Here is a 144,179-nt window from a genome sequence, read left to right on the forward strand (position 1 = left end):
AGTTAGGCTTATGGTAAAGGTGATAACGGTGATATTTTAAACTGGGTGAGGAAGGAAGGGAAGAATTCAAAATATGATGTTGGGTAACTGGCTAACCATCGGGAAAAATATTAAAACTATACTTCTCTCAGAAAAAATAAATTTCAGATGGGTTAAATATATAAATGTATAAAACAAAAGATTTAGAAGAAAGCATGTGGAATAACTGAGACCTTACCTTACCTCCTGAAGCAACTGAAAAAAAAAAGACAAATATAAGAGAGAATGATTTTAAAAGATTGGTCACCAGGCAACAAAGGACAGCAGTCCCTGAGAGATGGAAACAAATGACACAAGTCCCAGGATTGCCCCAGCTCACTGCCTAGAGAGAGTTTCAAGGCTGCACTATAGGGAAAGGGAAGCCAGGTATAGTCCAGTGGTCTCTTTAAGTTGGGGAGATGGATCTGGGAGTCCAGGAAGGCCAAGGCAGCTAGAGTTCACAGTACTAGAGTACTAGAGAGAAAAGAGCTGCACAGAGAGGAAGAGAGCTCTGGAGGTCTTCAGAGGGTCCCTTTACATTATTCAGCTCACTACTGCTCAGCAAATGTGTGTGAATAAACCAGTAGAGGCCCCAGAGGCTGGAGAAAGCAACCATTTGAAAGGCTAGAGAGAACAATGCCTCACAAAGGGCTGAAAACAGTTCCTGTTGCCATCAACCACAGTGAAAAACCTCAAAACTCATAGGGCATTAGGTAAAGTATTCAGAAGAGTTTTGCCTCATTAATGGGGGAAAATTAGCCCTAGACTGAATGCTGCTCTTGTCCTACATAACAAAGCTTAACAACAAGATCTGAATGGATCAGTGTTTTCCAAGTAACTTAACTGTGTTCTAGAACAAAACTCAAGAATATTTACTGGAATACAAAAGAAATAAGCATCCAACAAGGTAAAATTCACAATGTCTGGCACCAGATAAAAAATTACCAGGCATGCAATGAAGCGGGAAAATATGACCCATAATGAGAAGAAAAATCAATCCATACAAACAGACCCAGAAATGACTAAGATAACAGAGTTAGTATACAAGGACATGAAATAAATCAGTTATTATAAATATAATCCACACATCCGAGAAACTAAAGGAAATATTAAGCATTCCAGGTAGAGACCTGAAAATTATAAAAAGACCCAAATCAAATTTCTAGGAGTGAAAACTACAGTGTCTGAAATGGGAATAATAGCAGATTAGAAGTTGCAGAAGAAAGTATTAGTGAATTTAAAAATAATTTTGAAACAAATTTTAATGCATGTACTCTAATATATGAAATAAAACAGAGAGGCCAAAAAGGAAAAAAAGACTGCCACATTTGACATCATGAAAATTAAAAGTGGCTTCAAATAAAAAATTTAAACGAATTTAACAAAATTTAAAATTTTAACAAATTGAAAACAAAAAATTTAAAAAACATATAACAAAAATGTGTTGAAAATATACACAGTGCATTTGAGAGTTAAAGGATTAACCTAAAATTACAAAGATTCTTAAAATCAGTAAGAAAAAAGTGAACAATTTATGGAAAAAAATGTATTAGTTATATACTGCTATACTATATATTATCCCTAAATTTAGCAGTTTATAACAAACAGCAAACATTTACTCTCTCTGAGCTTCTCTGGGTCAGGGATCTAGAGTGGTTTATCTGGGAGGTTCCAGCTCTGGGTTTCTCTTGAAGTTGCAGTCAAGCTGTCAGCAGGGGCCACAGTCTCTCTAGGCCTGCCTGAGAGAAGATTGCTTCAAGCTCACTCATAGGGTTGTTGTCAGGCCTCAGTTTCTTACTGGCTATTGGCTATAGAGACCTCAATTTCTTCCCATGTGGGTCTTTCCCTAGGCTGCCTGGGTGTGCTCATGACCTGGAAGCTGGCTTCCCCCAGTGTGAGTGATGAGAGAGAGAGAGAACTCAAGACAAGAGCCACAACGTGTGTTATAACCTAATCTTGGAAGTGACACACCATTAGTTCTGCCATATTCTTTCTTTTAGTCACACAGACCAACCCTGGTACATTGTGGCAGGACTACACAAGGGTCCGAATACTAGGAGATGAGAATCTTGGAGCCATCTTAGAGGCTGCATACCACAGATATGAACACATAGTTCACAGACCAAGAAATACAATTGGCCAATAAACATATTAAAAGCTGCCTAATCTCACATGCCATTAAAAAAATACAAATTAAAACAACCATAGAGATATCTTTTTTATATATTGGACTGACAAAGGATTCAAAAGTCTGGTATTAACAGTGTTTGGAGGCTGTGAAGAAATAGGCATGCTGATTTACTATTAGATAGGAGTATAAAATAGCTTCTCCTCTTTGGAGGGGTAATTACTGATATTTTTCACCTTGCAATTCAACGTCTAAAATTGTATGCTATGCATATATTTGTACAAGTGAACATATGTATATACTCACATACACACAATAATGTTCATTACAGCATTATTTGTGGAAGCAAATAATGGACATGGCTTCAATGCCCTTCCTTGAGTACTAGAATACTTAAATGAATTATGATAACACATTCAATGAGATACTAGCCAGCTATTAAAAGAGAACTTTAAGATATATTATTAGGTTACAAAATTAAGTTACAAATCAGTATGAATGTTATGCCACCATATATAATATACTTACACATATATAGACATATGTGTATACACACACACACACACACACACACACACAGCTCTGCTTCTTCCTGTCCTACCCAGAGTCAGCTTCTCCACCTTTTCTCCTCATTCCACAGACTCAGTCCCCCTTTGGACTCTAATCCCTAATTACCCATCTACTGAGTCTTCATTTCTTCTTCTCCTCTGGCCATTTGCATCTGCCTACAAATATGCTCATCCAAAAGTACTGCCATCCTTTCGGTTCCCACCCTGTTGTCAGCTCAGCTACGGACTTACTGCTTTCTTTTTCACCACCTCACTTCTTTATGGAATAATAATAGTTACAGCTAATTGAACACTCACTGTGTGCCAGGCACTGGTCTAAGTTCTTAATGTATAAGTCATTTAACTCTGAAAACAACTTGATGAGATAGGTGCTATTATTATCATATTTTACAGGTATGGATACTGAGGAAAAGGAAGGTTAATCCACTTGTCTAGGGTCACAGAGTTAGTAAACAATGCGGCTGGGATGCCTACACAAGTGGTCTGATTCCAGTGTCTGTCTTTCTAACTACTGCATCCCCTAAATAAGTTTTGCTTTGTCTTCCATGTCTTTACCTCCTATTAATTTCTCAGACCTTGTAATGTGGCTTCTGCTCTCTAGCTCCACCAACAAAACAATATAAAAGTTTGTTTTCAAACTCGACCCTGCTAAATCCCCTTGTGGCATTAATTGTGATAACTCCCTCCCTCTTAAAGTAATTTCTTTGGTTTTCATAACACACTCTATTCTGTTTCTCTTCCCATTTCTCTTATCATTCTCATTTTCTTTGTGGGTTCCTCTTTCTTCAATCACCCTTCCCAAATTGCTGTTCTTCAAGATTCCATCAATGACCCTCTTCTGCATCTGCATGCCCCTCCTTACGTGAAGGCCCACTCCATGCTACTCACCTCTAACCCCACTTGCTTTGGGTTAGACCTCTATGTCTGTATTTCTCTTTACTGGATATCCACAGAGGGATGTTTCCTGGTCACCAAGCCGGTAACTCCAAAAATCCCAAGTATCCATCTACCAGCTTTTCCTTTTGTCCTCCTTATCCTTGTATTTACTAACTACTAGGTCACTCAAATAGAAACTGTAGAGTCATTTTTCAATATCATCCTCCTCCTTCCTGTCCACTTGCTTTAGTTCAGGTTTTCTGGCTATACAACTATAATATGACAGTGATTTCATAACTATCTTCCTGCCTTCAGTCTGTCTCACTTCCTAGACATCATTCACACTGGTAGTAGAGCATTCTAAAGCAAAAATCTGTTCATTTTACTTCCATATTTAAAGCCCCTTGATGGCTCTTCATTGCCAACAACTACAATAAAATCCAACCTCGCTACCTTATCATTCAAGGAATTTAATGATCCTCCTCCACATACTTTTCCAGCCTCATCTTCTCTCAGTCCCTTTTACCTGCCTTAAGCTGCAGGTTCTTATAACTATTTCCTTGTCACCAAGCACATGTACCCATGTTTTCATGTCAGGCTTTCACACATGTCATTCTTTCTGCCATGAATTGTTTCCATTCTTTTTATGGTTGGAAAATTCCTGATAATATTTTAGGCATAGGTCAAATAGTACCTTCTTTATGAAGCCTTCTTTAGAGTCATTATTAGTCATTTTCTACTTTCATGTCAACCTGACATTATATATATCTATCTATTTAAGATAACAAATTGTAACATTTGTTACAATTTATTTCTTACAGAAATATCTGATCTTCAACAGTATAAAACCAGTCTTTTGAACCAGTTTCACAGTATTTCAATTTATACTTTAAATTTTTAATAGAAAGTTTAGATTAATTGTCTTAGTCTTAATTCTTCAGACAAAGAACTTGTATTCACGTAACAATAATGAAGATAATAATAACTATCACACATTGAGTGCCTGAGTTTTAACTGAGAGTTAAAAATGTATTGTGCTCTTGCTCTGCTCTTGTCGCATTGTCTAAGTGATCTCATTTAATCTCCACTGCAACTCTATAATGTAAGCATATTTATAACTGTTTTGCAAATGACGTTCACAGAGATTAGGTAATTTGTATATACAGCTAATAATCTAATGACTCTTAACTAGGATTTGAATGCAGATCTTTTTTATTTCAAACACAAAATGTTTCCTTCTATACCACATTATTTTCCCTAAAGAACCCAGAGTATGTCAGACTAAAGAGATTAGATTAGCAAAATATCATCTTCCCTGAACACCTGCCATATACCTAGCACAGTGGTAAAAACTGTACAAAATGCAAAAGTGGTATGAGACAGTTAAGAGTGTTAAAAGGGTGCAAGACACAACACCATGCCTTAAGGAACATGATGATATCTCTTCAAGCTTGAGATGCTGTGATTCAAGCCAGTTGAGAAGATTGTGACCACACAGTAAACAGCTAGAGAACATGCCAAACACCATACGACTAAGATCTAAGCTGTGTGATGCAGAAGCAATAGATTCTACCTCCCTCTTTTTATTACTTTTAATTTTTAATTTCATGAGATTTGTACCCGTGATTGACTTCCACATGTAGCTTGGCAATAAACTATGAATAACCATCACTTCCATGGCTACTTCTAGACACAATTTGTTCTCATAACAAACATTGGGCCTCAGCTATTTCCACTCTCGTGATTAGATCCTATAATGTCAAATAGAGCTGTGGGTTGGGAGTGGGTGGCAAAAATGAAGCCCTTCCCTGCATTAGGGACTAGAACAACGGTTCTTAATCAGAGGCAACCCCCTCTCCTCCCCAGTAGAGGCCAGGAATGCTGCTAAACATCCTACAATGCCCAGGACAATGCCTCCCTCCCTGCCTCGTTACCACCAACAAAGAATTATCTAGCTCAAAATGCCAATAGTGCGGTCTTGAGAAACCCTGGCCTAGAAGAACCTTAAGAGAAACTCAGAGAACAGAATAGAATTTGGGAATGTGCCTGGTGATTACAAAATTAATTAGCCAGAAGCAGAAGTGTGCGCGCGCACACACACACACACACACACGTCACATAGTTGGTTAGAAGAGATGATGGAAGATTTCAATTTATAATAGCAACAAAAAAGAAACAACATTACCAAGAAGTGGGCACAATTTATGAGAATAAAACTTTAAAATGTTGCTGAGAAACATACACACAAACACATACAGACAAATGAAAAAGCATATCCCATCTTTGGGGAGGAGCAAGCAATATCATAGAGATACCAGCTTTCCCTAAATTAATCTATAAATGTAACATGCCCCTGATTTTGTAAAATGCCAAAATGATGTTTTTGAACTAGACAACTTAACTCTAAAATTTAGAAGGAAAAAAAACCAACAAGGAAAATAGGAAAATTCTGAAAGAGAAGAGTAATGAAGGTGAACTATTTCTATTAAATAATAAAACAATTTTTAAAGCCGCAGATAATTAAAATAATGTGATATTGGCATGACCAATAAATGGGAACAGACTAGGAATCTCAAAAAGAGGCACAAATACAATGGTGATTTTTATATATTATAAACATTTCAAATCTATGGATAACAGATTATTAAATAAATGATGTTGGGACAACTGGGTAGCCATTTGGAAAAACGTAAAGTTGGACTTACCTATCATTTCTAAGTACTAGAAGGAACCATGGGATTTTTAAAAAACAATCTCAAAATGAAAAAAACTTGTCCCAGTATGTCGGAAAATCCAAACCCAGGAACCATAAAATAAAAGGTGAATATATACATTTATGTAAATAGAAAAGAATGACTAACAGGAAAATATATTTGCAACTTACATCACAAGAAGTGAATCTCCCTAATATGTTAAGGGCCCCTCTAAATCAATAGAAGACCAACAACTCAATAGAAACGTGAAGAAAGGAAATAGACTGTCAGCTGAAAAGGGAATTCAAATGGCTCTTAAATTTTGGAGGGAGAAAACCAACCTAATCTCATTCATAATAAGAAAAATGTTACACAAAAATGACCTACGTTTTCCCCTCTATCAGATGGTCAAAGATCTAAAAATTTGCATATGTGTGGGTATGAGGAAACAATTATGCTCAGACATTAGTTATGGGTGTAAAAGTTGACAGATCAGTCAGTAGCTATCAGACTGCTGATGCGCATACCTTTTAACCCAGGAATTTTATCCTCACACATGTGCAAAATGTATAAGTTATTCAGTGAGGCACTAACAGTAATAAAAAATTGGTAAGGTCCCTAAGTGTTCCTTGATAGAGACTATGAAAAATTGGATAGAATCGAAATGCTCATTAATTGTGGACTACAAAATTATAGTACATTTATAGTATAGATACTATGTAGCCATAAAAAGTACTGAAGGAGTGATTTATGTGTAAATATGGACCAATCTCCAAATCTCCAAGATACAATGCTAATAGAAAAAGCAAAGAGGAGAGCAATACATATAGAACATCACCATTTGTATAAAAATGGAGGTGAGGCTCTCATGCACACACGCACACACAGATATAAATACATATTTGACTGTATATGCATAAAATATCTCTGGAAAGATACACATAGAAACAAGTTACATTGGCTGCTTCTTCAGAGTTGGGTGACTAGGTGACAGGAAGAGAAGCAATACTTTCTGTTCATTGTATTAACTTTTGTACCTTTTGGTTTCAGAACCAAATGTGACTATCACCTATACCAATCGTCTAATCCATCAATCAATAAGAAAATTTAAGAACAAACCCAGCGCAATGACCATGGTCTCCAGCTCTGCAAGCCAAGTTTCTTGCCCCTTCTCTACCTCCTCTGCCTTTTTCAGGCTGTCACTGCCGAGGAAAACTGGGAATAGAATTTAAAAGCATGGGGTTATCTTTCCTCTATATGCATCAAACCAGAGCTGAAGCTCTGCATGGGTTCGCAACAGCCTGCTTTCAAAGCCACGGGGGTGGAGAATTTAGCTTATTTTTAAATTGGGTGGAATTCAGAAAAGAACTGCCAAAATGATTAAAATGACTGGAGAGACTGGTTCATAAAGAAAGATGAAAAGACCTAAATGTGTGTAACTTGGCTAAATGACAGCAGAGCCAGGCTGTGGTCAGAACGTACAAGTATTTAACAAGTTCAGACACCAGGACAGGAGAGGAACAGTGGAGGACGCAAAGAGGAGAAAGACGAAAACATGAAAAGAAAAACAAAGTGTCCCAGTCTTTCTGTCTGTTTCTACCTCCAGGGCAGCCTCTCCAGGAAAGCAATGGATGTCTTATTCTTCGGATGACATCCTAGAAAATCTTTACCTTTGCAGAGTTGTAAGCCCACCCAGCTCCCAGGCCAGAGGGGTGAGATGTCACCACAGAGGCCTTGTATCTCTATGTAAGCTCCCTTTCCCCACTACCCGGCTCCTCGAATTGGCGCTCTCCTGGATCCAGGAGGCTACTTTGCTTGTTTCTTCTCTCCTTTCCCATGCATACCCAATGAGGTCAGACAGTCTTTTGTGGGGAGATGGGTCTATGCAGTGTATATTAATCATTCATTCATATTTCGAAACCTTGCTGGGTACCTACAATGAGGCTGGAAAACAGGACTGCAGCTCCCTGCTACCATCGAGGCATTCGTAAGAGCTCATGATAGTTCTACTAGCAAGAAGTGAGATGGCCAGGTTGACACAGTTCAGCTTAGCAGCAGCACTAGGCTGTGCATTAGGCCCATCTCCCTAATTAGCCTCACTAAGCCTATCCCTGGAGCATATAGAAAATTTACATTATTGCAATGCCATTAAAAATGAGCACATGGGGGTTATTTTGCTCTTTTGTAATCTACCTGCCCAGTCTTTGTAGCTGCTATATCTGTTCCATTCCTTATATTTCCTATTAACCAAACCTCAACTCATATTTCTTTGAGCTACTGTATCAGTGTGCCAGAATATATGTTTAAGGGTATATATATCAATGTGGGAGTAGATACATATAAAAATCTATGTGTGCATGTATGTGTAAATGCACCAGTCTCTGTGTGCACTTCTAGGTTTATATTTATGTGTTGCTGTGTATCTAAGACGCACATATGGGTAAGATGAACCAAAAATAAGATGAGCCAAAAATAAAATTTAAGAAGCACTCTGGTAGGGATGCCAAAACTAATACCTAAGAGTATATTTTAAAACCATTTGTGGTTTACGTTTATTTAAAATTTTCCCCATTTATCAGACGAAGGAACTGAGTTGTCGCTGAAACTTGAGCCGATGTGCTTACTATCGGCAGCAGCAGGTGAGGCCCACAACTCTGTGGGCAGAGAGTAGGGTCTGAGGGAATAATCATTATAACTTTCAATTATCCTGGAAAAGAGGCAGCTTCTGGGTCACAAGATGAAAAATTGACAGTTGCATCTTAGACTTTGGGTAACAAGAGAATTACTTATTCTCTCTGGATTCTGGTTCTTTTAGGAAGAGGCTCTGAGGAGTCTAGACATGTTAAAGGCTTTCCCACACGATGGAGAGAAGCTAGAGTCTGCCTTATGCACCAGGCCAGGAGCTAAGCATCCCCATAGCAAGGGAGGGAGGCAGGCTCATAGCTGCTGTGCCATGATAGGTTTGCCTACAGGTTACAGAAAACCCAAACTCACATAAAGAAGTCCAGAAGTAACTACAGTAGTCCCCCCTTATCCATGGTTTCAATTTCTGCAGTTTCAGTTACCTGGGGTCAACTGAAAATATTAAATGGAAAATTCCAGAAATAAACAATTCATAAGTATTAAATTACACACCCTTCTGAGTAGGGTGATAAAATCTCATGCCATCCTGCTCTGTCCCACCTGGGTTGTGAATTATCCCTCTGTCCAGTGTATCCACACTGTAGGTACTCACCCGTTAGTCACCTAGTAGCCATCTCGGTTATCAGATCGACTGTCCTGGTATCACGGTGCCTATGTTCAAATAACCCTTATTTTACTTAATAAAAGCCCCAAAGTGCAAGAGTAGCAATGCTGGCAATTTGGATATGCCAAAGAGAAGCCAAAAAGTGCTTCCTTTAAGTGAAAAGGTGAAACTTCTCGACTTAATAAGGAAAGAAAAAAAATCATATGCTGATGTAGCTAAGCTCTACAGTAACGTTTATTACAGTATATTGTTATAATTGTTCTATTTTACTATTAGTCATTGTTGTTAATCTCTTACCATGCCTAATTTATAAATTAAACTTTATCATAGGTATGTATGTATAGGAAAAAACATAGTACAGTCATGTACTGCATAACAACGTTTTGGTCAACAATGGACCACATATATAATGGTGGTCTTGTAAGATTAGCACCATATAGCCTAGGTGTGTAGTAGGCTATACTATCTAGGTTTGTGTAAGTACACTCTATGATGTTCACCTAATGACATTCTCAGAACTTAACCCTGTCATTAAGTGATGCATGAGTTCAGGACTATCCTCGGTTTCAAGCATCCACTGGGGGTCTTGGAATGTATCTCCTGCAGATAAAAGAGGACTACTGTATTCCAAGGATATTGTGGTTACTTTACCAAGTAATCAAGGACTTCATCTCCTTCTCTCTGCTCTACCATCCCCTGCATTTGGCTTCTACTCTTAAGATCACTTCATGTTCTAAGATGGCTTCCATAACCCCTGTCATCACATCCTCATTTCAGGCAGCAGGAAAGGCAAAAAGGAAGCATCTCCCAGTTGTATCAGCTCCTGCAAGGAGCCTTCCCAGAAATCCACTTCTGTTACATTAGCCAGAACTTAGTCTTGTGACTATACCTACCTGCAAGAGAAGCAAAGAGGAAGGATATACTTTTAGCCGCTTCATCACCATCTCAAATAAAATTTTTCTGTAAAAAAAGGAGAGAATGGATATTGAGTGGAAAGTTTTTCTGCAGTAACTGGTCAGAAATGTGGCCTACAGCAGACTGCATAAGGATGTATAGTCACCAGCTGAAAGATGATTTTGTTGCATACTTCCTTTTGGTTATACCTGAGGCTGTACCATAAAAAGTGATATTGTTACAAGCTGTTCTTGGCTGTGCTGTAGGATATTAAAGAAAGAGTCTGTGTCCACTCGTGGGCAGAGGGGAGAGCAGTACCCAGAAGCAGTGTAGCGGTGGCTGCCATGACCTCAGAGAGCACTGGTCTACGCGGAACCACAGAGAACTTTCTGGAGCAGCAAAGCCACTTCACACTAAGAGATAATGTGTCTAAGTTGTCACTACTGATGGGGAAGCACAAGCAAGACACCTCCTAGAGACTCCCTGAGAAACACCAGAGGGTAAGAACACCTCAGAAGTGGGCAGAGGTCCTGCTGTCCCACAGGTGAGGGTCACCAGTCAGTGAAATTTGTGCTTAATCGCGTATGTGTCCTCATTTGTAACCATGAGGCCTGGGGGGTATTTGAGTGACTCGAAATAAAGGGCACAATTTAAAATTAAATGTTTTGTAAAGAAAGAATTGGTTAAGAAAATGTGGATGCGTGCTTTTTAGATTAAGTTCTAGCTTTTAAGTGAGCACTGGTTGGTGCTCACTTTGGTGATTGGTAAGCTTGGTGATTTTTCAAAGCATATTTCATGGAACTCTCTAGTTTCATGGAGTACCTCAGAGACCAGAGGAAGGTCAAATGGGGTAGGCTTTGGTCACCAACTCCCGCAACTTACACCATATTCATATTTTTGCATTCCATATAAATTTTTATCTGAAAAATTATTTCCACCGTTCAAAAAATTAGAAATTACCAGGTTAAGTATTAAACGTATTAATGGTGATCATCTGATAAAGTTAATCTCATTGTCTTAAACACAGACATATTGCAGAAAAGCTGAATAAAAGGACATGGATATTTTATACCTGCTCTTCTATCAAAATCCCAGCCTATACCAACATGAACTGAGATATGCAATACTAGCCACCATGATTTTGGCACTAAATACCAGTCACAATGATTGTGACCAGTATTATATGGAATGATAAATACTGGTCACAATGATTTGGTACTAAAGAAGGTTCCAGACATCATCAACTAAAATATTTTTGAGGAGAGGAAGGGATTCTACATGAAGACAAGCTCTGAAAATTCCTACTTATCTATCTTGAAAGATGAAAGTGGTGGTGAAGGGAATAGATGGATGAGTGGAGCAGATAAAAATCTGATTAAAGTTTTCCAAGTCATGGAGGGTATAGAAATGGTGAACCATAGACTCTTTAACCAAATCCTAGAGTGCTAGAACTTGGTGAAACTCCTTGAGTTTGATAGCAGCAGACACACAACAAATAAGAGGAAGTATTACTCCACAAACTTATTTTCTCAACCTTTTTCACACAGGTTGAAAATATAAATTGGTACAGAAAAGATTTAGGTACATTGTGGACCACATGAGTTCTTCAGGGCTTGACTTCAATGAATGGCTCTTAGAAACCTATTATAGGAAATTGAGATAGCTAGAAGTCCATCCTAACCTTTTGGGCCATTATTTTTTTGGGGTAATCATTACTTTCCAACACAATCCCATAATTCTACTTTCAGACTCAGACACTGGTCTGGGTGGACCATGGACTGATGTATATTCTTATTAGTGTTTATATAATGGGGAGTACTGGTATTTCCTCTATAGTCAAGATTTCCTAAAGCAATGGGATATAACATCAATCAAAAACACAATTTATAATACACACACTGCTGTTACTGGCAATGTAAGAATATATGCCTACTTTGCTTGGTTGGCTTGGTATGCTTTCTTTATCATAACACGGATGACGATTTTGTCAAGCAAGTATTTATGTAACACTAGGTTAATAAGAGTGTTTTTAGTAATTGCTACAGATAGGCCATTACTCCTGATTAAAAGTGAAATGTCACTGAATTCTGGCTTTGTACCGTGAATTAAGATAGTGTAGCTATATACTTATAGCTTTTTATTAAAACTACTGTTATCACTGAAATCCCAGCAGGAAAAAGAATCAATTTTCTCACTGCAAATCTAAGTTGTTATCTTCTAGCACTTCATTTCCTTCTGAAACAATGGGATTTGGGGCAGGCAGTTACTTAAGAATATAATTATTGCACAACAATAGAGCTGTCTACAATTGGGAGCTCTGAGTAGGCAGCATATCATAATCCACAGCAGGAGACATGATTCATTAAGGAGAAATAGCGGGCTGTGTTTCAGGCTGCTCTGGAGAGACATGAGTAATCCCCTTAAGACAGAGTCTGCTCCAATACTGTGAGAAGAGTGGCCCTTCACAGAAAAGAGGGGGATTGCCGCTGGATTGAAAAGCTGCAAGTGACCTTCCAAGGTCATCTAGTTCATCCCCTTCAGGCAGAAACCCTTAGAACCCATAGTAATTCGATGATAAGGCAGCCTGAAACAGAGTGCATGCATTCCAGAATCACTCCAGCATTACGAACTTCACTGACAAGAATTTTTCTTGGATTTAAATATAATTCCTCATGCTATGGCAAATTTGCTTTTGTTTTTGTTTTCTATTTTTTTCTCCTGAGAGACAGGTAAGCTGGTCAAGTAAGGCTAAGGACGAAAGGAGCGCAACCTGCCTACAGTTGGCGAATTCAAAACTAGAGAACTCATTATGTGTCCATTCTTCCCCCAGGTCTGAAGAACAGCAAATGCTTTTCTTGGCAGGCAGAGGGCACTGGGAGGAGGCAGCTGGTCTACCTATTTGTGGAAAACTAAAATTCTTTAAGGCTCAAGGTACAACACACCAGGGAATCATTTTCTAGTGCCAACCAGAAAAAAAAAAAAAGGTAGAAAAAAGGGAAGGAGAGGAGCAATTTAAAAGTTTATAAAAATACTGCACTATGTGGGTCTGAGCCTCATACTTGAGCATGAGGGTGAGCAGGAGGTGTCTTTTTCACCCAGGTAATGACTGTATGAGCTCCATAAGGAGATGGTTAAATCAAACACTGAGATGACTGCTCTTAAGAGGGAAAAAAATATGTCAATCACACTTTGCCTTTGACACAAGGAAATTCCTTGAAACTGAGAATGGAGAGTGGAAGGGAGGGAGAATGTCTCCTGATGTGGGTGGCCAGGAAACCGGGGGCCAGAAAAGCATGAGAGGAGAGAGGGAGAAAGAGACAGAGAGGGGAAAAAAACACAAGATTGAATTCTAATCAAAATGCTATGAGGCGTTCACACCAGGCCTTGAGAGAATATTAACAAGGTTACCAAAGGGGGGCCTTTAGCCCCAGGAATTATTAGTGAATATGGAATTATATTTGCACAAACATTACCAGATGCAAGGAGCTAAATGTCCTGCAGATGTGGAAGGAGCCGGTGTATGTTCCAAACAGGCGGCAGCTTTATTTGTTTTACCTTCTTACAAGAGCCTGGGCAGCACGTTTCTGAGGGGTTACATTTCTGAAATGACCACCACACCACGAGGCCTCTGTTTCCCAACTGCTGGGGCAGCAGCCTCGAAAGTATCTCTGCCCAGGACCATGTGGAGTGGCGCTGGGGCAGGTTTGACAAACTTACCAGCTTCCCTCTACCACCTCCAGGTATCACAATGCTCCAAGAGGATCATGGTGTTCCAAGAAGGGATTTTCTGAAAGTGAAAGGGTTCAGAGTCAGGTAAATCACAGCAATTTCACAGAGGAGTTTTGAACTCAGATATATACTGGGGGAAGAAAACAGCAAAATACAAGAGGAACAAAGAGTTTCCTTCTGATATGCCACCATCAGGTCCTCAAGACTCAGTTTAATTTAGATTCACCGTGGCTGAAGGAGACATGTCTCGTCTCTGTGACTGGACAAGCTAGTGCCTTCAGGGAGTCTCCTGAATTAGTAACCCCAACTCCCCACCGCCATCTTGCCAATATGGTGGGACAGAATTGTTCAGCACATTGATACGACATGTTGAGGCAGCTGACCATGAAGCTAATGACATGAGTCCTTTCCAAGTCCCTGCTAGAGGCTCTATCAATGTGTGGGCATGGTTACATGTTTTCGTAAAGTTTAGAAAATTAAGATATTTAACACCAATTAGTTAATGCTGCCCTGACTTCCCCTCTGTCACATCTCCCTTCGTGTAGGGTGGCTCTGGAGTTGAGTCGAAGATACATTTAGCTTGAGTGGAGTGGGATGTATTATGTGGTTCACATCACTTCTGTGCATAGTTGATTGCTAGGCACCCAGTTGTAGGAATGGATTCCAGAAACATTCCTATCATCATCTGTTCACCCAATGAGCTGGGGGACCTAAGTATATCATGCTGGGATGTGAATGCATCCTACAATGCCCAGCCCCCAAATTAGAAGACTAGTAGGGGAGAAACAAGATTTGAAATGTTCAGAGTCAGAAGCTAGTCCATGGAAGACTTATCTAAATCTTATAACTCTCCCATGAAAAACTATGATAGAAGTTTTCCAAATTTGACAACAATTATAAAATTTTGCATGACATTACAAGCAACAAGTTGTGGTGCTGAAAAATTTTTTCCTAAACTATCAATAGTAAAAAAAAATTTTGATGAATCATACTAGAATAAAGTTGAAGTATGTTTCCATTCTCTCTATAAAATATATTACAAAATTTTTGTCATATGAAGAGGCCATCAGAACACATAGCATATGTATATCTATATGTGTGTATGTATGCACACACACCCATATAAAATAGAGATATTTCATGTAGTTAATAAATTAAAACATCATGTTGTTTTCCTGGATTTTGTGATGTTTGTGGTATTTGTCAGTTTGTTGGTTTTTTTTTTAAGTGAGTTATTGTGATTTCTTTTCTTATTCTAAATAAATATCCACTTTACTATCTAATTTTATAACCAGAATTATGTATTCTTTTTCTTAAAGAAGGCCTTCAATATTGTATAAGCTTTAGACTCAATATAACCCAAATTCGCCTCTGGTGCCATGCACAATGTAAACACTTTCTTTTATTTTACTCATCAACTTAGAAGGTAGGTCTTGTGCGTACCATTTTAAAAAGGAGAAACCTGAGATTTTTAGTCATATAGCTTCTAAATGGATTTGAATCCAATGTCTGTCTTATGCCAAAGGGAGTAAGTTAGTCTTAGCCCTAACTGTATTCCCTACTCCCACCAGAAGTCATGCTGATTCCTGAAGGGATCTTTCTGTGTTTTATCTAGTCTGGTTTACATAGCTTCCCCTGACACCCTTCCCCCTACCACCCTTACCCATCTTCCCCCGAACTACCTCATTGTTAATAGATCTGAAAGATCTCTCTGTCAGAAAACTTTTCTTCATTTCCTCTCCATTACTCTGACATGTGCCCTCATGGACCCCTCGGTCAATTCCTCCTTCTTGTGATATTTGACAATTTTTTGGTGGTGTTTATACTCCATAGAAAGAAACAGCAAAGATATTTCAAAGCATCTGAGCTAAAGGACATATCATCTTTGAAATCTTTTGTGTGTGTGTGTGTGAGAAAGATCAGCCCTGAGCTAACATCCATGCCAATCCTCCTCTTTTTGCTGAGGAAGACTGGCCCTGAGGTAACATCTATTGCCAATCCTCCTCCTTTTTTTTTTTCCTTTTTCTCCCCAAAGCCCCAGTAGATAGTTGTATGTCATAGTTGCACATCCTTCTAGTTGCTATATGTGGGATGCCGCCTCAGCATGGCCTGACAAGCGGTGCGTCGGTGCGTGCCCGGGATCCGAACCTGGGCTACCAGTAGAGGAGCGCACGCACTTAATCGCTAAGCCACGGGGCCGGCTCCTGAAATCTTTTTTTAATTGAAATTCAAAACACACCCCCTCCAGGAAGCCCACCAGATTAATTCCAGGCAGCAAAATCCCCATGCCATCCTCTCGAAGTCCCTTTATAACTTGCTATTGGCTATTCACAACCACAACTAGATGTGTTTGCTTGTATTCTTTTTCTTATTAGAAAACTCAAGATTAGCAATGCCTTACAATCTTTACTACTTAAACTTAAAGGCATATTTGAATTCCAATTTTTTATGGGAACTCAGTAAAATTTTCATACTATATAAAGTAAGGAAATGAAGTCTGTTCTTTTCTTCAGTACACCTCAGTATCAATCATGCTGCTTTCAAAATGAAAAATATGCAAGTCCGTTTTATGTAAAAACAGAAAACCTCACTTCTGTGGTGGAACAAAAGCTCATCAAATTCCTGGCCTGGTTCTCCCAAATTCTAATGTATGGCTTTAGCTCTTTCAGTATGTAATAGTGGCAAACAAAAATGCTTCAGTTTCTCTATCTGTAGAATAAGAATTGTGTTATTTCTTTCCCATTTACTTCACAAAACTCTCTTGGGGAACAAGAGTTAAATGATTAATGACTGAAAGGTCTTGGACAAACACAAAATGCTTAATAAAAATAATCCCTCGTTGCCACAATGATGGGCACCAATGACCTGATGCTAAACCTTGACTGAGGTGGAAGGCAATTCAGATAAACTCTGAGCCCTGTCCATGAATCACTCTTCTTTTCCCCTGGTGAGGACAATCCGGGTTCATGTTCCTTGACTTCCTCCACTGACAGGCCCCTGCTTATGGCCCTCCCAGGCTCAAACCAACCCCCAAGTAATATGAAATCTAGCTTCTTGGTTGTGGAAGAGTAAAGTGTGGGAAACCATTAAACACGCCATTGTGAGGTCAATATAATGTTATCCTCCCTTTTTCAGAGAACATGCCTGCTCAGCCCATACCACAACATTATTAGGAAAACTATTTGAGATCAAAACTCAATTTTTCATCTAGTTTGGGCCCTTCCTAAGAGAAGCCCTTGCATAGCTCTGGAAAGAGTCTCCAAGTGAAATACGTTTCCTGTCTTGACTGAAAGAACTGGGAGTGTGCTTGAAAGACACCTCTATTGGGAAAAACTATAAACGTTATTTTAAAAGGAAACAGAGATTCCAGCATATTTTTAGCTTATTGGTTTATTGAACATAATCTATTCCTAGTCTTCAGGTATAATACAGCCACGTGAAATCATCTGGACTCGAATCCGATCCCTGAGTAAATTCAGAAAACTCAAGATGCATACTTGCTTGACCAACTCTGCCACACGTTGGACTGTCTTGTCCTAAAATGACTTTCTTTTTAGTCTCTTTTTTTTAAGAGAATGAAAGAAACATAAGAGCATTTCTGTTAGAGAAAAGAACCGCTAAGGTTTGTCATATTTCATGAAATAGGATGAAGCAATACGAGGAGCTTGGGCTTTGGAATCAGACAGACCTGGGTTGGAATCTCAATAGTACCAGTTACTAGCCGTGGGGTCTCAAGCAAGTGAGTTAACTCCCCTGAATCCATTTCCCTGTCTATACAGAGGGACTAAAAATCTCTATATCAGACAGCAATGTAAAGACTGAATTAGATATCGTAGAAAGTGCCGGGTAGTGTGCCTAATTTACAGTAGACAGTCAATACTAATAGCTAGTCATAATCATAGTAACGAAAATAACAATATTGTCCCGGACTCCCAATGAATTTATTATAGCAAATCAACAAATGTTTTGAGGATGTACGTGCTAGCCGCTATGGGAAAGGAAAATACAATGACTTACACAAAATGAAACCTACTGTCAAAGATCTGACCATTTAGTTTCACTTTTGAAAATGTTAGTACATATATATTTTAACGTACTCTCTGCTTTTGCTTAAAGTATATACCAACCATAGCATAGGTTCTTAAATTGTACAGGTTATAACCACTATACCACAATATACTCATTCCTCAGAAACATTGCATAAAATTGTCTGTTAAAATAAAAGAGAAATGGAGAAAAACATTCAACTTTGTAACCAGAGTACTAAAAAAACAGTAATTATTACATGGGTGATAACTTAAACAGCCCAGGAAAGCAGATCAGCTGGAGATTGCCTTGGGGGATATTTTAAAATGCATAAAAACAATAGTGTGGGACTTCTGTTTCTGGTCAAGACAGAGTATTGGGGACTAGATTTTCACTACTATGTAAAACAACGTAAAAAAGGAAAAATCCTGGACAAATATATGAATAGCTCTCAAAGATATTGGAATTAAGCAATGGAGGCCAGTGATCTCTGAGTGATGGAAAACAAGCGAGGTGAGCCCTGGGATCACTTAACTTACTGTCTGAAGGGAGTTTCCAGGCCCTGACACAGAGAGAAGTACTCAAGTAGTCTCCCTGAGTTGGGGAGATGGAGCTGGGAGTCCAGGTAAGCCAATGTGGCTAGAGATCTTAGAGCAGAGAGCTAGAGAGGAGAGAATTGTATAGAGAGAGAACTGAAATCTACAGAGCGTCCCCTTCAAGGTTTCAGTCAGTAACTGATCAAGCATGTGAGCGAGGAAACTGAGACTCAAGAATGAACTGCCTTATAGGACAGGAGCAAACTATCCCAGGGTTCGTACAGGGCCAGGATAGCGGCCATTCCTATCATCCAGGGTGGGAAACCTCATAATTCATGAGGCTGAGGTTAGTAATAAGAAGATTCTTACCTCAGTCGTGGAGAAAATTTAACCCTAGGCGAAATATTGTTCTGGTCCTGCCAAACAAAACCTAGAAGCAAGACTCCAAAATGTCAAACTGTTTCCAAATAACTTAACCATATTCCAGAACAAAGTGTAACAATTCTTTTAAGAATACAAAAATATCCAACATCTCACAAGACAAAATTCATAATGTTGAACATCTAATCAAAAATGATCAGCCATGCAAAGAAGCAAAAAAATAAAACCCATAATGAGTAGAAAAAAGTCAATCAATCAAAAAATACTAAAAAATGACTTAGATGATAGCATTAGTAAATAAGGACAGTAAAACAGTGTTAACTGTATGTCATGTGTTCAAAAAACTAGAAGAAATATTGTACGTATTAAATGAAGACATGGAAGATTTTTTTAAATTGAACTTCTACAGATGAAAACTAAAATATCTGAAATAAAAAATACACTCAATGAGATTAACAGCAGATTAGACATCATGGAAGGAAAGATAAGAGAACTTGGAGACACAGCAATAGAAACTGTCCAAAATGAAGCACAGACAATTTAAAAAAACAAGAAAAAAATAAAGCATTGAACCATGGGACACACACATAAGTGTGAAACTGGAGTTGCTAAAGGAAAGAAGGCAAAGGGGGAGATACAAAATATTTGAAAAACTAATGCCGGAAATATTTTCAACTTTGAGGAAAAATGTAAATCCATAGATCCAAGAAACTCAATGGACTTCAAGCACAAGAAACATGAAGAAAACTACACCAAGGCACATCAGAATCAAATTGCTTAAAACTAGTGCTAACGGGAAAATCTTAAAAGATGCCTGAGAAAAATGACACTTTACATACAGAGAAACAGCAGTAAGGATGACATAGATCTCTTGTCAGACACTATGCAAGCAAGAAGACAGTGCAGAATATCTTTAAAGTACTCTAATAAAAATACAGTTAAACTAGAATTCTGTAGTCCACAAAAATATCTTTCAAAATGAAAGTGAAATACTTTTTCAGACATATTAAGAGACAAAAAAGAAAGATTAAAAGATGATTTATCTATGATCATCTCAATAGATAGAGGAAAGTATGTGAAAACATCCAATATCCATTCCTGATAAAAAAAAAAAATCTTGGCAAACAAAGAATAGAAGAAAACTTTATCAACTTAATAAAATAGTATCTACGAAAACCCTGCAACTAACATCATACTTAATGGCGAAATACTAAATGCTTTTCTTCTAAAATCGGGACTACGTCAGAGATGTCTGTTCCACCACTTCTATTCAACATTATACTGGAGGTTCTAGCCAGTTCAATGGGCAAAAAAAAAAAAAAAAGAAGAAATATATGGCATCCAATCGGGAAGAAAGAAGTAAAACTGCCTTTATTCACAGATAACATGATCATCTATGTAGAAAATCCTAGGGAAGCTCCAAAAGCCACTAGAACTAATTCGTGAGTTTAGCAAACTTCCAGAATACAAGATTAATATACAAAAATCAATTGTATTTCTATATACTAGCAACAATTAGAAATTTAAAAATAACATTTACAACAGCATCAAAAAATATAAAATAATTAGGGATAAACCTGACAAAAGATGTTTCATATTTGTATACTGCAAACCACAAAATATTGCTGAGAGAAATTTTAAAAGACTTAAACAAATGGAGCAATATACTGTGTTCATGGATCAGAAGATTCTTGAGATTCTCTCTATTGTCTATTCTCAAGATGTCAGTTCTCTCCAAATTGATCTATAGATTCAATGCTCTCTCAATCAAAATACCCACAGGCTTTTTTGTAGAAATTGACAAGCTGATTCTAAAATTTATGTGAAAATGACAAGGCCCTAGAATACTTAAAACACTTTGAAGAGGCAGAAGAAAGTTGGAGAACTACACACTCTGACTTTAAGACATATTATAAAGCCATAGTAATCAAGACAGTGTGGTATTGGTGTCAAGGAAGATAAACAAATCTATGGAACAGAATAGAGAGGCCAGAAATAGACCCGTACATATATGGTCCACTGTTTTTTGACAAAGGTGCAAAGGCAATTAAGTAGAGAAAGCATAGTCTTTCAATAAATGGCGCTGGCACAGTTTTATATTTATATTCAAAAAATGAACTTCAATCCATAACTCACACCATATACTGAAAATTTAAATCAATATGGATTATACATCAAAATGTAAAACCTAATATTATAAAACTTCAAGAAATTATTTGTTTATTTGCTGAACCATTTGATGAAGTTACAGATATTATGCCATTTCAACCCTAAGTACTTCAGCGTGTATCGGAAAAATTAAGTGATTATTCTATCTTTCCATGTTACTGTTACCACGCCAATGAAGTTAACACTAATACAATAATATTACCTAATATAGAAAGTACCTCAACAAAATAAAGACCATATATGACAAACCCACACCTAATATCATCCTCAATGGTGAAAAACTGAAAGCTATCCCTCTAAGAACAGGAACCAGACAAGGATGCCCACTGTCACCACTCCTATTTAACATAGTACTGGAAGTCCTAGCCAGAGCAATCAGGCAAGAGAAAGAAATAAAAGGGATCCAAATTGGAAAGGAAGAAGTGAAACTGTCATTATTTGCAGATGACATGATTTTATATATAGAAAACCCTAAAGAATCCACCAGAAAACTTTTAGAAGTAATAAACGAATATGGTAAAGTTGCAGGATACAAAATCAACATACAAAAATCAGTTGCATTTCTGTACACTAACAACGAAGTAGCAGAAAGAGAAATTAAGAATACCATCCCATTTACAATTGCAACAAAAAGAATAAAATACCTAGGAATAAACTTAACCAAAGAGGTAAAAGATCTGTACACCGAAAACTATAAAACATTTCTGAAAGAAATTGAAGAAGACACAAAGAAATGGAAAGATATTCCGTGCTCCTGGATTGGAAGAATTAACATAGTTAAGATGTCCATACTTCCTAAAGCCATCTATAGATTCAATGCAATCCCTACCAAAGTTCCAACAACATTTTTCACAGAAATAGAACAAAGAATCTTAAAATTTATATGGAACAACAAAAGACCCCGAATAGCTAAAGGAACCCTGAGAAAAAAGAACAAAGCTGGAGGTATCACACTCCCTGATTTCAAAATATACTACAAAGCTGTAGTAACCAAAACAACATGGTACTGACACAAAAACAGACACACAGATCAATGGAATAGAATCAAAACCCCAGAAATAAACCCACACATCTATGGACAGCTAATCTTTGACAAAGGAGCCAAGAACATACAATGGGGAAAAGAAAGTCTCTTCAACAAATGGTGTTGGGAAAACTGGATAGCCATGTGCAAAAAAATGAAAGTAGACCCTTACCTTACACCATACACAAAAATTAACTCAAAATGGATTAAAGACTTGAATGTAAGACCTGAAACTGTGAAACTTCTAGAAGAAAACATAGGCAGTACGCTCTTCCACATTGGTCTTAGCAACATCTTTTCAAACACCATGTCTGACCCGACAAGAGAAACAATAGAAAAAATAAACACATGGGACTACATCAAACTAAAAAGCTTCTGCACAGCAAAGGAAACCATCAACAAAACGAAAAGACAACCTAACAATTGGGAGAAGATATTTGCAAACCATACATCTGATAAGGGCTTAATCTCCAAAATGCATAAAGAACTCATGCATCTCAACAACAAAAAAACTACCAACCCAATTAAAAAATGGGCAAAAGACATGAACAGACATTTCTCCAAAGAAGATATACAGATGGCCAACAGGCACATGAAAAGACGTTCAAAATCACTAACTATCAGGGAAATGCAAATCAAAACTACAATGAGATATCACCTCACGCCCATCAGAATGGCTATAATTAACAAGACAGGAAACAACATGTGTTGGAGACGATGTGGAGAGAAGGGAACTCTCATACACTGCTGGTGGGAGTGCAAACTGGTGCAGCAACTATGGAAAACAGTATGGAGATTCCTCAAAAAATCAAGGATAGAAGTACCATATGATCCAGCTATTCCACTGCTGGGTATTTATCCAAAGAACTTGAAAACACCAATTTGTAAAGGTACATACACCCCTGTGTTCATTGCAGCGTTATTCACAATAGCCAAGACTTGGAAGCAACCTAAGTGCCCAACAAGGGACGAATGGATAAAGAAGCTGTGGTATATATACACAACGGAATACTACTCAGCCATAAGAAACGATGAAATCCAGCCATTTGTGACAACGTGGATGGACATTGAGGGTATAATGCAAAGTGAAATAAGTCAGAAGGAGAAGGTCAAATACCGTATGATTTCCTTCATTAAGTAGTAGATAATAACAACAATAAACAAACACATGGAGACAGAGATTGATTGGTGGTTACCAGAGGGGAAGAGGGGAGGGAGGAGGGTGAAAGGGATAATTCGGCACATGTGTGTGGTGATGGGTTGTAATTAGTATTGTGGTGGTGAACATGATGTAATCTATGCAGAAATAGAAGTATAATGATGTACACCTGAAATTTTTACAATGTTATAAACCAATGTTACTGCAATAAACAAAAAATTAAAAAATAATAATAATAATAATATTACCTAATACATAGTCCATATTCAAATTTCCTTAATTGACCCAATAATTTCCTTTTCTTGCTCCTTTTTTCAATCCAGGATTGAATCAAGGGTTATGTTTAGTTTTCTCCTATGTCTCCTATATCTCCTATAATCTAAAACAGTCCCCCTCCCCCAAGTCTTTAAACGTTTTTATGACACTGACATTTTTCAAAAGCCCATGCCAGTAGTCTTGAAGGATGTTCAACAATCTGGATTTATCTGATTGGTTCCTCAAGTTTGTATAGAGGGTAAATATTTTTGGCATGCATACTACATAGGTAATGTACACTTCCCATTGTATCACATCAGGTACACCTAATGTCATTTGTTCCATCGGCGATGCTAAGTTTAATTACTTGGTAAAGTGGCATCTGCTGAATTTCTTCATTGTAAAGATATCTTTTTCCTTTGTAATTAATAAGCAATCTGTGATGTAATGTTTTGAGATGTATTGATACTCCACCTTCCAATAACAGTTTACCATTAATGATCTCTTTTTTCAGTCTTTTATTTTTTTATTGAGATATAATTGACATATAACATTATATTAGTTTTAAGTGCACAATATAATGTTTAGATATATGTATATATTATGAAACAATCTCCACAATAAGTCTAGTTAACATCCACCACTGATGATCTTTACTAGAATCACTTATTGCATTGGTGGTTGCAAAATGGTAAATTTGTAATTTTACCATCCCTTCTATATCTATTTGTTGGCATTCTTCTATAAAGAAGAGCTTTCCTGGGACTGGCCCAGTGGCGTAGCGGTTAAGTTCGCGTGCTCCAGTTCAGCGGCCTGGGATTCACCGGTTTGGATCCTGAGTGCGGACCTACGCACTGCTCATCAAGCCATGCTGAGGCAGCATCTCACACAGAGCAACTAGAAGGATATATAACTATGACATACAACTATCTACTGGGGCTTTGGGGAGAAAAAAGGAAAAAAGGAGGATGATTGGCAACAGATGTTAGCTCAGGGCCAATCTTCCTCAAAAAAAAAAAATTTCTTAAAGAAGAGCTTTCCTCCCTCCTTCTGCCTTGCTTTTTTTTTTTTTTAGTATCACTATGGACATGTGGATTTTAAAAAATACATGTGTTATATGTTATTATATTATTATAATATATATTATGTAATGTATTATTAATGTGCTATATATTATTCCTCAGGATGCTCAAGTTGTCTCAAATGTGGCCATTGGGAGCCTCTTCAGGACTGCTCCTATGTCCTTTAGACGTCTTTTTTAGTCTTGAAGCACTCCCTTGATTTCTGGTACAATATATTCTGGGCTCATCTTGTGCTTTCCCTGCTCCAAACTTAGAAATGACCATTTGTCCAGAAGCCTTGTTGTTTTTAGTGAAGAGCAGTATTTAGAAGCCAAGACCTAATTTCTAGGTGTGCTTAATGTTACTGACACCGAGGACATAATGGTGTCCTCCAATTCAGTGTTCTTCCTCATCTTGCCCCATTGTGCATTTATATCTCTTTGCTTAAACAGGGAGAATCCAAGTTCCCAACTATTTCAACATATTTTTTCTTTGTTCTATCCTACAATACAAATAAAATGATTTCAGTACTCCAATACCAATCCTAACAACAAATCTATTAAGTTCCAGAGTTTGTTACAGATCTTTTGATCCTTAGACCATATCCCATTCAGATTACTGTGTTCAAAAGTTACTCTAATTCTTTTTACCCGCATGGTTATATTATCAATTTGATAAATGGTTAGGTTAATTTTTTTGTGATTGTATTCAATTTTAGGGTTTGCTTCTTTCAGTCTTTTCAATTTAATTTATTTTTGAATTTGTAAAACATTTATATAAATCAAAAATTCAAACTACATAAAAAGATATACTAGGGATATGACACTCCCATTCCTATCTTCTCTAGCTCATTACCTACCCCTCACTCTATATCATGTACCATTGTCATTTTTGATTTATCCTTCTTGTGATTATTTTTTGCAAAAATAAGCAAATACACATATTTTTATTTCTCTTTCTTTCTAACCAAAAGGTAACATATATATGTATATAACATGTATGTATATAACACATATGTATATAACATAACATATATGTGTATGGTCTGTTGTACCTTGATTTTTTTTTTAATTAAGAGTATATCCTGGAAATCACTTCATATGAGGTCACAAAGGTCTTCCTCACTGTCTTTTACGGCTCCATTGTACTCCATTCTGTGGATATACTATAATTTACCAGTCTCCTGTGGAAGGAAATCAGTTTGTTTCTTTTTTTTTGCTACCATAAATATTATCACAATGAATAATTTTAACTATATGTTGTTTCATTTTTTGTGGAAGTATAGCTCCAGAGTATGTGTCCAAGAGTGCATTAGTTTGCTAGGGCTACCATAACGAAACGCAACAGACTAGGTAGCTTAAAGAACAGAAATTTATTTTTTCAGTTCTGAAGGCTAGAAATCCAAGATCAAGGTGTCGACAAGTTTGGTTTCTTCTGAGGCCTCTCTCCTTGGCTTGCAGATATGGCCACCTTCTTGCTGTGTGCTCACATGGTCTTTCTTCTTTCTGTGTGTTGTCTCTGTCCTAATCTCTTCTTCTAATAAGGACACCAGTCACATTGGATTAGGGTGCACCTATATAACCTCATTTCACCTTAATTACCTCTCTAAAGGTACTATCTGCAAATACAGTCACATTCTGAAGTCCTGGAGGTAAGGTCTTCAACATGTGAATTTGGGAGGGGACACAATTCAGCCCATAACCAAGAGTAAAGGCTAGGCATTGTCAAATTCCACTTCATTGGGTTTATACAATTTTGCATTACCACCAGCAATCAAACATTTGTTTTTAAATTTCTTAAAATACAGCTGAAAGAAATATTGCTTAGCAGCAGCCACACTAAAAGTTTTTCCTTACATACTGAAGGTGGTAATTTTATTCCTGCTATTCCAGCTCTCCTTGCCTAGGAAAATCATGTTTGAGTTCCACAAATTTCATGTTGTACTGACATTATTTTTCTATTTACCCATTGCATATGAGATACTTCATGTTACAGAAACATCTTTTGTAGCAGACCAGACTGGGCTTTAAATTGCTGTGACTCAGATGTTTTCCCTTGAATCTGGATATCGTTTTACAAGGAATTCTTGCCCTGAAAAACTCTTCTGCCACAGTAATGATTCTGAGAGTGGGACATATGGGTTTTCTAAACGAAAGAAACTGTGTAAACCTGGAGATAAATCCAAGTTTTCCAGTGTATGTGAGGAAAAGAGGAATTGAGCACACTCTATCCTAGAAGAATTTAAAACAAGAAGCACAGATTGTATTGCCCTTACGGTGCAAGAAAGGAGAACTAAGTGCAGTACTTCTCAACCATTGTCTCTTGCATTATAGTTGTATCCTGTAAAAATAAATTCTCACTCCAGGGCTATGACCTTAAGGGGAGATAGTAAAATTGCAAGAGAGTTATTGCTATCTCTGGGCTCCTGCATCTTGATACCACAGGGTTACCCGCCCCAGTTCTCACCAGTGGGCAGCCTGTAAGGAGTATTCCTTTCCCTTCCATCAGCCTGCCCTCATCAAACAGAGACGTGCTTCCAACTGCTCCCTCCCATGGTATTCTTTTGGTGAATGGTCTCATATTCTGGGGTTTACTTTACAAGTGAAATTTTATTCCCCAAACAGTTATAAACAAGTGTTCTGAATCTCTTTAATCTTTTTTAATTACAAAAGAAAACATCATCATCATATCACGTTTACATAGTACAGATGTCTATAAAAGCAAAAAGTAAATCTTTCGCTGAATGAGAGAGGTAACTTATGATAGTGTTTATATGTTGTTATTTATAAAAACAAATTTCCAGTGATGGGAGCAGGTGGGAAACATGCATTGCTGCTAGTTGTATACATTGGTTATTCTTTGCAGATAAATTAGAAGATAATTATCAAGATGTAAATATATATAATCTCAGAATTAGTCATTCCACTTTTAGAAATTTGCCCTGTAGATATTATTTTCTTATGTGTACAAATATATATTTACAAAGATGTTCACTGAAGCATTGTTTGCAATAGTAATGATCTAAAAACAATCCAAATGTCGACCACAAAGAGATTGCATAAACAAATAATGATACTCTCATTCAGTGGAATACTATGAAGCTTGTAATTTTCTTTTAAACTGAGATATACATGTTTACTGATACGTAAAGATGCTTAAGACACAATAAGGGAAAAAAATCAAGTTGTAGAGCTTGTAGGGAAAGAAAGCATGTGGGTATTTGTGACATCTTTGTAATACGCATAGACTTACTGCAGAAGGATGCAAAACAAATGGCTAACAGTGTTTCTTTTGGCAGTGGGACGCAGGAGTTGGGGTAGGATATTGGAGAACAGAACTTTTACTTCGTGTTTTGTATTTTTCTTTAGAGCTTTTTTTTTTTTTTTTTTTTTTACTATGTGCATGTGTTCTTTTTAAAATAGAAAAAAAGTGCCGGCCCCATGGCCTAGCTGTTAAGTGCGCGTGCTCCGCTACTGGCAGCCCGGGGTTCGGATCCAGGGTGCACACTGATGCACCGCTTCTGTATGTATGTATGTGTCCCACATACAGCAACTAGAAGGATGTGCAATTATGATGTACAACTATCTACTGGGGCTTCGGGGAAAAAAAGGAGGAGGATTAGCAATAGATGTTAGCTCAGAGCTGGTCTTCCTCAGCAAAAAGAGGAGGATTAGCATGGATGTTAGCTCAGGGCTGATCTTCCTCACAAAAAATAAGAAAATAAATAAATAATAGGAACAAAAAGTATTTTAAATAAGCAATTTCCATGTTCTTGGGTATGACTCCTACTTATAGTTCCCTGTTAAACAAATCACAATGCATTTGTTTCCCACTGTCCTCTGAAAGTTTTCCTTTTTCTACATCCTTCCTTGTCAACAGCCATTCTACATAATGGAAGAAAATGGTTGAATTTTGTCTAAGTTATAGTAGGACTGGAAGGGAAAAGAAAAGCAAGTCAGGCTCTGTCTTACATAATTCTTAGTCGTGTTATAACAACATATTTAAACCCCTAGGCAACACACTAACATATGCTTAAGCAAAAAGGTGAGGAGCAAGAAATTTGAAATGGAGAGCTTAGGATGGAGATGTGCAGAGCATCTGCCTCCCCGACCATGAGCCTAACATTCCTAAATGTTATATGTTTACTTTCTAGATCCTGGAGACCAGGAAATAGTTTTCTCATACCAAATTACATTACAATTGTAAAATGTGGATGCTGAGTTACTTTGTTATTGGGGAAGATTTGACCAGTATTTATTTGAGAAAGATTAAGAAGTACTAGAACTCACTGGACTAAGGCTTTATGAAATAATATCCGATCATCTTGGATCTACAAATTTTTTTACAGGCACACAGAGAGAGCGGCATGGGCTAAGACTCACAGCTGGCCAAGGGGAAAATCAGATAGCGTTGGACTGCAAGACCATCAGCATCTTATTAAGAGAATTCACAGCTGTATCTCAGAGTTGCAACATATTGTGGTTGGCCATGTCATTCCGCAGTACTGACATCTTCTAAAAGTACTGGATGGCATATGTAAATTAAAATAAAATGAATATTTAAATTCATTTTTAGAATATTTAAAAGTATTTTGCAATTCCCCTAGAGAACTGCAGACTCCTTGGGCCGTTACAGAGCCAGGGCTAGCAATCCTTGCCAGAGAAGACAACTGGCGTCAAATGCTTCTGAGAAGTCAGGGATGGTATGTGTCACTGTCACTTGCTTGATTTGAGTTTTAAAAATTCATCATGCAGTTGACCTCCCCAAGTAGGTACCCGAACAGTGTCATTGTTCAAAGATTTCCTGAAACCCTACTTTGCCGATTGCGTGAAAGCAAAGCCTAAGTACTCCTCCTCCACCATCCCTGACGAATCCCAGCAAGGGCGAACCACCTGCATCCTGGCTAAGCCCAGAACAACTGATGCTCTGTGCAAAAAGTAACTGTTCCTCCCACCATTCCTCTGTCCCACCCAAACACTGACGACCACTTCAGTTTGCAAGTGATTGAGCGCAGGGACAGTTTCTCTTTCAGTTGTGTGAAAACATAAACTAACATCTGCAACCCACTTTAGAATTTTCAAAGCATTTTTCCCTCATATATCCTGTGTTCGTTCTTCATACATAACCAGAAGTTAGAGGGCAATTAAAACATAATTTTTATTATGTACTTAATCTGCACCCCCTTCTCAGCCTGTCAAATCAGGTTGAAAATGTCACTGGTGAATAGTATGAATTTGAGAATTGTGAGAACATTTATATGTTTTCTTAGAAATAATCAATTAAAATTGAAAACTATTTTTCAGCCTTCTAAAATGAGAGTTTGACTTCAGATGTTTCCAAATTTGCCCAAACTAGTACCTACGTTATTTTACACTATTCAATTCAATTCAGCAATTATTGATTGAGCACTCCCTGTATGCAGGATATGTGCCATACAACCTCAGGCAAGACTGGTCGCTGCTTTAGAAGGACCTTAGGAGTCCACAGAGAACACAGACAGCCAGGAGACGGTGACCCTATAAAATATGGAAGCACAGGGTACTGAGGGAGCACCAGGAGGGTGCTAACCCCGTCTTGGGAGAACATGTCTCATGTGGCTTTATAATAGATAGCCACTATGTCTTCACAGTATGTTAAGGAAAGACATATTGTTTGGATTATAGAAGGCAGTGTGAAAGCAACCGGTTTGGGGAAAACAAATGAAAACATCCATTTTTACCCCCTTGGCTTTGTCCATGTTCATCATGTTTTCTTCCAAGTCCCTCCTGTATCTCATCACAGGCTGTGATTCCTCATGAGCGCACAGGATGCTGGCTCTCAATAGATTCCTGGGAAAGGGCCTGAGAGGCCTGTGTTATGGCAGGGCATGAGAGGCAGTGAATGAAGGGCCCAGGCGGGGACACCAGGACAGAGGGAAAAGGCACCCGCCCAACAGCTGGCTCTGGTTAGCAGGACCCCTGAGGCTGGGATAAGCAAGCCCAAAGGGCCCAAACCTTGATAACATCAGACCACTCTCTGGAGATGTTAGTTTGGGGATCCTCTACTCCCGCCCCCATCCCAACTGTCCGGACCTCCACCAAAACGCCGCTTCTCTCCCAGGTGACACCTGCTTTAGGTGGGGCAATCCTCTGTCCACTTGTCACCCCTATTAAGCTGTAAGTGTGTGTGTAGTTTAAGAATAATCTTTTATCTCCAGCATCTACCATAGTGCCTGGCTCAGAGTATCTCTCAGAAAATATTTGTTTCTATTTTTTAAATTAAAAAACACTGGAAATCCTCAAATTAAAGTAAAACAAATATACTTCATCTCACTGCTTTTTAAAAAATTAAAGATGCAAAAGTTCTCCTTTCACATCCTTCCTTTTTCTTTTGCTAAAACAGATATATCAACATGTACAGCAAATGTTGGTTGAGTCAATTAATAAATGAGTGAATAAATAAATCTAATACAGCTGAAGAGGCTGAGGGAAGGCATGTCAGAAGTTAAGCCAACAATCAAAAGGATCATCTCCCCATCTCAAGACCTTAACTTCATCACATCTGAGAAGTCCCTTTTGCCATGTTTCTAGGCATTAGGATGTAGACATTTCTGGAGTCTGTTATTCTGTTTTACCATAGAGCCTGGGGGCAGAGAGAGAGGAGATCTAAGTACTAACTAGTCCAGCTTCTCCTTCTAAGGAGCACTTTGACCTCATTCACTTTCCCTCTTTAGATCTTAGTTTCCTTATCTGTAAACTGGGGAAATTCATTCAACAACTATATTATTAGCCATGCACATTCTAACCCTTAGGGATACGGAATAAAACAGACAAAAGTCCCTGCTCTTATGATGCTTACATTCTAGAGGAGAAAATAAATTAAGTAAAATATGTTAGATGGTGATAAGTGTTGGGGACTGATGAGGAGACCAGTATGTCTGGAGCAGAGCAAGCTAGGGGGAGGCGATGAGGAAGGAGGCCAGAAAGGGAGGCTGGGATGGGGAATGCAGACCATTAGGGCCTTATAGGTCTTAGTACGGACTTGGGTTTTTTCCAAATGACATGGAAAGCCACCAGGGGGTTTGGAGCTTAGGGGTGACCACGATCTGACATACATCTTAATGCGTTGCTCTGGCTGCTGAGAATAGACTGAAGGGGACAAGGGTGGAAGCAGGGAGATGTGTTAATACCTTATTCTTTTTACTTTTGCCTTTTTGTACGCCTTATTCACTTGCATCTCTATGTTTCCTTCATGCAGTTATCCCTCCTAAGGGCACCCTGCTCCTCTTTCCAATTTAAAATTCCACTCTGCCTTCTTCAGGAGCCAGCTCAGGACTCGTCTCAGAGCTGCAGGGGCACACAGGGAACGTGATCCTTTGACTCCATCTTCGGATGAGGAAATGGAAGCCCAGACCCTTAGGAAGCCTGTCCAAGGCTATACAGGTAGTACGTAGTGGAGCTAGGACTGCCCCTGCAGTGTGATTTGAAGGAAATTAAAAGATCTTCTTGATACAAAGATGTTTTCTCTGAAATTCTGTTTGCTCTTTGCAGTCTCCCTCATTAAATTGTTATCTTGAAGAGTGTGGACAGTGTCTCATTCAGCTTTCTGTACTTAGCACCTAGCATGGTGCCTTCCACATGAGAGACATCCAGTAAGTATTTGCTAGGTGAGTAAATAACAGAATGTCAAGCCCTCAAAAACCGGTGTTCATGTGTTATTAGCACCATGTCTCCCCACTCCACCCCATCCCAGCACCTCATGGTGTTAAACATCAGACAACTAGAAAGGTCTATGAATCTATGAGAGTTAAGCTGAGTGTTCCAGGGAAAGAGACCTTATTATTTTAACAAAAGGAACGGCAGCAGGATTGGAGTGGAGTCTTCTTAACACAGATTCCCTTCTTTTCCTTCCCTCCTTGATTCCCAAGCAGTTCTAGGAGAGGAGGGATAAAATAACTTCTAAAGGGATGTTATTCTCTCAGGAGAAACCACAGTCCTATTTCATGTGAACTTCTGTGCCCTGGGCATGTGGGTCTTGTTCTTACTGAGGTGATAACCAGCAGTGACAATATAATTGATAAGCGTAGCCAGGGCTGGTGTGGCAGCTGTGCATGTCAAGCAGGAGACAGGCCCCAAGAAGTGCATCCTCGTTCTGTCAGTGACCTTGTGGACTCATACTGAGTTATCTAGTTGCTAATATTTTAAAAATTGGGGGACTTGAGTTTACACTACCATGTCCATGCTCCAGAATGGCATCCATCCTGCTGTTTTTAACAACTTTACAAGAAACCTTCCCTGCAATACTCAGTTTCTCCATGGTGGGCTCCACATCTTTATCCTCCGTGGATCCCCAGTATCTTAGACAGTCCTGGGTTAACAGTAGGTGGTCAATAAGTATGGGAAGGAAGAAGGAAGGGAGAATGGCAGGATGGGAGGGAGGGGGAGTAGAATACTGGCTTTCCAACTCTTTTTGTCTCTGAGTTTTCAGAGTGGGAACTCAGAAACTAGAGCCAAGAAAAGAGGGTGATAGATGTGATAATATACAAGAAGTATCATATGTGGTACTGGTGGCTACACAAGATTACCTTCTTAGTCCTTTAGTTTTACGGGCATGCAGTAGGCATGCATTAAATGATTTCTGAGTGAGTGAATAGTGTGAATGAATTAAACTATTGGCACCTTTGCCTGACAACCTGTACAGCTAACTGGTTCTCCCATCTCCTCCAGTTCTTGCTCTGCCCCCACGCTCTCTCCCCAGGCACTAGCTCCCAAATTGCCCCACCTCATGAGAAGACTCTTTGTTTCACCTTTGTCTTAAATTCATTACCTAATGATTTTTTCACTAACAACACTCTCTTCAAGTTAGTCACAGTTCACAGTTCGGTTCAATTCCTCCAACACCAGATTACCCACGACAGAGTTCCTAGGTCTGCCACAGATTCACAATGTAATAATTAAAGAATCATTGAGGTCCCAGCAGGACCATCTGTCAAAACGGGAGGATATTTCAGCCTATCGGCCTGTGGGTGTATTTCCAAAGCACCAGGAGATCTTTGGCTTAAAAACGCGACACCTGCATGAGCATAAGCTTATATAGTTAAGGGCTGGAAGGAACCCTGAGAATAAGCTGGCTCAACCACTCCTATTGCTCCAGATAAAAAGCAGGCTGAGAAGTCAAGGACTTTCCAATGTCACTTTGCTAGCTATGGCAGAGTTGGGACTAGGAATAAAGTCCAGTGTGCTTTTCAGTACACCCATCGCCTCTTGGAACACAATCTCTTCTCTCTTGCTTCCCATTGCTTCAACTCTCCTAACAGAAACATATCCTCTTAGTTGAAAAACTGATATGGACAGATCCTTAAAAAGAGATGGTGGCAAATAGAAAATTTGATGATAAACAGGGAGATGACGCAAGCACAAGGGCTGAATCCAGAAATAAATCATATCTTCACATAGTGTTTACAAAAATTGCGTTTTGAATAATTTCCATAGAAATTATTTTACCCACCACAGGAATGTTACTCCCTCTCACAGGGATTTGACCAAACAGAAAGAGAAGGAGAATAGAGGAAAAGCAGTAATTTAGATTTATATCTAATACATTAGCTGAAACCTAAGTAATAACCCTCAACTAATCAGAATATTTTATGCATTCTGCTTTTCAGTGGAAAGAACAAACCACAAGAAAGCAAGCATATATGGGAGATTTAAAAAATGTTTCCCGGGCTTATTTTAGGCTTTAAAATTTTTTTCCCAGTTCTCTGCACTTTCTATCTTTAAAATATCCCGCTGCACACTTCCCTCCTTCCCCTCACATGTATTCATTTGTTCATTTAATCAACCTACCAATAGTTATTGAGCCCTCCTCTGATATACTTTGCCAACTTAGAGATGAAACATGGTCTTGCCTTCAAGTTTAATGCCTGGGTAGAAAGTTACCCTAAAAAGATTTAGGTTTTTTTTTTTTTTTTTTGCCTGAGGAAGATTAGCCCTGAGCTCACCTCTGTGCCCATCTTCCTCTATTTCATATGCGGGTTGCCGCCACAGCATGGCTGACTAGTGGTGTAGGTCCGTGCCCAGGATCCAAACCCATGAACCCAGGCTGCCGAAGAGGAGTGCGCCGAACTTAACCACTATGCCATGGGAATGGCCCCAAAAGATTTAGATTTTTATCATATTTTTTACAGTTATATGTCTAGTTCTGTAAATGGACAGTAGTTCTGTACTGAATATTTCCATTTGGCTTCCAGATCCACTGTCTGCCATTTTGCATGCTCTTTTTGTTTTGGGGTGGGGGGGAGGACTGACCTTTATGGACCAGATAAATCATCTTCCTTTACCCCGAGGTTCAGTGAATGTGAGGAACCAAAAGATCAGAAGATCAGAGGGTGGAAGGAGAGAGAGGCAGGGCTATTCCCCCCGGGGTCCCCTTCCCACACACCTCGTTCCCCACATCTGCCAAGCTGTGAGTGGACAGTGGCTACATTCCTCTCCTCAAGACCATAGCACCTGTTGGGTAACCGTCTCCTAGAACTCTCTCTTGCGTTAGCAGCTATCATATAAATCACAGTGATTGCCAATTACAAAATAACGAGTCTATTTCTGAGAAACAACAAAAAGCAATACAGTTGGGAATTAAGGGAACTGCTACCTAAAGTAGCTAGAGAGAACGAGAACAGGTCAAGATACTCTTCCTACTCCTCTTCCCACTCACCCTTCGAGAAGAGATCTGTGGAAAGCCACTTCATGTTCACGGTTGGGTGAAAAAAGTTTCATAGTCTCTGTTTATCATAAACCTAACCTTGCAATACCAGGGAGACAAGAAGGGCCAGTTTTATTTGGTTGCGAGTAGCTGCCTGGAGATAGAGATGGTCTTGAGAAAAATTTTGAGGCCCATTCTCAATATCTGTGTCTCAGTATCTGCCATGGACATGGGGTTATGGGATATGCTCTGAAATGTGGATCCTGACTGTAATGCCTTTCTCTGTATCTTGAAATGAATCTTATGTGGGACAAAACAGAAACTGGTTCCTAGAACCACAGGAGTTACAATGTATGTCATCTAGGCCTTCTATTTTTTTCTCATTTTGCAGATAAAGAAAAAGAGGCACATGAATGTTCAACAGTTCACTAAGATCACTAATGGTGCTAGCATGCAGATTTTCTCCGAGTGCATGGTCAGTCTACCTATTACTGACAAAAACTGAAGAAAAACATAGCTGATTGCAACTGTCAGTGGGTTTTGGCAAGTCCAATGGAATCTAACTGGTCAAGATGGGATTTGACTGAGATAGTGAGGTTAACATCTTCACTGTTTTCAGAGAGATCAAGGCATGTTTTGATGTTGTTTTCAGAAAGATCAAGATCTAAGCGTTGTGTCTGACTTTGAGCAGCCACAGCTAGGATCCTAGCACCACACCAGATAGACAGGATGTGGGAAGAGATCTAGGGTAGTTTGATTACATAGACAAAATAGAAAAGAGCCTATCTAGAAGACACTCCAGAGAGAAGCTTTTTGGAGACCTTGCTGTAGTTCTTTTTGTAAAGCATAAACTCAGAAGTGGGAAGCCTGTTCACCCCAGTTATGAAGTAGCTGAGAGCCAAGGATTTAAAAATAGAATGAGTGTGCAGATAACATATAGAGCTTGTCTTTAGGGACATACCATCTGGAAAAGATACGGCATGCAGAGAGAGACAACAAAGTAAAATGCTCTTTCAAAACTTTAATTTGCTACTTTCTAGGCTACATTTCCTCACTGGAACATATGTCCTAAGACAAGGTGAACAGTGGGGATGGTGTACATTGAAAATAGTCTCTTACATTTCTCCAAACTTATTCTCTCCATTCTAGACCCATACTTAATTAAGGGAGCAATTCTCTGTCATCTCTAAAGACTTGTACTCTAATGTTGAAACAGCAGCTTGAAGAAGAGTATGGAGAGAAAATATTAAATATGAACAGGAATCCCAGGGCCCGCAACATCCCCATATAATCAGTCCTTCTCCTAGAACTGCACACTAAGGACCCTACAAGTAATAGAGTCAGTTCTCTGAAGATCAATACATGCAAATTACTCACTTACATGTGCTTTGACTCTCCTGAGCCTCCCACCTTCTCTCAACCCCAATCAAAATGCCCTCATTGTTGTGGAGTAGGAAAGGGAGTCCTTAAGTTAAGAAGTTGAATCTGGAAAAAACTAGGGCCTTGGCCCTTAATTTTTAAGGAAAGGGTACTCTGAGAAAAACTCGATTTTGCTATGCACATCACCCAGTCTCTCCCTTAATTTTGCTAGAGGGCATCTTCCAGGAAAAAGTGATAGTAATGCCTCCCTTAAGGCCCCTAAGTAGCTTTCCCAAAGACAAGATGAGCTTCCTGATGATTATCCTCATACAACAAAATGCTATTATTTGTACTTCCCCAAAAACTATGAGGGAAAGAGCATCTTTTAATTAAGCATTAGGGGTGGAGAGATGAGAGCATCAACCCTCTAAAAATCAGCCATTTAGTTGCTCTGATCTTGAAGCGTGACATAAGGATATGCCTTTAGGTGAAACCTTTTCCTACTTGGACCAGCCCTGGCCTTACCTACTTCAGCTGTACAATGGTGTCACTTAAAGTAGAGCACTCATCTGGAGATTAAAGTTCTTTCTATTCCTGCTCTTATTTGAAGTATGATTTCTGTCAAGGTACTTAATATCTTTGGACCGGTTTCATCAGCTATAAAATGAGGGGTAGAACTAGAATTAAGACAAAGGTGAAAAAGAAAAATCTCCAAATCATTATTATGCTTTCCCACATACAGGACTCTTGGAAGTTATCTCACTCAAGGGTAGACTCTCACTTTCATTTAGGTCCTTATAATTAGTCCAGCATAAGACGGCATGGCCATAGAACTGTAGTTGTATCCCAAATTCTGAAGAGAAAGGATCGCCTTCATCGTGGCATCTCTTCCTCTATATTTGAAAAACATATTCAATATAAATGAAAGGTCATAGGTGAATGGATTGTGCTTTAAGTAAGTTTTGAACATAGACGCCATCTAGTCTTTGCATTCTGCAAAATTCTTCTTTAAGTGAATAAATGTGTAGAGTAACTCTCCATTACCTTGATCAGCATCTAATACCAACCTGACACTTAGAATTAAATTAAAGAAACAAAATTGGATACTTTGAGACTTGAGGGCTGATTATACCACCAGAGCTAAGAGTGGATTTAAACTCTTTCCTTATCCCATTTAAATCTAACTAGATATAAACTCTCCATTACTGAGGAATAGAGGTGTGTCTGCAGAGGTGGAGGTTCCCCTTGATGTTCCTGGATAAGGAAACCTAATCCTTTCTTCTGACACACATGGTAGCAATAGAAAGCGTTCCCCAACTGCCAGTCTGGTTTTAATCTATTGTTTCAAGCAAGACGGGATTTGCAGGGAATGTTAAGGCAAGAGCAAAATTACCAGAACTTACTATAAAATAAAAGTGTTGATGAGAAATCAAATTTTAAACAAGTATCCAAAATTGTAAGCATGAACACATGTAGACATACAGTGCATGGTATACGTATACAACTATAAAAATTTTTAATTGTAAGTATATCTAAGGTCTGCTTTCAATACAACATTTATATCTCATTTCACTAAAGTTTTTTGGCTTACCAAATGACAGCAATGGAAAAATATTGCCAATAAATACAGTGGTGCTTCATTTAAACAACACTATTGGACAATGAAATATACCATTAAGTCAACTTTTCATGTAATCAAACTAATCCTGCAATATGCAAACTTTTAAAATGTTAACCATTTTGTATGGAAACATTTCAAAAGTATATTAGACAATTTCCTTTTAGAAGATACACTGAATAACATATCTTTTCCTGAAGATTCACGATTAACATTTAAAATACTTAGTAAAATATGCTGAATATACTGTACTTAGAAGAGCAGAAGATGGTGAGCTCAGATTATGGTGAGCTTTTTGGTGATACTTTCCCCAACACCAAAAGGTTTCAGAATGCCCTTGTAAAACAAGAACAAAAGCAGACAAAACTAGCTTGCTTTTAACAGGTCTATTGTCTTTTCTGTTGTCAGCTGTCCCTTCTGGCTGTTAAAAGCATATCAACCAGTGACAATTAGTTATGTACTTTGTGAAAATAAAATTTAGATTCAAAAGATCTGTCTCCTCTGTGCAAGGGACTATACTAGGTGCTAGAGGAAAAGTAAGAAATACAAAATATAGTCCTCGTCCAAGAAGCAACCTCGTTGGCTGAGTGACACTCAAGAGGCACCAGGTCACCACTGAAGTGGGCCCAAGTTTGAAAATTATTTATTTAAAAAAACACATATATTGAAATGATTACCCTTGTGTTCTGATATACCTTCTTCAGTGGGAGTATGACTTGGAAATATCTCCCATGAAAATATTATCAGTCACGTGAGTCTTGGTAGATAACAAGACTAATATTACTGCTTGAAGAAATAAAGCGGGCAGGCCCCTTGACAGCTTTCTGCTATAACCCTCATCTTATTGCTAGGCTTTAGCTTACAATCTGGATGGCTGAGGATGTCTCAAGTCTAATCTAGCTAATTCCTAGGGTCACTGAATCTAATTAACAACGTATCTGTTAAAAACTGTATTTTAATGCTTTGCTGAATATATATAGAGTACAAAACACTTAGCTATTTTAAAAAAGTGCATGTTTACAAGAGATTCTGTATATCTTTATAAAGATCAATCATCACTTCCACTAGCAAGGTCTCTTTCCTGGGTTTCACTAATACTACATTATTTGGGGTTTTAAATATCCTTTGGCTATTCCTTTTAATTTCCATCATCTGACCACTTTTATTCCACAAACTCTACCTGGTGGTCTCAAAGATTTCCTTGGTTTCAATTACCATCTGTTCTGTAGTTCAGACCTCTCTCCTGAGCCCCAGACCACATTTGGAAGTGAGACAAAATCAAACTGATCAGTTTTGTTGAAGATGAGATTTGATTTCTTCAGTTGCCTTTTTTTTTGCCTTTATCCCTATAATTCCTTCCCTGCTTATTTCTATATTACACCAATTATGCTTAACTCCACCAGTACTCTGTACCATTCTTATGAGATTTTAACATATGGTTTTAATTTATAAATTTCATCTTAACCTGTTAGATTTCAGTTCCTTTAAGAGTATGACCATCTTTATTCCATTTATCTCCTACCTCTCCTTATGGTAATATGGTAATTCTCAGTGTTTGTTCAATGGATAAATACAACAAAACACATAAAGGAATTCTGACGAATCTTTTCCAGTTATATTTTTACTGACAGATTCTAATCTGTCTGGGAGCTTTTTTGTGTGCATTAACAGAAACAGGAGTACTGTGTTAACTCTTCTCATAATCTAACCCAAAACACAAAACAATTTCTTCTATCAGGTATCACCTTCTGCAGCCTACCCTGGACCACGTTGAAGCACTACAATCCTAATCACTCCGCCTCTCCAATCTTAATGTTTGCTTCTTTAACACCTCAAACAGTGCATCATTTATCCGCTACGCCATTAGGCCTGTACAATTCCTGAAGGCAAGATATGTCTTTCTTTGCACCTTTAGTATCTAGCAGATGGTAGGTTTCAACAAACCTTTGCAGACTGAAATAATTAATGAGGCCACATAGGTCTCAAAAGACCACTTACTGCCCTCTAAGAGGATTGGGGAGGCCCCATTGCTAGAGAAACTTCTTAGAAGCTGCCGCAGGATGACTAGGGTCCGAAAGGCAACTTACTTGACTTTCTTCCAGTCTAAAACGCTGCTACTAATATCCCCGAAGGAGATTTTCTCTCCAGGAAGCCTGAGCAAAGACTGGGTCGCCAAAGAACACACTAAAGCTAAGCCCCACCCGATTCCTAACCCCACCTGCTCTGCAAAGAGCAGACTCTTCCGGCAGCAGCACAGCGGCGCCCCGCCCCGAAGGCATGGGCGCATGCGCGGCAACAAAAAGAGCCGCGAATCTGGAACGGTCTCCCTGAGCAGACGTCACTCAAGACAAGACGGCTCCGCCCTTCTCAAGATGGCGCTGCACTCAATGCGGAAGGCGTGTGTGTTCCGGAGCTTCATCCGGGCACTTCATAAAGGACGCGAACCTGCTCCCGCTTCCCAGGTAACCAAAGCTGGCCGTTCTCATGCCGGTTTCCCATCCCGTTAGGTCCTTCTCGTCCCTCCTCCCTCCTTCCATTTGCCTCCCTTGTCCCGTTTCCCTTGCAGAGTATCGAGCCGGTTCTATCCTAAGGTCGCCTCGCCTAAGACTGCCCTCCTACTCGGAGCGTGGCTACGTTGCAAGGATGCGTGCTGACGTAACGCGCCACTGGTGGGAGGAGCGCGCTCTCGCCGGCCCAGTCCGCCTTTCCCTGGCTCCCTGGGATTGACGTCCTGCTGCTGTTGCCGAGCAACGCGGAAGCCAAGCCTTGTGTGAGGTTATCACAGACCAGAGGGCTGGTCTTTCTGGGACTGCCCACCTTCTCGTAGTCCCATTACTGTTTACCTCACAGCAAGCCGAGGGGCCAGCGGAGAAATTAGAGGTCTTGTTAGCAACTGGGCGGTTTAAATCGGTGGAGCTTCTTGACGTCCTCCCTCTGGCAGTGCGGTACTTGAGCAAGTGTCGGTGCACCTTCCACCCTGGTTCCCCCTCATGCCCCAGTGTGGACCGGTATGTAGCAGGTGTGTGAAGGAATTACAGGAAGCGGCCAAAGTGCTTCGTCCTGCCCTGCGCCTGGCAGCACTGCTGTTACTATTAATCTGCCGTGCCAAGAGCATCAACATGGCCTTCAAACTGTCCCGTCAATGTTTGGAATTTTATCCTCATGGCAAAAGAAAAAAATATATATTTATATATAAATATATATTCACTCATTCAGACATTTACTTCACTCATTCAGACATTTACTAAACGTCTTCCAAGTGCAATCTCAGTGCTAGGCACTTTGCCATACATCTCTTGAGAGATCTTCTGGGAACTAGGAAGAAACTTGAGATTCTGTGATTATTAGGTGATTTCCTGGCATCCTTGCATATTCTTTGTCACAATGCGTGTGAGGATTTTGTATGGTAACTGGTGTATTGGAAAGAGCACTAGACTGGAAGTTAGAAAACCAGAGGTCAAGAGATTTGTCTGCCACTTGCTGGCTGTGTGATGTGACAAGTCACTTAATCTCCCTGGGTTTATTTTCTTTAGCAAAATGGGTGGAAGAAGGTTTGGACTGATTGACACGTTAATGTTCCTTCAAGCTTTGGAAAATCTATGACTCCATGATTATGAAGCCAAAGTAAAGCAATGAGATTATGAAAAGCAAGATTTAAGTTCAACGTTTTTTTCTGATCATCCCATAAATTACTTAACATTCTGTCCTTAAGTTTTCTTCATTGATATGGTCCTCACAAGATTCTTGTAAGTACAAAGGATATTATACCAGAAACTTATTTGTCAAAACAGCTATTTAAATGTTATTTTAAATTTCAGTCAGTAATGTTAGGTAAGAATTGGTTCAAAATTAGATAAATCCATCAAATATTCCTCTCTTTGAAGTTTGAGGGTTTGATTCTGCAGAACTAGAATTGGTTGATTACTATATTTATCACAAATAGTGTCATATTAAAACCTATGGTACCAAAGTAACTAAGCCTTAGACACAAACTTCCTCTCATTCCAAACTCAAGAACTGAGGATGTCATGAGAAATAGAGAATCAAAGAGAAAAAAAACAAACTAAGCCCACTAACGATTGCCCATGGAAGTTGAGGGCACTAAATCATTATAAATGCTAAAGAAAAAATTTCTTAAACCTCTGCTATTGTTTCTTTGGCATTTATGAATATGGTTATCTTAAAGTTAATCAAGTATTGATCTAGATTGTTTCAAGATGTAGAATTTCCAGAACAGATTAGTGTTCCCAAACCTTTAATTGGGCTTTAGGTAGACTAAGAATCAAATGTGAGAGCATTTTTTTAAAGTATAAATCTGCATATAATTTTCAGTCATTAAAAATGATGGCTTGAAAGGCTAATGCAGTCTTTTGAAAGACCAATTGAGAGAAGATACAAAATTGCATTCATAGTGTAATTACAATATTATGTTTGTTAATAAATATTTATATAAATATATGCACATGAAAAAAAGACTGGAAGGAAATGACCATTGGTAACTTTTTTTATTTCGCTTTGCTCTTCCTAAATAGTGGATTAAAAGTGATTTAAATTTTCTTCTTTAAGCTTTCTGTATTTTTCACATATTCTAAATTGAAGATATATCACTTTTTAGATCCAGAATAAAGTTTTAAAGCATAAATCTCCATATAAATGAATAGTCATTAATATCATCTGTGATATTTTAGGTCCCTGAGAGAAATATGTGTTCCAGAGTGCTGTTATTAAAATGGCCTTAGAAAAGGACTACTAAAAATTTATGACCACTTTTCCTGTATGTATCTTCTTGTTCTCTTGAAGAGCTTCCTTTGAAGTCAAAGATATTTTGTGAACACGTGCAGACATATGTGAAGGAAGAATTGGATTCTTAAACCAGATGCATTAGACATTTTTATGATATCTCATAACCTTTGTAGAAAACAATAATTATTTTGCAAGAGTTTAGTATAATATAAAGAAATGTATATTTATCATATGGATGATTCTATCAAAAACTAAGAAATAGCTAAGTTGCTTGTTATTAGTTTTGGCTGCTCAGTTACTCCCTGAAGTGAGAAGCAGAAGGGATGAGCCATGGCATTGCTTTGCTGGAAACTGACTGCTAGAGTATTTTGAGTCCTACGTTGTTTTAATGTTTTCTTAAAAAAGCAAAATCTTGGGTACTAAGCTTGGCATTGGGAACCTTTTGTTATCTCAAAGGGAGGCTTTTGCTCCTCAAGGCTAGATGCAGACTCATGTTTAAAATAAAAACAGGAAACAGGAATAACAGTGTATCAAGCCATAATCATTATGAGATGTCCACAAATTATACGAAAGCAGTTTATTTTGCCAGGTGTTGCCTGATAGAAAACTGTTGAAGTCTAGCAAGATGAGAGTAGTCACAAAGTCAGAGGAATGAAGATCTGACATGTTATGTTTAAATGCTGATGGCATTAGGTAAATTTAAGTGTGTAGTCATTGGCCAAACGCAGAATCCATACTTCTTTAAGCACTAACTTATGATTGTAGTGTTTTATGATTGCAATTTATTGTTTATGATTGCAAAGAGTAAAATACTGATGGCTAGTAGACTTTTGCAAGAATATTTGTAATTATTCAGTTGAAGTATAAAATATCCACATTTTATCACAGTTGAACAACACACTTCATTATTAGCTATCCCCACCTGGGTGTGGCCAGTGCTAACATACCATTCCTACTAAGTATAGGCATTAAATGAAGAAATCATGCCTGCAAAACAATAGGCAATGTATTAAATTTTTGATCTTGTATTTAGTTCTCACAACAAGACTTTTTAAAAATTGCTCTCTCTTTTTCAAATTTTTTATTTTAAAGTAATTTTAGGTTTACAACATTGCAAAATTAGTACAGAATATTCCTGTATACCCTTCACTGAGTGTCCTCTTACTTAACACAATGATCAAAGCCAAGAAATTAACTTGGTACAACACTAGCTACAGACCTATTTCAAATTTCACCAGTTTTTCCACTAGTCTCTTCCTGGTCAAGGATCAAATCCAGGATCCCATATTGCATTTAGTTGTCATGTCACGTCCAATCTATGGCACTTCCTCAGTCTTTCATGACATTCGCACTTTTGAAGAGAATCAGTCAATTATTTTGCAGAATGTCTTCCAATTTGTGTTTTTCTGATGTTTTCTCCTGATTAGAGTGAGGTTATGGATTTTTGCAAGAATACCGCAGAAGAGATATTGTTCATAACAAGGCTTTAAGGCAGGTGTTAGCACCTTATTTTAAATCATGAGGAAGTAGACTAAGTAACTTGCCTAATGTCACAAAGGTAATTAATGGTGGAATTAGGATGGTAAAATATGGGATTTCATTTCCATATTTTGCAATTAGTATTTGTTATTTTAGGTTTCTGTGATCTTAATGACATTAAAATGGGGTAGTGTTCTCAGTGACTTTTCCCTTAGCTTTTCTCTGCCATGTATCGTCCATCCAGCGTGCAACCTGAGCTCATCAGCATGGAGAGCTATCAGGAGCTGCTATAGCCATCTAGGAGTTTTTCTGGATGATAACTCTGCCAGTTTGATCAGACTACTTTATCTCTCTGTGCTTTTCTTAAATGGTAAATAAGGGTGTTGTGTGGATCCACCCTACAGCCCCTTTTAATCTCAATCAGTCAATGAGTATGTTTGTTTAAATGCTCATTAGGTTGGTTTTCCTTGTGAACTGATTTAGCTTATTAGAACGAATATTTCAATTTTTAAAAATACCTTTGAGTAGCTACTGAAAACTCCTGATGGTAACTGCTGAAAATATAGAGGAGGAACAATAGATAAATGCTGAGGATTTATGCTAGCAACTATTATGGCAGCCACAGCCAGGAAATGCTAAAGGGAGTAAGGCTGCTGACCCCAGGTCCTTTCTCAGTATATCTGTTGCATGCCTGCAGGTTACAGAACTGTCTGCAGAGGCATACACAAATATATGTATTTAAGCCAATATACATAGACATCCCTGTCTTTCAGAAAAAGAACTAACATTTAGCTAGTGCCTGCTATGTGCTAAGGCCTTGCACTGTGATGTGCTGTATGTACTTTATCTTATTTATTTCTCACAACAATCCTGTAAGTATTATTCTGCCCATTTTATAAAGAGGAAACTAAGGCTCTGAGAGATTAGGTAACTTTCCCAAGACATAGAGCTAGTCAGTGGCGGTACCAGGATTCAAACTCAGCCTTAACTGTGCTTTTCCCACTTGATCAATAGTAGTCTCTTATCAAATAAAGTCTTATATGAATCCCTGTTAGATAAAACAGACAAAAGCAGAGCTTTTCTGAGTTTAGGAGTAGAAGAGGAATTACAGCCCTACTTACTTGGCCCCCTCCCCCTGCCCACCACCCTCCCTCCACACACAACCAGGGACCCCTGAGATGGTGCCATACAGTCTTGAATTTCTTAAGATGAAGTTTGAAAAGTACTTTAGCTTCCTTAAATATCCAAGCGAGTTTGTTGGCTTAGACCAGGTATGATGGATGATTTTTAAGGAGCTGCCCTGTAAATGAGTAGTTTGTGAGTATTTACTTTGATATGTATGTATTTTATCAGTAAAATGCAACATTTGTTCTATTTGTCTTAAGCAACACCAATACTTGAGATACTGCTAGTATCTCAAGTATCAGTTTTTCTTTCCTTCCTTCCTTCCCCCCTTCCTTCCTTCCTTGCTAACACAGCTTATTTCTGCGTAATCTGCTGGTCTTTGTGCACAAAGATGGTGCTATGGATTCACGCTCAGTACTATTATAACTCACCTGGCCTCTCGCCTCTTCACAAAGAACATTTACTCTAGTTCTGCTCTTGATTCTATTCTATCATCACCCAATCAGGGTTCAGGAATTTCTCTTCTAGAGACTGCAACATGAGGCCTAAGGCTTTTTCTTGAATTTCCACAGGAGACATTTACTCATTTAGAGTAGACGGTGCTTTGCCAGGTTGAGACACCAGATGTAGAGAGAGAATTTATAGGCACAGAAGTGATACACTGACTCCAGCTTGACTTAATTTAACTCTGCTCAGGCATTTACAGTTTTCTCTCTATATCATTTCTTAGCAATACCCTATCTTTTATTCGCTGTTGGAGGTTAACACTTTTTCTTAACTTCCCTGTTTACTGAGCAAAGCAAGGTCATATCTATGTCTTTGCACCACCCCTCTTCTGAGTTCTATTGGTCCTCTGATCATTTATCAAAATTCCTCTATGTCTCTCTTTGTTTCTTGTCACACAGTCTTCCTTGTATCTATTGAACTTACTTCTGGTTGGCTAAGGAACTGCCTCTTTGTCACCTAAAAAGCAGAGTTGAGCCACCCCGATTTCTAACCCATGGGGATTCTCACAGCTTCTGCTTCTTCATCCCTTGCCCCCTAGACTGGGACACCAACCAGCATGCAGAGATGTTAGTTTCTCCTTTGCATTCCTGTCCTGATGTTCTGGCTGTGACTCATTATAGTGCCGGGCAACTAACTCCACTGTGGATGCAGCCCTGAATGACCTTGGTTATGTTGCTTCCTATCCCAGGTTCTTAGGATGATAATTGTAGACTTTTCATCAAGGTATTTGAAAGTGTAAAATAAAATAACAAATCTCACCTTGTAAAACATTATCAAATGAAGTCTATTACTTTCATTAATAAGAATATCCTGTTCTAATATAGCACTTAGTAATTTCCAAAATGCTTCATATATTCTCATTTAATCTTGAGTACAACATGCAAAGTTTCACTACTTAGCTGTATAAAATTTTTACTCACTGATTAAATTTTCATTGTCTTCACATTTTTTTCCAGTTTTGTAGTGATGCTAAATCTAAGTAAATATCAGCATTCTTTAAAGTTTTAGTTCAGTGGATATTATTTTCTTATTTGTACTAAAATTGGTTTAATGTGTAATTCCTTTTGGGGTACTGGTCTGATAGGACTGTGGTAATTTCAGTTATTACTAAACATGATGATGACAGGGGAGAGGTGGTACTAGTACACATTTATTGGATACTTAACCATGTACCAAGCATGGGTTTAAGCACTTGACATGCATTAGCTCATGTAATGCTCACAACCCAGTGAGGTCAGTGCTAATATTAGCCCCATTTTATAGATGAGGATACTGAGAGGTTAAATCACTCACCCAAAGTCACATAGCTAGCAAGCGTTGGTACCAAGATGAAAACCCAGGTAGCCTGATTCCAGACTGTGCACTAACTATAATAAAATGACGTTAAATTCTGAAACAAATTACCCATGTTAATATGCTGATAACTGCCTTGCAACTTTTAAATCTGTTCCATAAAAGCCACTTATATATCTTGCCATGGTGAACATGCAGAGTAGAAATTATAAATCATCCTTTGTCGTTGCTGTTCCTACAGTCTTGTTTGGGTCAATGAATTATGAGAAAGGAGCAAAGCTGTCTTGTAAATTTATCTCCATGTCTCTATTTGGCTACTGCCACTAGGATTACCCCGTGTAAAATAAGGGCTTTTAACACATGAGTCCCAAGGTGCATGTAGGAAGTTCTGTTTATACACAGTCTACAGCTAAAAGGTCAGCCTGTGCACAGCCCTGCAGGCAGAGGGGAGGTGGTGAGTGCTGAAGCTGATGGATGACCAGGGGACCACTATCTAGGGTATAGTTGGGATTTATGGCTAGAATACTTTCTTCAAGAAATAGCAGAGGTGCAAAGTGGGAAGATGGGCGAGATGAAAGTAATTGGTATTATGTGCCATTTCTGCAAGGGATAAGTAAGAATTTTATTCTAAAGGATTCTCATTCCAAGGAGTTCTTCAAGGGTTCTATAATTCATTAATTCAATTAAAGTGAATTATTACCCATTAGTACATTAATTAGGATGCTTTTGAGGCTTTAAGATTAGCAATGTCGAACAGAGTTTATTTTATGTACCAAGCAAAGGGCTCCTCATGGACTTTTCCTTATACTCCCCGTGAACAGAGACTTTCATGGACCATTCTACTTTATATTCATTCAGCCCTACTCTTTATTCTCCCTGTTACTTTGGGCCCCTTTTGGGAAGCAGGAGAATATAATGGTGAAGGGAAATGGAGCTGTTTACTCAAATCCCTGATTTGGATTCCTGTCCTCCCATGGGGAGAATGTTCTAAGCAGCCAGTTCATAAATTTGCTGGAAGAGAGAAGAGGTCTCTTGGGCTGGGGGTAAGTGTGCAGGATGAAGGCGGAGTCCCAAGGGAGATGTTAAGGACCAGACTATGTAGAGCCCCTGCCAGTTCTGGGGAGAGAGCCAGGTTAGCCCTCCGTGGATACTAGTTACCTGGCCATCTTGGTTGTGAAGGAAAATCCTCTCTGCAGGCAACTTCGGCTTCTCCAATGGCTGGCAACATTCCAGCCACCCCCATGCCACCAAGCTGTGAAACTCAGTAACCTAGAAAAGCAAGTATCTAGAGGATAAACAGTGACACCAACATTATACTTGTCATCTTAAAGTTGATTGGCTCTTCACTAAGAGGAAGTGTGGTAAAGCAGAAAATGTATGACTATTTGGATCAGTAAGGCCTGGCTCCACCCCATACTAACTATGTGATGCCAGGCAAGTTATTTGACCTCATTTAACCTCAGTTTTCTCATCTGCAAAGTATTAATAATAATACTCACAATGTAGGAATTTTATGTGGATTTGAGATCCTGCCATATATATGAAGTCCCTTGTGCACAGCACCTAGGGATCCTCCATGCTTAATGATGATTATTTCTTCAATAATATATATTTCCAACCAGCAACCTTTCTCTCCTCTACCCTTATCAATCTTAATAATCCTTTGATTTCCCCCCATCTCCACACTATCCTTCCTCTCCCTCTCCCCAAAAAAATCAGTCTGACTAGATTAATCTCCCAAAAGCAGCTCTCTAATTATGTTGTTCTCTTGCTCAGAAACCTTTGGGGGCTTCTCATAAAGTTTAGACTCCTTATAGCCCCACATTCAAGACTTTCCATAGTCCAGATCCAGAAGATTCTCTAGGCCATTGCTGTCTTACATGGATCCTTGCCTGGAGTTCATAGAATTTCCAAGTTTGCTCAGAGCTATTCCCTTTTACTTCTTTGTTAAATCCACTACCTCTTCTTGGAAAGGCCTTTCTTCCCATTCTTGTCTGTATTTCACCATTCTTTAAAAAGGAAACAAAAAACAAACAGCAACAACAATAAAACTCATCTATAGGTTCCAGAAAACTTTGTTCTGAAGCTGGAAGTGATTGCTCCCATTTTGAAATTTTATAGGACTTTGTACCTTTCTAATAGAGATGAACACATCCTTCCTTATATTTTGTCTCTGTTTATAGGCATTTGCTTTAGGACAGATGGAGAGCATGCTCTTTTTTATTTAGATCTTTTGTGAATACTCCAGCAGGAAACAGTTTATAATAAATGCCTTGTTTCACAGATGCAGCTTTAGGCTGCCACTCAGCAGACAAACCTCACCAGGAGTATGTTCCTGGAGGCCACCCCCATTCGGGAAAGACGGGGCAGGAAAGATTCTTTCTGTTGAGCCTTGGCCATGATAACTGTATATGTGAGAAAATGAGTTATTATTTCAATCTTTGGCATAATAATTCCTATAACAGAAAGAGCTCAATAAGTATTTATTGAGTGAATGAATTCAGTGAAAAATAAAACCAATGAGATAAGACATGAGAAAGTGCATACTATTGGCATTTAGCATATCGTTGAATTTAAACAATACATTTATGTATATATTTTTATGTATTTAATTACAGAAGATGTTCACTGTTGGCTGCAGTTAATAAGTGATCTTATCATTGCCCTAAGTATCCAGATGTTTATAAGTGATTGGAAGATAATCCTGATTTTATTTCAGTGATTTTCCAAGTAGGTTGTGAATTTCCAACTTGTTGCTGTTAACTGACTTTTATTGCCACTCTAGTCCAAATTTTATTTTTCACAGGTATAACTAATTATACCTCTGTATATTATACTAAAGCTTGTTATCTCTGTGTAAAGAAAAGTGTAGACATAGTCAGGATTAAGATGAGAAGATTTTATTTTGAGGATAGTTTTGTCTCAAGAGATTGTCTGGTTCAGTAAATGTGTTGTATTATCTATATAACAACTGACATGTTTTTTGCTATTAGAATCAAGAGTTTACATGCTTCAACTCATGAAGGAAATAAAAAGCTCATTTATTGTATCAACATTGCCATTTTTCTTAATTTTTCATTTTAAGTCCCTTTAAAGCAACCTGTGAAACCATGCCTAGCACCTTTGCTGTATAGATCTTGGTATGTTCTGCATAGATATAGAAAGCAGCCTCAAGTCTCGCCACACTGTTACACTATGTAGACAGTAAGGCCATTTGTAAGCTTCCAATCTAATGCTATTGCATTTTTCATTGCACCATGATAAGTGTGGAATAGTGTGATTTAAGCAGAATTTATATCTACGTTACAAAGAACTTATCTTTTCTTCTTTTAAAGTGGCTAGTGGCATTTTAGTAGTGGTATGGAAAGTTTTCTTGTTATAGTTGCTTACCAATTTATCATTTACATATTTAATAAAACCTGAAATCGACTAGCATAATCATAGAAGTATCACAGAATGTCATCTCTGTTAGAAGAGGTTTGATTGCAGCATCTTCCTGATAAGTCTTGGACTATAGTGACCAGACATCTTGTTAAATCAAGGACCAGTTGTACCCATAAATCTTTAAACTGTCTTGGAAATTCCAACATTTCAGCATCCATATGACATCTCCCACATTGTTTTTCAAATTCTAAAATGGAACAGAAATTCTTTAGCAGACCATGTGTCCTTAATTTTCATTGGGAATATATTAACGTATCTATGACTCAAATAGAGACACAGGTTATCTTCTCATCTTATTTTTCTGTCTAAATAGCAGACTTTTTGGTCAGGCTTCCATGATACCTTCTTGAAAGTCAAATGCCCACCTTTACACTAACCATGTGGCAATTGGGTCATCCAGCTTCCATTTGGACCACATGTGGGAAGGGATGGGGGGAGAGAGGAGTTCTTCTAAAAGGAGTAACAAATCCATGACCACTGATGGGATTACTGTCAGCTGAATAGCACTTAAATTTGTGTTTAATATGGAGAGATCATAAAAAATCATGTAAAGTGGGAAAAAATAATTTTTAAAAATCAGGGGTTTTTAACCCTCCGTAGGCTCAAACTCTGGGAGAGGGACCAGAGTTGAAGAATCCAAAAAAAGAGATAGAGATGGGAGAAGATTCATTCCAGTATGGATTTAAGGATTCCCATGGGGTAGATACTTTCAAAGAAGAAATGAAGAGCAAGATAGTGGTATAGCATGATCAAAACTAAAATTATCCATTAGAGTTTATAGTTGGTATATCACTAATGATATTAGCAAAAACAGCTTTAGAAGAGTTATTGCTGTGGAAGAATAATTACAGTGAGATGAAAGGTAAGGAAGTGAGGATTGCTCTTTTGAGGACCTGAGTGAAAAGAAAGTGTCAGAGAGAGTGAAAGAAGCTATAAAGAATTGCCTGACCAAGGAAATTTTTTGAAACTAGAGTCTTTTAGGATGGAAGAGACTTGAGCATGATTGTAGGATCCAGTAAAGATAGAGTGGTTGAAGATACAGGAAAAAGATGGAAAGAAATGGAAGAAATGCAATCCAGTGTGAATGACTGAACACTGGGAGAGAAAGATCAACTCTGAGAGTGGGAGAAAGAGGTATAGATGCCTGTGGGCCTAGGAACGGGATGGGAAATCCAGGAATTCCAAAACTTGATGGCTATAATTCTCTCGGGGCTTAAGTCTTTAGGAGATGGGGTAGATTAGTGGTTTAGTATATGGGCTCTAAAGTCAGACTACAGGGGTTCAAATCCAAGTTCTTCCACTCAATAACTGGATGTCCTTGGGCAAGTTCCTAAACCTCTGCACCTGATTTTCTTCACCTATAAGATGAGTTAAAAGTTAAAAGTTAATGGGCACGGATGTTAGCCTAGGGCCAGTCTTCCTCAGCAAAAAAAAAGAGGAGGATTGGCAGATGTTAGCACAGGGCTGATCTCCTCACCAAAAAAAAAAAAAAAAAAATGTAAATGTAAATGTTAAAAGCTTGAGGGCCGGCCTGTGGCGTAGCGGTTAAGTGCACGTGCTCCCCTGCTGGCAACCCGGGTTCAGATCCCGGGCGCGCACCGATGCACTGCTTGTCAGGCTATGCTGTGGTGGCGCCCCATATAAAAGTGGAGGAAGATGGGCACAGATGTTAGCCCAGGGCTGGTCTTCCTCAGCAAAAAGAGGAGGATTGGCATGGATGTTAGCTCGGGGCTGATCTTCCTCACACACACACAAAAAAAGTTAAAAGCTTGATTTCTGTAGCCAGTCTGCCAGGGTTTAGAGTTAGTAAGCTCTACCACTAACTAGCAGTCTGTCCATGGCAAGTCACTTAAATTTTCTGTGCCTTAATTTCTTCATCTATAAAATAGAGACAATAATAGTGTCTACCTCAGGGGATTACTGTAACCGTTGAATGAATTAATATTTATCAGTGTCTAGAACAGTACCAGGCACATTGTGAGCAGCATATAACTTTTAAAAAAGGGTTCAATAAGCAGTGTTGAGAATTGAGAACCTAACTAAGATTAGAAACTATAACTTAGATTTGTGGGTAGATTCTGCATTGTTTTAAGATTTTTCACCAAAAGTGCTGAGCTACAGTGGTATATAAGTGAAGAATGAGCTCTCTAGCCCGTATCCAGGATTAGAGTTTTTGCATGGCTGTTGGGACGTAATGGCAAGTGGAGGTGGGTTGCTAATGAGAGCATAGTCTGAGTGATTGACCTTGGACCTGGCTGAGTAGGGAAGAAGAGAGGACAGATAGGGACTGCTACGGAAAAAATGGAAAAATCAGAGGCTCTGATTTCTAAATGAGCTTGGAGAGCAGGTATAGTGGGAATAAAAGCATGAAAGAGTTGAAAGGTGGAAGGTTGCAGACTGAGTAGAATATTGCTGTTTATGGTTTCAAAACCAGAGGCATTCTGGGTGATGACAAGGTCCAGGACTATGGGAATAGATGGTTGGGGTTTAAGAGATCATGCAAATGTATTGAATGGTAGAGTATTGGATGGATAATCTACCTGATAATTGAACTCTCTTGGATAACAGAAGTTAGGGTAGAAAGAGAGCCAGCTTTCTAAGCCTTTAATCAATTTAGGAGAGTATTTAAGAGGTGGGAAGAATACAACAAAATGCTGAATAAGAGTAATGTAAACATCTACTCTTCTCTCGTTTATGTAGTCTTGTAAGACATTTTGGACCATTTGTATGCAGTGTCTCCTGAACTATTAAAAATTTCTGTTCATTGGAGTATTATTTGGATATGTCACCTGGTGAACTCTGTCCTCATCTCTAAGTCATGGGAGTAATAAAGTCGTGAATATTTTACATGTATCGATGTATTCAATATTGAGCACTTACTATGTGCTAGGTGTTAGAGATAGACCAATGAAGAACACAAAGTCTTACATTCCAGAGGGAGAGATAAATAATAAACAAGTTATTAAAATATATAGTATGTTAGATGATAATAAATGATATGGTGAGAAAAATAAAGCAGGGACGGGAGATGATGACTGCCATGGGGTATTGCAGTTTTAGGTTGGGTGGTCAGTGAAGGCCTCCAAGAAGGTAACATTTGAGGAAAGACCTGAAGGTCGTGAGAACATGGTCAAGGTGGACAGCTGAAGGAAGAGCACACCAGGCAGAGGAAACGCCATGAGGTGGAGGCTAATGTGCCATCTATGAAGCCCAGCAAAGAGGCCAGTATGGCTGAAGAAGAGTGAGCGTTTTCTTTATTTAACAGATACTATATAGTACTTACTATATAGTAAGTATCTTATCTTAGATGCTTTTCTAAATACTTTGAAAATATTAACTCATTTAATTCTTATTACAACTTTATAAAGCGGTGCTATTATTAGCCCCATTTTACAGGTGAGGATCTGTAAAACAGACGTTAAGTAACTTGTCACATGAGCAACAAAATGCACATAGCTAAAAAGGGGAAGGAGCCAGGGTGCTAACCTTGGGTTGGTTTTGCATTACGCTGCCCATTATAGTAGTAGGGCATGAAGTCAGATGGCTAATAGGGTGGAAGTGGGGAAGTCAATTGTGTAGAACCTTAGAAGCAATTGTAAAGATTTTGTCCTTTACACAGATTGAGTTGGAAAGCAATTGGAAGGCTTTGCTTGGAGGAATGACATGATCTGACATATGTTTTAAAGCCTCACTCTGTCTGTTATGTCAAAAATAGAATAGAGGAGCAAGAATAGAAGCCAGGAGACCAGTTAGGATGCTTGTACAAGATCTGAGCAAGAAATGATAGTGGCTTGGATGAGGATGAGTAGTCAAGATGGTGTCATGAGATATGATCAGATTCTGGATATTTATTTTAAAGGATGTAAAGCCAACAAGATTTTTTTGTTTTTTTTACGGATTAGATGTAGGATGAAAGAAAGAAAAGAGTCAAGATGGAGTCCAAGGTTTTTGGTCAGAGCAACTGCAAGAATGAATTTGCCACTTACTGAGATGGTAAGGATTGCAGAAGGAACAAGACTTTGGGGGGAAGATCAGGAGTTGAGTTTTAGATATGTGGAGTTTAGATGCCTAGTGAACATCTAAGTGGAGGTGTCAGGTAGGCAGTTAGATATATGAGAGTGAAGCCCAAGAGAGAGGTCTAGATAGAGATATAAATTTGTGAGGCTTCAGTATAGACTGTGCTTAAAGCTATGAGATTGGGTGTGATCATCTAAGCAGTGCTTTTAGAAAGAGAAGAGAAGAGGTCCAAGTACTGAGCTCATGAGCATTCCAACATTAAGAGATTAGAATGATGAGAAGAACCAGCCAAGATGATAGTAGCCAGATAGGTAGGAGGAAAAGTGGAAGATGACATCCTGGAAGCCAAGTGAGGAAAATGTTTCATAGATCAATTTGCACACATCTGTGCACATGCACACACAGACAAGTGCATGTACACACGCACACACACCACATATCATATATGAAGATAGAATGATCGGGAGTACCAGTTACTTTTCTTCACTGTTTACCATAATCTCTACTTGCAAGTAAACTTAATTGGGAAGCCAAATTATTAAAATAAGGTAGCTTGATAGGAATGGAATGACAGCAAGGGGAGTTCATTGGATCACCTCATTGGCTATGTAATCAAGCTATGATAACCCAAAGCTCCATCTCCATTATGGGACATAACTGCTCCTTGGGTTCCTGCTCCTCATATTCCTGGCCTCTGTCACAGCACCATTTCCCTTTGACAGCGCTCTAAATAGATGGCCAAGGTTTTCCCAATAGAGCTGCTTTTTCTAAGCTTCCACTCCTCCAGAGGGCATAGTCTTTCTTTAGATATGTTAATGTACCTCATCTTGTTTCTATTAAGTCTTGTCCTCAGCGTTCTTATACTTTTTGGGGGGTGCCACTATTTCCTTCGATTAATATGTGGACCTTTTACCTAGAAAATTATGTACGTAAACTCTCAAAACTTTGTGTACGATTTCACAAGTCCTAAACCCAGGTTGAGAACTACTTTAAGTTGACCTTTCTATTAACAACCATCTGTGTTGACTAATTCACGGAAGGTAAATTTATTCCCTTCTTTCAAATACAGAGCCTTCCTCCTCATTGTTGCCTCCTTTATCACTTACTAATTACAAAGCTGGTGTTATGATCTACACCATAGAACTTCTATGTGAAATTGTTTCAAAATGAGGTATTTCTGGTACTTCAATAAGTAAAACCTCTCATCTGGAGAGTAAGGTAGACCTTCATACCATATTTCTTCCTGTACAAATGGCTTTATAGTGATGTTCTAGTGGATGCTTATACGTTAACTCAAACATGTAAGGCTCATGCTAGCCGATTCTGAAATTCAGCCTCTAATGAGGGTGTAAGAATCTTACTAGAAGATGATGCTGCTTAAACATTTAGGAATATGTATATTTTATTAAAGTTTTGGAGGAAATAGAGGAAGATTGAAAATATTTGCTTGAAGGGTGAAAAAAAAGCTGTCCAGAATACTAAGAGCAACACCCACCTGAACTTCACAGAAAGTGTGATGAGAATGTCAGTGATTAGAAGTGATCAGATAGATATTTGTCTGTTCTTTTCAACCAGAAGATGGATTTGAACCAGATTACCACATCCATGGTTTAGTTTTGAAGAGAGAGGAAAAAAAAGCCAATTATTTGTCTCTTTGTTCAAAGGCCTTTTTTGTATTGTAGATCCCTGAAAAGCTAGTAGAGAAGCCAGCCTTTCACATCCATTAAGGTTAGCCCTGAAACTGTTGAATTTGATCTCTTCCATTTGCCATCTGGATACAGTAGAGAAAAAGCTATTCTGCATTGGGTTGCTGGACACCATCCAGAAAATAATATGTCAGGGGCATCAAAGGCTTGAGGCACTTGGTCCAGTCTGTCTAATGATCACAGGCAGGGTCTGCTCTCCAGTTTTGTAGTATGTTTTATTTTTGCAGTGACAATATATATCCCAGTAAAATAGATCACAAGAATTACTGCCAACTTGTCAAAGTTAGGATTCTTCCATCATAGACTTCAAAAAAAGACCAGATTTTAATTGGGCAAAGCTTGATTTCCAAAATTGAGGAAGCTTCATCTCGTCCCAATCTATCCTCTTTCTTATGGAGAGCACTTAATGCAAGGAGGATTTTAATTTATAGATTGTTTCATCCCACACCCAAATGCCAAATTTAAAGTCTCCTTAAAATTGACCTCATTTAAAGTTGTATTCCTTATCCTCTTTATAAGTGGGCCCAGTATCTGGCCAGCTAATGACCGTGCTGGCGGCTTTCCAGGAATCTGACAACCACATCTCATTATTCACACCAACTGGAGCCAATTGTGGCTGGATTTTTTCTTTTTATTCTGTTATTTTAAAACGTGGATAGGAAGCAACAGCAAGCAATGGCATGTTGTTTGGTCTCCTCTGGGATCGGGGAGGAGTCTTGCATAATAGGACCTGTATTATCAGGGAGCATATGGCTGTGTTTTAAGGTAGCTGGAGGCCATCTAACTCTAAGCTCTGATAAAGCAAGCTTTGGTTTGGGTCTTTGCAGGATGTACTTAGGTATGAATTTATAGCTTCTGTAGTAGTTTGTAGGACAATTGCTATTTTGTCTCATACACAGGGACAGGATGGCAGGAAGAGTTGCCAAACCCTAACCACAGACATTACTTTTCCTTGTGGACAGGAATGGTCCCCAAGCTGCACCCTAAATACCAGCGTAACTCCCAGATCTCCCACACTGAACTAGGAAGCTGGAGAACCCTTGCTGGGTTCTGGCCATCTTACTAAAGGGAGTGTCATGGACAGCAGCACTCGGTTTTGTACCTTATTCAGGTTATCCAGTAGATCCAAAGTTATTCTTTATTCTGCTTCAAACTGGTACTGTCTGCTCTCCCATCTTATCATTCAGGGCCTTTCTTCTCTTACTGTTCTTCTTTTCCCCCTTCAGATCTCCTGGTATTGAGAACAACAACTAGTTCCAGATTAAGAAGAACAAAATCTCCTCCAAACCATAAATCAAGCAATGCTGACGATTCTTAGCAGCATTATCCCTACTAAGCTTTGTGCACATACTCATAGCTTCTATTTGGCCCCTCTTAAGGTAGCCTATCCCTTTCTGTACTTGGTGACTGCTGCTTATAGCTCTGGAATCTGGCCCACCTTCAGAAATGTCATATTTGGGCCCATATTTGTAGTTTCATTGGCCTCTTAGGAACCTGGACCTGGGAGTTTTTGCCTCCTCATCTGAATGTTCCAGTACCTTTGAGATAGTTCAGATATTCCTGTTTAAAACTGAACGACAGGCGTGGGGTGTTAGAAAGGCTTAGGAGCCGTGTTAGGAATCCAGGATTAGATGTGGTAAGTGAACATCAAGATTCCAGATTTCACGGCACAGGCCTTTACTTTAGTGAAAGACTTTGGAGAGAAAGGAGGACAAGGACAGACACTGCTTGAAAAAGAAAAGAAAAACACTTCCAGTGTTTTATTTTTCTATGCGAATAAAAAGGAAACTCAATATACATAATAATAATATTTAATATAATTTATATATTTAATAATATATAATATAATTCATTCAATAATTATATATCGAGCACCTGTAGTATGCAGAGGAAGACTCCTTAAGATGAGGCTAGTAAAATGTGACTTGTTCACTGGGAAATTTTCTCTATTATCCTTCATAAAAAATAACATGGGTCTTGTTTTGATTTTAAATCAGTGAACTAATATTCTAAATTGGTTATTTCCTAATAAAGGAAAATTGAAATGATTCTGATACTAAAACATACATTTCTCCTCTGCTTATCAGGTAACATTAGCAGTTTGCTGTTTCTTCATTACTACTGGGGACACTAGTAGGACCAAAGCATTTTTCTCCCTGTTGCTTTTGGCTGTTAGGAACCGTCACAGTGGAAGCCCTGGCCCCTTGAACCATGGCAGCAGCGGCTGAGCGAAGGAGGAACTAGATTTCAAAATATTTTGTTTTAAGAGGTTATTTGTTGTGTCAAAGTCATCACACAACATCTGATGTTGGTTTTGAGATTCTTAATTTATTCTTTTTAAAGATTCAGTTAAAAAAAACGTAAACAACGTTTCCACTTGGTTTTCCCATAAATCCCCTTCCTTAACTCAGCTCAAAACATCCTGATCCTGTGGCGTTCTGCTGTTTCTGCCCTCGTGGAGTAGGCGTGGGTGCCTAGTGGGGGGCACACAGTGCTTGTCTTCCAGAAAAGAGGAAATGACACTGTATTGTAGGTTAGACACACTCTATCTAAGGGCAGAACTAGTCACAAATCAAACTGAATTTGTACCATGAGCTGCCTGTATATTTGTGAATGCCTCTTTAACAGCACATTGTTAAAATAAAATGTCAGGAAATTATCACATATAATCCACTCTCAACCTTAAAGGTGAGATTATTAGCATTCTAAAGAGAGTTGGGCAACTTTCTAAGGGGTTCATAGAAATAATTTTTTCAGCACATTTTATTCTAAGGGTATTTTATTATAGATTCAACTAAAATTACAATACATTAAGAATTTGAAAAAGTGTTCTGATAATTGTAGATATTGTTGACTAAAAGATGGCTAGCATTTGCACAGGTAACCTGGGAAAGGATAATTTGAAAATACCCTGCTAGTCTTGGTGAATGTCCTTCCCTCATCCTCCTCTCCCCTGGGGCTTCCGAGTGCCATGGAACTTAAGCCCAGACCTCCAGCTCCCACATTCTATCAGCTGCAGATAGTTAGTATTCATTTCTACTCATTCGTATACATATATTAAACCTCCACCCTGTTGATGTTAGAAATAAAAACATGGTTCTTGCCCTTGAGGATTCCACTGGCTAGTGAGGGTAGTAGACTTGTAGGAAAAGTAAATTACAGTACAACCATGTGCTATAATAGAAGGAGAACAAGGCATTGGAGGCACTTAGAGGAGCTAGTAACTAACCTTGGGAAGGCAGAGAAGACTTTGCAAATGTGGAGACATCTGAACTGGGTCTTAAAAGATAAATTGAAATTTGTCAGGTGGAGAAAGGCACACCAGGCAGAGAGAACTGAATGTGCAATGGTTTAGAGTTTAGAAAGAGTATGGCTTCTTCAGGGAACTAAGAAAAATTTACAATTCGTGGAGTGGAATGGTGGAAGAAAAAGGCCGACAAAGTGGACTTGGGCCTTACTGACTCAGCGATGCTGGTGTGGTGGGGGCCAGCAAAAAAGGTAAAATTGCTAGAAACATGAGGGAACTTGCAAAATACTTTGTTCCATAAATTATCTGATAGGTCATTGGGCTACTTTTTCTACAACAGCATTTTTTAAAAATTCTTATCAAGATGGAAAATGAACAAAGAAAATCACTTTAGTATAACTCAACTGTTGACATTTCAATAGCATCCTCTTTACCAGCTGAGGTTCTGCCTGTCTACACAAAGCAGCTCTCTTCCAGTTGGTACCTGTATTTCTCACTCTTCTTCTCTGTTTGGTGGTTCAGACATGAGCATTTGCAGTTCCTTTCTCAGTAACTATGATTATTTGATAGCAACATCAAAACAAAATTCAGTGTTATTTTTCACAAAGATGTCAAAGAGTCTGCCGATTTTGGCAAACAGTCATGTCACTTACGGTACCAAGTATTTTATCATTAATAATTGTTTAGTATACAGTAATTTTTCATCTAGGTAGATGAAAAATAATGTACTTTCAAAATGCACTTTCAAACCATGTCATTGAAAATAAGAGTAATATTCTATTATTTATGCTAATTATTTTACCTATAAAAATTTAGTCATAGAGGAGAATTATGTACAACATAAAAAATTTCCAATTGAAGAGGGGAGAGGAGTTTTAAAAACTCAGAAGTAAACTGCATTTAAAATCATTACAGTTTGAGTGTGAGTGCTGATTTTGTGGTGCAACTGTTGAAAAATTGTCATTTTTGACTCAAAGCATATTTACAAAAATAGAAAAATCCATGTAAAAATATGAATATATAAAAATATATAAAATATATAAAAATAAAATCAGAGTTGAAAGTTTGTTGGAAAACAGTGTTTACTGCAAAAGAGACATAATAAATATTCAGTGGTGAATAAAGGCAGGTTTTTGGAGTTGTTGGAAAGAAAACTAAAATATAAAAGAGAATAATTATTTTGGTTTATACAGTCACAACGTGGTTAGTACAAGAACGCACAAATTCCAAATGAAATAATTGGAACTAGAAACAAAACTATGATGCTGCCTTACCTTATAAGCGAGATGTATGTTTCTTCAGCTTATTCAACAAAACAGGATGAGGCAACTTAGTAGCAGAATGAAAAAAAGTCATCAATTTGTGTAAATAATCGGGAAAGGAAAGGCTATCTTAATTAAAGAAATATTCTTGAATTTTATTAGGCATAATGAGACAACTGACTAAAGAATATAGAGTTATTTTACACCCACACACACACACATGATTTTGCCACTAAACATGAGTAGAAAATTAAATATGATGGCGAAGTTTTAGAGAAGAGCTAAGTACTCACTTGTGCAAAATTCTAAGATTTATTAATAAGTGTGAGAAGGTGAAAACTCTGAAATGCCCCCAATACTGACACTTTGACAACACAGTCTCTGCATCTACATATAGATTGCCAGTTTTTTCAGAACTTGTGTAAGAGGCCCAAAGATGTAACATGAAGGAAGCTATGTGGTATGTCAAAAATATGTTGGACTATTTGTTCTCTAACATTATAGGCTGTCATCAAAAACTTCCAGAGATTATCCAGATAATCTTTCAAACATAAAGAGGGGATAGTGAATTAATGATTGGTTGACACTGGTTTCCAAATGTGAGTTTTTCCCTTTGTTTCCCCAAGTTTGTTTATTACATACAAAGCATTTTAAGAATTCTTTCTAAAGAGCTTCAAAAAAAATTATAGACATGTTTACTTCGTTTTGAAAAGTAAAAGAAATAGTTCACCGTTTATTATCTAAGAAAATTGATGTCTCAGAACAATTTGGGCTGGGGTAATTATGCCAAAAACCAATCTCTTAATGTTTCAAAGGGAAAAAATAAAGTCCTTTCAGAGAACAAGAGATCATAGCAGTTCAATAGTGCATGTCATACTATTTCAGAAAAATGGTACACAATATTTTTACCAGAGGAAATAGTATTTGCCAAGTTTAAATTTACATTTTTCTGAGTGATTACAGCATAGTGAAAATTTCAGAGCTACTGTTTAAATGGAAGAAATAAATAGAGAAAACCCAACCATGTGCAATAATTGTACGGAATCAATGTAAATATAATCCTAGAACTTTGATTTTCCAGGACAACCTTAACAGCAACTTCATCTGTGATTATACCCCCTTAGTTGGTCTTGGTTGTTTATTTATTTGACATGTTTTATCCAAAAATGCTTCCTGCATCTTAGCACCGCTACCTATGTGTGGTCATGGTTTGGCCCATCACAATAGCCAATGCTGCATGCTTGTGTTCCACTCTACCTTGCCCCAGCATGGGCTTGTGCAGCTGTGGAGAAGAAGCTCAGTGGCCTGGCAGATTACAGATCCTGAAAGACTCACTATCAGTTTACTGCATTAGCCAAGTGCATTGGTTCCCTAATGCTGCCATAACAAAGTACCACAAACTGGAGAGCTTAAAACAACAGAAGTGTATTCTCTCACAATTCTGGTAGCTAGAAGTCTGAGGTCAAGGTGTCAGCAGGGCCATGCTCCCTCTGAAGACTCCAGGGAAGAATCCTTCCTTGACTCTTTCTAGCTTCTGGTGGCTCCCTGCAATCCCTGGCATTCCTCGACTTGTAGCTGTATCCCTCCAATCTCTGCCTTCTTGTCACACAGCCTTCTTCCCTCTGTGTCTCTGTGTGTCTTTCGTTTTCTTATAAGGACACCAGTCATTAGATTTAGGGCCTACTCTAATCCAGTATGACCTCATTTTAACAGATTACATCTGCAGATATCCTATTTCCAAATAAGGTCACATTCTGAGGTTCCAGGGGGATGTGCATTTTGGGGAGACATATTCAACCCACTACACCAAGCAATGGAAATACTGTAAATTTAATGTTATTTAGAATAATGTCAATTGTTATATGAAATTTTTTGCATTTTGGTCTTTAAATTATAGATTCTAAAGATTACTCTTGTCGTTTCAGTTAAATATGATATTGGCTTTCGTGCTAGGATAATTAATGAAAAATAGCATGTTTAAAATGTTAAGTGTAAAACATTAACCCAAAATTTCTCATAGGATTTCTCACTTGCTTAATTAAGGTTCATTCATGGAGATACTTGCCCCTACCATGTCTAAGTAATCTGTATGTGTGTGTGTGAAGTCAGATTATAAAGGATTTTATACACTAACTTAAGGGTTTGGATTGACCCGGTAAAGGAAGAACCAGTGGAGACTCAGTATTTTAGAAAGATAGTTGAGATGGTGGAATGAAGGATAAAAGAGTCAGATAGAAGCTATTGAAATGGCACAGGTGAGATGTTTGGGGTTTAGACTCCATTGATGGAGATGGAGAAGTGAAATTGTATTGGATAACATCTCTGAGGATTTAGCAATTGATTAGATGATGTTAATGATAGCGAAGATTTTTTTTCCAGCTTTATTGAGACATAATTGACATGTAACATTAAGATATACAACATGATGATTTGATAAACGTATGTATTGTGAAATTGTTACCACAATAAGGTTAGTTAACACCTCCATCACAGCACATAATTATATATGTTTTTTGTGGTGAGAACATTTAAGATCAATCATAGCTAATATTTACTGAGCACTTTCTATGTGCCAGGTGCTGTTCTAAGCACTTTTTACTTACTAATTTATTTAATTCTTGCAATAATCCTTTGAAGTAGCACTATTAAAATTTTGATTTCAGAAGAAGAAACTGAGGCACAGATAGTATTTGCCAAAGATTACATATCTGGTAATAAGAGGAGCCAGGATTTTAACCCACAGAATATCTGGTGAGGGAAAGGAAGGAATTGGGGATGGCTCCTCACAACTGGGAGACAGAGTGGATGGTTGTGTCATTAGCCACGATTGAAAATACAAAATGGCAGGTTTGGGGGGAGTTGACTGGAAAGTTGTGAGTCAGTAGGTTTAGTTTTGGATATAGTATTAAGTTTGAAGAGCTGCCGGTGAGACATTCAAATGGATATGTCCAATAGACAGTTGATAGTAAGTATCAAAATAATATTTGGTGTTAAAATTCATCTTTTCTCAAAAAGAAAATACAGTTTTAATGTATACATCGTGCAGCTGTGGTAAAACCTGAAAAATTGGTGATATTATCTCATGGCTCTAAAAAGCGAAAGTGCTTTAACAGGGTGAAAATCTTTGTGGTCGAGTATTCTCGTGTCCTCTTTACCTTAAGATAGGTAGGTAAGGCCGGCCCCGTGGCTTGGCGGTTAAGTGCGCGCGCTCCGCTGCTGGCGGCCCGGGTTCGGATCCCGGGCGAGCACCGACGCACCGCTTCTCCGGCCATGCTGAGACCGCGTCCCACATACAGCAACTAGAAGGATGTGCAACTATGACATACAACTATCTACTGGGGCCTTGGGGGAAAAATAAATAAATAAAATCTTTAAAAAAAAAAAACAAAAAGATAGGTAGGTAAATAACTGTCCTACCTGGAATTTTGTGACATTTTTTGGCCAAGCAAGTAGAGGAGAGGAATTCATTCATTATGATTTGTACCCGCTTGATCATAAGTGAATGTACTTCATTACAACCCCCCCCCCACACTCTCACCCTTTGTGCCACACGGTCCACCAAATGTACCCCTACCTTGCACTAACCACGGGGTATTCCAATTCAAACCCGGCAGTTTATGGGAACTGCTTTTGTTGAAATCATTAAAGAAAGGAAGGCCTGTGAATTCCCTTTCCGAAGCACCGCCTGTTTTCTGTGTCATTTCAGTCTCATTAATCAGCGTTGCAGCAAGGTAGACATCGCACTGTGTATTTTACTGTCCCCAGCACAGCAGCTCCTGCGTCTCTGCCCCAAGGCTGACGCATTGGGGAAAAACAGAGAGGGAAACCATCAATCTTCCCAGTTGCACATGTCAGCAGTGATTCCTTCCCCCTTCCTGTTGGCTGTCTCTCTCACCACCTGTGTTTAGAATTAGCACTGAAGCTGCTGCCCAGATGAATAAGAACCACTGTCCCTGTCACCTGCCCTGGTATGGGCCACCACTTCTAAATGAAAACAAGATGAACATAGGGCAGTTATCTGTATTGTGAGCAGTGCAGGAGAGAGAATCATACATTGTCTTAAAAAGTTCATTACAACATAAAATTAAAGCAGATTTTAGGTCATACATTCTAGAAGGTAGCATCGTTTACTGGATCAGAGGGGTAAAAGGAAATAATTTCTTGAGTGCCTTGGTGTATTCTCATGGTCTCCCTCTCAAGTATACACAGCTGAGGTTGATCTGCGTAGGTTCAAGTCCTGACTCCAGTATTTACTCGCTATGCACTATTCACTGAACCCCTCTGTGCCTCAGTTTCTTCATCTGTAAAACATGATAGTACTACCTCCCTCATAGGGCTTTTTGTGAGGATTAAATGAGATAGTGCATTCATAGCTCTTGCTATAGTACTTTGCACATAGTGCAAATAAATATTAACATTTGCATAGTAAATGTTAGCTATTATTATTGTTAACCTCATTGTTCAGATGATAAAACTGAGGTTCAGAGAGGTTAAGTTGTGCAAGGTGCTAGGAGATGTAGAAGGAATTTGAACCTAGCACTGTCTGATCCTCAAAACTCATGCCCTTTCTATTACACTATATTGTTTCCATTCTAGTTCCGTCTTACAAATAACTTCATATGCGAGCTTAATAAGTCACTTAACTTTATCTCCCATTATGTAAAATGAAAATGGTAATGACTGACATTCTTGTTAGTATGAGACTCTTATAGTTACATATCAATATAATCAGGCTGTATACAGAAAAACTAGGCCTATTTTTAAAATTTGGCTACAGAAAATGTCTATGCCCTTAAAAACAAGTTAAACAGTACAAAAGTGTCAAAAAAGAAGTCATTACTCCCATTCCTTGGGGTAACCACTATTAAGTTAAATATGTAGTCTTCTTCCTTGTCAGCATTCATCTGTTTAACAAATGTTTATGTAGAACCACTGTGGACTAAGCATTGTTGTTAGGCCTTGAGGGGGCTGCTATTATTATTCCCATTTTACAGGTGAGGAGGTTGTCTGACTTGCACAAGGAAACAAAGCTAGTGAACCACAGAGCTGGTATTGGACTTGGCGTTCTGGCTCCAGAGTTGGGCCTCTTCACCTCCGCTCTGTGCTCTCAGTACTTACATTCTTCTTATCTGTTCCATAGAATTCCATCATATAAAAATAAAACTATGATTTTTGTAATGTTTTCCCTACTGAAGAACATTTAGTTGTTTGTAGTTCTTTCGTTATTAAATAATTGTGTAGGGAATGCCAGGAGTCACTACATTCTTGTATGAGTATTTCTGAAGGACAGATTTCTATATGTTGAATGGTTGGGTCAAAATACATAAATACTTAAAATTTTGACCTCCATAAATGGTCAGATAACTTATGAAGAGCTTACTACATACCAGGTACTGAGTACTTTACACTAATAAACTCCTCACAATCCCCCCAGCCACTCTGTGAGGTAGGTATATGATTATCCCCATTTTGTACATGCTCAAGGCCATATAAATAATAGAACAGGACTTCAGCTCAGGCAATCTGGTGCTAGAGCCTCCTTCTTAACCATGGTTAATAACCAAGTAAATTATCCTCATCATCTTTTACTGCTTGACTTCGTCATTTTTCTAACTGATTCTAAAGTTGAGTTAACAGTATAAGCTGATGGAACGTCTGAACTGATGCCAGTGTTGTTGGAACAACCCTGAGGATTGTATCAGTCTACAGGTTGGATGGTGAGAAGGGGAGCCATGGGTGGCTGGGAAAAGAGACTTCTTTCTCCAAGGGGTGGTCAGGACAGCCAGAGAGATTCTCTTTTTTTGTGAACTATCTTTATGCCAGGAAAATAACTTTAGAAATTTTTTCTCTGTTTGTAGTGTGAGTAGCTTGAAAGAAATTCACACTGTATCTCTCTCAAAGCTTCAGAATGGCTGAGATAGTCATTGAGTTATTTTATACGTTGTACATAAAAATTTCCGGCATCTCAGCTTCACTTAGCCAAGGCCACCTATGGTTAGTCCAGGTTTCTGTCAACCAACTGAGCTAACCATGAGATCCACCTACAGCTGGTTGAGTGTTGTATTCAGACTCTCTGGTAGGGATCAGAGAGAGTTAGAGAATTGCCAGGCAGGGAAATGGGTAAAAAAGAGCATTCTATGCAGAGGTAAGTTTGTTTTCTATCCCTTACGATTCTGATGTCAAAACCTTCTTAGTGGGATTATTTTCTTGATGCAGTCTGGGCTACATATGCTTCCTGAATCCCTGAGCCATAAGGATTTATGGAACTGGACATTGCCGAGTAAGTCTACCTAACTGTGGAAGATGCTGTGCTTACTTGTTGTCGTAGGTGTCTTTTCTTGCCAATGTAGAGGCTAAAACCACATCTTCGTAATCTGCTGACCTTCATGGCTGCCGAATGTGATATCAGAACTGCCTGATGCCAAAGAGGCCTCTGACCATGCCTTAATAAATAACTGTCGCAAGGATTTTCTTATTTGAAATGTAAATTATAAGCAACTGACCTTACTTTTCACAGTTTTACAGCCTTTTTATTTGTGTGTGTGTGTGTGTGTGCGTGTGTGTGTGTGTGTGTGTTTCCTAGCAGGTTGGCAGCTTTGGAGAATAATTATGTAGTAGTTGGCTTAGAACAGTGGTTTTTCAATCTTGGCTGCACATTAGAATCACCTGGGGAGCTTTTAAAACTCCCGATGCTCACGCCAAATCCCAAACTGATTAAATCAGAATCTCGGAGGATGGGACTCAGGCATCAGTATTTTTTAAAGCTCCCTGGTGATCACCGTGCAGCCAAGATTGAGAACTGTTGGCTTAGAAGGTATTTTCTCTTTTTCATTCATAATGTTTTCATCTGGACCTCATTTTATGTAGTTGAAGTGAATTTTAAGAATAGATATTGGTGCCCAAAACCCCCTCTCAAACTGGAGCATGCATTAGAATTACCTGAAGGCTTGTTAAAGCACAGATTGCATAACTCTTCTCATTTCTTCTTCTGAGATAAGCCTACCCTTAGAATTTCTGAATCAGTAGGTCTGTGTTGGGACCCAGGAATTTGCATTTCTAGCAAGTTCCCTGTTATGGTGATGCTGCTGGTACACAGAACATTCCATGAAAGCCTGTCATGCCTTCCTTCTACCTTCCTTGTGCTCTTTCTCTCCCAACAATGGTAACCAGGGCAACTTCTTCTAGGGCAGTCCACACTCACAATGTCAGTGTTAGGAAAGCTAATGGATGCTTGAGGAAGTGTTAATATATTGCGCCATCTCCAAGTAATCATATAATCTAATTTTAAAAGTCTACTCTATATGCAAATACACCCTCCTCTTCTTGCCAGATTGCTCCCCTTAAGCTCTTTCTACTTCACAATCAGAGCCACCACTGGGTAGGTTTCTAGTGTCTCAAAATGGACCATGGACTTCACTTTCCCACAGAAATAATTTTATGAATGGTGCTTAGGTACAGCTGAAATTGTGCTGTTAACACCATTCTTCTGAAATGCTGTGGATTCAGTGAGGCTTCAATAGCTGCATTCCAGGAGCTTAACCATCTTTTAAAGAATTAGGTTTCCGAGTTTCAGAAAACCAATTTTCAAACAAACTCTTAGAACATAACTTGTTTAGGAACTGCTTATAACTGGAACATTTGGTTCATCTTGTTTATAGTTATTTTGCCCTTTACATTTGGAACCAAAGTTGGGAGAAAAAGATTTGTCATTCATTCCATTAACATTTATTAGGTGCTCACAATGTACCTGGCACTGCTATATACCGGGGATATAAAGATGAAAAAGACAGCCCCTGCCCTAGAGGAGCTCATATTCTAGGTGGGAAAATATTTACCAAGTTACCAATGTGATATGTGCAATAATGAAAAACTGATGAAGGGTTGATCTGTTCTGCCTGGAGAGAGAGAGACTGACTGTGTGTGTGTGTGTGTGTGTGTGTGTGTTAGGGACAAGGGGTGTGTTTAAGAAGTTTAGAATCAGGGAGAGATTGTTAGGCCTTGAAGACCAAGGGGCATTCCCCAGGCAGATAATTGGGTGAAGGGCATTCCAGGATGATGGAACAGTCTGAATGCAGAGGGGAGTAAGCTGTACAAGAATGGCAAGTAACTAGGTCAGCTCCTCCTGGAGGACAATGGAGGATGACTGGAAAGGGCATTAACTGCCACTCAAAGTTTGAAGCTTAACCCAGAGGAAGAAATGAGAAGAGTTACCCATAGAGCTAAGTCAGCATATGTGATATTTGCATTTTTGTCCCACACTTTCTTGTTTAAGAACTTTCTTCTCTTGTATATTTCCCACTACCCTGAGGAAGACAATTTTTTATTTTCAACAAAATGTTAATACTTTGAAAATGTCTTGAATCAAGTGGTTTTCAAACCTGTGCTCTAGGAAGCCCCTCAGAGGCTGACTGGGATGAGGGCAGAAGAGCAGGCAGGGGCCTGCCTACTGAGGCTGCCTCACTAACTCCCATTATCCATCCACCTACCCACCTTTTCTTTGGACTGTTCTACATATCAGGCACATCTAGTAAGAATGTTACATTTGAAAAAGGGTATTTAACTAAAACAAGAAAAGTTTTAAAACCAGTGTAATCTAATCCTCACACATTTAGTAACAGTCTGTGGGCTTTGGTGTGGGGAGCCAAATCTCTCAGCTGCTGGCAAAAGGATAAATGTTCTCAGACCATCAGCTGAAGATAGGACGTCAGGCAGGCACTGATGTGGATGTGTGACCAGTGATAATGGTTGGTAGGATAAGCCTTTAGGTGGCCATGAGAGGTAATGATAAAATCATTTCTTCCCAGGATACTCTCTAACACTCTAAGATCAATGTTTGAATTTTCTTATAAGGAAAAACTATTCTTTTCTTAAGCATTTCAGATCATTCTTTATACTTTTAAAATTTTGGTTCTTCTTGATCTCTTGCCTGTATTTACTGTTCCATTCATTATAAAAATACATATGCAGTGGTGGTGAAGATATTTATGTCAAGAATTTGACCCTTGCTGATTTGGTTTAGTGAGCAGTGTTATCATTAGGAATTAAACGTATTTCTCATTACGTATCATGTTATAATTATTTATGTCATGTATAGATAATATGTTAATTTAGTTTTAATCACCTTTCCAATAAAAATGAAAGGGACTTGCCAGTTTATTCTGTAGCTACACACAACCTTTGTATTTGAATGTAGCTTAGCTGCCCTAAGGTGACAGTGCAATCTCTCCTGGGAGCCGAAGTCCCCAGACTTTGTATTTTATCATCTCTGTCTGTTGGGGAGACATTTGCTGAGTTGCTGTTTGACATGTAAGAAAAAAAAAAAACAGAAAAGAAAGACCTGAAGAATATAAGCCCAAAGAGATATTGAGCTACAAAAGAAATGGCTACAGAAGAAAAGAACATGATATGTGTACAAACCTGAGGAAGAGCGTTATGTGGTCTGGTGGTGTGGGCAGAGCTCTGGAGTTCTGGATTCTAGCCTCAGCTGTACCACCAGCTGTGTGGTCTTGGCTTTTTGGTAAACATCTCTGCAGCACCCTTTCCCCTTCTGGGAAGGGGAGTGTGTGTGGAGAGGAGATGATGGTAGAAGTGAGGGTTCTTAAAGGCCCAGCCAACCTTGAAGTCAAGAATTTCTAAACTGGATGTAGCCCAGGGTGAAGGAAGGAGACAGAACGCGGAGTCTTGTGGTGAGAGCCTGGATCCAGATCTGACCTACCTGCCTGTGGTCTTGTGCAGGTTGTTTAACCTCACAGTGTCCTTCCCTGGAAGGTGAGGCCAAGGATTCCTACTTCCATCAAATGAGATGAGGTACATGCAAGTGCCAGGGAATGTTTCTGATAGCGAAAGTTCATCACAAGAAGGAAAATACATCTGCAAAAGCATTCCATCACCTGATGGAAGGATAGCTCAGTGCATGTGTGGTAAATACATGCATAGCTCTTGAAATTTGGAAGGGGCTTAAATAAGTCAGTAGGAAACTTTTTTTAAAATCAATTTTATTCATTTTAAACTCTTTCACCAGCCTAACAATGTATATTAAGTGTTTATCATCTATGCCCTGAAGGAACTCGTAATCTAGTGGGTTAGTCACTCCTTTCTCCTTTTTTCTTTTTAAAAATAATTTTTTCCTTCAGTTTTAATTGTTGGCCTACATATTGTTTCTTGTTTGGGAGTAATATAAGACCTGCTTTCTCTCATATTGAATTAATATTTACTATATTGATTCCCAGGTCTGAGCATATGGTTTTATTTCTGAGCAGAAACAAACCCATTTTTCTTGGTGCTGAGTCAGCATTTTCTCACCAGACCCAGGGCTCTCCGTACTTTGTGGAAGAAAGAGCTGAATGTGGCAGAACAATGCTGAGCCGTGGCCAAAGAAAGCTTCAGAGGAGCACCTGGCTCCTCCCAGTCAGGGCTGAAGTGCTATTTTTCTAAGCTGGGTCTCCTCTGTTTCAGCTCTTAAATCACTAATTAGTAGTAGAGGCATTTACAAGAAAATGTTAAAGATATATTTGAGGAGACTAGGATTGAAATAATAGCATGACATAAATGATAGAATTTGACAACCACTAACAGAGACCTAAGGAATGAGAGTCTTAAGCTGTATTTTTTATTTATATACAAGTAGAAGAGTAAGAGGACTTACAGAAAGAGATTTTCATCCCAATTAGTTGATAATGTTTTTGATTACTTTTTTATCACGATCTGTGATAACATGACATTCCTGGAACCAGTTAGACATAGTGGTTGTTCAGCCAAGTTTTGGGTTTACTTTGACTATAGTTAAAACAGGTGTGTTGAATGAACAATTGATGTTGCAGCTGGATACAAGCAGAACTTGGTAGTAAGAGTCTTAAAATCTTTCCTTGAAATCTTTGGTTCCCACCACCATACCAAAGTTGAAAGTGTTTCAAAGCTAGTAGGCAGCCTTCTTCTAATGTATTTTATTCACTTGGGATTAAAGCCAGAAGTTTTCTTTAGTTAACCACAAAAATTATCTTTTGCCATAATTGGCAGCTTGGGGTTTTTCAATTGCTTTTATGTGCAGTAATTAAAATTAAGATAATTATGAATTTGGGATATGCTCAGTACCTTAGGACAGGAATAGTTTTAGCTACATGTGACAGATTGATAAGTACGTTCTCCCTTTGATTCAAACACCCACCCTCTCTTCTGAGATACTATGTCAAATTCCAGGGATGAAGCTGCCCATTGGTAATGCCGATTCTGTTACAAAATGAGCCAATGAATATATTGATTGGAAGTGGCATTTGTTAAGGAAATACACCTGAAATAAAAATGAAGACCTATTTTGTAAAATGCTCCTTTTCTATCCTCTGTGCATGGCCATGGAATTGTAGGTTGATGCTCCAGACTTCGCCATGAGCGGATGCCTGTGGGCTAGTCTTGAAGCTGTTTTCTTTGTGGTTTGCCTCCTGTCCACTGGGAAGCCCATGCTCCTTTCATTTTCATTCTTTTCCAACTCTAGGGCTTTTGAACACAGAACCCCCATCCTCCCAACCACCCAAACTCCACATTCCAGCCCCGTGATTTCATGGTACCAGGCGTATCTCCCCTGCCATGCCGCCAGGCTGCCTGCTGACTCTTGCTTGGGGAACAGACAGGAACATAAACTCACCACAGAAGAGCAGGACGCTCTCTGTATATTTTTAAGACCAGGAATCCAGTTCTCATTTAGAGGCTGTATTTTTTTAATAGCGCCTTGAAAATTGAACAAAACATTTCTTGTTGCTCTTATTTCTTGATAACATCATTCCCTCTGCATGGATGTATAGAATCACAGAAACTAGAGAATGGAAAAGATGTATTAGATCATGTCTGATCCATTCCCACCGGTCACAATTCTTTTTTCCCACAGTCTGTCCTCTAGTGCTTTTCTCTTCAAATTTTCTCAAGAATTAGTTTCTCCATTTCTCTTGGGGAATAATTCCTTAGTTTCACCATGAAGGAATTTATGTGGAAATATTCATATTCTTTTTTTCCTAGATACATAAGGGTATTCCTAGTCTTCGTAACCCTTTGCACTAGCATAAACAGTCCCTCTTCGTCCTAGGTCAAGCATTTCTGGATGGTATTTTTTTTCTCTTCCATTTATTAAGTTCAGAGCTTGTTTTTCTGCTTTGCTTTCTCTTTTCATCAATCAGTCCCTAAAGCCCATTAATCATTTTTTACCTCACTGAAAGCTCCTTTCCTTATTCCCATATCAGGAACCCAGAGCTGGTTAAGATCTTAAGGTGCTGGAGGAAGCTTCACTCATATGTATTTATCCTGTGCTAACTCCTCTCTGTCTCTGTCCCTCCTAGCCTCAGTTCTCAACTACAAACTATTTTTAAAATAATGTTTCTAAATTATGATTTGGGGAGTTAGTCATTTGAAGGCCTATTGTGTATATGTGTGTGTATGTGTGTGTGTGTACAGTTTTAAGTGGTAAGATTACATTTGTTCTAGTTACTTAAAAGATATTTTTCACATCCTCAGAGCCACAAGTCTTTTAGGTCTCCTGAGTACTTAAATCAAGTGCAATTCTGGACCATTGGACTGTGATGTAGCACTCTATTTAGGGCTATCATCTCAGGAGTAGAGAGGAAAATAAGCAGATATGGGGAAAATAGACTGTATTTGTAGGATTTGGAATTCTTGGGGAAAGGGAAGGGCACAATTTAAGTAGCCTTGGCACTCACATATCTAAAGCAGATTAGCTCTTAGGTGTTAGTGTTAGGTATAAAGATAAGGATTTTTTTATGTCACTTTCTTTTTTGTTTATTTCAGCTTTATTGGGGTGTAATTGACAAATAAAATTGTGAGGTATTTAAAGTATACATCACGGTGATTTGGTATACATACACACTGTGAAAGGATTCTCCCTCATCTAGTTAATTAACACATCTATCACCTCACATATTTCTAAAATTTTTTGGTGAGAACATTTAAGTTCTACTCTCTTAACAAATTTCAATTATACAATACAGTGTTATCAACTATAGTCACCGTGATTTACATTAGATCCTCATATGCTATATGGTTTCCTGGATTGGAGGACCCAATATTATAAAGATGTCGGTTTTCCCCAAAGCAATCTATAGACTCCATGTAATCCCAATCAAAAACCCCAACAGTTTTTTTTTCTCTTGGAACTTGACAAGATGATTCTAAAATGTATTGAGAAGTGTAAAGAGGCAAGGTTGGGTAAGACACTCTTGAAGAAGAGGGTAGGAAGACTTGCTCCACCAGATCCCAAGACTTATTAAAAAGGCGAGTGTGGTACTGGTGCAGAAACAGACAAATAGACCAGTGGGACAGAACAGAAAGACCAGACACAGACTTAAACATTTAGAGATGTTTGTTTTATGACAGAAGTGGCATTCCAGAGCAGTGGGGAAAGAAAATTTTTTCAATAAGTCGTGCTGGAACAATTAGGTATCTATACAGAAGAAAAAAAAAAAAAAATTGGATGTCTACCTCACACCATATGCAAAAATCTCCAAATGGATACAGACTTAAATGTGAAAGATAAAACTTTAAATCATACATACACATGCAGATACATATGTTTTATATATGTATATATGTGTATACACTTACATGTCTTCATGACCTCAGGGTATTAAAAGATTTCTTCTATAACATAAAAATCTGTAGTCAAAAATTATATATGTGGTAAAATTAAGAGCATCTCTTCATCAAAAGGTAACATAAAGAAGACAAATAGCTACACAAAGAGAGAATATATTGTCTACACATGTAATTGATAAAATATTAGTATCCGGAATATATAAAAATTCTTCAATCAATAAACAGACAATCTAATCTGAAAAAAATAGGCAAAATAACTTGAATAGGCTCTCCACAGAAGAGGAAATAAAAACAGCCAATAACCATATGAGTTCTCAACTTCTTCAATAATCAAGGAAATGCAATTAAATCATAATGAGATTCCACCTCATTTCCACCAGATTAGCTAAAAATAAAAACACTGGCAAAGTGTTGATGAGGATGTGGAGCAACAGGAATTGATGGTAGAAACTGCAAATTGTTGCATACTTAGGAATAGTTTAGCACGCTGTAGTACAGTTGAAGATATGTTAACACACACCTTATGACCCAGCAATTCTACTCCTAGGTATAGACACTAGGTCAGCTTGGCACACAATACACAAAGGTACACATAGAAGAATGTTCTTTTGGCCCCTCTTAACTTTTTTTTTTTGCAAATTTTCAAATCTACAGAAAAGTTGCAAATTAATACAATGAATGTAATAAAGTCTTAATAGACAATGGCTAAGCAAAACATGGTGGCTAGTGGAAAGACTTTGGGTTTTGTAGAAATACATGGGCTTTGAAGTTAGTGATACCTAGCTTGAAATCTCAATTCCACCTACTAACCGTGTGACCACGGGCAATCTATTAAGATCTGTGAGCCTCAGTTTTCTTATCTGTAAATTAAAGATAATAAAATGCTTACCATCTTGGGTATTGTAAGGATTAAATACATTAATGTAGTTTAAGCACTGAGCGTAAATGCCTGCAACATAGTGGTTGTCAGCATATTATGGCTATTATTAATATTTTGTTGTTAAAAATGATAATATTGCATTTATTTTTTCAGAACCTTTTAGTTACAGCACATTTACTGATATTTATTCATTTTTAGCTTTTCAGTATACAATGCAAAATCATTCAAGGGAAAAAAGAGCATTTTTTCACCCAGTGTTACATTTTTTCTTCTCATTTTCCTATGTTAACTTCAATATTATAAAGTGTAAACCAGTGGGAAAACATGACCATGACAAAAATGTTTTTATAATTTAAAAAATTATACAGAATTAAAAACTCCTTTTGAAGAAATAAAAAACCAAGTTTGATTTTATCAAAAGTAAAAGGAAACTGAAGCATGAAAAAGTTAAATAACCCTATCAAGTAGTACTATTAGAAATAAACAGTAGGTTTCCTAATTTCTAGCCCAAGATCCTGTACGCTGAATTATAATATCAGCAATTATTTTTAAAGAAAACTCAATTAAGTAACTAGCAGTAGCCCCTAGCCCTAATGCTATGGTCGTCATTGCCTTAACTGCAAAATGAGTGCAATCACATGAAAAACCCTTGAGGCCCCTTTAATCTCCAGTGAAATTTGATTCTACGTCTGAAGCCTTTCTCACTGACCCCCGGACCCACAGTCATCTTTTCCTCATGGGAACTCCTGCCTGTATCCCACTATTTATCTTTCCAAACTGGTCATGATCATGTTGCCACATTGTACTGTTACTTATCTTTTCATGAATATATCCTCTGTCTCCAATTAGATTGCATTTTCATGGGGATGCGGATCTTTTCGTATGTGCTTTTGTATTTGTAAGTTTTTGAGTGCAAAAAAAAACATTTTAAATATCGTTTTCTGTCCCTATTAGCACCTGAAATAGTGCTTTGCACAGAGTAGGCACAAAATAAATGTGTAAGGATGGCGACTGGTAGATTGCGGTTTTAAAAAATAGGAGTAGCCATCATAGCTAGGGTAACATGGGCATAGGATTTGTGGATTCTGCCTCAAAAGCAAAAATGTTTGTTTTCCTCTGTTCCAGAGAGATGCTGTTAAGCGAATATTCTCTGGCATTCAGCCTACAGGGATCCCCCACCTCGGCAATTACCTGGGAGCCATTGAGAGCTGGGTGAAATTACAGGATGAGCATGGCTCCGTGCTGTACAGCATCGTTGACCTACACTCGGTCACTGTCCCTCAAGACCCAGCCGTCCTTCGGCAGAGCATCTTGGACATGACTGCTGCTCTTCTTGCTTGCGGCATAAACCCAGAGAAGAGCATCCTTTTCCAACAATCTCAGGTCAGCTTCTCAGATTAGAACCGAGAAAACTTTTATTGTCAGATTATTTGACGAAAAGCTTGGATAGTGTATATAGCTCCCGTTTGTGGTTTTTAAAAAATTGTTCAAAAGTGACTTTATCAAATGTGATTGTTTCATGTTAATGTTTTCTGTGTATTCATATCATTATCATTATAGTGTAATAGAATTTTTCAACTTTTCCTCCACTATACTTGGTAAATTTATAGTGCTTCATATACCGAAAAGTTGTATCTCATTGGTACTTCTAATCCTGGAATTGTTTTTCTATACTGAGTTGCATTCAAACTGATAAATTCATGCTGTTGACTAATCTGCTGGTGATCAGAGATAGAATTTAGTGACCAGTGGTTTTACATAACCCCAATGTTGCTTTATTGGGTATTGCATTTGGAAGGCCTATTAGGTAATTCCCATTGTTCATTCTTTGCATAGTAGCTTTTGAGAAGATTTGAGAGAACTAGCTGGGAAATTGGAAGACAATGTCCAGTGTCTTGAGTCCAAGCCAAGAAAGGCTTCAGAACAAAGCCAAAATATTTGACTCATATCTTCACTATGGATGAATCAGTTTACTCTTGGACAGGCAGAGAGCCTGGATTAGAGTCAGGGCACTTAAGAGACTCCCTAGCAAAGAAGACGAACATTTTAACTGGATCATGCCCTCATTACATATCTGCTTTAACCTTGTGACAAAGCCCCAGTCAAGGATTGGTATGTTATACATGTTTTGGCACATGATCACATGTGTACATGTGTGATATGCATTATATACATGTATATCTCCTTCCTTGATCATAAACTTCTGCTAATCATTATTTTTATGTATGTTTTATCACCCACAGAACTTAATGTAATGATTCACACAGAGCAACCATTTAAAAAATATGTAATAAATGTAGGGCCGGCCCCATGGCTTAGCAGTTAAGTGCGCGCGCTCCGCTACTGGCAGCCCAGGTTCGGATCCCAGGCGCGTACCAACGCACCGCTTGTCCGGCCATGCTGAGGCCGCGTCCCACATACAGCAACTAGAAGGATGTGCAACTATGACATACAACTATCTACTGGGGCTTTGGGGGAAAAAAAAAAGGAGGAGGATTGGCAATAGATGTTAGAGCCGGTCTTCCTCAGCAAAAAGAGGAGGATTGGCATGGATGTTAGCTCAGGGCTGATCTTCCTCACAAAAAAAAATATATATATGTAATAAATGAAAGGAGTATCTTCAAAAAATAAATACAGTTAGCAAGTTAAACTTGTTGCCAGCTTGGAGATAATTTGATAAAATAATAGAATCTAATCATTAAAATGAACATAAAGGCAATTTACCTCAATTTCCTTCCTTACAGTTGGTCAGGAAGCATTTACTTATACATGACTTTTCAAATTCAGTCTTGGACAGATCTAATTGTTATAAAGTACTTGCTTATATTGAGCAAACACCTGTCTCCCTATAATTTCCACCCATTCATTTAACTTCTGGTCTCTAAAAATACAGAATAAATCGACTCTGTCTTCCACATGACTGCTCTTCAAATACTTAGAGACTTTTATTATGCACCATCCTTAACCTACAGGCCCTTACTGCATAGGTCTTACCTTCTTCAAACTCATTGTCCCCAGATTTCTCACCCTCTTGGTTGTCCTACCTCAGAAGCACTCTTACATTCTCTCTGAGAGGAACGTGCCTCTCATCTTTCAGGAAACAATGTTTATTCAAACTCTTCACATCCATCTCTGACATTATAATGCTGGTCATTATTAGAGCCACTTTTTGAGTCACCTAATGCATTTTCCCAAAGCATATCATCTTCACTCCATCTAAGCTGTTTTTGATACAAGCTCTCTTTTGATCCTTATGTGATAGTTTCTAAAAATTGTATTCCCAGTACCTATTTCCATACTTCTTGTAGGTGAAAATGTCTAATCTCCACAAAGTAACCACTTGCCAGATTGCTTTTCTAAGTGATCTTTAAATTTAAGGGCTTATTTAGAACCACATTCAGTGCCTGCACTTTGAGCTTGTGCCCCTAGGAACGATTACCATATTATAAATTTTTTCTCCTTTATAAAGGGTTTTTGGCAGTGACCTCCATAAGCATCTAAAAGTTGCAATAATTGAGGTATCTTCTTCCACATGGTACTTTATTGTTCAAAATAACAATTGAAGGAGTAACCCACAATATGGGAGACTTTGTAAGAACTCCCTCATAAATGAGGGATAATAAAATTCACCTTCCCTTTCATTTTTTTATGGTACATAACAAGCTCATTGGTTCCCACAGTGGTTGTGGGTCTAGTCGGAGAGTAGAGGTAACTGATGTTTCCTCAGTGACCTTAGTGCAACTCTAAGCTGTCTTATAATTCCCTTCCTGTTGTCCCTGACTTCAGCTCCCTTGGGGGAATTTTGATAGTTTGCCAGTAAAATTTGAGGGAAGTACTCTTCAGCCGACATTCCACAACTTGTCCCACAAAGACAATATGAAGATTTCCTCAGGTGTCTGTCTGACCCCAAGACGTGCTTGGTCTGGGCTATTTCCTTCTTCTTCTTCTTTTCTTCTTCTTCTTCTTTTTTTTTTTTTTTTTTTTTTTTTTGCTGAGGAAGATTCGCCCTGAGCTAACATCTGTGCCAGTCTTCCTCTATTTTGTATGTGGGTCACCTCCACAGCATGGCCACTGACAAGTGGTATAGGTCTGCACCCAGGAACTGAACCCAGGCCACCAAAGCAGAAGGTACTGAACTTAACCATTAGACCACAGGGCTGGCCCCTGTTTCCTTCTTTGACTCAGGCAACCAACCTTTTTACACCTCCACGGATGGACTAGATATTTATCAGGTTTTCTTTCCTCTTTTAAATATTTAATAAAGAAAAATTTAAATATACATAGAAGAGTGGGGAGAATAGTATACTGTACTCCTATCACTTACTAACATTTTGTGATTTGTCTCACCGATGATTTCTTTGTTGAAGTATTTTAAAGCAGATACCACACATCATGGCGTTTCACTCCCTAAATATTTCAGTGTGCTTCTCTATAAACAAAGAAAATTTCCTTACATAATGGCAATACTGTCATCACACCTACCAAGTTAATGATAATTCCATATTATCACCTAATACTCAGTCCATATTCAAATTACACTGATGCTCCCAAAAATGTCTTTTATACTTGGCTTGTTTAAATGAAGATCCAACCAAGGTCCACACATTACACTGATTATGGATCTGAAGTCTCTTTTTTTCCGTGCCTTTTGATTTGCCGAAAAGTTGTATTTTATTTCCTGTAAAGTTAGTCCTTCTGTACTTAAAACAATTTTTTAGTTTTGATGGTTATGTTCCCACTTTTTTTCATGCCTTTGGTATATTGATCACTTGTCTTTTATTTGCTATAAAATTAGGTCTTTTGAACATAAAAATAAACCTTAATTTTTTGTTGCTTTCTCTTTGCACTAATCTGTGTTAGTCGATGTTTAGCGACTATAAACTACCATCCCACATATTTGCTCATCACCATTTTTTGAATAGAAATAGTTTTAATAGAAACCATGCTTGCCTGGTGCCCACAGAGTGCCTAGAAGGGAACATTAGACATCAGTTCCCTTAGAATGGCCATAAAGCTTCAAGTTGTTCATGGAGGATGATGGGAAGTTCTTCCTCATGTCTTATCCTGTAACTATGAAGGCACGTATTGGCTTTTTCCTCTTAGAACCGTTCTTAAATGGAAGTACAATCAAATAAGCTAGTCTCCCTGAAACAGTTAATATTTTAAGCACCTGGCCTCATATTTGCAGTGTTCTAGTATGGCATTTTTATTTTATGTTTTGTGACACAAAAATCAATAATTAACAACTGTCTTTATCAACCTGCAGAGCCTCCAATAGGTGGGAATTGAAAATAAAATAATCATAGCGTTTTTAGATGTAGAAAAAAAGTTGGAAGTTATGTTTAAGAAAACTGATATTTTTAAATATATAAGATTTGCCAAGCCTTTTCATGTATATGCTCTCTCCTTTAATCCTCAAAACAGTGCGTGAGTTAGGCATTATTGTTCTTTCACAGATGAATGAATTAAGGTATGAAGAGATTAAATAAATTAGGAAATGTACTTAAAACCATCTCTGAGAGGTGCCTAATACTTAGTAAATGCTTAACAAATATACCTTCTTAACTAGCTACCTGAGGTCACACAGCTTGTAGGCTACAAATCCAGGACTTTTTTTTTCTTCCTAAGGCACCAATTTGGAAGATATACTCATGGGGAGAGAACCTTATTCTGCCCTCCACCGTGCCTCTGCCTCAGGAGCTGATGGCAAAGGACCGATGGAGTGCCAGAGCTGGCTTCAAGACCCTCATTATTTCTTTCATGGACCATTAAATGAGCCCTTTACTCCTACTTCAGTCCACAGATTGACAGTCCATTCCCACATTGTAGCCATGGTCATCTTTCTACTTAAAATACATTAGCACCTCTCTCCTACCGTCGGGGTAAAAATCTAAACTCAGTTTCTAGAAAGCTCTTCAAGAATGAGGCCCCTGAGAACATCAAGACAGTGTTTCTTCCATTTTTTATCATCAGGTTAGTTTGTGTTCAGAGGATCTGATTAACTTTTACCAATAATCTTTAAAGCAGAAGTTGGAGTAATTTTTTCTGGTTTTATTTTCAGAAAATTTGATAAATCGATTCTTACTTATAAAACAGATAACTTAGAGATCAGTTGTCTACATTTTAAAAAGATTTTTTGTTAGTTCCTTTACAGTGGGAGTTTTGTAGTGCATTTAAGCATTTACTTGATCATTAAATATGTAACTGAGAGGATAAGAATTTAGAAAACAGTTATACTTCAAGTGTTGGGAGCCAATGCCAGTTAAAATTAGTTATACCTGCATCCCCCCCCACCACCACTATTACTTACAGGTAAAATCAAGAATTTTTAAAATTGTAAGTTAGAGAAAAATATTTTTTTGTATTTTATAATGTACTCTTTTCGCATATATCCGTTGTGTTAAGCAAAGTACTTACAGCTAAATATAAAGACTAGTTCCCAGGTGCTATTGTTGTATGTCAGAGTAAGTTCTAGTAATCATTTGAAGTGGGGAAGGAATTTAGCTATGTTATAATGCTGATTTTACCAATAATTTTCATCTCTAATCCTTTGCATTCTTTCTCAGCAGTCTGACTGGAACAATTTAGACTTATTGAAGATTTTTCTCATTATTTTCTTTTTCTTTCTCTCCCACTGGCCTCAAGTCATGGTGCTTCCCCTAAAATATGTTTGCCATATGTGGGGAATTTTACAGAGCCTGTCCTCTGAAAGGTGTGTATGTGTGTGTGTGTGTGGAGAGAGAGAGAGAGAGAAAGAGAGAAAGAGAGACAGCACACGAGAGCCTGCCTATGTGTATGTTTGGCAGTGGTTTCCATCCCAATGCCAAAGTCAATGGTCTTTTATTTCCAGCAGGCCTGAATGCAGATCCAATCTGATTCCCACAGCTGTCTCTGAGGTGCATGTCTCCACATCTTTAGTTGTAGTACTTTCCTTGCAATCGAATCACCCAGCAGATGGAAGATAAAAGCAGGAGTTTGTAGCTTTAGGCACTGGCTTTCTGCCAAGGCTAGGAGGAAAGGACAGTTTTGACCATTAGACGTCATGTTGCAGAGGGTCCAAAACAGTCCAGGGAAGAGCCAGGGGAGGAGAATGGAATCTGCAGCTTTGGAATGTAGCCTCATTCTCTAATTAGAGTTATGTTTTGTTTCCCAGGAAACTAAAATCAATAATAATAATAAAGGAAAAGAGCTGTGGGGGAATCAATTTCAGAATGAAGGCCAAGGAAACTGACTACATGAATCTTGGCTCACTGTGTACAAACAAAAGTTATACCTGACCCATCGTCCCATGTCTTAGACGTGTGAAACCAAGGCCTAAACTTGGACAGACGGTCTCTCGTGTTCTCATTTATCCTAGTAATTTTGGAAGCATATTTGAGTGTATATTTATATTTGTGGAACTCTCATCCCTGTTGTTGGTTAGGCTATCAACAACAGGTGCACATTCAACTCTTAATAGAAAGGAAGCAAACAAACATCTGTATAGATTAATGGACTTGAGGAATCTATTTGTAAGACTGGCATTACCTCCAAAGTTTCTAGGGAGAGACAAAGGATCTAAATGGCCCATGGCATAAATAATAAAGAGAAGCTAGGAAAATTATTATATAACCAAACTCCACATGTATTTCCTTCTCTAAAAAGTTTCTACTAGTACCACTTCCTTGCCTAGATCTAAACTCCTGTGTGACTTGATGAGCAAGTTGTAGTATTTGTGCTGCCTCCATCCTGGACCACAGGATTAGGTCATGTCCTAATCATACCCTCAAGAAGAGTTCTTTTTTACTATCAGAGCAATAGTGGAAAGAGTACAAGTTTTGAAGACAGGTATAGTTGGACTGAATCTCACTGTGACCTCTTCTTATTGTGACACGCTGGGTAAGTTACCCAAGCTCTCTGAATCCCCTTTATAATGTATATAATTGGGATATTTAAATACTATGATGTATAATGCCTGGAAAACGTTGACTTTCTCTCTCACCCTACCCCACAACACACATACTGCCCCCACCACCCCAGGCTCCTTGATACTATGAGTATTTGTTTAAAAGTAGAGTGGAATTGAAAGATGGAGATCAAATTAATGACAGTGCCTCTCTTTATACTCAATAATAAAATATTTTCAGAAGAGTTTGTTGTTGAAGGTTTTTTGGAACCTTTTAAGAAATATTTCAAACATTCAGAAAAGCATGAAAATGAATGGCTGCTTTTTGAAATGCTAACTTTTTGGCATACTTACTTCATGTAGTTTTTGTTTTTTAAAAAATAAAACATTACAAGTATAGTAGAAACTTTCTATTTAGCTCTCTCTAACCCCATTCCACTGTCTGCCTCCCCAGAGGTAACTGCCATATTGAATTTGATATTCATCATTCCCATGTGTTTATATTTTTATTGCATGCATATGATTTGGCCATAACAATCCATGTTATTTATTTTGTATGTTTTAAAACTTTATATGAATGGTATCCTGCTGTACATATCTTCCTGCATCTATATTGTTGTGTGCAACATTGCGTGGTTGAGATGTATTCGTTTTGACTACTCTACAATATTCCATTGTCCACCTCTATCACAATTTATTTATCCATTTCCCTGGCAAAGGGTATTTAGATTTTTTTCCAACTTTGTTGTTACTGCAAACAATACTACCGTGGGCTCCCTTATATGTGTTTTTTGTGTACCTGTGAAAGACTTTTCTAGGTGTATATACTTAAGAGTGGAATCATGAGGACATGTGATATATACATTATCAGCCTTACTGGATATTGCCAGATTGCTTTCTAAATTTGTATTCCAATTTACATTCCCACCAATAGAAGAGTTCCTTTTGGTTTATGGCAATATCCAATATAATTAGACATTTTATTTTTGCCATTATAAAGGATGGAATATGCTGTCTCAGTGTTACTTTAATTTGCATTTCTCTGATTACTGATAAGGTTAAGTGTTTTTTCATGTTTTAACCTTTTGTTTTCTTCTGTGAATTGTTTGTTCATATCTTTTGCCCATTTTTAAAAATTGTTTGTATTTTCTTATTGATTTGTAGAAGTTCTTCACATATCCTGAATACTAATCCTTTGCCTGTCATACATTATCTTTTTTCAGTCTGTGGCTTGTCCTTTTAAGTTTTTAAATGCTGTCTTTTGTTTTTCAGCAGTTTTCATTTTAATGTAGTCAGTTCAATCTTTTCCTTTATGCTTTTGTGCTTCTGGGATGTGTTTTGAAGAAATTCTTCTCTGGCCTAATGTCACAAAGCTGTTCTTCTTTATTGTCTCCTAAGTGTTTTAAAGTTTTGCTTTTCACATTTGACACTGAGTTATCTAGCTATCTATTTGTGGATCTTAACTAATTTTGACAGATTTTATTTACAATTTAAAAAATTTTTTAATTTGTTAATATCAACCCAGGTCATATCTGGAAAGTCTTTATTTTCAGAAGATGTCTAATACACAGTGATGGATACACATTTTCCAAAATTCTAATTTTCACTTGAAAACTGAAATTTTATCATTAGAAACACTTTCTGTGCATTATTTTCCTTAAAATTCTCTTCTTTCTTTTTCCCCATTGACGAGTTTTCGGTACTCTGTTAATCTCTTTAGAGAACAAATTTGTTTTTTGCGCGCCTATTGTGTCTTTGTTTTCTATCTCATTATTTTCATTATTTCCTCCCTTCCTTCTGTTTTCTTTGAAATTACTTTGTTGTTCTTTTTCTAACTTGAGTAGACCTCATTAATTTTTAGCCATTCTTCTTTTCTAATATAAACATTCAAGAGTATAAATTTCCTTCTAAGTATCATTTTATCAGCATCCACAAAGTTGTGATATGTAGTATTTTCACTATAACTCAGTTCTAAATGGTTTCTAATTTCCAATATTATTTCTTCTCTCTCTTTTTTTTTTTTTTTGGTGAGGAAGATTGGCCTTAAGCTAATATCTGTTACCAATCTTCTTCTTTTTGCTGAGGAAGATTGGCTCTGAGCTAACATCTGTGCCCGTCTTCCTCCATTGTGTATGTGGGACACTGCCACAGTGTGGCTTGATGAGCAGTGTGTCGGTCCACGCCTGGGGTTTGAACCTGCAAACCCTGGGCCACCAAAGCAGAGTGCACGAACCTAACCAGTATGCCACCCGGCCAGCCCTATTATTTCTTCTTTGACCTATGATTTATTTAGAAGTGTGTGTTTAAATTTCCAAATACATGGCTCTTTTTGAAAACTTAGCTTTTTTAAAAAATTGATTTTTAATTTCTTTGCATTTTAGTCAGAGAATGTGGTCTCTATGTTTTCAGTTCTTTGGTATTTTTAAAGATTGACTTTAGTAAATGGTCAATATTTATAAATGGTCTATTTGTGCTTGAAAATAATTTGTAATTTCTAATTCAGTAATTTTCAAATTATTTTGATGTTCATGCCTATCAGTAAAATGTTTTTGAGACTTACTCCTATATATATATATATATATATATATATATATATATATATATATATATATATATATATATATATATATATGGTGTACATTATATGACTTATCTCTGAAGTAAAAATTAAAAATACAAGTTAAAAAAATGTATATTAATAAAAGTTCTACTATTTTCTTAGTATGTTCTGGTAGATGATCTTGTATGTCCTCTGAGGTTCATAAATCCCATTTTGGAAACCACTGTTTTAACTGTTCATCTCCAGGGATCACCAGGGTATCTTCTTAGGTTAAAGTAAATATTTAGAATCCCAGGACCACCACAGGCCATGCTTGGTACCAGTCTACTTATAAGGGCATAGAATAAGAACCTCAGCTTGCCAGCAAGATAACTCCTCTAAGCAGGAGTCCTTGCTATAGCAGTCCGTGTAGTGATACACATATAAGTCCAGGAAGTACTTTCTTTCCAGGTGACAGCTGAAGTGTGAGGAGATGGAAGCCACATCAGTGGGCATGTAATCCACTTTGGCTTAAAAGCCTCATTTCCCATGGGACCCAATATCCATTTTAACATTCCATAGAATTAGTTTACAGGGTCCCTGAAAGAGATATGCCAGTTACAAGAGCCACTGTACTAAGGAAAGCTCAAACTATGACTTTCCATAGTGTATTTATAGTTTCCTCAGTCTAGATGCAATTTACCAATCAGGGATTCTTTTTCTCATAAGCGATGTTGCCTAGTAACGCCTAGCAACACATATTTAACACATACTATCTTATCTGGTAGATAACAGAACTAGGTTGTTAGCCTAGGGTCAGATTCTCTTGCCGCAGGTGAAAGTGGTTTGTTAACGTACTCAATCAGTTGGCTACTAGATTTCATTGGCTAATGGAGTCCTTTAAATCAGTCATGTTACTGCTAAGTTTTCATCCTCCTCTACTGTTTCTGTACTTGCAAACAGAGCAATAACCTGTGAACACATTAATGTTGTAAAAATAACTATAAGATAGTAGTTTCTCCCTCAGAGAGAAAATAGCACCCAGCTTCCTGCTCCCAGACAATATAGTTTTCCTTTTTTCTCAATCTTCTTCAAAGTGGTTAATTTCTATTGATCTATCTTTTCATTTAGTGACTCTTTCTTCTGTCCTCTAAATCTGTGGTTAAGTCCTTCCAGTGATATTTCAGATATCATATGTTTCTGTTATAGAATTATTTGTTCTTTTTTGCAGTTTTTATTTCTGTGCTGCGATTTCCTATCTGTTCATTCATTTTAAGAATATTTTCATTAGCATCTTTGAGCATAGTTACAATAATTGCTTCAAAATTTTTATCCGTTAACTACAACATCTGGAACTTCTCAGGGTTGGTCTCCATTGATTGCCTTTTCTCTTGAAAATGAGTTATTTTTACCTAGTTTTTTTCATGTGTCTAGTAATTTTGGCTAGTATCTTGGATACTTTAAATAAGAAATAGAGATTCTGAATTCAGTTGTAGTCCTCTGAAGAATGTCTTTGTTGTTGTTGTTGTTGTTAACTGTTGTTGTTTTAGCAGCCAATTAACTTGGCTAACCTCAAACTCCAAACTGTTTTTCCAGTGGTGAGCAACAACTGAAATCTCTCACCAGTTGTTTTAACCATAGTTAGGCAGCTTGGAGTCTGCCCCTTGCACATATAGTTCAGGAGTCAGCTAGAGATTTGAGTAGAGTTTATACGTAGAATTTAAGGCTCCCACTCTCTGACTTTTCATTCAGGAATTTCTCTGCTTATTTTCCATCCATTATGGTCACCCAAACTCTGTCCTTTGATTCCTTGATCCAGTAAGAGTGCAGGTTTCTATCAGTTTTAGATACTCGTCATGGCTCCAACTAAGGACTCTCCTCAGAAAGCCATAAAATTGGACACTTATTCAGTGTTGTCCCTTTGTAAAAGAGTAGACCACACCCCTCTAGTTTCTGCCTGGATTTGATTGCTCTCCAGTGGCTTCAGGCAGTTGATTTTTATATTTTACTCAGAGTTTACAGTTGCTACCTGTGGTAAGGTTCATTCAATAGGAGATTGCTATGGACTGAATTGTGTCCCCTCAAAATTTAAATGTTCAAGTCCTAACTCTCCAATGTGACTGTATCTGGAGATAAAGTCTTTAGGTGATTGTTAGTGCTAAATAAGATCATAAAGGTAGAACCCTAATCCAATAGGACTGTGGGCTTTTTTTTTTTTTTTTTTTTTTTTTTTTTAAAGATTTTATTTATTTATTTTTTCCCCCCAAAGCCCCAGTAGATAGTTGTACGCCATAGCTGCACATCCTTCTAGTTGCTGTATGTGGGACTCGGCCTCAGGACAGACAGTGGTGCCTCGGTGCGCGCCCGGGATCCGAACCCGGGCCACCAGCATTGGAGCTCGCTCACTTAACCACCAAGCCACGGGGCCGGCCCAGGACTGTGGGCTTTTAAGTAGAGGAAGAGAGAGATTACCCCCTCTCTGCCATATCACAGCAAGAAGGCAGCTGCCTACATAACAAGAAGAGAGCTCTCACCAGAACCTGACCATGCTAGCACCCTGATCTCAGACTTCCAGTGTCCAGAACTATGAGAAAATAAATTTCTGTTGTTAAACTACCCAATCTCTAGTATCTTGTTATGGCAGCCCTAGCAGATTAATACAGAGCTACTCAGCCATTACCAGAAGCGGAAGCCTTGTTCTTGGATTGGAAACTCAATATTGTTAATATGTCAGTTCTCTCCGTATTGATTTATAGATTCATCACAATCCCAATTAAAATGTTGTAGACACTGACAAACTGAATCTGAAATGTATATGGCAATGTAAAGTACTTAGAATATTGAAAACAATTTTGAAAAAGAAAACACAATCGGAGGACTTACACTACCTTTCTTCAAAACTTACTACAAGCCTACAATAATCGAGTGAGTGTGATGATAATGTTAATATAATAGACTTGTAGATCAATGGAAAGGAATAGGGAATCCAGAAGTAGTATATAATGACCAATAAATGGTCAAATGTTTTCAACAAAAGCATCAAACCATTTCAATGGGGGACAGGATAGTCTTTTCAGCAAATGGTGTTAGGTATCTAAGTGGATATCTATATGGGGTGGGGGAAAGGAACTTTGACTCTTACCTCACACCATTCACAAAAAATCAACTTAAACTATCATAGACCTAAATGTAAAAGTGAAAACTATAAAATTTCTGGAAGAAATCGTGGGGGAAAGTCTTCTAGACCTTGAGGGTAGGTACAGATTTCTTGGAAGGTATACAAGAAGCATTTAACTTAAAAGAAAATGTTAATACATTTGACTTCATGAAAAGATAAAGCTTCTGTTTTTCAAAAGACACCATTAAGAAAATTAAAAGGTGAGCCATAAGGTAGGAGAAGATATTCACGATAGATACATCTGACAAGGCTTTGTGTCCAAATGTATAAAGAACTCTTATCTCAATAATAAGAAGACAAGTTATTTTTTAATTGGGCCTTATATTTGAACAGACATATCACAAATGAAGAGAACAAATGGCCAATAAGCACATGAAAACTTCAATATCACAGTCATCAGAGAAATGCAAACCACAATGAGATACCCTAACCAATGGCTAAAACTATAAATACTGATAATCCTAAGTTTTGGTAAGGATGTGAAGCAACTTGAAGTCTCATACATTGCTGGTGAGAGTCTAAATGGCAACTTCTTATAAAATTAAACATATACTTACCATGTGACCTAGCAATTCCACTCCTGGGTATTTACTCAAGAGAAATGAAAACATTGTCTACAAAATGGTTTGTACACAAATGTTCATAGAATTTTTAATTGTAACAGCCAAAAACTAAAAAAAAAACCCAAATGTCCATCAATGGGTGAATAAACAATTGTAGAATATTCAGTCAATGGAACTATTCAACACTGAAAAAGAATATGTAACAACATGGAGGAATGTCAGAAACATGCTGATAGAAGCCAAGCACAGAAGAGTTCATATTATATAATGTCATTTCTTTGATATTCTAGAACACGCAGAACTAATTCATAATAACAGAAAACAGATCAGTGGTTTCCAAGAGCAGGGGATAAGGGACTGAACGGTTAAATGGGTGTATCTTATTGTTTGTAAATTATGCCTCACTAAAGTTTATTTAACATTTTTCAAAAAATTTTTAAATGAGTAGGCACTTAGGGTGTTATTATATAAGTGAAAAGAAAAATAAGAGAAAATCCCACGGAATTATGTGAGAACACTACAGGTAGTTCAATATAGCTGTCATTTAAACATTTAAAATGACAAGGGCAAAATAGAAATGGCATGAAAATTTCATCTGATCTTTGAGTCTCCCATTCACAATGAAACTAAGAAACAACTTGCTCACAAGTTTATTTAGTAAAATAATTATTTGGTTTGTTGATGTTAACATGTTCCCTGTACTTCTTCAAATATTATGGATTATAAACCAGCAAGAAGCATCATGAAACCAAGTGTTTCAACTGTTGATCCTACTCCAAGGAAAGTATTAAAGAAAGCAGCTTTGCCTAGGATAGTGCTTTGAATTAGGTTGAAGGAATTTTTACTGCCAAGAATTTTAGAAAGTTTTAGTCAAGAGCTTAAAATAAGAATATGAAAACTATCTTATGATTTAAAACTTTCATTATTTTTTTGTTTTCAATAGTCTTTTAATTGATGTTTTTCCATGTCTAGATATTATTTATCCAAATTAAAACAAAAAATACATAGGGAGAGACATCTTTTACAAGCATGTTTTGTACTTCTTTGTTTTATATTACAGGATAAAGAACATGACTCAGTGTTTGTTTTTTTAATGAAGCACCGTGTGACCTCTAATGTACCTGGGCTTAGTATTTCTTAATTCTTACATTTCTTTACTTCTCTGATTCACTGATATATTGACCACTTGTTCCTTGTAGAATTTTCTGTTGACTCTAGTGATGCTGCAGTAACTTATTTTTCTCCTACTCCTCTGATGGCTCATTTGTTTCCTTTATTGACTGCTTTTTTTTAATCCCCAGAAGTTCTGTCCTGGGATAAAAATCTCTCTATATATATATTCCACCCTCCTGAAGTCTCATCTACTTCCATAACTTTCAGCCATTTTCTCTCAAAACTTTTGTCGGTACAGCCTGACCTTTCTCCCTAATTCCAAACTTGTATTTCTAGCTATATTCTAGACATCTTTCTCTAGCTCTTTCCCAAATCTCAGTTTCAACATATCTGAAACCAGATCCTTCCCTTTTGCCTCTGACCAGCCCCTTCACCTGATTTTTAAAAATAATTTATTGAGGTGAAATGTACATAATATAAAATTAACCATTTTTTCCTAACCTGAGAAATATGTGTAATCTATCTTTTTTTCTTTACATAGCCTTTTTTAAAAATTGTGATAAAATACACATAGCATAAAATTTACTGTCAGCCTTTTTTAAGTGTACAATTCAGAACTGTTAAATATATTCACATTGTTTTGCAACCAATCTCCAGAACTTTTTCATCTCGCAAAACCGAAACTCTATACCCGTCAAACAGCAACTTCCCATTTCCTCCCTCCCCCAGCCCCTGGCAACCGCCATTCTACTTTCCATCTCTAAGTTTGACTACTATAGGTAATTCATGTAAGTAAAATCACACACTATTTGCCTTTCTATGACTGGATATTTCACTTATAATGTCCTCAAGTTTCATCTATGTTGTAGCATGTGTCAGAATTTCCTTCCTTTTCAAGGCTGGATTATATTTCATTGTGTGTATGTACCACATTTTGTTTATCCATTCATCTATTAACAGACATTTGGGTTGCTTCCACCCTTTGCCTATCGCGAATAACACTGCTACGAATGTGGGTGTATAAAAATATCTTCGAGACCTTGCTTTGAGTTCTTTTGTATATATACCCAGAAGTGGTATTGCTGGATCATATGATAATTCTATTTTTAATATTTTGAGAACCACCTTACTGTTTGCCACAGAAACTGGACCATTTTACATTCCCACCAACAGTGCACAAGGGTTCTAATTTCTCCGTCTTCACCAACACTTATTTTTTTTTTTATAACAACCGTCCTAATGGATATGAGGTTACGTCTTATTGTGGTTTTATTTTGTATTTCCCTAATGATTAGTATATTTAGCATATTTTCATATGCTTGTTGGCCATTTGTATATCATCTTTGGAGAAATGTCTGTTCAAGTCCTTTGCCCTTTTGTTAATCAGATCGTTTGTTTTTTTGTTTTGAGTTGTAAGAGTTTTTTATTGTCTCCCATTTCATAGATTGCCTTTACACCTTGTTGATTGTGTCCTTTGATGAACAAAAGTTTTTAATTTTGATGTAGTCCAAAAAAACTTCATTATTTTATTGGACCTAAATTCCTGGGGCTATCAGATATACCCACATAGAAATTTAAAATAAAAACTTACTGAAAAGATAGATTTTATTAAAAAAAATAAACTGCCATCAAGTTTTCTACAAATAGCTCTCTTATCCTTCTTCAAGGTAGCTAATTTTGAGGGGATGCTGGTGGTTTGTTATTGTTCCTAATTATTCATGTTCATTTCCTGTAAGAACAGAAATCAGCAAACTTTTTCTGTAAAGGTGCAGTTACTAAATTTTTAGGTTTTGCAGGCCACATGCTGTCTCTGTCATACCACCATCACCACTGTGACTTCTCCTTCTCTTCCTTCTCATGCTCTTTTGCCTTCTCCTTCTCTCTCTCTCTCTCTTTTTTTTATTTGACTACCCTTAAAAAATGTAAAAACCAATTTTAGCCCATGGGCTGAACAGAAGCATTCCACAGGACAGATTTGGCCTGTGAGCAGTAGTTTGCTAACCATGCCCAAGCAGAATCTTTAAAAGCCATTCCATGTTTGTTCTAACTCTCTTGCTCTTTTTCCTTCTAACTTGAGAATGGCATGTTCCAGATAGAGGGTACTCCCTCAGTTGGGGTCCTGGGATGAAAGGTGTATAAAGCAGACTTATAGCCAGCCTACAGCTACCAATATGTAATGTGAATGAGAAGGAAACCATTGCTGTAAGCCACTTATGTTTGGGGTTATTTGTTCCCCAGCATAGCCTAGAAAAAGCTGACTAATATAATGCTATAGATAAAAAATACATATTTACGCACATATATTCAGTAAGCAATAGAATTTAGATGGAGGTGGCTTTTGAGTCAGGAGCAGGCTGATAGAAGCTGTTTATTTAGCTTTGGAAGTATTGGACTAAGAAAAAGTATGGAAAAATCCAAATGTATACAGAGAGATGTGCTTTGGCAAACATAAATACTGACGGGGGCAGACCAGTTGAAGAGAGTGGGTGAGAGTTTATCTCTGATAACAGAGTTCTTTTAATTAAAATCAGATCCCCAAACAAGGTTCCTGTTAAGGGGATTTGTCATGGGGATGATAAGAGTCTAATAAAAATAACTCAGCATGAAATTGCTAGTTTCTGAGAGGAAACAATAAATGGGAATTTGAGAGTCTGAATAGTCTTCCAAGTCTCCTAACCAAAACTTATAGGACCTGATTCCTGGTAAGATAACATTTATATGGGAAATAGTAAAATCCTAAGGAACACTGAGGGTATCTTAGACATTTGATCCAGGATTTACTGAACCAGCTAATTGCTTGCATGGATTTGATTAATACCTAGCAGCTATATCTTTTGGAATCATGCTATTCTGTACTTTTTGTTAATTAACTATTTTTGAAAAAAAATTTTAAATACAGAGAATAATATAACAATCATTCCTGTTCTCAATACCAAGAATGAATATTGTTAACATTTTGTCATATTTGCTTGACTTCCTTATATTAAAAGTTATTTATGAAGTTGAAACCCCTTTAATTCTTTCCCTTGCCCTCTCCCTTTGCCCTCTTCCCTGAGTCTTTTTCTCTATCCCAGGCAACCAAAATCTTGGATTTGGAGTATATCAATCTAGCCAATTTTTCACATCTGTTTTCGTGTATAATTCAATGAACAATGTATAATATTTTTATTTGTGTGATTTTAAAAACTATATAAGTGGTGCCATATTGTAGTACCTTTCTGCAATTTTCTTTTTTCACACAGCAGTATGTGTTTGTGATCGTCTCATGTTTATACATTTAAATCTACCTCATTTCTTTTGTCATATAGTATGCCATTATATACATATGCCACATTTTATTTAGACATTTCCCTATTAATAAACTTTTAATTTCATTCATGCATTCATTTTTCAGCACTTACTGTGTCCTAGGTACTGTGTTAGGTTCTCATGTTACATCAGTGAAGAAAACAGACAAAAGTCTTTGCCACTGTGGTACTTACATTCTGTGGGGTAGCACAACGTAAATAATAACTATAATAAATAAGCCAAACATAAAGTATATTAAGTGATAGGTTATATAGAAAAAGATTAAGGGGAATTGGGAGTGGCGTTGAGGGAAACAGTGAAACACTATTTTCAACAGTGAGGTCTGGTAAGCCCACTTGATAAGATATTAGAGCAAAGACAACGTGAGGGAGTTAACCAGGTGAATATCTCGGGGCTGAGAATTCCTATCAGAGAAAAGAGCCAGTGCAAAGCCCCTAAGGTGGGAATGCGTATTCACGAAACACAAGGAGGCCAGCATGGCTGGAGAAGAGGGAGCAAAAGGGAGGATTCGAATCACAGATGTTATAGGGTTGAATAGGAGGAGAGGATCATGCCTGGTCTGATAGGCCATTGTAAGGACTTTGGCTTTTGCTCTGAGGAAATGGGAAGTGCAGGATGTTGAGCAGAGAAGTGACATGATCTATGTTTTAAAAGGGACACTTTGGCTGCTGTTAAGAATAGACTATATGAGAGCTAGGGTGGAAGCAGGGAGACCAGTTACCAAGTTATTACAGTAATCCAAGTGAGAGTTGATGGTGCCTTAGACCAGAGTGATAACAGCAGAAGTGGTGAAAGTGGTAAGATTCCAAATATATTTTGAAGGTAGAAGCAACAAGATTTGCAGATGGATTAGATATGAAGTGTGAGAGAAAAGGAGGCGTGAGGAATGACTCCGAGACTTTTGCCTAAGTCACTGCAAGGATGGAGTTGCCACCAACAGAGATGACAGCTGTAGACAGAGCAGTGTGAGATGGAGGATCAGCAATTCAGCTTTGGATATATTGAGTTTGAGATGTCCATTAGATATCCACGTAAATATGCTGAATAGGTAGTTGGATATGAATCTGGAGTTCAGCAAAGAGTTCTGGCTGGAGTTATAAATTTAGAAGTCATCAGTTAGACAGATTGTATTTAAAGCCATGAGATGAGATGAAATTGCAAAGAGAGTGAGTGTAAAAAGAAGTAAAGAAACGAACTAAAACTTTCACCACTTCTGCTGTGGTGACTGCAATATTGAGGTCAGGGAGAGGAGGAGGAACCACACAAAGAGACTGAGAAGGGAAACTATTGAAATAGGGAGAAAAACTACAATAATGCAGTGCCTAGAGAGCCAAGGGAAGAAAGTGAATCAAGGAGGAGGAAGTAATTGGTTGTGTCAGATGCTGCTAAATATGTCAAGATGACAACTTTATCTTAACCGTTAGAATTGACAGTGATGAGCAGTTGTAGTGGAGTGGTAGAGGTCAAAACCTGCTTGGAGTGGCATCTTTATCTTTCTTCATTGATGAGAACCCATTCTCCCTATTAACCAGTTTGAAAAGATCTGGAGTTGGCTTTGATTTGAGGGCCATCTATTCCTGTGTGGAGAAAACTCATGTGAGAGGACAGTAGAGTCATGCGAAAGATCAGAACATCAGGGCTACTCAAACTGTTATCTTTATTGCCACAGAATAATTAAGTAGTGATGCCTCAAAGAATAGTTGTGATGAACTCCACCTGCATGGTTTTTCTAACCGCTTTATTGAGATATAATTCACATACCATACAATTCACTCATTTAAAGTATACAATTTAATGATTTTTAGTATATTCACAGAGTTGTGCATCTGTCACCACAATCAAATTTGAACATTTTCATCACTCCACAAAGAAACCCTGTATCCATCAGCAGTCACTCCCATTGCCTCTCCCTTCTCCCTGGTAACCTCTAATCTACTTTGTCTTTTATGGATTTGCCTTTTCTGAACATTCCCAACAAATGGGATCATATGGTAAGTGTTCTTTTGTGATTGGCTTCTTTCACTTAGCATAACATTTTCAAGGTTTATCTATGTTGTAATATTTATTAGTACTTTATTTGTTTTTATTGTTGAATAATATTCCATGATATAGATACACCACATTTTGTTCATCCATTCATCTGTCAGTGGATATTTGGGTTGTTTCTACTTTTTGGCTACTATGAAAAATTCTACTATGAACATTTGTGTAAGGTTTTTGTATGGATATATATTTTCAATTATCTTAGTATACACCTAGGAGTGGATTCCTGGGTCATATGGTAACTCTATATTTAACATTTTGAGGAAGTGTTAAACTGTTTTGAAAGTGGCTACACTACTTCATATGAGAGTTCCACCACCATTGTATAAGGATTCCAAATTCTCTGTTTCTTTCCTCAAACTTATTATTGTCTGTCTTTTTGTATTTTAATTATCCTAGTGAATGTAAAGTGGTATCTCAATGTGTTTTTTTTTTTCCAATGTGGTTTTGATTTGCATTTTCCTAATGACTAGTGATGATGAGCATCTTTTCATGTGCTTATTGGCCATTTGTATGTCTTCTTTGGAGAAATGTCTTTTCAAATCTTTTGCCTATTTTTAATTGGATTATCTGTCTTTTTATTGTTGAATTATGAGTTGTTTATATATTCTGGATACAAGTCCCCTATCAGAGATATTATTTGCAAAGATCTTCTATTTTGTGAATTGTCTTTCACTTCCTTGACAGTGTCCTTTGAAGCACAACATTTTTCAATTTTAATGAAAACCAATTTATCTATTTTTTTTCTTTTGTTGCTTATGCTTTTGGTATCAAATGGTCTAACAAACCACTGCTTAACCCACAGGCGTGAAGATTTACTCGTATTTTTTTTTCTCAGCATTTTATAGTTTGACTATTACATTTAGGTCTGTGATCCATCTTGAGTTAATTTTTATGTATGGTGAAAGGTAGGGGTCCAACATCATTCTTTTGCATGTAGGTGTAAGCCTGTAGATATTCAGTTGTCCTAGCATCCTTTGTTGAAAAGACTATTCTTTCCCCCATTGAATTGTCTTGGCACCCTTGTTGAAAACCAGTTGACCATAGATGTATGGATTTATTTCTGGACTCTCACTTCTGTTCCATTGATCTATATATTCTATCCTTATGGCAGTACTACATTGTCTAGATTGCTGTAGTATTACATTGATTGATTTTTGGACGTTAAACCAAGTTTGCATTTCTCGAGTGAATCCCACTTGATCGTGTTGTGTAATTCTTTGTGTATGTTGCTAGATTCAGTTTGCTAGTATTTCATTGAGGGTTTTTGCATCTATATTCACATTATTGGTCTGTAGTTTTCTTTTGTTGTAATGTCTTTGGTTTTGGTATCAAGGTCATAGTGGCCTCTTAGAATGAGTAGAGAAGTGTGCCCTCCTCTTTTATTTTCCGGAAAAGATTGTGAAGAATTGATATTAATTTTTTAAATGTTTATTAGAATTCACTAGTGAAATCCCCACCACCTCCACCACCCAGGGTGTGTTTTTGTTGTTGCTATTTGTTTGTTTGGTGACTTTTCTGCGGCAGTTCTGTAAAGTCTTTCTTCACTGTCATGTCTGGCCACTGCAGTCTCTGCTGGGTTAGCTTAGTGCTGAGGTAATGATTGGAAAGAAATTTCCAAATGCCTTGATCCTGTGTTTTCAACCCTTTGCTGAGGAGCCTCAAGAAGAGCCAAAGATAAAAGATTAGGGTCTTCTCAGGTCTTTCCTGGACATGTGCATAGCCCTGCACATGCATGTGGCCTTCTAGATGCCCAGGAATATGTCAGGTCTTTTCAAAGCACCGTGTGGGTATATCATGTCTCAGCTTTTCCCTTTAAGTTTTTTGGCCAGCCTCTTGTTTTCCCCTACTGGTATCGGTACCTTAGGTGCTGCAATGTTAAATCATTTCTGCTGATTATTTTTTAAAAATATCCCAGGGATGGAGCTTTTCCCACTGAGTGAGCTCTAAGTCACTCAAATAACAGCAAGCCCTGTCTAAGAGTTCTATTTACTCAATGTCCTTGCCATACTTGGTATTATTTGGCTTTTTCATTTTAATTATTCTAGTGGGTGTGTAGTGGTATCGTATTATGACTTTAATTGCATTTAATGCTTTTGGCCAATTTTCATAGGGTTATCTGCTTTTTTTCTTATCAATTTATGGGAGTTCTTTACATATTCTACGTACCAGTATATTCTGTATAGGTTTGCAAATATCTCCTCCCACTCTGTGACTTGCATTTTCCCTCTTTCAATGGTGGTGTTTTATGAAGAGAAGTTATTAATTTTAGTGTAGTTTAATTTATCAAGATTTTTTGCTTTATGTTTAGTACTTTTTGGATCCTAGTAAAAATCCTTACCAAAGGAAATTAAAGATGCAATCAACTCATTTAATTTTTTCTGCAAATGTTTAATTATTCATTAAAATTATAAATTATTTAATATTTAAACTATTTAGGCAGAATATTTTAGTCTACCTTGAAGAATACCAGTTTCCCCAAGAGTGTATTTGATGAATGATTGTCCTCTTTCATTCACAAAAACATCCACAAAACATCAAGCCTTATATAACTGTATTGCAGAAGATCTTTTGTTCCTTCCTATCAAACTCAGCAATTCCACTGAGTATATTTCTTACCCCATTTGTTTCTAATCATCCTGTCTTCTATTTTCAGAGATAATAGAGCCCATTAGATGTGAACTTCTCTCACTTTCTGCTCTCCACTCCTATCCCACAAGATATGGCCTCACTTGTACTTATTTCTCTTCCTCTTGTTTCAGTGGAAGATGTTTTGGAGAGAGTAGGCCTATCCCACCTTAAAAAACAAAACAACTTTTTATTCTCTAATGGCTACTAGTTAACCTCATCTCTATCCTTCCTTAAAAAAGAAATGTCGGGCCGGCCCCGTGGCTTAGCGGTTAAGTGCGCGCGCTCTGATGCTGGCGGCCCGGGTTCGGATCCCGGGAGCGCCCCGAGGCAACACTTCTCCGTCCAACGCGAGGCCGAGTCCCACGTACAGCAACTAGAAGGATGTGAACCTATGACGTACAACTATCTACTGGGGCTTTGGGGGGAAAAAACTGAATAAATAAAATCTTAAAAAAAAAAAAAAAAAAAGAAATGTCGTGGCCGGCCTGGTGGCGCAAGTGGTTAAGTGCGTGCACTCCGCTGCGGCGGCCCGGGGTTTGCCACTTCGGAACCCCGCGTGCGCACTGACGCACCGCTTGTCAAGCCATGCTGTGGCGGTGTCCCATATGAAGTGGAGGAAGATGGGCATGGATGTTAGCCCAGGGCCAGTCTTCCTCAGCAAAAAGAGGAGGATTGGCAGATGTTAGCTCAGGGCCGATCTTCCTCACAAAAAAAAAAAAGAAAGAAAGAAATGTCTTCCACCTGTGATAAAATTGCATAGAACTAAATATACCCACACAATGAATGCCTGTAAAACTGGTGAAATCTAAATTTGGATTGGTGAATGGATTGTATCGAATTCAATGTCCTGGTTGTGATATTGTACTATAGTTATGCAAGATGTTGCCCTTGGGAGAAACTGGGTGAAGGGTATACTGGATCTCTCTGTATTATTTCTTACAACTGTATGTGAATCTACAATTATCTCAAAATAAAAAGTTAAAACAAAAGTCTTTCTAAAAGTTATCTATAATAATAATAACTACCATTTACTGAGTGCTTACTGTGTGCTAAGTACTGTTCTAAGCATTGTCAGATGGATACTATTGTTAACCTCATTTTATAAATGACAAAACTGAGGAACAGAGAGGTTAAGTCACTTACATAGAGTCAACCATGCACTAAGTGGCAGAACTAGCATTCGGATTCAGGCAGCCTCACTCCAAAGATAGAGCTCTTAACCACTGTGCTATGCTGTGTATCTGTCTTCATATCCTGCCTCCTAGTCACACTTCAACCCACCCCATTCCAAGTTAGCTTCCATCCCAATCACTCTCCTGAAATTGCTTTTGCCGAGATTACCAACAAGTCCACGGCTAAATCTGATGGAATCTTTTTTGGCCCTAACCATTCTGCAGACTTCGATATTGTTTATACAGTCACAGATATTTATTGAGCACCTACAGTATGCCAGACTCTTTTAAAGCAGTGAACAAGACAGGAAAACTGCTGTACCTGAAGAATGCACATGTCTTTAATTGTTACAATTAGAGGGTAAGCAATCTTCAGTCACTGCTGACTTGTTTGTGAATAGTCAACAGGCCACCTTGTTTCATGCTTTTGTTTTTCTGTGGCTGAAACAGATCACATTGTTATTTTGTTTGTGGTTTCACAGCATAACTTGGAATGTACTATATTTAGATAGCATCTTCACTTTTCCTCAGATGGAAATCTGAACCTTTCCAAGCAGTTGTCATGAATATGAATAAATTAAGAGAGCCAGACCCTGAAGTGTAACCTTCTTATGTATTAGTGATAAATTGTGAAAATTAATTGCCTTTGACCTTTTACCTACTTTTTTCTGTATGAGGATAATTTGAATTAATTTTATGCCCTATTATTTGGAAACACCAGGAAGATCTCTGCAGGATATTAAATAAGTTTCATTCCATATGTCCAAATAAAAAGCTACTCCAAGGAAAATACTTGACTTCATGGAGACATGATGGTAGCTTTTTGATTTTGCCAAAGCTGAGCACTTGAGCCAGAGTTGAAGGCAAGGAGTCTTCTTGTCTTCTTCCGTATGTCCATGGTTATTTTCTGTGTTTTCATTCCTTTCCCCAATTCAGTAAAGAAGAAAAAAAAATTTTCTCCTACTTCATCATGCCAAAAAACAGCTCTAGTTTTATTAGTTCTAATGGGAATGTGTTCTACTTGATGACTAGAAGCCACTATAATCCTCTTGCTTCTATCCAGGGTTCCTGTTTTTGTCTAATAGCTGTTTGTTTACAGCAGCAGTTAGCAATTTGCACGGACAGTCCTGTCAAAGTCACTGCCTTCAATGAAACCCAAATGCCTCTTGGAAGAAAGATGACAGATTCAGCCCAGCGACTTGCACAACTTTTAAAAGCGATTCCTTGTCAAACATGTGAAAAACAACTCTTCCATCTCCATGACTTGAGGAAAAAAATGAGACACTATCTTTCACCAGATGGCGATTCCTTGCTAGTAGAACAGGGCTGGGATGATTCAGCTCCATTATGCTCCTCTCGCAAAACCCACAAAGAACACATTTGGGGCCACTTTTCAAAGTTGGCAACAGTCTTTGCTTTTTAAAGAAATCATATGAATACAAAAAAAGCCACAGTAGATGAAGGGCTTGGAATCTCCAGGGCCCAGAAATGGGATAGATAGGCCTTAAATTCTAGGTCATCAGTTAGAACCTGGCCTGGACCTAAGAATCATCCCATTTGTTGCCAGGTTTGGTTACTTGATTAAATTTGGCTAAAACAAAAACAAATTGGGAAAAGGTTATATTTTCATGTTGAGTAGACCTCTTCAAAAAAAAAAAGGAAGGAAGAGGAGGAAGAAATAGAACTATAAGAATACCCTTTGAGATGATAAAGTGATTCCTAAATTCAAATTACTCTAGGTCTAAAGGAGTCAATCGTTAATTTTAAGTCCAGTACCTTTCTGTACCATTTACGTATAAGGTATTATAGCTGCTTTCGTTTATTTAGAAAGGATTTGAACCAGTGTGTCTGTGTGTGTGTGTGTGTCTTCTTAATTACCTGGGCTTTTTAAAGGTGGAATAGATGGGGCCAGCCCAGTGGCGCAGGCGGTTAAGTGCACACGCTTGGCTGCAGCGGCCTGGGGTTCGCCGGTTCGGATCCCGGACGCGCACCGACGCACTGCTTGGCAAGCCATGCTGTGGCGGCATCCCATGTAAAGTGGAGGAAGATGGGCACAGATGTTAGCCCAGGGCCAGTCTTCCTCAGCAAAAAAAGAAAAAGAGAGAGAGGAGGATTGGCAGATGTTAGCACAGGGCTGATCTCCTCACCAAACAAAAGATGGAATGGATGCCTCAGGACATAATGAAACCCTCTCACTGAAGATATTGAAGCAGAGGCTGGTCAGCCATTTGCTAGAGATGTTGCGAAGAGGTTTCAAACACTAGACTAGTAATTGTATTGGTTAGTTTTGAATATTTCTTCTTCGTGTAAAAATTCTATGCATTATGGATCAGCCCCTTTCACCTGTCACTTTTTTAATAACCTTGATTTGGGGCCTTCTCAGCTATTTAAGGTGATACCTGTTTGTTTCGTTTTGCCTTATATACAAGAAAATGTTGACCACCTTTGTTAATATTCTGTTTTATTTCTTTAGGTGCCTGAACACACACAATTAAGTTGGATCCTTACCTGCATGGTCAGACTACCCCGATTACAACATTTACACCAGTGGAAGGTAATGCCAGCCATTTGATTAGTAAACAGAAAGGAGTCCAAAGTCCCCATTACAGCTATTTTTTCCCCCTCTGTTTGTTTTTGTGTTAGGCTCTGGGAGTCCTGAGTTTGCTGGCCTCCCTGATCCCCTACTCACTAGTGGCTGCAACAGCATCTTTAACCTCTCTGCCTCAGGGTATTAAACGGAAAGGAAAAGGGTTCTCCAAGATTCCTTCCAACTTAAAAACTGGATAAAAATATCTAATTTATTAATTATTTGATTTTATCTGTGAATGGTTGAATCAGAATGACCTTTGGATAGGCTTGGTAATGACTTTGAACCTACCATATTATAATTAAAAAACATTCACAATTTCTGGATTACTAGACTCTGAAGTTGCCTCCCGTCTTCCCTGGAATTAACTGGCAGTGAGGCAAAAATGTTTTCATTGTGGGGAGAAGAGACAACGTATCTTATTTAACACTTAAACAAGTTGAGTCCAGGCAACAGTTCAAACCCAGAGAAAAATAAAGGCTGTACTTTTTCTAAGAAGTTCCACTGAGAAAGATAAATTGGGTAACTCGTAGTACTTTACTTGCATTTATTTTTGCTATTGGATAACCCGAGCGTAGGTAGCCCCCAACCACGTCAACACTAATTTCAGTTTCAAGCCTCTTTGCAGCATATTTTCAGGGCCATTGGTTTCCTCAAAAGCTGGTCAGAAGGCTTTGCATGTGCTGCAGAGAGAAACAGACAGCTTTAAAGTGACAGTGCCTAAATAAGAGGTATTGATAATGCTGCAGAATCATTACCTGCCAGGAATTAGAAACAAAATTTTGTAATGTTTTTGACCATATTTTGGTTTTAGGCAAGACTTTCCCATTTTATTGTAGTACTCTGACACTAAGTTGAATGCTGAAATCCTTTTTATGAGAACTGAATACTAATTTAATGGGAAATATTCCCACTCTAAAACAGTGTCTAAGGACCTACTAATAACACATTACTGGTGAATGCACTGATATTCTGGAGAAGGCTTCCCGCTAGTCCGTGATATCTTATTTGTGGGAAAAACATGGATTTCAAATGCCAGCCTTGTCCTAGAGCATGTTACTGCCTTCTATGATCATTTCTTCATTAACAAATACAGGTGATGCCTTCTGCAGTCTCATATCATGCTAGGTGCTGGAGGTACAGCAGTCAACAAGACAGACAGATGGATGTAGCCGCTCATAGTCTATTTGGGAAAAGAGAGTTAAACAAGCAAACAGGAAGTGTGAAAAGTGCTTTGAGGGTAGGGTTCCAGTGCTATGGGAGGATCTGAGAACACCAGCTTGGTTTTGATTGGGGCAGGGAAGGGAAGAACAGTGGGGTAGAAGGGTGGAGTCTGGGCTGCTGAGGTCAGGGTTATTTGGAGGATTAATGAGATAACACAAATGTAAGGCATCTGGGGCACATGACAGGCACTCAGTAAATATTAGTGCTCTCCCCATCTCCCCCCTTCCTTTGTAATTTCAAGATCCAGTATTCTAATATAAAAAGACTGTAAATCTAATCTGGTGGTGATTTTTAAAAATTGGATTCTTTTCCCTTTTGCTCATTTCCAAATTAAACTTTCATCATCTTTACCCAGTGATCATTGCGAACCGGCCTCTATCATGGACGTTGTAATAGGAGACATACTGACGGAATTGTATGTTCAAACTTTCGAACTTCCTTTGAACGGCCTATAGCATTAGTTACCGCAAGCCGGAAACTACTTGAAGTAACCAGGAGAGTTAAGTTTGAAACTAAATTATGGAACATTGATATTAAGGTGGTTAAAGAGAGAAACTGTTGCTTTTCAGACCCAGCCTTAGCTTCTCCATTAGGAAAATATTTTGGTCTATACAACCTGTACTGTTTGCTGGAACCACTTGACCCTCATTGCTTCAGCAACTAAAGATCAAGATGGATAATTAGGATTGGTTAGATTACAATTTCTCTTGGTTTCCTTTTTCAAATGCCATGATGTCTATTTTTTAGTTTTTTTAAATATAATTTTAAGGGAACATTCCAGTTTTGTCAATAGCACAGTGTGAGACTTTCTGGGAAGTTTCCACAGATAAACGATAGAGTGTTTGATGTTGACTCATGTTAATTTATAGAAATTTAATTTCATGATATTTCCTTACCTTACTTGTGAAATCTGGAATTTATCTGATTTGAAACCTAGAAAACTCTTATGCCCTTACTTTAATTAAATGAATAAGAAATAGTGGCAGTGCAGGATCCTTTAAAGGGGCAGCGGTGAAATGGATTCACTTTATTCCTGCCCAAGCCTGGAGCATGAAGTCAAGCCAGCCAGAAGATGGCTAGAGTTGCTAAAAGGAACTGAGATGTAATGTTGCTACAGATGGCTTCAGATCACCCTTTGCTTGCTTTAAAGATTTCTTCATTTAGTAGTATAATTAGGTTCACGTCAGATTTCTTCCCCTCCTCTCTTTTCACCCCCACAGGCAAAGAACACCAAGCAGAAGCATGATGGAACCATGGGCCTGCTCACGTACCCCGTGCTCCAGGCAGCTGACATTCTGTTGTATAAGTAAGGAGCAGTGGTCACCCCTGGTCTTATGCGTGCTCACGCTAACGAGAGAGTGTTTTAAGCTATCCCAAAAAGATGTGGTTCATGAGGAAGGGCGGCACAGAAAAGATCAGACTTGTGAATCAGTCTGCATCATTCCCCAGTAATAGTACTAAATTATAGTAGTATATTTCAATGTGAAACTAATATTAAGAGCTAACACTCAACTAAAACTTACTATATGTTGGAAACAGTTACCTTTACCTACATTAACCCATTTAATCCTCACTACGACCTTATAAAATTTGCACTATTGTCATCCCCATTGTGCAGATGGGGAAACTAAGGCACAGAGTGGTTAGTAATTTGCCCGACGTCGTGTAGCTAGCCCGAAGTCGTGGACCCAGGATTAGATTCTAGAAAGTTTGGGTACAGAGTCTGTGCTCTTACCCACTATGCAATATATACTTCCCCAGTAATCGTTTAACTTGCAAGATTTTTAAATGTTGATTTCTCATATAATCTAGACTCTAAAGCAATGCTGTTCACTAGAACTTGCTGCAATTATGGGAATGTTCTGTATCTGCACTCTCCAAGACTGTAGCCACTAGCCACATGTGGCTACTGAGCAATTGAAATGCTTACAGAGGAATTTTAAATTTTATTTAATTTTAATTAATTTTAAATTTAAATAGCCACCAGTGGCCATTGGCTACTGTATTGGACCTGCAGGTTGAGAGCAAGTTTTTCAGCATGGTGTAGGGTGCTCTCACTTTTCCTGGACCCATAATCCACCTAGTCAGCTACTGCTTCCACTTACAGGTCTCAAAACTATACAACCAGAGGATGTCGACGCCTGCACTCTCTGTACTGCTGGCCAGGGCTTCTGCCCACATCCCTCTCCCAGGTCCTCCCTGCTATCCCCACGTTACCTCCCTTGGCCCCCCATTTGGCCTTCTAGAGATAAAGCCTCCCAATCAGCATGCCCTCATGGCCAAGCCTTTCTGCTGTGGAAGCTTCTAAGGAAAAAGAGAAACTCCAACAGTCTTTTTTCACCCCTTTCCCCTAAAGCTTTGACTCCATAAAAGTTTCTCCCGTAGGAGAACTAGAATTCTTTGCATGTAAATGTAATCATAGCATGGAGATGACAGTATATGTACCTTGTGGCATGACGCCAGAGCCCTTGTGCAATTTTGATGGAAACAGCCAGAAGAGTAGCTGCTTAGATTTAAAATAAGGAATGTCCACTAGTACATGCAGGCCATCTTTATTTCTGATTAAAACTTATATATAAGGATTATGTTTTTGGTTGTTGTATTAACTTGAATGCTGGACTCCTGATAGCGTTTATTACTTATAATAAGTGACTTTTGACTTATCCTGGGAAGTCTAGAACACCTTTTCCAGGATGTAGGAAATGAAAATCTAATAAAGATCTAATAATATATTTCCTAGTGAGGTAGCATATATACCTAGAAAGGTTCTGTGAAGGACTTTGATTTTCTTACCTGTAAAATGGGAATAATAATTATCCTGTACAGGATTATTAAAGGATTAAAATGAAGTATCCATCAACGGATGAATAGATACAGAAAATGTGAGATATATATACATATATATGTGTGTATGTATATATATATATATATATATATATAATGGAATATTGTTCAGCCATTAAAAGGAATGAAATCTTGCCATTTGCAACATTATGGATAGACGTTGAAAGCATTATGCTAAGTGAAATAAGTCAAACAGAGAAAGACAAATACTGTGTGATCTCAATTATATGGAATCCAAAATTAAAAAAACAAAACAAAACAAGCTCACAGATACAGAGAACAGATTGGTGGCTGCCAGAGATGAGGGTGGGGAGGGGGAACATGGGTGAAGGGAATCAAAAAGAATAAACTTCCAGTTATAAAAATAAATAAGTCATGGAGATGTAATGTACAGCATGGTGACTATAGTTAATAATACTGTATTGCATATTTGAAAGTTGCTAAGTACATCTTAAAAGTTCTCATCACAAGAAAAAAAATTCTGTAACTATATATGGTGATGCATGTTAGACTTATTGTGATGATCATTTTGCAATATATACTAATATCAAATATTTTATGTTGTACTCCTAAAACTAATATAATGTTGTATGTCAGTTATACCTCAATTTAAAAAAAAAGGATTAAAATGAAATATGGGCCAGGCAGTGCTGTGACTGAGAGCTGTCACTTGGTTATGATTGATGATCATTATGTCTTTGACGATTACAATCTTATTTCTAATTTCGTTTTCAAGGCCTATTCTTTATAGAACCAAAGGCTGAGATTTTTCAGGCTATGGAAATGGAAGCACGTGAGCATGGTAGATTTCCTTAATAGTTCAAGAGCTACAACGGGAGAGTCCTCTGAGCTCAGGGGCTGTGAAAAAGAGTGAACTTGAATGATTGCCCTCTTTGTGATGCCACAGAGCGTAAAGTGGGAAGGAACTCTAAGGAGTCTTTTCTTCAGTTTTCTTGCTTTACAACTGCAGCCCAGAGAGGTTAAGCAATTTGCCCAAAGCTGTGCAGCCAGTCAGTGGACAGTGGAGCATCAGAGCATGATCCTGGTTTCCTCAGGCCACTGCTGACCTTCCTAAGGAGCCAGGAGTTATGTTAGGAGGCAAGACCATCACATGGAACAACCAGAACAATACAAGATCATATATACTAAAGTGATGATGAATTTATGTTTATCAATTGCCCAAAATACAATTTGCAGAATGATAAAATCGTACAAGTTTTCTTTCATCTATAAAGTGGGTTAATGAGCTATAGCTCAGGGGATTATTAAACAAGTTATGTATGAATTGATATCACCTAGTATATCCTCATTACGAACATTTTAAGAGTACAAGAGCAACATTTAAAAAGGCCGACATTGGCAAAAATACCTGCTTAAGATCCCCAAATTTGTCATATATTCTGCCTTTTTTCAAGCCAAGCCTGAAGTTGTGAATGTCGTCTTTTCTTACACAAAACAGTAATTATTTCAGATGTGGCAGGTAAACACTAAGGGCTTTCCGATAGCTTCCTGCCTGCCTCACTGTCCCCAACACCAGCACGTTCTCACAGTTGGTTAATGCTTCTGAGGACAAGTGTCTCTTTTTCAGCCTCAGTTATCACCCCACCCCCTCCCAGTAGCAAAGAAATTCCACACTGTAAATATTCCTTTTGTAACTCTTACTAATCGATTTGGTGGTTAGAAAATGTACTAAGAACGGCATAAGATTCTTTTTTTTCCTAGTTTCTAAAAGGAGGATAATGGTAGCAGATTCTTGTCTATCCCCATTAGGATTCTGATATTTGACACGCGATTTGTTAAAACAGATAAAAGTGTTTTTCTATAAAACTAGGTAATAATCTATATTCAAGATGATTTTCTCCTACCGCAGCCTAGAAACTGTCTACCTGTAATGTCATAATTAGATCATAGACGTGGAACAGACACCTGCATGCTCGTTTTCTTAAGAGAAACAACCCTGTATTTCCCTCCTGTCTGGTCTCAGACCTCCTGCTGCCGGCTGCATGTGCTCTAGCTCATAGACTGTTTCTTTGGGGTCTTTTCTCCTGCCGTCTTCCTTCAGGCTGTTCCCATGGCACTGTTTCCATACCACACATATCCTACATTCCCTGGGTGTGGATGTCAATTGGACCACTACAAAGCATGCAGACAAGTACAGGAAAATCAGCTCTTGTTTACTGCGGCATTTATTCTGCTAACATACACTTCTCATCTGTCTCATTATGTTTCCTCCCAAGTTTAGAAATTCCTAATTGCTTGATAATAAGTAGCAGAAGCAGGACTGAAATCCAGGTCTGATTTTTAGCTTGTACCATTGTTTTCCCTATAACAGAGCTCATGCGCCTGGGGGTATTTTTTGTTTGGTTTTATTTCAGATATTTCTGGATTTTAAAAAATGTCACAGCCGGAATGTCTATGAATATTTACATTATAAATATAGATAGGTAGGTAGGTAGATTGAAGGATGGATAAAACGTGTATTTTCTCCCACCATCAAATCCATATGTAGCATCTTCATAAAATGTTGATACAGGTCAAGTATAGATTTAGTGTTTGCTTTTATCAAATCAGCATTAGAATGAGTGGTACACAGTGGGCTGGAGAACAAACACGAGGGAAGGGAATGGAAGAGAAACCTTCCAGATAAGTGTATGAAATATTTATGTATTTGTTTTGGCAGAACTTGGTAAGGAACCTGGGAATGGAGGGCTGAAACCATCTTAAGCTTGAGAGCATAATAAAGTAGCAGATATTTGAAGAATTCAAAATATTCAAAAATAGCAAGTGTTCATCATTTTTCTTTTGCATTTTTTTTACTTTATGAATATCCAATTTCAAATAGCTGGCTATATATTAAATAAATATTTCTTTATATATATATGTATATACACACACACACATATAGTTTTTATTAATATACAGCAAACACTTGTTAAGTACGTATAATGCCACTGACCCAGAAAAAAGGCACTACGCAAGGCTTAAGAGAAAGGGAAGGAAGGAATTACATGTGTTGAGCGTCATTTGCCAGGTGCCATACAAGCAGCCACACACGCATTGTCTATTCAGAGACTCACAGCAGCTCTGTAAGAGAGGTGGTAGTATTATTCCCATCTTACAGATAAAGAAATGAAGTTTTGGAGAAGTACCACTAAATCTACTCGAATAGAGATGAGAGTGATTACCTGGGCTCATCAGTTTCTCCTTCAAGAACTTGAACAGAGGACTATGGGAAGCAGATAAGAAGACAGTGAAAGCAAAAGCTGAAATGACATAGAAAAATGGGGAAACGGAGGCCTCAAGGAACTGTGAGTAAGCAGAACCAAAACCAAACCAAAAACAAAGGGTAGAGAGATTAAGATGATTGGCTGGAAACTTTAGGTTTGGTAATTCTAGAGAAGAATTGAGCCACCACAATGTTGGGGATCAGACTGCCGCCATTGAGGACCACTGAGATCATCAGTTCCTAAAACTGCTTTGGAAACTTCCAGTTCTTGAATTACATCCTTTCTCTGTGAGGCCAGTCCCGAATTTCCATGAGATCCTCAAAGCTGGTGGCCAAACCTTGTTTCAGCAGTCTGCTGATATCCACATACTCACTCACAACTGCCTAAGCAATAATTTCTTCTCTTTCTCTTTCACTTTCCAGCTATTGGGCAAGTACCTATGCTAAGCTAGAACCTTACTAGAAGGCTGTCTGAGAAGTGTAGCTTCCCGGCTGCTAGCCCCTAGAAATCAAGAAATAGCATAGGAGGGAGAGCAGGGTGCTGCGATGTCAACAGACCATCCAGTGCACTCCTAAGAGCAATGGGAAGCTATCTGTGCATTTCAAGGACAGAGTGAAATGATCTGATTTATACTTTTATTTTATTTTTTTTTTTTATTTTTTTTTTTTTATTGCAGTAACATTGGTTTATAACATTGCAAAAATTTCAGGTGTACATCATTGTACTTCTATTTCTGCATGGACTACATCATGTTCACCACCAAAATACTAATTACAACCCATCACCACACACATGTACCGAATTATCCCTTTCACCCTCCACCCTCCCCCCTTCCCCTCTGGTAACCACCAATCCAATCTCTGTCCCTATGTGTTTGTTTATTGTTGTTATTATCTACTACTTAATGAAGGAAATCATACGGTATTTGGCCTTCTCCCTCTGACTTATTTCACTTTGCATTATACCCTCAATGTCCATCCATGTTGTCACAAATGGCTGGATTTCGTCGTTTCTTATGGCTGAGTAGTATTCCATTGTGTATATATACCACAGCTTCTTTTGATTTATACTTTTAAAAGAGAACTTCTTAAAATACAGAGAATGAATTGTAAGGGAACAAGAGCAGCTGGGGCAGTCTATTAAAAGGCTCTTTCACTAGTCTGTTAGGACCATGATGGTGACAGTAAAGATGAGGAGAGTAGACAAATTTAAGAGATTTGGGGGATAAAAAGGATAAGACTTCATAATGGATTAGATGTACATGAGAAGGAGGTATCAGGGATGACCCTAGGTTTTTGACTTATGCAACTGGATTGATGGTGTTGCCTTCACTGAGATAGGGAATCCTGAAAGAGGACTAGCCAGAGAATTTATAACTTCATTTGGTATTCTCTCTTCTACTGGAGGCCTTACCTCCCTAGAAGGTAAAACCTTCATTATATTTCTCATAGTACCCAGCACCAGGCTTTGCACATTGTAGGTCTTCAGTAAGTAATTGCTGAATTAGGGAATCATTACAGCATACCCAACAAGCAACCAGTGATGGTGAATTAATCCTTTACAAATGGAAAAACAGCACCAAACTCCTGTCCCAGCCAGGCTGTGGAAAACTCACAAACACAGCCAAAGAAGTAGGAAAAAAAAAATAAGAGAACAAATCCCTGTGAGCAGATATACGTAGGCAAAGATTATTCATCTGGACACTAATTCTGCCAGAGGGGTGGGGTGGATCCCAAGTAAATGTATATGCAACAAGGAACTAAACAAAAGAAAAATGGTTTAGTCACCAAAGAAGAAGATCAGACGCATTATTATGTGACAGAAGTTATAACAATCAAAATTATGAAAGACTTTTGTTTTATGTTGTGTCTAAGAAAGCACAGTCAGGGCAAGTGAAAAAAAAAGAAAATGGGGAAAAAGAGAAGACATTAATATGGATATCATTATGTAGGGTATAAATTTTAAAAGAACAGCACTAAATTATTTGAAGTGAAAGGAAGACTATGAGGAGAGAGGTTCAAAATGTGAAGAGAATAAGCCCCATAAGTAAGCAGAATCAAAGACAGGCTGAATTAATGTAAAGTGTAAACTCAGTGGATGAGAAGTCAGGGCCAAGATGAATTATAGGAGGTGGAAGGAGCAGCAGAAGCAGAGGGAGGAAAGACTAGAAACAAACAAATTAAAATCAGATGAAAAAGCCAAGGGGAACAATAGGACCAGTTGAAAAAAATTAAAATTTTTTAATCCTTTTTTTAAAAAGCAAAAACCTCACAGAATTGTAAGAAAAGAGGCAAGGACCCGACATAAGGCAAAGACACATGCAGAGTCATTATGAAAACTAAATGTGTTTTCTGTTTAGTTTGGTTGCTTTGTGAATCTGGAACCATTTTGACATGTGGAAATATTCATTTTGATGTGCTTAAAGTGTATTGATTATGGTAATTGTTTTTTCTGTGTTAGTTGCAGTCCATTGTGATTTCCTACGGGCTACTGTAATTGCTTTTTAACCCTCCCTGTTGGCTAATTTGGTTTGGGAGAGTCAAGGTGACCTCTGCATGTCAGCCTCACTATGGGTAATTACAAGACAGGAGTAGCCAAGTCCGTCAAAGAAGAGAAATTTACAAAGGTGGGGCATGTGCACGTACACCTCATAGAGGAGCACATGCGGGGTTACGGGCACTGGGGGAAACATAAAAAGGAACATTTTTGTTTTTACCACTCATTGAGCCAGTGACTCTCTGCTCCAGGCTGTGTGGAAGAGAGCAGTGGACATAGCCCAACAAGCATTTTGGGGAATGTCCTAAATTCATTGACTGATGGTAGAAGAAGAGAAACCACTTCCTGATCCATTGTCATGGCCCTGCATTTTGCCTTTCCATTCATTGTTCTGTCCCTGTTTTCCTTAAATTAAAAGAGTTCTCAGAATTCCTATAACGTACCATTTATATTTTGTGATGACCTAATCAGAATGTGAACTGCCAGTTTCAAATATGTTTTCTACCCATATCAGGGCTGCTGCCTAAGTCTGTGACTATCTCTGGGATTATATGTTGATATTTATGTTTGCAGTATGAGTCAACTATCAAAAAAGAAAATGATCCTCGTTTGAAAAAAGTCGCAATATACCTCACAGCAAGGTCCCTAATAGTATCTTTCTTTTACCATTTTGTCCTTCATCATGTCAGATATTAATGAATATATGTTATATCAATAGCTAGTGTTTATTGAGCTCTTACTCTCAAGGACTATGCTTGGTTATCTCATTTAATTCTTGAAACAACTATATGAGGGAGGCACCACCATGATCCCCATTTTACAGAGGAAACGGGGGCTTAGAGAAGGTCAGACGCTTGGCTGTGGCAACTCGCCTGGTAGCTGGTGGAGCTGTGATTTAAACTCGGGTAGAATGACTTCTGAGTCCATACTGAAGTCCATGACTTCTTATCTTCTATACTGATCACGAACTGATGGTATTACCATTTTTCTCTGGGTATAAAACTGTATAAATTACAGTGACTTCCCCTTAAGATCATTCATTTATTGAATAAATATTTATTGAGTTTCTCATACATACCAGGCAACTCTACTAAGTGTTGGAAATTTTTTGGAAAGCAAGACAGCCAAGCTCTCAAAAAGCTTACTTTTGAGCAAGAGAGAAAACAATATATAATTAAGTAAATGAAATAAAGTGATTAGATTGGGATTAATAGTATAAAGAAAATAAATGGGATACTGTGAAAAAGAATAAGAGTTGGAAACCAACTTTGGAGAGTATGTTTAGGGAAGGCTTCTTTGAGGAGGTGATGTTTAAGCTTAGACCTGAAATAAAGGAGCCAGCATGCAGGAATTAAGGGAGGAACGTTCTAGTAGGATAGAGGAGCAGTACGTTCAACAGATGCAGCTCCCTGCCTTAGACATTTGAATTGTAAACTATTCAGGATACATGATTTCGTTTTCTGTCTTTATAGGGTCTAGTAGTGGGAGATTCAACAGTCTCTCACAGGTTCATTTCAGTGTTCTAATATAGTTTAAACATTCTTTCTATATTCAACATGAAAAAATTAAAAATCACTGCTACTATTTCTATTCTTGTTAACACATTGGTGCGTTTCCTTCAAACCAGTTTTTTAAATTAACATTTCTTGTTTGCATGCTATATGCCAGGCACTAGCCCATGGGCTTTGCATGTATTATTTTACTCCTCAAACAGCCCCATGAGTAGGAACTATTATTAGTCAGTTTTAAAAATGAAAAAACAGACTTAAGGAGGTTAAATATCTTGCCCACTAACACCCAACTGAGCAAGAATCTGACCCCAGAACTGCCTGACGCCAGAGTCCCAACTCTAACCTCTGTGGCCTCTCCTTTATGTAAATACATATTGCATGGGGGCCGGCCCAGTGGCACAAGTGGTTAAGTGCGCACGCCCTGCTGCGCTGGCCCGGGGTTCGCCAGTTTGGATCCCTGGCGCGCACCAACGAACCACTTGTCAGGCCATGCTGTGGCAGCGTCCCATATAAAGTGGAGGAAGATGGGCACGGATGTTAGCCTAGGGCCAGTCTTCCTCAGCAAAAAGAGGAGGATTGGCAGATGTTAGCTCAGGGCCGACCTTCCTCACACACACACACACACATAAAAAAAAAAAAAAAAAAAAACATATTGCATGTATTTTAGAAAAAATCTGCATCCTGGTTTTTTCATCTATTTCTCCACATCATTGAATGTTTTCGTTTTTTATGATTCTTTGTTTTCTGTCTTTTGCTATGTAGATTGTGTTTTCTTTGCTTTTATCTATTCCAGCGATTCAGAAGGTGTGCTTTCTGTTTTTAATTCTAGTAGTAATCGTCTTTAAATTAAACAAAGACCACCCAAATGAGAACAGACAGAAGCTGTTTATTCAGAGCTTGCCTCAGCAAGGGAGTCAGTCACCATCAGCTGTGTTTCACAGACTCGAAGGCAGGCAGGGTAGTGAAGAAGCTTTGCAGGAAAGGAAGGTTTCGGGTGTGCCCTGTTTAGAGGTTGCTGCCATGGGGAAGCTGGAGGCTGACTAACTCGAAGCAGGGCATCCTATGCGATTTGCTTGGGAAGCATATTTGACTTTCTCTGGTTGGTCCTGAGTTGCACAAAGTGAGAACAAAGAATTGGGACATTGGCAGTCATTGACCAAGTCTTAACCATTCTAGTTGTTTAGGGAGTGTGTCTTGAGCAGCTTTCTGAATACAATATAGCATTTTAGAATTCTATTCCCTACATAGCTACCGTTGTTTGAAGGCTTACCAAATTTCAGGCACTGTGCTAAGCACCTTACATGCATTACCTCATTTAATCTCCACAACAATAGTATGGAGTAAATACTATCACTTTCATTTTACAGTAAGAAAGTTGCCTATGATAGAAATTCTATGATTTACCTAAAGTCACACAAAACAAGAGTGGCAGTCAGGATTTGAAGGTGGCCTGACCCCAAGGTCTGTGCTCTTAAGTGAGTGTTATACTGCATTTTACATACATACACACACACACACACACACACACACACACACACAGCAATTGCATGAGTATTTGAGTGGCTGTATGAAAACACAACTAATGTTCAAGGAATTTTTAATAAATAAAATGTATTACTTCCATGCAAAAGACGTGTCAAACAGTTGCTTTGAAACCTATTGCTTATTTAATATGCAAAACATTTATCAGCATTTCTTTTGAAAGTATATTCAGAATTATTTTATGATACAAACAAATATTAGTTTCATTAACTGACAATCATACCTTGTTTTTGACCAAGAAGTATTGAACATTCATTCACCAGATTTTTCTCCACAGGACTTTTGGGTTATTATAAAAGATAATCTTTTTCACTCAAATCAAAATTTTCCCCTATGTGAATATTCAAAAGAATCTGCCACAAAATAATATAAGTTCCTTATGGTTCTGTAACTATAGTACAAGAACACTCTTAGGCATCTATTAAAATTCTATTAATGAAAACCACATAGAACCATGGGAAATGTCCATTATGTTAACATAAAAGATGGTATGCATATTATAACTGCAGTTATGTAAACATGCATCCAGATAGACAGGAACAAAGACTGGAAAATAGTTTGCAAAAATAAAAATGATTGCAAAATTATGAGGGATTTTTCAAAATTTCCTCAAGTATTTTACTGTATTAATGTAGCTAGTCTTTATGCTAGTCAACACTACCTTCACTTCCCCATGCTCTACACAGTTATGTTAAATGGACCGGTAGCCTGTGGACAGTAATCCACAAGGAAAATAATAAGATCGCTGCCAGTTTTTCAAAAACCACTAATTAACCACAGGGCTAGGAGGTCCTCTTCTCTATAGCAAAGTAGCGTAGTTTTCTAGCAGTTTTCCTTTTCTGTGGCTGTTTCAAAAAGCTGTTATTTTTCCACTCAAAATGTATAATTATCACTTAAATATTCAAGCTCACTTTAAGGCTGCTGCTTTCCCAGACAGAATATTAAACTTCCTTGATCAAGAAACTACAGCACTTCATTATCTGTATTATCCAGTGTAAACCCCCAGCCAAGCATTAAAGACTTAAAATCACCTGTCCCCTCCCCGTAACACTTCAGTATAAAGTTTTCCCCGTCAAGAACTCTCTCTAATGGTTAATTCCTCTGTTGTTTGACATGCCTCATCATGATTCAACACTGCAAACTTCATATATGAGATTAAAATAATTATAAAGAAAATCCCTATATTCCAATGATTTTTGTTTCACATTTTCATTTTTTAATAAAATAAAGTATTACAGAGAAAATTCAGGTCTCCTTTGTTCCTTTCCCCAGGCCCATTCTCTTCCCTCCTTCTCTGGAGGTAGCTACAATCATGGATTTGTAGAGGAGCTTCCAGTATGTTTTTATACTTATGCATCTGTAAACAATATATATAGTATTTTCATGCGTACTTTAAGATTTTCACAAATGTCAGTGTACTCTACATGTCTTCTGCAACTTGCTTTTTTCATTCAACATTGTTTTTGAGATCCGTCTACATTATACTAATAGATTTTTTTCACTTAAGTTCCCTGCAGCATATTAATTGTCCTGTGATTGCAATTTACTTGAAAATGAAGGAGCGTATTCTGAAAAGATCTTGAGTTACTCCCTTTGTGACAGGGAGGGAGAGCTCTTGCCCGAAGAGCTTTCTGCCATCTTTGATTTGAAGAGGGGGGTGGAGTGTCTTTCAAGTATGAGCACAGCTCTGAAGTAAAAAGCATCTCGTCAAGGCTAGGATAATACGTGCTGACTGGGTGAGGGAACGAGGAGTGGTTTTAAAATATGATTATGCTTGGCGCATATGCTATTTAAGATACCATTCCTCCCTCCCAGCAAGATCCTGTCACGCTGGTGTTGATGGCTGTATTCTTCTGCTATGGAAGAAACAGAACTAAAGGAGACAAACGTCTCTTTGGCATTTGTCTGAGACACAGATAAAGACTTGGATCTCGACATTCCCTCTGTAGTTGGTGAACATTTGTTGAACACCGACAGTGAAAAAGGCACAGGAAATGCAGCTGCTTGCAATATCATTTCGGGATAAGCAGGAGCCTTGCTGAGTTTTCTGTCTGTCTTTTATTAAAGGTCCACACACGTTCCCGTCGGGGAGGATCAAGTCCAGCACATGGAGCTGGTTCAGGATCTAGCACAAGGGTTTAACAAGAAGTATGGGGAGTTTTTCCCGGTGCCCGAGTCCATTCTGAGTAAGTAATGAATGTGATTGTTAAATCAGCGTTTTGAAGAGAGGATTGGATAATGGACAGAGGCTTGGAACTTTCTTGGGATCAAACTTGGCTTTCTTGTGGACAGCCTTCAGGATTTGTAACTAGAATCCCCATCTTTTTCTGTAATGTAGGACTAGTAGACCTCGTTGGATTGTTGAATAAAATAACCAAAAAAGTTTGAAAAGTATGAGAGAGGCTAAAAACTAAAAACAATAATTTGCATTTATAAAGTATTATATAATTTGCCATTTGGTAGAACAGGTACCTTTCCCCATTTTGTGGATGAGGAAACGAAGGTGTGGTAAGGCCAACTTTGTGTCCAAGTCACATATCTAGTGGCAAAGCTGGACCCACGTTGAGCTCCTCTGATTCCAGAGCCAGTTTAGCTTGCCTTCCCTATTCACGAAGAAACAAAAGTCATAAGAGTGAGAGCTGTTGAATCAATCCACATAAAACAAGAGGGAACTGATCATTCTTGCACTCTGCCTTCTTAAATGCATAACTGAGATGGAATGTACAGTTTACTGATTGAACCTGAAACCTCAACTGCAACTGGCGAGGCTGTGCTGGTCTGGAATCTTCTTGAGGAAAGAAGCTGTAAATTTCTATCAGCATTTTGGTCGCCATGTAAACTTATGGCAGAGGCAGAAATCACTGAACCTAAGCTCTTTCCATCTTTATTAAGCTGACAGCATTTTAAAGGAGTATGACATGTGCCTAGTATCAATTTAAAAACATAAGGTGAGTGTAAATTTCTAAGTTATTCCAACCGTTCACATAAATAAATTTAGGGCACCCCATGCATTGAAATCAACCTTCTTTTAGCAATAAGTACTATTTTAATGTTTTAGCCTATTATTATCTTACCTATTGCAACTTTATATGCCTCTGTAATAGCCATAAAATAGGCAATTATTAACTAACACTGGTTTATGAAGCACAGCTTAACATCTTGATTCTATCAGAGCAATAAACAAGTGACTTCTCCCGTGTGTGTGTGTGTGTGTATGCGTGTGTGTGTGTGTGTGTATTGATTTATACTTATATAATCATGGGTAAAGAAATAGAAGGATTGCCACAGATTGTTAAAATTGGTTTTAGGGCAGGAAAGGCAGTGGTTGTAGGCAGAGGGTGATTAGGTAAGAGGGAAGAACAGAGAGGAAAGAGAGGGAGAGGAAAGAAATAGACAATACTTTTTTGAAGGTGTGCACAGCAAAAACAGTAGGATTGATAATTTCATTTGTGTAATATTATACATTTTATGTGTATATATGCATTAAAAGATACATAAAAATATCAACGAGATGTTAACAGTATTATTGATATTTCAGATGATCTTTACTTGCATGCTTATCTACATTGCTTGAATTTTTCATGAGTATTTGATATTTATATAATCAGATATAAACAATAAAGTCACTTGTTATTCTGGCATTTTTTTGAAGATCTACACACTGACATTCCGGTGTTGTTTTTTTATTTTGTTATTTTTGTTTTGTTTTGTTTTTGGCCTGTGTGTGTTGGTGTTGTTACCTAGCATCGATGAAGAAAGTAAAATCCCTCCGTGATCCTTCTGCCAAAATGTCGAAATCAGACCCTGATAAACTGGCCACCGTCAGAATAACAGACAGCCCGGAGGAGATAGTGCAGAAATTCCGCAAGGCTGTGACGGACTTCACCTCGGAGGTGACCTACGACCCAGCCAGCCGAGGGGGTGTCTCCAACATGGTGGCCATTCACGCCGCGGTGACAGGACTCCCTGTGGAGGAAGTGGTCCAGCGCAGCGCTGGCCTCGACACCGCTCGCTACAAGCTGGTGGTAGCAGATGCTGTGATTGAGAAATTTGCTCCAATTAAGAGTGAAATTGAAAAACTGAAGCTGGACAAGGACCACTTAGAGAAGGTTTTACAAACTGGGTCAGCAAAAGCCAAAGAATTAGCGTATCCTGTGTGCCAGGAGGTGAAGAAATTGGTGGGGTTTCTATAGGAAAGTTTCAACTAATCACAAAAAGGCTTTTATATCTTGTGGTCTATGCACTCCAATAAACACTGCTTTCCTCACAAGCAAAAATTGATAGTTTGGGGACATTTAATTTGGTATACCTAATTATTGGTTTCATTTGATGAATAATGCTTTGTAGCCTTCAAATAGAGCAATGTTCTAAATCCCATCAGCAAAATGCTGTGGCCGAGAAGACACAAAGAAGGCATAGCTATCTGAACACTCAATTATTTGAGGCACACTCCTTGGTCTGAGTTTATCCACACAAATGTGATTGAGATGAGCGGTAATTTGGCAAATGGAGGTATCATTTGTGTTGCTCTCTGGAGCATGTACTGTCATAGGTGCTCACTTTATGTATCCCAACCCTTTTAAAAAGTAGTATGTACAGTTCTTAGACTTGTAATCCTTGGGATGCAATTGGGGCCAATTTGTATTCAGATCTCATAAAAATAAGTTGATTATTATAGTTCATTTGTTGCTGAGATGGTGCCTACCTTACTGTATTTAAGCTGCTTGTTTCCCAAGAGACCACATTGAAAATTTCAGCAAATTATTATTATTATTTTATTTTATTTTTTTTGTGTGAGGATGATCAGCCCTGAGCTAAAATCTGTGCTAATCCTCCTCTTTTTGCTGAGGAAGACCAGCTCTCAGCTAACATCTATTGCCAATCCTCCTCCTTTTTTTTTTGTTTTCCCCCCCAAAGTCCCAGTAGATAGTTGTATGTCATAGTTGCACATCCTTCTAGTTGCTGTATGTGGGACGCGGCCTCAGCATGGCCGGAGAAGTGGTGCATTGGTGCGCACCCAGGATCCGAACCCGGGGCGCCAGTAGCGGAGCGCGCACACTTAACGGCTAAGCCACGGGGCCAGCCCAAATTATTAGTTTTTTTAATTCAGAGATACATGATATAATCTTCTGAGTAGGTTGCATTATTTATTGCACGAAAGCCCAGGTCCCTGGATTGTGTTCTTAATAAGTACTTCCTTGCATTCGTCTCTCAGTTTAATCTCACCAACTCCCTGTGACATATATAGGAGAGGAGGTGCCATTTTACACCTGAGGAAAGTGAGGTTCAGAGAGGACAATTAACTTGCACAATATCACTCAGTAAGAAGCAAATCTAAGATTAAAACCTTTACTCCTTATTCCTAAGAGTACTACTTTTTCCATCAGCACAAAACCCTGAGAGGCAGCATGTTTGAGACTCCAAACATTCTTATTTTGAAGATGGGTACTGGAAATATAAGACCTGAACTACTGATATTGTTTATATCAGCAGCTCAACCAATAGCTGCCTGCTTTAAATCTGGATTCAGCCAACCTTGGTCATATTTGCTCCTCAAAATCCCCAAGGCAGATCCTGAGTTTTGTCTCCTATGCTTATTGTGGAGACACTTCAAAGCATATTCTGCCAGACTACAATAGTAGGGAGGCCTGACAAGTCAGATTTTCCCAATGAGTGGAAGCTTCTCATCTCACCTCTACCTCAGTCTAAGTACTAACAAGTCATTCTAAAACCTAGCTTCTCTGCACTTTCATTTCCCACACCTTAAAATGGAAATAGTGATCCTGACTTACCACACCAGGATGTGTTAGGAAGATTGATTTTGTAACAGGAATTGCTTATAAGTTTTTTGCCAGTGAGTACCGTGATCACCATTTATACATAAAACACTAGTATGTTGGACAAAGAATTTTTACTCGTGTTTCTTCAGAGGAGGAAGTAGAGTGGTCCTTGTATCAGAACAGATATAAATCCACAAAACACTGCATACCAGAATCCAAATTACAAGACCCTTTTTTGGATCTTTTCTTGGAGTGGAGTGTCAATAGTCCTAGGGCCTCTTTGGGCATATTTCTTCCAAGGCTCTTGTTTTTCCTTTCAAAGGAACCCTATAATGAATACTGGAAAATCAAATTAATTGTCTGTCTATCTACCTGTGTGGTTTTCTTTACCCCCTTGCAATACTTGTTGTCCAAAGAACTAAAGGCACCATGGAAAGAATCTCTGAGGAAAAAACTAGATGACTTGTGAGAACTTCCAAGGAGCAAAGCCCTGTGAGGTGGGGCTTGTGAACAACGGCTGTTGTTATTCTTTGAAGGTGACCTGTGGGCTAATCAAGTCCAAAATCAACCCATAATGATTGAGAGACGTGCCCAGTGATCTCAGGAAGTTGATAAAAGAGCCAAGGCTAGAACCTAGATGGATTTTCACATCACTTCCACTTACCATTTACAGGCCTCAGCACAATCTTTTTATCGAGATGAAAAATCAGAGAGAAATCTAAGTTGTGGCTCACCTCAAAAGGTGATTTTAATTGTTATTTTCCACATGTTTTGTGGAGAGTTGAAAGGATGAAAAATATTTCAGATGGTAGTAATAATGGTCAGGTAACTTGGTGCTCTGAGCTCCACCAACTGACAAACCCTACTTCAAACCCACCTTGATGGACGATAGCTTGGAACACAGTGAGAGTTTCTTGCCCTTCGTAGGTACCTCATAAACACTTAGCAAAATTATGTCAGAAAATGGACTAAAGATTCCTAATGAAGTGTAGGTTTTGTTTTTGTTTTCAGAAACTGTCCTGATGCACACCATAAAGATGCTGATCATAAAACAATAACTAACACTATTGAGTTCTTGCTATGTATTAGGCACCATGACTAAATGCCTTATAACGTTATAAACCAATGTTACTGCAATAAACAAAAAATTTAAAAAAATAAAAATAAAAAAAATAAATAAATAAATGCCTTATAACAGCATTCTTCCAAGTATGGTTCTCAGAGCAGCAGCATGATCATCACCTGGGAACTGTTAAGAATGCAAATTTCTCTGGCTCTACCCCAGACCTACTGAATCAAAACTTTGGGGATGAACCCAGCAATCTGTGTTTTAACAGCCTTCCAGGAGATTCTGATGTGTGCTAAACTTTAAGACCACTGCTTTATATGTATTCTCTCCTTTAGTCCTCATAACCCAGTAAAGTAATATATTATCAATCTCATATTACTAAAGATGAAACTGAGGCACAGGAGGTTAAGTAAGTGTGGTCAGAGTCCCACCAGGCTACAGTGGCTCCTGCACAATGTCTACTGGTGTGTTCAGGGTAATGTGCTCTAAGGCTGCCCAGGCCAACATGATATGTGTCTATTTAAATTTAAATTAATTAAAACTAAGTAAATAAAAAATTCATTTCCTCAGCAGCACTTTCAAGTGCCCAGTAGCCTCAGTGGCTAATGGCTAGCGTATTGGACAGTGCGGGTAGGGAATACTTCCATCATCAGAGAAATGTCTAATGGACACTGCTGTTTTAAGACTTTCAGCTTACTGATTTTGTTTGTACTAAGTCCAGCACATACAGTTAAGTACTCTCTGGAGACTTCTTCGACTGAAGAATTCATGAAGATAGTAAAAGGATTCATTGAGAATGACAGACCATATAGTCTCCCAAAGAATACTGAAATAAGAAGAGCTAGCAACTTATGCGCTTGCTATATGCTGGGCACTTTGTGTGTTTATATGCAATATCTCATTTAATATTTATATCAGCTCTATAAGATAGGAACTATTAGTGTTAGTTTTTCAAATAAGAAAACTAAGATTCAGCAACTTGCCTAAAATCACACATTTATTATTAATCTCTAGTTCCTCCTAGTTAGGAACCCAGTGATAACCCTTAACTAGTGTGCCCAAGGGACACCCGCTCTTGACTAGTCTGCCCCCTCTTGACTAGTCTAGATTCTGATCCTCTCCCGTGTGTCCCATGATCTTAGCCCTCACATCTCCCTCTCTCCTCCCTTCTTCCTTCCTCTCCTTCCTTCAGTTTCCTTATAGTTATTCCCCAAAAGTTCTTCATTTGTGCACACAGCAGTCTTTAGGTTGCTTTCTCCTGCAGCTTTCGTTTTGCTCCAGTTCACTCTGTCAAGTGCTGTGTGCCTATGTTACTAGTTAAAGGGAGTGACTGTGCCATGTGGCAGCTCTTGGTCTCTTTCTCTTTAACATGATGACTCTGTTCTCACTATGTGTTCTCCCTGCATGTTCAGCTTTCTCTTTACACTCTGTCAACCGGGTGGGTCTTTTGAAATTTCTTTGGCAGGGAAGAGTTAGTTCCTTCCTGAAATTGAGCTGAAAACAGATTGCCTATCACTAGCATGTAGCATTTTCAAACACCCCCATAGGCAGAACAACCCGGAGGCTTTACTGTGAATCATTTTAAGCCCTCATATGTTAACTTTCAACAATTCTGTTATATTGGCTAGGTAGGGCTTATCTTCTTTGTTCAGGAAGGGGTTCAGAGTGTTAGTGAATTATCCTCAGATAAGTAATTCAGTATTATGACAAATGTTTATGTAGTGCCTACTTTGTGAAAGGCACAGGGGAAATACAATATGCCTATAATTGAAAGGAGGACACTCAGAGATACTAGCTAGCAAATGCGAGATGAGCATGGGAATGAGTGATTAGCCAAGATGTTTAGGGAAGGAATAAGATAGATATAGGGTAGGAAAAAGGGCCTCCCAATCAGAAACTAGGACAGAGAAACATGAAAGCATTTAGGAAAAAGCAGATCTGTACAGTAGGTGAGCAAAATGAGAATGGAAATATTAGACTGAAGCACATTAAATTGTCAATATTTCATTATTATTTTTTACCAACAAAACTGGTAGTTCCATGTGAATCAACCTAATATAGCCAATGAATAAGCATTTTGTGGAGGACCTGTTTTGTAGGTACCATGTAAGCACCAAGAATTAGAAATAAGACACAGTCTCCACCCTTAGGCTCCTTGTCCATGTGGAGGTGAACATGGAAAGCTGGTAAGAGATAGAACAGGAACTAGAACCAAAGTCTTCTGACTCTTGAACCTCTCCTGGGTACATCAACTATGGCATTAACTCTTCATTATTTGAAATAGGGCTTCTAAATGTCACACTCACTTAGTGGTTCTAAATAAATAGAATATTTAGTATTTGATATATTTGATAACCATGTTGGCTCTATGGAATGCAAACTCATGTTTTTAATATATCTTCCCCACTCCTACCTACATACACACACAGTAAACCAGGCGGGAAGTCATCATTTTCTAAAAGTGTTTCTGAAAAGCAGACAAGGTGACTTTATATGACTCTTTAGAATACACTGGTCTGATTTTACACAGTCACGATCTTATTCATCATATCCACCTTAATCCCTTTTTCCAATAAGGTTTTAAAATACAGACCCTTCCTGGGAAGAAAGCCATGCCCCATCTCCTTTCTGTGAATGCAGAATGAAGAAGCACGTGTGCCTGGCATTTACTGCCAGATCTCCCTCACAGTAGCCTGTCCCACAGGGAAGCCCATTGAGAGCAATTGTCGGTTCAAATAAATGGGTTATCTAGAGAGTTCCCTTGGTTTGCATTAGCCTCCTCCCAGAAAGAGGAGCTCCCGTGATAATTTAAAAAAACAAAATACGGTGCGGTTTGTCCAGGCATGACCATGGGAACTAAACTCCGGGAGGGAAGTGTTCCCACCATGAACCAGCCAGCCAGTGAACAAGAAGGGTGCTATTCCTTAGCGGTATTCCAGAAGAAAGTTCTTACACTACGAGGGGAGATGAGTCCTCATGGGAATTCAAAGCCACAAAATTGTTTTATGATGGATTCCTTTCCTGGGAATTAATAAATAGTAGAATTTCTGAGGTTGCTGGTTCCTCAGTCAATTATTATTATTCTTTCACTGTTTTTATGCCTGCCTTTTCTACCTGCTACTTTCTAGTCATCTTTAAAGCTCCTGCAAGCTCAGCACAGAGAACTTCCTGGTGAAAGCGTGCACTCACATTCACGCATAATGAGCACGTGCTTCTGCTCTGGGATCGCCTCTCCCCTCCACGTACCTAAGTGGATGGCCAAACCAGCTACTGCTGCTGCTTCTCTTACCTATTGCTTTTTCTACTCAGTTTCTAGAGAAACAAATAAATAGAACATACCTCCTCCTGAGACTTTTTCAACTTTGGCACTCTTCTAGCTCACTGCTTCGTAACTCCCACCCCCGCTGTTTCACGATCTTCCCTGACTCCTGTGTAGGTTTTATTTCTCTCTTCCCCAGTCTCCCTTGATGTCTAACATCAGGGCAGCGAATGTAAGCCACCTCCACGTGCTCATATGGTGTCTGAGCTTCTGTGTACTCCTCCTTATTTCCTCCCCACTGTTCTGCAATAACTCATTGTTAGGGCCCACCCAGGGCCCAAGCGGTTACGTGCGCGCGCTGGGCAGCGGGTGGCGCGGGGTTGGCCAGTTCGGATCCGGGAGCACACTGACGCACTGCTTGTCAGGCCATGCTGTGGCCGTGTCCCATATAAAGTAGAGGAAGATGGGCATGGATGTTAGCCCAGGGCCAGTCTTCCTCAGCAAAAAAAGAGGAGGATTGGCAGATGTTAGCTCAGGGCTGATCTTCCTCACAAAAAAAATAAAAAATAACTCATCATTACTACCCACTCTCCGTCCCATAGTTTTTTCTGCACCAGCCACTATCATGACTTCCATGCATTTCTTACACCTTCTACAGCTTCGTAGTCATCAAACCACCTGTTCCTCCATATTCCTCTTTGAGGAAAGCACATTCTGATGCCCCTTTGATGTGTTGCCATATTGACATATCAAGGTTAACAGAAGGGTTTTGGCCTTTTGATTCGTTTTAATTCCAAATTAACAACCTCTATGTTAATCATAATCTTCCCCACCCCACCCCACCCCCTCCGAAAACAATATGTACAAATACACGGAGAACTCTTGTTGTATTTATGGTTCAGGTTTTTGTCACTTTATACATTGGATTTACCATAAAGTTGTGGCAGAGACTGCTAACTATGCCCCAGTATCCAGAGTCTTCTCCCTTCTTAGTAGTGAACCCCTCACTCTTAATTTTAGCAAAGCAGGTAGTCCTGGGTAGGGACTACATTTCCCAGCCTAGCCTGCATCACGGTATGGTCCTGTAAATTTGTTCCAGGCAATGGGATATGAGCAAAAGTGATGTGTGGAATTTCCAAGTCACATCTTTTTTAAAGGAAATTGCTCCCTTCCCCCCGCCCCCGCCCCCACTTCCTGGAACAGCCTGTTGGAGCTATTGATGGAACCTTAAGAGAAAGATAGGGAGAGTCAACCTCCAACCTGGGTCCCTGGACTCAGCGAGTAGTGCCGCCTTTCTGCCCTAGACAGCCCACCTACCTGTGGACTGTTACATGAGAAATAAACTGTTATCATACTTAAGCCACTTTATCTTGGAATCTCTTTGTTTTACTACCTTAGCCATTATCCCAACTATTAGACTAATCTTACTAGTCTCTTTGTCTAATGTCTTCCCTCCAATTGGGTTACTTCAATTCAGTTCAACTAACATTTTGTGAAAGCCTTCTCTGTAGTGAGGCAGTGGTTTTCAAAGTATAGGTCCCAGACCAGCAGCATCTCCTCACCTGGGAACTTGTTAAATATGCAAATCCACAGACTCCACCCCAGACTTACTGAGTGAGAGACTCAGTGGGGTGGGGGTGGGGCTCAGCAGTGGGGTTTAACAAGCCCTTCAGGTGATCTGGGTGCACACTAACCTTTGAGAACCACTGTACTGTGGGGATAAAAAAGAAATAAAACCCAGCCTCTGTCAAGGAGCTTACACTGGAGAGAAAGAGGTGCAAATAGATAATCAGTCATAAAAACAGAATTATTGTCTTGACTTTCTGCCATTTCCTGTCCACTCCCCTTTTTCGTCAGATTAACTCAAAATAATTTAGCTGAGATTGTTTTGTTTACATATGGAATTACTTATACATAGCCTAAAAATTTAGGTCAGTTGGGTCTGTGCAAATCCTAAAAGGAGAAATAACTGAAGTTACATTTGTAGAGAGAGTAAACAGAGATTTGATCATCAATATTAGAATTAATGAGGATCTGAAGCCAAAAGAGACAAATAAGAGAGGGAGTTATTTTACACAGTGGGTAGTAAAATTACAGTACTTACCCTATAAAGGGTTATAGGGCCTAGAAATAAAAACAGTTGAGCATGGATTAAATTTATGAGTGAGAAAGTCATAAAATTACATTAAGCACAAGTTAGGAATGTTCAAGTTATTTCTGAAAGTATCTGACGTCAATATCTTAAAAGGAAACTATCATCTTTGCAGTCACCACCCTTATAATCTTTAGTGTGAAGAACTCTAAACTAGACCAATTTGGTATCAGTGGTGGGCTGGAAAGGAGGATGCCTGAGAATAAAGATTCTTGTACTCAGTGTGTTTTGTATAAAACTTGTACACACTTCAGATTTAATGGATGATAAACATAGAGGAAATAAGGGAGACAATGGATGCAATTCATAAAAGAATTTATGATTTCAGATTAAAGCCAATTTGCCAGTATCCTTATTAACAAGAGACAATCCAGATAATTGAAATCTGTAGATAATCCAAAAGCTAAATATAGTATTATTACTACACACAGCAAATTGACCTTATGTCTTTGGCATAGGAGGTAAACACGTTGGATAGTTGTAACATATAGAAGTGTTAGCACATCCCCAAACTAGCCAAACCTGAGACTTGGGAACTCTAGCCTCTGTGATAATGAAGAGGTAGCCGTTAGTGTTGCTCAACTTCCCCAAAGCTATGTAACTCTCTAGAAGAAAGGGTTTAATTTCGCCACCCACTGTTAGGAACACGAAGTAATTTGCTGCTAGAAATTATTTTAGCCCTGGTTTATACACTTTTAAAATCTTGCAGTATCTTTAAACTACCATCCAGTTTGGTAAAATACAAGCACTTTATTTCCTTCTTTCCTTTAAGGATATTTCATCCATCTTCTTCCCCAAAATACTGTCAGTCAGGATTTCTATTTCAAATAATTTGGAATCAAAAGCATTCAACAGCCTGGAGGCAAGTGAGCTTTTTATTGCATTTTTATTGAGAGTAAATTGAACTGTGTGGGCAGGCTAGAGAGGGGTTCCTCTGTGAGCCTCCAGCATGCCCCACCATTGCACCCCAGCAAGGATTCATGTTACAAGAATTACATCACTGTGATCTGCTTATATTGGCTGACCAGGCCCAACAGCCCCCTGGGCGCTGCCAGGCAGGTTAACTCCTTCTTAATCCTCATGAACCTTCCACAGGAGAGCTTATGTGGCCCCCAGAAGTCTCTGTCTTTCTTCTCGTAACTTCCTAATCTTTTCCTAATTTAACATATAAAGAAGTGTTTGGTAAACTATAACTATATTTCATCTTCACAAACCTATATAAAGCATAAGAATTATTATCACTATTTTATGGATAAGTTTTCCCTGTGTACTTTGGCACCAATTAATTTATTTATTATATGTTGAGTTTGCATCATAAATTACTATTATTTTTTTTATCATATTTTTACTTGTTTGTAAGTACCTTTGAGTGCATACTGTTGCAAGAAGATTGGGGGGTTTTATTGTTGTTTTTGTTTTGTAAATTACTCAGTCTGGAGCACAATACTGGGCAGAATAGATGCTAAATAAATGCTTATTGATTGAAAACAACCCTGAGAAGAGAGAGAGAGGTTAGGGGCTGCAAATTCAAGTGGATTCACTAGACAGATAACTGTGTAAATTTATTAATTAATTTAACAAATATTTATTCAGTGCTTACTATGTACCAGGAACTGCTCTAGACACTGAGGGTAAAGTGGTGAACAAAACAAACAAAAACCCCTGCCCTCATTGAATTGACATTGTAGTGGAGAGAGACAGACAATAAACCAACAGGGAAAGTTAATGGTAGGTCACAAGGTGCTGAGTGCTATGTAGAAATATAAAGAAAATGGGGATAGACTGTGTTATGGACTAAATTGCCTCTCTCTCCCGACCCCCCAAAATTCATACGTTGAAGACCTAACCCCCAGCACCTGCGATATGACTTTATTGAGATAAAGGGCCTTCTAGGAGATAATTAAGTTAAAATGAGGCTGTTAGAGTGGGTCCTATTCCAATCTGACTGGCGTCTTTATATGAAGAGAAGATTAGGACACACAGAAAGACATCGGGGGTGCTTGTGCACAGAGAAAAGACCATGTGAGGACACAGCGAGAAGGTGGCCATCTGTAGGCCAAGGAGAAAGGCCTCAGAAGAAACCAAACCTGCCAACACCTTGATCTCAAACTTCCAGTCTCCACACTGTGAGAAAATACATTTCTTCCCGAAGCAGGAGCTTCAAGCCTTGACTTGTTTAAAGGGAGGCAAGGAGACCAGTGTGGCTAGAGTTGGGTGAATGAGAGAGAGAGTGGTAGATGAGGCAGGAACCACAATGTGGTCAAGGCCTTGCAGGCCACTTAAGGATTTTAGCTTTTACTTTAGGTTAGGGCAATGGAATTGGGAAGCCATTGCTTAAGTTATAAAAGGTTCATGCTGGCTATTATGTTGGGAAATAGACTACAGGGATCTGAGGTGGAAGTGGGAAGACCAGTTAGAAGGGTGTTTTAACCATCCATTTAAGAGGGAAGCCTTGGAGGAGGGTAATAGTGATGGAAGTGGTAAGACATGGTCAAATTTGGGATACATTTGTGAAAAGTAGAACTAACAGGATTTGCTGATAGATTGGTTGTGATATTTGAAAGCAAAAAAAAAACAAGTCAAGGATAACTTTAAGATTTTTGACCTGAGAAGTTGGAAGGATGGAATTGCTGTTTACTTAGATGGGAAACACTGTAGGAAGAGCAAATTTGGCAAGATTGGGAGTTTGGTTTTGGACATGTGGAGATGTTTAGCGGGCAGTTGGATATTTAAAACTAGAGGTCAGGGAGAGGTCTAAGCTAGAGATATTAATTTGGGAGTCATCAATATAGAGATAGCATTTAAAGCCAGGAGTCTTGATGAAATCCCTAAATGAGTGAATGTGGACAGAGAAAAGAGGAAGCTCAAGGACTGATCCTGTTTAGAGGTAGAAGGAAATGAGAAAACACATAGCAAGGAGACTGAGAAAGAAAGAGCAACATGACAGAAGGAAACCCAGAAGAGACTGTTGTCCTGGAAACCAAGTAAAAAAGCTGTTTTCCAGAAAAGAAGTAATTTGTGTTAAGTAAGATAAGGACTGAAAAAAGACCACTGAATTTAGCAATGTGGGGGTCATTGGTGACCTTGATCAAAACAGTAGGGGTGGATGGTGGGGTCAAAAGTCTAACTGAATAGGTTTAAGAGGAAATAGAAGAGAAATTAGAGACAGTAACCTTGACAACCCTTGCAAGGACTAATGCTGTAAAGGGAAGCAGAGAAATGGGACAGTATGATAGTCATATGGAGTCAAGAGAGGGTTTTGTGACTTTTTAAGTTGGGAAAAATAATTGCATGTTTGTATGCTCATGGGAATGATCCAGTAGAGAGGGAAAATTTGATGATATAGGAGTGAGAGAGGACAACTTCTGAAGCAATGTCCTTGAGTAAGAAAGGATAGAATCCAGAACACATGTGAAGAGGGTAGAGTTAGATGGGAGACCAGAGAAGAGAAGGAAGAACATAGGGGCACAGATGCAGATGGACTTTTACATGTGGTAGAGAAGCAAGTAGAAGGTCTCTGCGTTGCTTCAATTTTCTTAGTGAAATAGGAATCCAGGTCCTCAGCAGAGAATTAGGATGAGGGACGGCATGTTGGAGGTTTAAGGAGAGAGGAGGAGGAGGTGTGAAATAGTCATCTAGAGAAAAGGAAAGGGAATAAACCAGAGAAATGTAGTAGAACTGCCAGGCAGCATTTAAGGGCTCTCTTGAGGCTAGAGAACACGAATTTATGAGAGCAGTCAACGAAGTTGATTGTTTTGCTCCAGCCACACTCTGCTGTGTGGGTGTAGGTAGAGTGTAGGAAAAGTTGGATTTAACCTACAGTTGGGCTTTGCTAGGTGATTGCAACAAAAGGGCAAAGGGGCAAAGGGCCTAACTGTGCATAACAATGAGCCATGGCATCCAAATGGGGGAAGGGGGGAAGTGAGCATGTGAGGGGTGTGGAGACAGTGACATGATGGTAAGATCAATTGACTGAAAGTCCCAGTGGTGCTAAAGAATTGAGAGTGAGCTGGAAAGACAGGATATGTTGGTCTGAGCTTGAATTCAAGATTATGGGCATGCAATTCTTGTATTGACAAAGTTTGAGGTATGGCTCGAGGAAGGATTTCTGACATAGGATGGAAAATATGATTTCTGGAGGAGAGAAGGCCAAAGGGGCTAGGGTATCGTAAAGATCATTTACTCTAATGTACAACACAAAGACTATGCCTGAAGTAGCACTGGAGACAGTGAGAATGAGCCAGGAATAAAATTTTTAAGAAATGAAGGGGAGTGGTCTTGGGAGTCTGTAGGCTGATGCCATAAATTCCAAAATCAGAGGGTTTTATGGTTGAGAGAGGGATAAAGATCTGGAAGTATCAATGAGGAGCAAAGGGGACACCTCTTCCACCTCCAGTACTGTGTATGGGCTGGAGCACAAGATTCCCCACATCTCCAGCACCCTCCAGGTAGCAGGCCTGGGGGGTGGCTAGTAAGCATGGAGTTTTTCCTTCCTCTGCACTTTGGAAGATTATGTTGGGGGCATTCAGAAAGATGTGGTTGGCCATTGGCTGTTATTTCTTAACCTATAGATGTTCCATCATCATTTAAGCCATCAGCAAACTTTTGTAATTCCACCACTTGGCCCTACTAATCTGATTCCTAGTTAAAAGCATTTGTTTTGTTTTGTTTGTGTTGGTTTAGAGGGGTTAGGGAGGTGAAGGGCCTGACAGTAAATTTAGTCCAATTCCTCTGAGACATTCTTATAATATCTCAGAATCTTCCACATAGGGATACTGTCCTAAAACAAGCTCTTTCTCAAATAAGGGGACCCAGAATACCTGGGGCTCCCTGGGGAAGTGTACCCCCTCCAGGAATCTGCTCTGATTTCCTGGGGCTGCTTTGTTCTGGAGCTCTGGAGCCACTGGATGTAGTTGGCACTGGCCCAAAGTTGCTTTAGGCCACCACTGTGCTTGCTGTGTGTTCTGTCACAGAGACATCATTGAAGCGCACACTTTCTCTAGGCAAAGATGCTATTTTGCACCTGACACTCCTAGCTTTTACAGTTAGGTTTTAAAGGTAGGCAGCTTTGATTTCCAAGAGTGCACCCATATTAGACAGCAAGGAGGAAGAGTATTGGAGTAAGAAATGACGCAGCCTTTTATGTGGCTGGTAAACTATCCTTGAAGACATTTCCAAAAGAGGAATTCCAAAAATGTTTTGAGCAATCATTTGAATAGGATATAGAATCCCAGGGTAACTTCTTTGAAGGACAACTCCAATTTGAATAAATAAGTTCTGGTATATATATCAGCCCCATTACTTTCTAGTCAGCTTTCAATCCTTTAATCCTTTAAAAATTTTTTAACTGATCAAAAGAGAGACCCCTGCCTTAGTGACAGTTGCTATTCACCAGTATGAGATAACGGGCAGGATGTGTGGCTGAGATAGAAAATACTTCTCATTTGGTGGATTTAAGATCAAATATTTGCTGTTCGCCTTGTAATTTAGCCAACATTCAATTCAAATATTTGAGATTTTTGTACATGCTAAAGCAGAAAGATAATGAGGAATCAAAAGATGAACTATTCAATGTTAGGAAGGCCGGCATTTTATTTTATTTTTTTTATTTATTTATTTTTTGTGAGGAAGATCAGCTGTGAGCTAACATTCATGCTAATCCTCCTCTTTTTGCTGAGGAAGAGTGGCTCTGAGCTAACATCCACTGCCAATCCTCCTCCTTTTTTTTTTCCCCCAAAACCCCAGTAGATAGTTGTATGTCATAGTTGCACATCCTTCTAGTTGCTGTATGTGGGACTCGGCTTCAACATGGCCGGAGAAGCGGTGCGTTGGTGCGCCCCCGGGGTCCAAACCCGGGCCACCAGTAGCGGAGCTCGCAGACTTAACCGCTAAGCCATGGGGCCGGCCCAAGGCCGGCATTTTAAATGTTTGTGGATTGTGATTTACATCTGGGTGTAGGGTGCTAATGAGACAGCTCCTCAAGAAAGCAGAAATTCTTTCTATTTGGAAAGCCAAGGAATGATGAACAGCTTGATATTGAGTGCCTCTGTTTGCCATGGGGAAATTTTAAATGAAAAACATAAAAAGAGGTGGAAAACAGAAAGCTCCTTGAAAGTGGGTTTCATGTCTTTTTTAGTACCTAGTCTGACACAGGCACATAAGCCTATGTGATGCATTGGCTCCTATGGGAAAATCCAGTTGATTGGCATACCTTTTCCAAAAACATAACTTCTTGTGAGGATGTATTAAAGGGTGGCTCTTTCCCAGTTCCGCTGGCCAAACAACATGCATTTATAGGAAAGGCTATCATGGATTTGCCTGGAATAAGGCCAAACTAACAACGCCCAAGTGGATGGAACCTTTGTGATGATCTCATTAGTATCCACACAAACCCACTGAGCTAACCAGTCATCACAGCTTCTAATGGAGCAGCTAAAAAAGCTGTGAGTAGGGGAGTGGGATGGGAGGTAACATGCAAGAGTCATCCTCAACTCAACTCACCCTCTTCTCTATGCTTTCATAGCCTAATGTGGGAAAGGAGAGGAGGAGAGGATGTTGGTTCTGAAGAGAATTTGGTGAAGAGGAGATATGACCCAACTGAAGAAGGAGTCTGAATAGAAATTTCCCTACCCTTGGACCACCTTTGTCCCTCTACCAGGATACCTGGCACTGCCCAAAGAGATGACTGTACATTAAGTTTTTCTTAATATTTTCCATCTTAAATTGAATCTTCCCCTTCACCACACTCTATGATGATTGATCAATGTACTCAGCGATATGCAACACATTATATATAATGAAAGCGTTTACATCGAGTCTCTGATCTCAGTATGCTACAGTTTAGTCAGGGAGACAAAAATTAAACCCATTAAACATGGTCAGTCCCTCATAATCTAGCAAAAATGTCTTGCTTTGTAGGACACATTTACTCAAGATATGCATCAGGGAAGGGTTTTTAACTGAATGGAGTTAAATATCCAATCCCTTTTGTGCTCCTTTGCTTTATACTTCTCAGTTTGTCCATTCATTCAACAAATATTTATCGAGTGCTGCCTGTTATAAGCAAGGCACTGTGCTGGGCACGTGGAAAACCATGGTAAACATGATAACATTCCAAGGATATTAATCCTGATCAATAAGAGCCCCCCCCCCGAAAATGATTCATTGTAAAGCATTCTACACCAATTAATTTTTAAAATTTGGTTATTATCTTCCCTTTCCCTTTCTGATGTGCCTTTCCAATCCTACTATAAAAGTAGGAAAAGTATTTTGGTGGAGTGAGGTACAAAAAAAACAAGTTTGTGGTGTAAAAGAATAAATGCAATTCGCACTCTCTTCTGCCCTTAGAAACACGAGGACTCTGCCTGCTCTGGGGGTTCCTGTTCTTTTGGAAGCCCTCAGCTGGTCTTGAGCAGCAATGATGACATCAAGGAAAATTACATTCTGATGCAGAATTCAGTCCCTTCATCTTTCTCCTGTCTCTACAGCATGAAGCTAGGGGCCCATGGAGGATCTAATATCAAAAGGCAGAGGGTAATACCACTGCATGGAGAAAAAAAAATAATTACCAAATTTCCTGAATAGTAAACAGCTTAAAAAAAGAAGAAGCTGAACCCTTTGATAGCTTGGCCCTTGGTCTGCCCGTGAATGCCTTAAGGATTATATCACCAGACTGACTCCAGCAGCCCGTGCTATTGTTTCAGAAAGAGGAAACAATGAGGAAAGGGGGTAAAAAAGAAGAAAAGGGGATGGGTGGGAGCAGGTCTGTTCGTTGGGGAGGGGAGAGTTTGCTTTTGAAAGTGCAGTTGTCAAATGTTAATGGCAGTGAGGCTAGAAAGACAAATTGAACAATTTCTCAGCGTCTGTGGGAAGGAGGTTTTTCGGGGCCATTTCTCCTTTTCTTGGGGAATTAACGTAAACGTTTGGATTCAATAACTTTTCTACCACAGATGACATTAGCTCAAAAGAGAGATGAAGCGACCTCAAGTAGCCCAAAACTCTTATTGCGGAAAACTATCACCTGGGGGCAGTCTTGCGACTGTTAAGTTTCGTCTGCCTCATTCCACTAAGGCTTTGACTACTTTTTTTCTCGATGTGCTCTGGTTCTTTATCCGAGGTTGAGGAGTGGGAAAAAGGGGCAAGGGGGAAGGCGGCTTAGGACCTAAGCCTTACACCCTCCTCAGTCAGGCAGGAGGCGATACCACGAGAATGTGAGGAGGTTGTGAACAGTCACACAAGTTTTCCTTTGGGTCTCTGAAATGGAAAGCCTCCGAAACTGAGGCGGCGGCGGGGTGGGGGCCGCAGACAGCAGGTCCTGGGATACTGACGACCTCAGCGCGGATGGCGAGAGCCAGAGGCCCGGGATTCCCGAGATTCCGGGAACTAACGGAGACCCGCGCCCCCGCCCCTGGCACACGCACACGCCCCCGCCTGCCTCCCTGCCCTGCCGCGCCCGGCCAGCTCCTCTGGTTCCGAGACCCCCGACCACGACCGCGCCGGGACTTGTTAGCAAAGGGCGGAGGGGCCGTGGACCCCGCGAGGCGCTCCCTGACTCGAACCGTGGCCTCGCCGGCTCCCGCTCCCAGGCCTGCCCCGAAAGTCTAGCTGCCGCCAAGTGTTATAAGCTCTCGTTCACAAGCCAGTGCGCTCCTTGGTTCGCTGCGGGGCGTTTCCTGGCCCGAATCTGGGCATCCCCAGCCGGCCTCCAGGACGCAGAGTCGGCCCTGGCCGCCCGCCTCCCCCTAGGGCCGAGCCGGGATCCAGGCTCACCGGCCGCACTCTTCGCAGTCAGGGCACGAGAACCTTTCGTGCTGTTTCCGACTCAAGTGGGTTACTGTCTTAGCATTAAGAGCCCCTAGCATTGATGTGCTAGAGGATCAAGTCCCTGGAAGGGAAGCCGGCCGCAGCCTCCATGGGCCGAGGGCGGGAGCGCTGGGCCTGGAGGGTTTGCCCCTTGGTGTGCGTGTGCCGGGGCAGCCCGAGGGCCGGCTGAGCGCGCGTGCAGGCGGGCGTGTTAGCTGTGAGACTGGAAGGGAAAACCCAAGAGCACGGAGCCCGAAACAAAGCCAGATCCTCGCTCCACAAAGCAGCAGCGGGGATCCTGGGTTTACGAGGGACGTCTTCCTCCAAGCTTCACCTTCTCCCCCCACGGGCCCACCATGCAAAAGAAGGGGGCACCCTCAAAAGTCAGGAAGAGGGAGAAAATGTCAGGCAGGGAACTGGGAGCAAAGAGCTCCCGGGGAGCTTGGCCTCGGCCTGAACCACGAGCCGGCTCCGGAGGCCTCCTCGGGCCCAGGACCTCACGCGTGGCCGCGCGGCGCGAACTGCGCGATCGGAGTGCCCGGCTCCCGCCCGCAGGCTCCACGGAACTTGCGGCGCGGGCCCATCAATCCAGACGTTGGGTCAGTCCCTTATTGGGAAGAAGGGAGAGGCAGTCGCTTTTCAAAATCTGAAAAGAAATGTTAAAGCTCAAAACGGCATTTTTTTCCTCCAGAAAACGCAGAAAAAGGCAATACTCAGAATAAGGTGGGTGAGACACCTCACCCCTTCTTCCTCTCGCGCCCCTAGAAATAAGGCGAGGGTGCCTTTTTGCCCCCTCGCCGGCTGCCGTACACGCCCTGGCGGCCCGCTCACGTGGGGAGTTAGCGCGGCGGGGTTGGACGCGGACGAGCCCCTGCTCGGAAACCTCGCGAGGGGTTACAGGGCGCCGCGGCTCGCCTTGTCGGTGGTTCTCCGCTGTCCTCGAGCGTGTGAAGCCCCGGGAAGCGGCAGGTCCGAAGTAGCCCGCGGCACCGAGAGGCGCACCTGGACGCACAGCTGGCTTCCTAGAGGCCCTGGCCGGGAGCTCGGCCCCGCCGCTCTTCCCCCCACCCCACTTTGTTTTTCCTTGCAGCCCCGCCCGGGCTCCGCGCGGCGGCTTCCCGCCTGGAACAAAGGCGGCCGCGGCAGCCTGCTCTGCGTCTGACTGTCGCGGACACGCCGGCCTCGCGCCTGGAGCCGAAGCCCTTCGCTGGGTGGGGACGGAGTCTGACGAAGAAGCCTCTGCTCTCCTCCGCGACGGGTGGAAAGCGCAGAGCCGCGAAGGGTGCGTTTGGCACCGCCCGCTTCCTGCGCCGGAGCGGCCGGCGGCTGGACTCCTTTTCCTTCCTGGCTCCGGCGCGGTGGGAGGTTCGGGCCCGCAGGCAGCCTTGCCGCCTCTCCCGCCCGCCCGCACCGCTGCGGGCCCTGCCGCGCGCCTGTGCCGGGCAGGGAAGCTCCCCCTGGGTGCTAGCCGCCTCGCTCTGTAATTTAGCGATCCAGTGCCACAGGGGTGTGAGCGTGGCTCACCTGCACAGGTGCAGTGGAAATGATTCTGCGCGTTTAAGTCCGAGGCTACATGTCCAAAGACTAGATGGAAAAATAAGAGCTGTGTTCAGAAAGAGAAAAGCCGTTTGCTTCCCTTGTTTAAGGTGCAAGTGAAAATGTTTTCAGTTGGGTAGAGCTGGATATTTTCTCCGTTGTCTACTTCACTAGACATAGCTATGGCAAATGGGCAGTTAGGGAGGTCGTGTGCAGTTGACACTGTCCTGAGTCCGTAAAAGGAAAGGCTGTGGTTTGCAGTGTCCTCTCCCTGCCTTCGCGTTGGGAGAATTGTACCCGCTTCGGCCGTTGGCGCGGGGTGTGCTTGAGCGCAGCTGCATCTGGATAAGTTCAACCCCCACCCCTCCTTTGCCCCCGGTCCCTCCAGCGGCATTATTTATCACTGCAGCTTGTGGCCGGCTTTTCTATCTTTTAAGTCGTTTTACCTTTCTCTACAGCCTTTTGTCACACAAACCCTCTCCCAATTAGACTCAAAAAGGGCACTTACAGACCGAATTCCTATAAGGTACTTCTCTGCTTGGCCTGGATCGTAGAATTCAAAGGACTATTCCCAGGAATCTGTTTGTACACGTAAATGACCGTGCCAAGGCTGCTGAGCACGTTCAGCAGCTCTGGTAGGGCTCAGAGGGTCTGAGCGTTCAAGACCTGGGAGTGTAGATCTGATTTTAACCGACTATGCCATGAAGCCACAGGCCACTGGCTCATTCGCTGCTACACGTCCTGGATAGTGTGTACTGGACTGGTTACACTCTGATAAAGCAGATAAGTTGGTAAGCGCACATGAAAATGTTAAAAAGCTAGGTGATATTTTGAGGCTACTTATAGAGTTTCTGAATTTGGAAGGTAGGGAAAATTGAATATACCCTCCTCCCATTCTGCTTTTTTGTAGGTGTGATAACACTCTGTAAATGAATTTCTATAATAATGTAATAATATGTGTATTTGCGTGCACATGTGTGTGTGTGTGTGAGCATGCTATTAAAGTGTGCACCTATGGAAATGGCGCTAAATCAGTCTCTCCTCCTGTCTGGCATGTGCACTGAAAAGAAATTCTTTGGTTGCAGGGTTTGTGATTCCCAAGCTTCTTAGAACGCTCCTGGAAGGGGAACAGGCTTTAGGAATGAAAAGCATTATTTAAAAAGAATTTAGCACACACTGCTTCTTAGTATTTCCCCCAAAGGTAGTAGGATGGAAGTTGGAGGCTTTCTCTCCCGCACTTCCACCACTGCACAGGAGGAAAAGTGTGAACTCCTAGGGCGCCAGCAGACTCATTACCACCTCTGGCACTGACCCAAAGTGTGTGTGTATCCTGAAGTCTGAGCCCCATCACTCTGACTGTTCAGAGCTGGAAGTCTCACAAACCTGCCAAATCAGAGTTGGCTGGATGAATTTGTACTCGGACGCCCACACACACATTTTTACAAAGGGGAGCTTAGTAAAGTGTGCTGCACGTGGTAGATATTCAGTGATTGTTTGTTAAGTGAATGAAGGAACTCGTGTATATTTATTCTGTCCAAAGCAAGTTTTTTTTTAACTAGATAAGCTTGTATATGCATGTGTAATATATGTGACAAAGAATTGTGTGCCCAGAATATAGGGGAATTTTTTTGTATTTGTCTCTTTGCCTTCCAGTTCTCCTGAGCAGCCCCCTCCACAACGCCCCTGCCTGAGGCGCAGGTCTCTGCAACCAGTTGGTAAACTTACTGGACCCCCACCAAAGCCTGTCAGTCAGCCAGTAAAAGCAAATGTGTTACTTGAGTCACGTCCTTACTTCCCTCGCAGATCACACTCATGTTTCTATAAAGGTTCTTTGGCTGATTTCATCCTGCACACCCCCACATTCCCTTATTCCCTCTCTAGGTGGTATACTGCTTGGGTTTCACAGGCCTGCAGACAAGCAGGTCGCCCCTGTTAACCAACCCAGCCTCTGTCAGCATTTTCACGGAGTGGCCGAAGTTCTTAGGAAAGCTTGGGATCTTAATTTGGGAGAAGATTTCCAGTTCCAGGGAGGATAGTAGCCACTGTTCCCACGATGGCTGAGACTAGTCGCGTGCTCTAGGTTTGTTTTACAAGAACGTGTGTGTAATTGCGATAGTGTATGACTTCAGAAATTGCACACCTGGTGGCTCAGAGAAGAGAGTCTAGTGTCAGGACCTTCGAGCTCAGAGGTTCTTAATCCTGCCATCTCCAAGTTCTCATGGCTCTGAGGGAGTTAGAGGATCCTCTCTGGTGCCCCAGCCAGCCTGCTGCCGCCTAGAGGATTCTGATAGCCTCTTCTGTGTCCCCCAGACCCGTTGTGAGTGACAACCGGCTGGAAGGAGCAGCTACCCAGTGCCCTAGTCACTGCAGAGGAGGAAACGAGCTAATTTCTGACCCTTCTGAACAGTCAGCCCCAGCCTGAAAGACCCAGGAAAACAAGGACAAAAACTCTTGCCTTTCCCTTCCCTTCTGCTCTCCCCTTTCTCATCTCTCGTCTTTCCTCTCACACTCCCCTGAGCCTTGGGGAGTTGAGGTCGATGAAGGGAGCTATCTCTAAAGGCTTCACCCCCAAGGCAGCTGCCTCCTTCATCAGGAAGGGGGGAGGCAGGAAAGGAGTACTTTAAAAGCTCCACTAAAGCCAAAACTGCCATAGAAACAGTGCCACCTCTTTCGGGCAACCCCCAGCCCTCCAGGAGGGATAATATGCTCTCCTTTTTTTGAATTTATTTTTTTATTGTGGTAACATTGGTTTATAACATTATATAAATTTTGGGTGTACATCATGATATTTCGATTTCTGTGTAGATTACCTCATGTTCACTACGCAAAGACTAATTACAACCCCTCACCATACACATTGGCCTAATCACCCGTTTCACCCTCCTCTCTGTCCTCTTCCGCTCTGGTAACCACCAATCTAATCTTTGTCTCTTTGTTTCTTTGTTGTTTTTATCTTCTATTTATGAGTGAGATCACATGGTATTTGACTTTCTCCCTTTTACTTATTTCGCTTAGCATAGTAACCTTAAGGTCCATCCATGTTGTCACAAATGGCTGGATTTCATCCTTTTTTATGGTGAGTAGTATTCCGTTGTGTATATATACCATATCTTCTTTATCCATTTGTCCCTTGATGGGCACCTAGGTTGCTTCCAAGTTTTGGCTATTGTGAATAATGCTGCAATGAACATAGGGGTGCATATATCTTTATGCATTAGTGTTTTCACATTCTTTGGATAAATAGCCAGCAGTGGAATAGCTGGATCATATGATAGTTCTATTCTTAATTTTTTGAGGAATCTCCATACTGTTTTCCATAGAGGCTGCAGCAGTTTGCACTCCTACCAGCAGTGTATGAGGGTTCTCTTCTCTCCACATCCTCCAATATCCTCTCTCTAAGCGAGGTGAACAGTGGTCAGAACTCAGAGTAGGGGGAGAGCAGCAAACTCTCTGTAGAGGTGGAAGGGAGTCTACCTTGTTTCTAACCTACACAGCTAGAAAAATGTCAAACTGTGGTTGCCTCTAGAGCAGCTCCCTGGTGAGGCAGTTCCAGGAACAGGCCTGACCCAGAGCGTGGTCCTCCCACTGAGGCCTTGGACTGGGGGCAGGACACCTGTCATCCTCTGTTTTCTCATCTATCTGCCCCACCCACATTTATTCTAAGGCCCAGAGGAGCTTTGCAATTTGCTAGCCCTCTACAGTTTATAAAGAATGAGAGTGGTGACAACCCAAAGGCTAGCGTAGCCCAGGGACCTCCGCAGCCTGCTGCCTGCCGCCTTCTTGAAGTTCTCAGGGGGCTGCTTTCTGAATTGCCTTTAAAAAACGAAACCAAACCCCAACTCAACAGTGTTGAATCAGCTGCTCACTCTACCTGACCCGCCCCCAATGTGATCTACAGCCGCGATTGCTAACGGTCACCTAGGGACAAATTAAGGAATTGAAAATGCTGAGCTTGAGAAGCCGAATTCCTTACACTATCTGGGGCTGTTAATCACTCAGCAGAAACTAGCCAGCAAGCAGGAAAAGTAGCTTGAGGGACAGAAAGTGTGGGTCTGTGCGCTGATTTTGGAGGGTCTCAGGTGGTGGAATCCAAATGTAGATGTGCAAACGTGTCGGATGTACTTCGAATGGGCGCCACAGTTGACAGCTCCCAGGAACCATAAAGCTCTTTTAGGCTGCCCCAATTGCCCTAATTTTACAGATGAGTAATGTGGACTTGGTAATGAAGAGACTTTTGCAAGGTTAGCTGGTGACTCGATGGCCCAGTGAATCGAGTCCATGCCCACACACGGGCTGTTTCCTGAGAGAAGGCTGCCAGGTTTTTACCCAATGTGGTGAGAAGAATAGAAGATGCACATTCAGGGAGTCCTTTGGGAATCCACCTCCAAGGGCGGAGTGGGGTTAAGGGTAGTGCACGCTGCAGGAAGATGCGTGCCAGGAATAGTGGCGCGCCCGAGATTGGCAGAGATAAGAAAGCAAGTATCTGGCGGTGGGGGAGTGTACCTTCCGTGTAGACGAGGAAGGGGTAAGCTTCACCACCCACCACCCTCTAGGGTGGGGATCGCTACAAATTTCCCACTATACAAATAGTGGGAAACTTGGCGCTTGGGGTCGCGTAGCCTGGCACTCGGTCTTCCAAGAAACACGCGCCCCTCCGGGAGCCCGCCGCTGCCTGACTCCCGCCTCTCGCCCGTCCAGAACCCAAGAAGCCAGGCCTGGACACCCTCTCCTCCCGGGGCCTCGGCGCCGGGTGCTCGGCCCCCTGACTGCGGCGCAGGGAGGCACCGCGGCGTTGCGCTCTTCCCTCCGGGCGGTGCCCTGGCGGTGGAGGGCTTCCGGTCACACTTCCCGGGAGGCAGGCTCGGGGCACTGGGCTCCTCCAGAGCCTGCCCAGGCCCGCTCTTCTCCTTCATCCACCAATTATCCGCTCTTCAGTGTAGCCCCATAGTTATGACAATTTGTTTAGTGAAGCTCCGCAGACAATGGAAAGTTCCGAGGTTTCCTGGACGTTGTGTTCGGGAGGCGGGGCCGGGACCCGCTGACGGCGGTTTCCCCAGCCCCGTTCCCACCCTTCTCTGCCCCCTCAGCCACCGGGCAGCAGAAAGAGGCGGCCAGCCTTCTCCTGCCCTTCTGCCCGAGGACCCACGGCTGCGCCGCCCGCCACCTCTGCACCTGCCTGGCTGAGGTGAGATGCGCGGTGAGGGCGGTGCGCACAGGCCTACGCCCAGCTACTCAAGCTGCCGGGGGCGATGACCTCGAGTGCCGGGCGGGAGAAGGGAGTGCGAGGCGGGTGGAATCACCCCTAAGGGAGTGGGAAGAACAAGAATTGTTAGGTGAGCTGGGTAAAGGGTCCTAACTTTGCCGCGCTCAGGAATCTAGGACCAGTCAACGACGTTTTAGGAACCTCGGTTTTCTTATCTAGAAATGAGAATAATAACACTATGTTGTCCCCCCCCGGGTATGGGGGGGGCGGTGACAGCTCTCTTGTGGGAGATGCAGTCCTGCGGGCGGCTGGAGAGATGCGGAACCCAGGGCAGGAAAGAGCAGGCGCGCTCTTGGCTGTTTTAACCCATCCTGCTCTGGCAGGAAAATCTAACGTATAAAACATCAGAAATGGCCACGCAGGGACAGCTCAGATCAAGTGCAGTCGTGATGATATTGCGCACTCGGTCTTTCCAGGGAAGGAAAGACCGCTGCGGTTTGGGAGAAGCCTTCCGGCTTGCACCCCGGGGCCCGCCCTAAAGGGCGCAGGAAGCCCAGTGAGGACGTGGCGATCCTCCTATGTGCCTTGCTTGGGAGGTAGGTTCCGCGGACGCGAGAGGAAAAGCCCTCATTTCTGCCGCCTGGCTCCACAGTAACCTCGCGGCGAAAGCGGAGAGGTGGCCGGCCCCTCCCGGAGACTCAGCCCAAACTGGATTCAGCTTCTTCGGCCGCAGAAACTCCCAAGCCCCGCGAACACGCGGTGCACCTCTCTGGGCTTCCAGCGTCGGCGCCCGGGC

General features: G+C 39.4%; 1 protein-coding gene and 1 long non-coding RNA gene across 3 annotated transcripts; one reads left to right on the forward strand and one right to left on the reverse strand.

Annotated features, from left to right (window-relative positions):
• Nucleotides 1-10,426: 10,426 nt before the first annotated feature.
• LOC147918009 (uncharacterized) lies at nt 10,427-40,809 on the reverse strand. Its single transcript, XR_015555477.1, has 3 exons — nt 40,510-40,809; nt 14,143-14,212; nt 10,427-10,491 (listed from the first exon to the last, which is right to left on the reverse strand). It is a non-coding gene; the product is annotated as an uncharacterized LOC147918009 (long non-coding RNA).
• WARS2 (tryptophanyl tRNA synthetase 2, mitochondrial) lies at nt 40,776-119,863 on the forward strand. Of its 2 annotated transcripts, XM_004420600.3 has the most exons (6): nt 40,776-40,884; nt 76,844-77,101; nt 102,625-102,705; nt 105,183-105,268; nt 117,650-117,768; nt 119,327-119,863. In XM_004420600.3, exons 1-6 carry the CDS (start codon nt 40,795-40,797, stop codon nt 119,773-119,775), a joined length of 1,083 nt encoding a protein of 360 aa, XP_004420657.1. In that variant the 5' UTR covers nt 40,776-40,794; the 3' UTR covers nt 119,776-119,863. The 2 variants fall into 2 exon arrangements, with proteins under 2 accessions (XP_004420657.1, XP_087300844.1); XM_087444718.1 differs by lacking the exon at nt 76,844-77,101 and having other exon boundaries at nt 40,780-40,884.
• Nucleotides 119,864-144,179: the final 24,316 nt, after the last annotated feature.

The sequence above is a fragment of the Ceratotherium simum genome, chromosome 2 (genome assembly GCF_057802395.1).
Source record: "Ceratotherium simum simum isolate JZ-2026a chromosome 2, ASM5780239v1, whole genome shotgun sequence".
Classification (NCBI taxonomy): Eukaryota; Metazoa; Chordata; class Mammalia; order Perissodactyla; family Rhinocerotidae; genus Ceratotherium; species Ceratotherium simum.

Excerpts from the sequence above, each read along its gene's own strand:
- WARS2 (XM_004420600.3), top strand. The coding sequence starts at position 40,795 with ATGGCGCTGCACTCAATGCGGAAGGCGTGTGTGTTCCGGAGCTTCATC. Across the intron at positions 102,706-105,182 it reads AACATTTACACCAGTGGAAG|GCAAAGAACACCAAGCAGAA; the intron begins GTAATGCCAGCC and ends TCACCCCCACAG. Across the intron at positions 105,269-117,649 it reads GCTGACATTCTGTTGTATAA|GTCCACACACGTTCCCGTCG; the intron begins GTAAGGAGCAGT and ends CTTTTATTAAAG.